Consider the following 144,179-nt stretch of genomic DNA (forward strand, 5'->3'; position numbering starts at 1 on the left):
GTTCAATATGGGAACTAGAGACATGGACGAGACATTGCATCCGTAAAACGATGTGGTCAACGGTTTCTCGTAGCAGTTATGGTGGAATCAGAGCAGCTTGTTCCTGTGTAGTGGCCTTCATATCAGGTAGAGACCATACGTGTCCGTGGTAATCACTTTCTTTTAGACATCCCCAGAGCCAAAAGTCACATGGATTCAGATCAGGTGATCTTGGAGGCCAGGCATATGGAAAACCTCTGGAGGTAACACGTTCGTAGAAGGTTGCATTAAGCAGATCTCTCACTGGGCGAGAGACATGAGGTGCTGCCCCTTCTTGCATGAAAACAGTGGTTTCCACACAGTTGCCCTCTTTCCAAGCAGGAGTCATGTGCTGTGCAAGGACGTTTCGGTAAAGTGCAGACGTCATGGTGCACCTGACAGGTCTTGTGGGTGTATTCTCTATGGTAGAACGGACCGAGAGTAAAGGTGCTTGCGAGTCCACACTACACTGTCACATACGGCGAGTGCAATGGTTCTTCGCGCACAGCATGCAGTATAACAGTACTGCAGATTCGGCAGTTCTGTGTATTCGGAGCATCTTCTAGTGTAAAATGTGCCTCGTCACCCGATGGAATATTGCTCGGTCATATGTCATCAACTGCGATTCGTGTCAGAAGCCGAAGAGCAGATTCGGAACGTTGCTGCGGATCATGAGGTTTCACGTGCTGCACCGCCTGGTTCTGTTTCAGGTACTAGGGTGAAACAGACCACAAAACTTTCCGTACTTTTCATCATGGGATGGACAATTCTCGTGACACTTGAAACACGTATGTAACGTAGCAGCGATGGCGAGGCATGATAAAATCTTTGACCAGAGAGCCATTTATCGTGGTTAGTCTACGCTTGACCGCGCGAGTGTTGCGAGCAGTACGCTAGTAGCAGTAGGCCAGTGCAGTCTGTCGATAGCAGTAGCTCAGTTCAGTTGCGTCCAGCAGTACGCTAGTAGTCGTCATGCAGAGCAGTCGGTCAGTAGTAGCAGCCCAGTGCAGTTGTGTGATGTAGTCTGTCGGCAGTAGTGGTCTAGTCCTGTCACGGTCACGAACGGGACGCAGTCGGCGAGCGTCGACATGGCATTCTGGTCAAGATGCTGAATGAGGTATATTGTTACTGTAGGTAACCATCAGATAACGTAAAGTTTATTTATTGTAATTAATTTTGAACAAGTGCCCCAATAATAATTTTGATTTCAAAGCAATTTTTAACAAAAAAATCATTTAATTGAACCAACGATTTCCTTCCATTTCCCTTAAAGAAAAGTTTCAGTTAAATTTCAAAAAAAAAAAAAAAATATTATTTGCAATGCAGTTCCTCCAAGCCGTGGGCAACAATAAGAGCAGAAATTTGACATGCAGTTATACTGAGGTAAGAATTTAATTATGATTTTTGCACAGGGCCAAAGACCGGTATTTCGGTTTAATTGAGTCATCATTATCACTGAGATTTTCTTATCACTGAATTGACTTTCATTTTTTTGTGAGGAACTTATACTTGGGTCAGATTGCGATTCTCATTTTTTTATTGTCATTAAATTTAATTGCTAGAGAGGTTACGCTCTGGTCCCATTTCTATTAAATATTGTGCTTTTCAAAATTTCTCTGGGGAGCTTACACTTAGCACAATGTCCATTAGCATTTAAAAAAATTTCTTTAAAATTTTTGTGGGGAGGTTACACTTGGCGACACCCAGTCCAGGATCGAATTTCGTTGAGAATCTTTTGAACAACAGTCAGATATCTGCTCTTATTTGCTTAAGTATAATTAGGATTTGGCGCTACGCTTTTACTAATTTTGTGACTTTCTTTCCACAGATCAACGACAATTCGTTTGCTCTGTTGTATTTGTGTGTTGTTTCTGCATTGTGCTTATTTGTTTTGTGAATATTTGTGACTATTGTAAAAATGCCACGAAAGACTGTGAATAGTGTATTGCGAGGTATTACGAACGAAATTACCGGCTCAAACGACTTTACCGATAGGACTTGTGACACGCAGTGTCATGATGACAATCCTGCGTTCACTGACAATCAGTGTATTCCAACCACTAATGATGACTTTTGTCTTAATGATGAACAAACGAACTCGGTTATGTCCTCTGTTGATTTGACGACAATCGATAACGCGGGACGCTCTATTGTAATGAGCGCTGCCCAGCCTAACACAACCGGTTTACTAACTTTACGTGATGAACATACAAATTTGTCTAATGAAAATGAACAGGATACACAAAGTACGACGGATTTATTTAATTCCGAAATAGTGTCTGACAGTGTACATCCGACTGATAATCCTTTTTGTAAGTTGCAGAATGACCAAATGGTCACACAAAGCGCGACAATTGCAGGTACACCATTAAACAGCACTGAGAATAGAAATGCTAATTTTGGTTCGGATCAAATTATGACACTATTGCTGCAACGAGTTAACCAAATTATGGAAAAACAAGACAACAGTAGTAAAGATCTCAAACAACTTAATGAACAGGTCAAGCAGCAGAGTGTAAAATTAGACAATAATGACGAAAATCTCAAACAACTTAGTGAACAGGTCAAACAACAGAATGAAAACAAAGTGAAGATTTTAAACAACTTAGGGAACAGAACGAACAGTTAAATGAAAAATTAGACGATAATTCCAGACAGCTTAGTGAACAAATTAGAGCCGTTGTCGCGCAGTGCCATGACACTAAGGAACAGTTGCGCGTGGAAATTGAGGCTTGTTCAAAAAAAAGTAGCGAAGAAATTAGGTCTGTTGCTCAGGAATTAAGGGAAATGTAAACAGCCGCAACAGAAACACTCAGAGACGAAATTAGCGGAGTCGCTAAACAATGCTCTGAAAAAGCTACACAATTATGGGACGAGTTTAAAGCAATGACGGTAGAACTTTCGCGCACAATGGACGCAAAGATAGACGCGAAATTCGAACAGCAGAACACTCAGATTGACGAGCGCTTTAATCTTCACATACAAAACAGTGATACGCGTTTCCGCAAATTTATTCAGGATCAAAATAAAGTCAAACATCAAGTCATGGAAACAATCACTGCTCAAAGACAAGAAGACAAACGTAAAATGTTTGCGAAGGCAAAAACGTATGTAGACAATAATATTGCTACAGTGTCCGACGAAATTAATTCCATCAAACAGTCGAACACAGAATTACGTGACGAAATTTCCAATCTTAAGTCGAATACAGACACATACACAACCGATTTTCAAACAGTGACCGACAGACTAGAACAATTAGAACTAGCACATGATTCAGATGTCGTCAAAACTGACGTTAAAAAACTGAATGAAACTACGCGTAAATTGCAAAAACAGATTAATGCCACTGACACTAAAACCGATGATCAGGCAAAATTACTGACTGAAAAATATGATGAATTGGCCAGTCGTATTGATGCTATCGAAAGTGCTAATGATAATAAATCAGACGATACTTCACCGGTTTCATTTAATCAAACACCTGAATTTCAAAATTTACAGCAGATAATTAATGAGATCGATTCGTCTAATAACACGTTGCGTAGGAAGTTGTCAAGTTTACAACAAGAAGTAACAGAGATGAAAAGTATTTCAGTTAATAACACATTACAGCAGACGCCACTTTGCGAACATTTGTCAGACTCGCGCAATGCGTATAATTTGGGTAATCTACAGAGAGTACGGGACTTAGATTCCGAACAACCACAGTTCAGCAGATTTTCTTACAATCCTGAACCTGTTCCATCACACAGAGACGATAATTTCGATTACAAACATTTTCTGTCAGTGAGAAAGTTTAAAGTGTTTAAAAACGACAGAACACAGATTCACCCACTGGATTGGATACAACAGTTTAGCTTTGCTTTTCCACCGACTTGGCCCGTTACGCATAAACTTGAATTTATTTGCAGTTTTTTGGAAGGAGAACCGGCAACTCGTATGAGACCGATCGCGAGACAATGCTATTCAGTAGAGGAATTTCAGAATGCTTTTCTATCAGCGTACTGGTCGAAGACGACACAGCGCGGAATTAAAGATCAACTAATTAGTTTGCCAAATTATGAGAACTCCAATTTTCCCAGTGTCACGCAATTTTTTGAGCATATGGTCCAACAAAACCAGTACCTAAGTGAACCGTACAGTGAATGCGTGCTTATACAATTATGCATTTCCAAATTACCACGGTCATTACGAGTGTCACTTTTAACTGGTCAGCAAAAGGAAAACATTTCAGCATTCAGAGATCTTTTACAGCTTTTATAAGTACAGCAATCTGATTATTCTTTTGTAAACAAAAATTTTTCTTATAATAACCAAGGTCAACAAACGTACAGCAATTATGATCAGACACGTAATTTTAATAGAAAAAGTAACAGACGATTTAGGAACGACAACTACCAAATCTTTAATAACAACCAAAATTTAGATTATCAATATCGTCAAAATTTTCAGCAACAGGAAACACATTTTGGTAACAATAGACGTTTTCCACCACAACAGCATGAAAGTCAGCCGGTTGGAATACATAACCAACAATGTAATGCACAAGGTCAACCAGGCTTCAATGTTCCGCCGCGTGCACGTATAGTCCCAGATCCAACAAATAGTAACGCACGGCAGCAAGGAAATAACTACGTACAGAAAACTCAGTATTTCAATTCCTATCGCAATGCACCGTATAGGAATGACTATTACGACAGACGTAAAAATAATGAGGACAATTTTCAGCGTACATCTAACAACAGTCGGTCTTACCAGCAACAAAGCAATCAACAAGAACATATTCTCATTAATGAACCTGACAGTAGGTATCATCCAGAGCGTAATACGTCTGGAAGAAGTAATAGAACAGTTCAAATAGTAGAAATGCCACAGAATCCTCCTAATAATAATAACACGTCAAATAGAATCTGACTAGATACTGCACAGGACGCATCTTCCAATAACACAAGCACTACCTTTGACACGCAAAATGTTGTTCACGAAAACGTAATTACTTTTGACGATATCAGAGACACTTTCTTGCAGGAAAGACCATTTGTTCAGAAATCTATTTCACATCCTGTTATCGAAATTAAAATTGGTTCACCGAAATTCTCAGCAGTAATTGATTCCGGATCGCCGATATCAGTAATAAATGAAGATACTTTCAACGAACGCAACAAAGCGAATACTTATCCCACATTACCTTTAGGCAAGACGAAAGTAAAAGGTGCAGTATCGAGTAAAGGAGTAGACGTTAAATTACAGACGCATTTATCATTTTGTATTGGAGGTCATACTTTCCACTCAAATTTTTGATTGTTCCTTTATTGACGACAGACGTTATTTTAGGTACGAATTTTCTGGTGCAACACGACGCAGTTATTGATTTTCAGAATTCTTATTTAATGTTAAAGGATGAAAACGTACAACTTGCTTTAGAATTTCAGCACTCATTATCTGCGGAAGAACAAACAATTAACCGCACAGAGGTCATTTCCGTGTCACGCAGCATAGACTGTAATCCCACATTGTTCACGGATACGTACGTACACAACTATAATACTCCAGACGAAGTTGACTACGACGTAATGCAAATGATTTCCGATAAAGTTAGACAAAGCAGTGCAACTACAGACGACGAACGAACGCACTTACACAAAATTCTTTTACAGCAAGCTCCAGTTTTTGACAATATTCCTGGTACTATGTCCGGCTTTATGTATGAATTTCAAGTGAAACAGCACGACACATTTAAAGCAAAGCATTATCCCATTCCATATATCCACAGAGAACAAGTTAAAAAAGAATTGCAGGATATGCTTGACCAAGGAATTATAGAACCGGCAGTTAGTCCGTACATAAACCCGCTTCATATTGTTAAAAAAAAAGATGGCTCACTTCGCCTTGTACTTGATTCACGTCACATTAATGACATTATTATTAATGAAACTGATCGACCACAGACATTAGAGGAACTTTTACAGAAATTTCACGGTACAGCTATTTATTCCACATTAGATTTGAAATCGGGATTTTGGCAAATTCAACTTCATCCAAATTGCAGAAAATATACAGCTTTTCTCTGTTTCGGCGACTGTTATCAATTTTGCAAATTACCGTTCGGCAGCCTTTATTCGCGGTTTGAACACAATACTTCCGACAGAACTTAAGGACAGAATAACGACGTATGTAGACGACATTCTTATCGCAGAAGCTAACTGGTCTGAACACAATCTGATTCTTGAACAACTGTTACAAACTTTCCATACACAAGGACTCACAGTTAATCTCAGTAAATCGTATTTTGGCAAAACTTCTATAAAATTTTTTTGCAGATGATAATGAATGCTGATGAATAATGATGAAGAATATGCTGTTATGAATAATGAAGTTTTTCTTTACAGGTGATGATAATAATGAAGTTATGATAATATGGATAATGAAGTGATTGATAATGAAGTTTTTTCTTTACAGATGAGGATAATGTTGAAGTTATGTATTTATGCTATGTAGTTATTTATTTGTTGCAGTTTGCTTTGACAGCAGGTGTTATATTGCATAGTAGGATGACGGAAAGTTTTGGAAAGGACAGCTATGGAACACATTTTTATACACATTTCACTACCTGTTAACTCGAAGTTCACTACTTTTCAGCATAGTGTGCGTTTCTTCTTTCAGGTCAATAATCCATTTTGTATTTTTTCCAGGAGAAGCTTTTCATGATACTTACTAAACCTGTTACTTATTATACCTGTTCTAGTACTTGTATTTTTATTTTTTACCCATTTTTGTTTATCATTTATAAATGTGATCACATATACTGCCTTGTTACATAACCTTGCTACAGCTGACTCATGACGAATGACGTTACCTATCCTCATTTGCAGCAATAGGTCAAAAGCAAATAGTGTTATGCCTCAGCAATTAATTATCGATCCCAACGCAATGCATTGTTAACAAAAAAAAATGTATTACCAATCCCAAATAGTGATACCAGTTTGAGAAAAGTTAACAGGAAAAGTTAACGTAATATTGGTAAACTGCAGGAGTATCCAGGGCAAGGTTCCTGAATTAGTATCTCTTATTGAAGGAAATAGTGCGCATATAGTATTAGGAACGGAAAGTTGGTTAAAACCGGAAGTGAACAGTAACGAAATCCTAGACACAGAATGGAATATATACCGCAAGGATAGGATAAACGCCAATGGTGGAGGAGTATTTATAGCAGTAAAGAATTCAATAATATCCAGTGAAGTTATTAGCGAATGCGAATGTGAAATAATCTGGGTTAAGTTAAGTATCAAAGGTGGGTCAGATATGATAGTCGGATGCTTCTATAGACCACCTGCATCAGCAACCGTAGTAGTTGAGCGCCTCAGAGAGAACCTGCAGAACGTCGTGAAGAAGTTTCATGATCATACTATTGTAATAGGGGGAGACTTCAATCTACCAGGTATAGAATGGGATAGTCACACAATCAGAACTGGAGCCAGGGACAGAGACTCTTGTGACATTATCCTGACTGCCTTGTCCGAGAATTACTTCGAGCAGATAGTTAGAGAACCAACTCGTGAAGCTAACGTTTTAGACCTCATAGCAACAAATAGACCGGAACTTTTCGACTCCGTGAATGTAGAAGAGGGTATCAGTGATCATAAGTCAGTGGTTGCATCAATGACTACAAGTGTAATAAGAAATGCCAAGAAAGGAAGGAAAATATATTTGCTTAACAAGAGTGATAGGGCACAAATCGCAGAATATCTGAGTGACCACCATCAAACGTTCATTTCTGAGGAAGAGGATGTGGAACAAAAATGGAAAAAATTCAGAAACATCGTCCAGTACGCCTTAGATAAGTTCGTACCGACTAAGGTCCAAAGCGAGGGGAAAGATCCACCGTGGTATAACAATCATGTACGAAAGGTACTACGGAAACAAAGAAAGCTTCATCATAGGTTTAAGAGTAGTCGAATCATAGCTGATAACGAAAAGCTGAACGAAGCGAAAAAGAGCGTAAAGAGAGCAATGAGAGAAGCATTCAACGAATTCGAACATAAAACATTGGCAAACAATCTAAACAAGAACCCTAAAAAGTTTTGGTCATATGTAAAATCGGTAAGCGGATCTAAATCCCCTATTCAGTCACTCGTTGACCACGATGGCACCGAAACAGAGGACGACCGAAGAAAGGCAGAAATACTGAATTCAGTGTTCCGAAACTGTTTCACTGCGGAAAATCGTAACACGGTCCCTGACTTCAGCCGTCGCACGGACGCCAAAATGGAAAATATTGAAATAAACGATATCGGAATTGAAAAACAACTGCTATCACTTAGTAGCGGAAAAGCATCCGGACCAGACGAGATACCCTTAAGATTCTACAGTGATTATGCTAAAGAACTTGCCCCCTTTCTATCAGCAATTTATCGTAGATCGCTGGAAGAACGTAAAGTACCTAGCGACTGGAAGAAAGCGCAGGTCGTTCCCATTTTCAAGAAGGGTCATAAATCAGATGCGAATAATTATAGGCCTATTTCGCTTACGTCAATCTGTTGTAGAATAATGGAACATGTTTTGTGTTCTCGTATTATGACGTTCTTAGATAATACAAATCTCCTTCATCATAACCAACATGGATTCCGCAAACAGAGATCATGTGAAACTCAGCTCGCCCTATTTGCCCAAGAAATTCACAGTGCCGTAGACACTGGCGAGCAGATTGATGCCGTATTCCTGGACTTCAGGAAGGCATTTGATACGGTTCCGCACTTACGTTTAGTGAAAAAAATACGAGCTTACGGAATATCGGACCAGGTTTGTGATTGGATTCAGGATTTCCTAGAAGAAAGAACACAACATGTCATTCTTAACGGTTCAAAATCTGCAGATGTAGAGGTAATTTCGGGAGTACCGCAGGGAAGCGTGATAGGACCTTTATTGTTTACAATATACATAAATGACTTAGTTGACAACATCGGTAGCTCCGCGAGGCTATTTGCAGATGACACGGTTGTCTACAAGAAAGTAGCAACATCAGAAGACTCGTACGTACTCCAGGAGGACCTGCAGAGGATTAATGCATGGTGCGACAGCTGGCAGCTTTCCCTAAACGTAGATAAATGTAATATAATGCGCATACATAGGGGCAGAAATCCATTCCAGTACGATTATGCCATAGGTGGTAAATCATTGGAAGCGGTAACGACCGTAAAATACTTAGGAGTTACTATCCGGAGCGATCTGAAGTGGAATGATCACATAAAACAAATAGTGGGAAAAGCAGGCGCCAGGTTGAGATTCATAGGAAGAATTCTAAGAAAATGTGACTCATCGACGAAAGAAGTAGCTTACAAAACGCTTGTTCGTCCGATTCTTGAGTATTGCTCATCAGTATGGGACCCTTACCAGGTTGGATTAATAGAAGAGATAGACATGATCCAGCGAAAAGCAGCGCGATTCGTCATGGGGACATTTAGTCAGCGCGAGAGCGTTACGGAGATGCTGAACAAGCTCCAGTGGCGGACACTTCAAGAAAGGCGTTACGCAATACGGAGAGGTTTATTATCGAAATTACGAGAGAGCACATTCCGGGAAGAGATGGGCAACATATTACTACCGCCCACATATATCTCGCGTAATGATCACAACGAAAAGATCCGAGAAATTAGAGCAAATATGGAGACTTACAAGCAGTCGTTCTTTCCACGCACAATTCGTGAATGGAACAGGGAAGGGGGGATCAGATAGTGGTACAATAAGTACCCCCCGCCACACACCGTAAGGTGGCTCGCGGAGTATAGATGTAGAAAGTTCGGAGTAATGCTGATTAGCTCTGAATAGTAAGTCACTTCAGTAATGACTTCTTAATGATAAAAAATATATATATATAAAATAATGCTTTGTAAGTGGCCAAGGACTGCCACTGTTTATTGTAATGAGACTACTTATAATGGCCATGATTATTAAAGCTATGACTGTAATTAACTCATTTTTAATAATGACTTCATAATGATCTGAATAATACTGAATGATGAACTATGTTTTCATTCTATTCAATACTTGCTGGCCACTGAGTGCCAATAATTAATGTCACTCAATGAATTATGTTATTAATTATGCCATTAATTAGCTCTTGTTTTCAATGTTGATACTTTGTAACTGGAAAAGAATGTGATTGTTTAATAATGCTTTGTAATTAGGAAAAAGCTAATGATTCTTACTATATTGAAATGACAAATGATTAATTAACTATGCCATACTTTGTAACTGGAAAAGAATGTGTTTGTTTAATAATGCTTTGTAATTAGGAAAAAGCTAATGATTCTTACTATATTGAAATGACAAATGATTAATTAACTATGCCATACTTTGAAATTGGAAAGGAATGTGATTGTTTAATAATGCTTTGTAATTAGGAAAAAGCTAATGATTCTTACTATATTGAAATGACAAATGATTAATTAACTATGCTATACTTTGTAACTGGAAAAGAATGCGATTATTTAATAATGCTTTGTAACTAGGAAAAGAAGGCTACTGATTCTATGTAAAACAATTAATGAACATTTTTCTGTAATACTACATACATGGTACAGAAATGTTCAATAACTGGGCTATGAATGCCGCAAACTACTACTGTAATTCTCAATATTATGTAACTTAATGTCCTTCACCTTATGAGCTAACTACCCTGAATTACTGCAATGTCGATTTGTCCTGTCCATCCTCATGATCATGGAGCACTATATTTGGTTTTTGCACTACTTCTACGTTGGTGTGCCTTGTAAGAGCGTGGTGTTGACACGACATGCTGTCCACCACCGTGAGCGATGGGGACGTTATTATGGTCCCAATGTTTGGTGTACCTAATGTACTGCCAAAATGAAAACATGGAATATTACTATGACAGTTCAGTGTCTTGGCTACACTGATAAATTCTGATGGGAAAAGAACTGCAAATTGTGTCACTTGGTGTTGTAATTCTGTGGAAAGATATGGACTTTCAGAACAGCTGTGTGCAATCTAAAGTGCTACAACCATGATGCAATCCTTCCCTTTCCTATCCTAATTCTTGTCACATAGTGAAGATCATTTTTTTTGGTTAACATCATTTATGTTCATGGGCTATACATTTTTTAGATTTGCTGGACTCCAGTGCTAGTACACTTATGTCACTTGTCGACATCATTTATTTGCCATTATGTTTATTTGTTGTCAAAATGCTAAAGACATTTTTTCGATTTGTTGTGAAGTACAGTATATGTGCACTCTTGTCTTTTATATTGTATATACATTTTTATTTTTTGATGATATGTTCTGAACTACAGTGCATGTGCACTTATGTTATATGTTAATATGTTTTCTACTGAACTTCTGTGCCTGTGCACTTTTCTCATTTTTCAATATGATTTGTACTCATTCTGTATACCATTTATGATTTCCTGATATATTCATTACTTCAGTGTGTATGCACTTATGTCATTAGTTACTCATTGTATATACATTTCGTCATTTGCTGATATGTTCTCAACTGCAGTGCATGTGCACTCATGTCACTTGTCAACATGATTTTTTTTTTTTTGCCATTCTGTTTATTTGTTCTGAAAACGCTAAAAAAAAAATTTTTCCAGTGCGTGTGCACTTTGTTACCTGTCAAATAATTTGTATATACAGTTTTCTGATTTGCTACTATGTTTTGTACTCATATCTTGTCTTTGTCTGAAATGTTTTGTACTTGCACAACATTTAATTCATGTATTTAAATATTCTGTAAATTGTAAAAGTTCATTAATTAAAGAAAAAATTTTGCCGCGCTTGGCAAGTCCAAATGACTCACCATCGCTGCCAAATGTTTGCCCCCCCAGTGGAGGGTTATGAAACACGTATGTAACGTAGCAGCGATGGCGAGGCATGATAAAATCTTTGATCAGAGAGCCATTTATCGTGGTTAGTCTGCGCTTGACCGCGCGAGTGTTGCGAGCAGTACGCTAGTAGTCGTCATGCAGTACAGTCTGTCGATAGCAGTAGCTCAGTTCAGTTGCGTGCAGTCGGTCACTAGTAGCAGCCCAGTGCAGTTGTGTGATGTAGTCTGTCGGCAGTAGTGGTCTAGTCCTGTCACGGTCACGAGCGGGACGCAGTCGGCGAGCGTCGACATGGCATTCTGGTCAAGATGCTGAATGAGGTATATTGTTAATGTAGGTAACCATCAGATAACGTAAAGTTTATTTATTGTAATTAATTTTGAACAAGTGCCCCAATAATAATTTTGATTTTCAAAGCAATTTTTAACAAAAAAATCATTTAATTGAACCAACGATTTCCTTCCATTTCCCTTAAAGAAAAGTTTCAGTTAAATTTCAAAAAAAAAAAAAAAAAAAAATATTATTTGCAATGCAGTTCCTCCAAGCCGTGGGCAACAATAAGAGCAGAAATTTGACATGCAGTTATACTGAGGTAGGAATTTAATTATGATTTTTGCACAGGGCCAAAGACCGGTATTTCAGTTTAATTGAATTTTCATTGTCACTGAAGTTTCATTAGCACTGAATTATCTTGTATTATATTTTTTTTGTGGGAGCTTACACCAGAGTCAGATTGCGAATTTCACATTTTTATTGCCTTTGTCAGTACATTTAATTGCAGGGAGAGTACGTTTGGCTCCCATTTCTATTAAATATTCTCTTTTAAATTTTTGTGGGGAGGTTACACACTGTTCAAGCACTAGCGACAACCGAAGCATATGCTGCATTGTCAGTTACAGCAACTTCGTCAATAGCTGGTAACTTCCAGTGGAACAGGACGTCTTCCCTTTCCAGGTGCCACACAAAGCACACACGGATTTCATTGACATCTTCTTTAAACCATTTAATGACATCGGGCCTCTCCTGAGACCTTTCAGATGGCGATACTCTCTCAATGCAGTTTTGTAACTGCTGCCATTCACAAAAAACAATTTCACTAACACTGCACGGTCTCTCTGCTCTATGGCCATACTGTCCACTCAACTGGAACTAATTTTTTTTTTTCCACCAGCGCAGATCGGCTCCGCATTAACGCATTAGCATATCTACCAAGTTCCCCTGCCATACGGTAATTACAGCCTACACTGGGCTCCCGTGACTAGATGCACTTTAATTATAGTCACCCAGTGCTTGACCCGCATGTTGTTGCCATAGTGTTCAGTCGGAGGACTGCTTTGATGCATCTACCCACACTGACCCATCCTGTATAAGCCTCTTCTTCTCCGAATGACAATTGCAACCTACATTCATTTCAACCGACTACAATAGTCATTCATTGTGAAACGTCCCCTTAGAAAAATTTATTGAATTTCTGTGCTGATAAACCTCTTACATTATTTGATTTTCAAACAGCTGAGCAGAACTGAACGTACTCAGACATTTCGCTCTTTACCTATACTGATCAACACTAAACTGACACACAATATTTTTAGCGCAACGCAATCTGACTTTCAATAATCCTTACAAAAGAATGGCCCTGACTAACATTAACCTATACGTTTCACAAATCACTTACCTCACAAAAATCTTCGCTACTCGAACTACTGCAATACAGCGAGCGCCACTATTACCAGCTAAATAAAAGATTCAAACTATTGAAGGCACTAACTACTGATAGGCATAGTTAGCAAATGAAAGATTTTGATAGAGAACAAGCAATGTATTTACCTTAATAGTGTTCAAAAGTCATAATATGTATATCAGTCCATGATATCCAATATTACAAATTTACTCTTTCTGATGGACACACGTCCAGATCGTCCGCTCTCAAAATTCCGCCATCTCTTTCCCACATCCACCACTGCTGGCGGCTCACCTCCAACTGCACAACGCTACGCGCTGTTAACAGCCAACTGCCCAACACTACAATAGCTAATATTACAACAATGCCGACCAGCCTCATACTGCACACAGCACAGTCAGTGATTTTCATATAGAGCGCTGCATGTCGTTACCAATATAAAAACCTACTTACAATTGGTCTTCCTCTACCATTTTTATCCCTCACACTTCAGTACATTACCAAATTCACGATTCCTTCATGTCTCAGGGTGTGCCCTATCAAGTAATCCTTTGTTTTAGTCATACTGTGTCATAAATTTCATTTTTCCTCAGTTGGATTCAGTATCTCGTCATTAGTTATTCTACCTATCAATCTAATCTTCAGCATTCCCATACAGCACCAGATTACACAAGCTTCTATTCTCTTCTTCTCTCTCAGTTGTTGATTTTGATATTTCATTTCCGCACAGTCCTACACACCAGACAATTATCTTCGAAAAGACTTCCTAACACTTAAATGTAAATTTGATATTAATCAATTTCTCTTCTTCAGAAATGCTTTTCTTTCCACTGCCAGTCTGCATTTTATATCATCTCCGCTCAGTTATTTTACTGCCAAAGTGACAGATTTCATCGACAATTTTTAATATCTCATTTCCAAATGTAATTTCCTCGGCATCACCTGATATATTAGGACAACATTCTATAATCCTTGTTTTACTTTCTTCGATGTTCCTCTAATAACCGCTTTTCGATACACTAACCTCTCGTTCAGCTGCTCTTCGTAGTCCTTTGCTGTCTCTGACAGAATTGCAGTCTGGAACCGCAAGACCGCTACGGTCGCAGGTTCGAATCCTGCCTCGGGCATGGATGTTTGTGATGCCCTTAGGTTAGTTAGGTTTAACTAGTTCTAAGTTCTAGGGGACTAATGACCTCAGCAGTTGAGTCCCATAGTGCTCAGAGCCATTTGAACCATTTTGAACAGAATTGCAGTGCCACTGGCAAGCCTCAAAGCTTTTATTTCCTCTCACTGGACTTTTATTCCCGTCCTAGATTTCACCGTTGTTTTCTTTACTGCTTGCTCAATACACACTTTGAATAACGTCTAATACAGGCTGCAACTCTGTTTCACTATTTCACTACCTTCTCAACTATTGCTTCTCTTTCGTGCCCTTCGACTTCAATAACTGCAGTCTGGTTACTGTACAGGTTGTAGATAACCCTTCTTTCTCTGTATTTTACCCTGTTACCTTCAGAATTTCAGAGAATGTATTTCAGTCAACATTGTCAAAAGCTTTCTCTAAGTGTACAAATGCTATAAACGCAGGTTCGCCTCTTCTTAACCTACCTTCTAAGATAAGTCACTGGTTCAGTATTGCCTCGCGTATTCCTACATTTCTCCGGAATCCTCACTGATCCTCCCCCTGCTTGGCTTGTACTAATTTCTCCGTTTTTCTGTAAATAATATCTTTTAGTATTTTGCAACAATGACTTACTAAGCTGATAGTTCGGTAATATCCACAACTGTCAGCAGCGGCTTTCTTTGTAATTGGAATTATTACATTCTTCTTGAAGTCTGAGGGTAGTTGGCTTGTCTCATACGTCTTGCAGACCACATTGAAGAGTTTTGTCATGGCTTCCTCTCTTACGGCTGTCAGTAGTACTGACGGAATGTCAACAACTCCACGGAGCTTGCTTCGACTTACGTCTGTCATAGTCTTCTCGCAGTATCATATCTCCCATCTCATCTTCATCTACACCCTCCTCCCTTTCTACAATACCGCCGTCAACCTCATCTTCCTGGTATAGACCCTCTACATACTCCTTCAACCTTTCAGCTTTCCCTTCTTTGCTTACCACTGATTTTTCACCTTAACTCTTGATATTCGCATAGCTGCTTCTCTTTTAGCCAAAAGACTCTTTAATTTTCAAATAGGCTGTATCTATCTTTCCCCTAGTGAAATACGATTCTAAATCGTTACATTTGTTTTCCAACCATTTTCCACTTTCTGGCAATCTAATTTTTTAGATTTTTTAATTGCCTTTCGCCTCTTAGTTTGCAGAATTCTTTTCCCTTCACTCCCTTGTCAACCACTGCTCCCCTTTCATGACCCTCGACTCCTAAAATGGTTCACATTGATCTGACCACTATGGGATAACATCTGAGGTCATCAGTCCCCTAGGCTTAGAACTACTTAAACCTAACCAACCTAAGGACACCACACACATCCATGCCCAAAGCAGGATTCGAGCCTGCGACCGTAGCAGCAGCGCGGGTCCGGACTGAAGCGCCTAGAACCACAGCAGCCGGCATCCTCGACTCTTAGAACTGGTTTCTGTACCATCTGTAGATAACCCTTCGCTCACAGCATTTAATCAATGCTACCGTCGGAGATTCGAACAGTGTATTCTTCTCTAAACCAACAAATGGTAAGTATGTACGTTTGCCTTTCTTCAGCTTATCTCCAAAGATAAGTCCTACCGTTAGCATGCCCTCACGTGTTCATCAAGACCTCCGGAACCTAAACTGATCTTCTCCGAAGTGTGTTTCTCACAGTTTTTCCCTCCTCTGTAAATAATTCGTGTCAGTATTTTGCAGCCATGACCTGCTGAACTAATAGTTCGGTGTTGTTCACACCTATGAGCAGCACGCACCTACTTTGGAATAGGAATTATTACATTCTTCTTGCAGTATGAAGATATTTCGTCACTCTCATGTGTCTTCTACGCCAGTTGGAATAGTTTTGCCGTGGCTGGTTCTCCAAAGTATCTCAACAACACTCATTTCCAACAGAGACGGCACAAGAACATGAGAAAAATCAATGCTGATGCGGTTGTTAACCGGCAGTTGCTTTTCTTCACACCGTTGCGAATGGAAGAGGAAAGGGGGAGAACCACTGACGGAGAAAAATAGCAACATCAAGAAGCAGTTGTGCGAAATAAACGCAAGTTGGTAGGCGTGTTTCTACATCTGAAAGGCGTTGTCTGCTCAGATTTCGTGCCAGTTGCATAAGAGTTCCGCTGGTAGTTAGTGAAGGATGCAAATCAAGTTTGCTTTAAATACACGGTGTAGGAATCAACATGGATTCCGGAAACAGCGATCGTGTGAGACCCAACTCGCTTTATTTGTTCATGAGACCCAGAAAATATTAGATACAGGCTCCCAGGTAGATGCTATTTTCCTTGACTTCCGGAAGGCACTCGATACAGTTCCGCACTGTCGCCTGATAAACAAAGTAAGAGCCTACGGAATATCAGACCAGCTGTGTGGCTGGATTGAAGAGTGTTTAGCAAACAGAACACAGCATGTTGTTATCAATGGAGAGACGTCTACAGACGTTAAAGTAACCTCTGGCGTGCCACAGGGGAGTGTTATGGCACCATTGCTTTTCACAATATATATAAATGACCTAGTAGATAGTGTCGGAAGTTCCATGCGGCTTTTCGCGGATGATGCTGTAGTATACAAAGAAGTTGCAGTATTAGAAAATTGTAGCGAAATGCAGGAAGATCTGCAGCGGATAGGCACTTGGTACAGGGAGTGGCAACTGACCCTTAACATAGACAAATGTAATGTATTGCAAAATCATAGAAAGAAGGATCCTTTATTGTATGATTATATGATAGCGGAACAAACACTGGTAGCAGTTACTTCTGTAAAATATCTGGGAGCATGCGTGCGGAACGATTTGAAGTGGAAAAATGGTTCAAATGGCTCTGAGCACTATGGGACTTAACATCTGTGGTCATCAGTCCCCTAGAACTTAGAACTACTTAAACCTAACTAACCTAAGGACATCACACACATCCATGCCCGAGGCAGGATTCGAACCTGCGACCGTAGCAGTCCCGCGGTTCCGGACTGAGCGCCTGAACCGCTAGACCACCGCGGTCGGCATTTGAAGTGGAATGATCATATAAAATTAATTGTTGGTAAGGCGGGTGCCAGGTTGAGATTCATTAGGAGAGTCCTTAGAAAATGTAGTCCATCAAGAAAGGAGGTGGCTTACAAAACACTCGTTCGACCTGTAGTTGAGTATTGCTCATCTGTGTGGGATCCGTACCAGGTCGGGTTGACGGAGGAGATAGAGAAGATCCAAAGAAGAGCGGCGCGTTTCGTCGCAGGGTTATTTGGTAAGCGTGATAGCGTTACGGAGATGTTTAGCAAACTCAAGTGGCAGACTCTGCAAGAGAGGCACTCTGCATCGCGGTGTAGCTTGCTATCCAGGTTTCGAGAGGGTGTGTTTCTGGATAAGGTATCGAATATATTGCTTCCCCCTACTTATACCTCCCGAGGAGATCACGAATGTAAAATTAAGAGAGATTCGAGCGCGCACGGAGGCTTTCAGACAGTCGTTCTCCCCGCGAACCATACGCGACTGGAATAGAAAAGGGAGGTAATGACAGTGGCACGTAATGTGCCCTCCGCCACACACCGTTGGGTGGCTTGCGGAGTATAAATGTAGACGTAGATGTAGATGTAATGGTCGTGAGCGTTACTTAGCTTTGAGATTCGACGCAGTGAGTTGATATCAGCCAAGAATGACTTTAAGCCGACAACGGCTCCATTATCAACACCTCACTGAGTCTGAACGAGATCGCGTTATAGGTAGGGAAACGAGGAGCTGGATGTTCCTCGTGCGATACTGCAGGAAGACTTGTAAGGAATGTGGCAACTGCACACGAGTGCTGGTCACGAGAATGTGCGGTCGCAAGAAGACCGGGCTCCGGACGGCCATGTACACTACTGGTCATTAAAATTGCTACACCACGAAGATGATGTGTTACAGACGCGAAATTTAACCGACATGAAGAAGATGCTGTGACATGTAAATGATAAGTTTTTCAGAGCATTCACACAAGGTTTTATGCCGGTGGCGACACCTACAACGAGCTGACATGAGGAAAGTTTCCAACCGATTTCTCATACACAAACAGCAGTTGACCGGCGTTGCCTGGTGAAAAGTTGTTGTGATGCCTCGTGTAAGGAGAAGAAATGCGTACCATCACGTTTCCGACTTTGATAAAAGTCGGATTGTAGCCTATAGCGATTGCGGTTTATCGTATCGCTACACTGCTGCTCGCGTTGGTCCAGATACAATGACTGTTAGCAGAATATGGAATCGGTGGGTTCAGGAGGGTAACACGGAACGCCGTGCCGGATCCCAACGGCCTCGTATCACTAGCAGTCGAGACGACAGGCATCTTATCCGCATGGCTGTAACGGATCGTGCAGCCACGTCTCGATCCCTGAGTCAACAGATGGGGACGTTTGCAAGACAACAATCATCTGCACGAACAGTGCGACGGCGTTTGCAGCAGCATGGACTATCAGCTTGGAGACCATGGCTGCGGTTACCCTTGACGCTGCATCACAGACAGGAGCGCCTGCGATGGTGTACTCATCGACGAACCTGGGTGCACGAATGGCAAAACGTCATTTTTTTGGAGGAACCCAGGTTCTGTTTACAGTATGATGATGGTCGCATCCGCGTTTGGCGACGTCGCGGTGAATGCACATTGGAAGCGTTTATTCGTCATCGTATCACCCGGCGTGATGGTATGGTGTGCCATTGGTTACACGTCTCGGTCACCTCTTGTTCGCATTGACGGCACTTTGAACAGTAGACGTTACATTTCAGATGTGTTACGACCTGTGGCTCTACCCTTCATTCGATCCCTGCGAAACCCTACATTTCAGCAGGATAACTCAGGACCGCAAGTTGCAGGTCCCGTACGGGCCTTTTTGGATACAGAAAATGTTCGACTGCTGCCTTGGCCAGCACATTCTCCAGATCTCTCACCAATTGAAAACATCTGGTCAATGGTGGCCGAGCAACTGGCTCGTCACAATACGCCAGTCACTACTCTTGATGAACTGTGGTATCGTGTTGAAGCTGCATGGGCCTGTACACGCCATCCAAGCTCTATTTGACTCAATGCCGAGGCGTATCAAGGCCGTTATTACGGCCAGAGGTGGTTGTTGTTGTGGTGTAACAAGACAGCTACGCCACACTGAAGTAGCCGAAAGGCACGCGTAATCTTAAGTCGGCTAGATAGAGGTCTGAAACAGGATACTTATTAATGTTATAAAGAAAAGTATGTAGCTACTAGAACACTTAACTTTTATATCTTCATTGGTTTACAACGTTCTTGGTGATACAAGTGAGACTCTATCTTGAGGTACATGCAATGTTACAAATGGCGCCTTGCTAGGTCGTAGCCATGGACTTAGCTGAAGGCTATTCTAACTGTCTGCTCGGCTAATGAGCAATGCATGCTAACTATCTGCTCGGCTAATGAGCGATGCTTCGTCCGTGTAGTCGCTAGCAATGTCGTCCGTACAACTGGGGCTGAGTGCTAGTCCGAATCTCGAGACCTGCCTTGTGGTGGCGCTCGGTCTGCGATCACACAGTGGCGACATGCGGGTCCGACATGTACTAATGGACCGCGGCCGATTTAAGCTACCACCTAGCAAGTGTGGTGTCTGGCGGTGACACCACAGTTGTTATGGGTACCGATTTCTCAGGATCTATGCACCGAAATTGCGTGAAAATGTAACCACATGTGAGTTATAGTATAATATATTTGCCCAATGAATACCCGTTTATCATCTGCATTTCTTCTTGGTGTAGCAATTTTAATGGCCAGTAGTGTAGTACCACTGAGAGGGTAGACTGTTGCCTTCGGCGTATGGCTCCAGTGCATTGTACTGCATCTGCAGCAGCAATGTGAGCAGCCGTTGACACCACAGGGATACAACGAACTGCTACAAATCGGTGACTTCGAGGACAAACCCGAGCCAGACGCAAAGAAGCATGCATTCCACTGGCTCCAAACCACCGCCATTTGCGACTTCAGTGGTGTCAAGCGAGAGCTCACTGGAGGTCAGGGTGGAGAGCTGTTTTGTTTTCTGATGAAAACTGGTTCCGCCTCGCTGCCAGTGATGGCCGTGTGTTGGTTTGCACGAGGCCAGTTGAGGGCCTGCAACCAGCTTGTCTGGTGCTAGACACACCGGACCTACACTTGGAGCTATGGTCTGGGGTCCGATTTCGTATGACAGCAGGAACACTCACGCGGTTCTCCCACACACCCTGACTGCAAATCTGTACGTCTCCCTGGTGAATCGACCTGCTGTGCTGCGATTCATGAACAGCATTTCAGGGCGTGTTTTCCAACAAGATAACGCTCGCTCACATACTGCTATTGCAACCTAACATGCTCTACAGTGTGTCGACATATTGCCCTGGCCTACTCGATCACCAGTTCTTGTCCCAGAATGGGACAGCATTGGAAGACAACTCCACCGTCATCCACAAACAACATTAACCATCCCCGTATTGACCGACCAAGTGCAACAAGCACGGAACTCCATCATACAAACTGGCATTCGGCACCTGTACAACATAACGCATGTAGGCTTGCATGCTTTCATTCAATATACTGGCTGTTGCACGGTTATTAATGTACCGGCATTTCATATTTGCAGTGGTTATCTCGCCCTTTACATTAATCTGTGATGTGGCAATGTTAATCACTTTTTCTTCCCGCCAGTGTATGTAGTGGCACTCAAAGTGCTCTCCGTCACACACTAACAAGGCGAAGGCCTCTGACACGGCCAACGGATTCGGCTCAATTTGGCAGGTTACTTGTGTAAAACCTAAAACGAAGGACTCTAAGATATTTTGGCTCCCCCCCCCCCCTCCCTCCCCCATTTTTGTGAAAATCACACCTAAAGGTTATGACGAGCAATCGACTCAAAATTGACGGGATCGAAAGGTAATTGTAAATAGAGCAGTTTTCATCACCAGGTATGGGATCCGCAAACGCAAACTTTACCAGAAATCGGGGAAAGAAACTTTTACAACTGCCGCTTATGTACCCACATGGTAAACGGTTTTCGCCGAGAACGCCGGCACGATAGTTCAGCGTGTTCAGTCAGAGAGCTGGTTGGCCTCTGTCATAAAAAAAAACTGAGTGAAGGGATGAACAACGAACTTCAACGGATGTCATCTGACGTCCGCTACGACCAAATACAACGAACAAAAAACAAAACAAAACATGCGCAACGGCCAAGGTAACTGGCTGGGAAACGGAGAACCGGGGTTCGAATCTCGAGGAAGCTGTACGGTTTTCATTTTTTTAAACTGTTGTTTTTCGTATCAGAATTCCTAGGGATAGGAGGGTTAATAAGGTACGCAACTCAACACGGAATAATAATAGTAATAAGGTAGGCAAACTAATTTCCCAAACGACGTGAATTTGTAAAGAATTAAACTTTTAACCCTTGTCACATGAAAATAACTCCGAGTAAGAGTGCTGCGAATTCCTCACGAGGGACCATAGCCAGCCAACCGCGCGTCGCTCATTTACAGCGAGGTACGGGACACAACGCACGCGGGGAGAGTTATGCGGTCCCGGTTGCCTGTTCGTCATATAGTTGTGAACCTCGAAGAGTGAGGGTGTCCAACACCAACTCTATTGAAGTCAATCGGAAAGAGTTGTTTTCCGTGATTAGGCTGCCGCGAATCTCGAGAATATATCTAATGATTCTTCCTCGTTAATCCACTGGGTGCCAGGTGCAAGTCTTTTGATTTGACGCCACTTCGGAGACTTGAGTGTTGATAGGGATGAAGTGATGATGATTAGGACAACACAACACCCAGTCCCTGAGCGGAGAAAATCTCCGACCCAGCCGGGAATCGAACCCGGACCCTTAGGATTGACATTCTGTCGCATTGACCACTCAGCTATCGGGAATTCGCCGAATAAAATATGTTTTGTGAAAGAATATAGTGATCTGCCAGAAGTAACAGATTACTTGTAATGTATATAGTTTGAATAATTAGCTTTCCTGTTTATGCCGTATAACTAGTTATTGTTTGTTGTGTCATATCTTTCGGTCGCATAATCTGAATAATGGAGGATGTACACCCCTCGACCAGCTTTGAAATATATAGTTGGGAGCCTGTCACAGACGATGGCAAACAGGAAGTTACCGATGCAGTGATTTGGCTTCTAAAAGTGTTGCAAGACAGATGTATTATGAATGCACTACCGGAAGCAGGCAGTTCTGTTTCTCGGCGTTCCGGATTGACAGGAGCGGCTATCGTCGAGAGATGTTTGGAGCAGCCGGACGAAATGACTTTTGTTGATGCTGAAGAACTATAACATGAAGGTAAAGCAGAAGGTGATTCAGTGGAAGATATCAAGACCAGTGAATCGCAAAATGGTCATTGTTGTTGTTGTGGTCTTCAACCAGAGACTGGTTTGATACAGCTCTCCATGCTACTCTATCTTGTGCAAGCTTCTTCATCTCCCAGTACCAACTGCAACCTACATCCTTCTGAATCTGTTTAGTGTATTCATCTCTTGGTCTCCGTCTACGATTGTTCCCCTCCTCGCTGCCCTCCAGTACTAAACTGGTCATCCCTTGATGCCTCAGAATTTGTCCTACCAACCGATGTCTTCTTCTAGTCAAGTTGTGCCACAAATTACTCTTCTTCCCAATTCTATTCAATACTTCCTCATTAGTCATGTGATCTACCCATCTAATCTTCAGCATTCTTCTGTAGCACCACATTTCGAAAGCTTCTATTCTCTTCTTGTCTAAACTATTTATCGTCCATGTTTCACTCCCATACATGGATACACTCCATACAAATATCTTCACAAACGCCTTCCTAACACTTAAATCTATACTCGATGTTAACAAATTTCTCTTCTTCAGAAACTCTTTCCTTGCCATTGCCAGACTACATTTTATATCCTCTCTACTTCGATCATCATCAATTATTTTGCTCCCCAAATAGCAAAACTCATCTACTACTTTAAAAGCGTCTCATTTCCTAATCTAATTCCCTCAGCGTCACCCGATTTAATTCAACTACATACCATTATCCTCGTTTTGCTTTTGTTGATGTTCATCATATATCCTCCTTTCAAGACACTGTCCATTCCGTTCAGCTGCTCTTCCAGGTCCTTTGCTGTCTCTGACAGAATTACAATGTCATCGGCGAACCTCGAAGTTTTTATTTCTTCTCCATGGATTTTAATTCCTACTCCAAATTTTTTCTTTTGTTTCCTTTACTGCTTGCTCAATATACAGATTGAATAACATCAAGGATAGGCTACAACCCTGTCTCACTCCCTTCCCAACCTCTGCTTCCCTTTCATGCCCCTAGACTCTTATAACTGCCATCTGGTTTCTGTACAAATTGTAAATAGCCTTTCGCTCCCTGTATTTTATCCCTGCCACCTTCAGAATTTTAAAGAGAGTATTCCAGTCAACATTGTCAAAAGCTTTCTCTAAGTTTACAAATGATAGAAACGTAGGTTTGCCTTTCCTTAATCTATTTTCTAAGAAAAGTCGTAGGGTCAGTATTGCCTCACATGTTCCAACATTTCTACGGAATCCAAACTGATATTCCCCGACGTCAGCTTCTACCAGTTATTCCATTCGTCTTGTAAGTAGGCTGTTTAGGTTTTTTTTATTGGTAATGCCACCTCTGTATAAAAATCACTGGCTGTGCTGTGTGCAGTCTGTGGCTGCTTTGCATTGTTGTAATACTCGCCATTGTAGTGTTAGGCAGCTAGCTGTGAACAGCGCGTAGCGTTGCGCAGTTGGAGGTGAGCCGCCAGCAGTGGTGGATGTGGGGAGAGAGATGGCGGAGTTTTGTAATTTGTCATGAACTGCTACATATATTATGACTATTAAGGTAAATACATTGTTTGTTCTCTATTAATATCTTTCATTTGCTAACTATCCCTATCAGTAGTTAGTGCCTTCCGTAGTTTGAATCTTTTATTTAGCTGGCAGTAGTGGCGCTAGCTGTATTGCAGTAGTTCGAGTAACCAAGATTTTTGTGAGGTAAGTGATTTGGGAAACGTATAGGTTATATTAGACAGGGCCATTCTTTTGTAGGAATTATTGAAAGTCAGATTGCATTGCGCTAAAAAATATTGTGTGTCACTTTAAGCACAGTCTTGTATAATTCTTCAAAAAGGGGACGTTTCATATGGCGACCCTGCCAGGATACCTCACTGGAATCTTCTAATTTTTTCTTGTAGTTTGTGTAATTAGTGTAGCTTTTGTTTATTGCTAGCGCATAATTATAGAGACAGTTTCCATTGTAGTTGTAGTTTTTCATTGTTGTACAGTAAAACAGTTGTGGCATGCATGTAGATTGGCACCAAGTATTTCGCAGCTGCGCTTGCAATTAAGTAGACATTATTTCCATTGCTATGTTATTTTATTTTGCTCTTCAAATTGTGCTTTTCTGTGTTATCGTGTGAAATATTGTGACAATAATGGCGTGTGAAAAACGTAATACTAGGCTCCAAAGTAAACTGAGAAATGACAGTGAAGACGAAAGCAATGTGTTAGCGCCACCGTGTAATGAATTAACTAATGTTCAAAGTAGTAATTTGGTAATTGTACATAGGAAGCGGGCTGCAAATAATGGTGTAGGCAGTGAAACAATTACTGAACAGGGAAGCATTATCGATCGATCGGTCGGCAACAGCTCGCCTCAGAAATCCGAAATGACAGGAAACAATCTCGCAAATACTGTAGATTCAGGTTTTGGGTCCTCACCGTTTTCTCAAATAAGTCAAGACACATTTTCTGTTTGTCAATATGTGAATGTTGCCGGTGCAAATGCACTGCCGAAAAGTATAGAGGAACAGATTCCAGACACTAATACATTATTATTGCAATTAATGCAACAAATGAAACAAAATCAGAGACAAACACAGCTACAGTTAGACACAGTGGAACAAAATCTTAAAAAGTTAGACACAATGGAACAAAACCTTCAAAAGTTAGACACCACGCGTGAACACACACGTGAAGATTTAACTACTGAGTTACATAACATCGAATCGAAATGTCAAAAAGTCTGTAACGACGTAAAAACACAAATTTGTGAGCATTTCCAACCTATTTTTTCGCGTCATGAAAATGCATTACAGAATCACGAAGCAGCCATAAAAGAACTGCAAACTATTGTTCATGAAAATCACGACACCTTGCAAGCTAAAATTGACTCAGTTGCATCTACCAATTCGGTTACGCAACTTGCAAAAACTCAAGAAAACTTAAAGGACACAGTAGATTCGATTTCAACACAAATGGACACTCTGAAACTTGGTTCAGAAAAACACACTAAGGAAATGTGTTCACTATCGGAGAAAGTAGCCGAACTTTCAGATCAGGTCACTAATTTATCTACGAAGGTAGATGATAATCTGAATGACACAGAAGAGTGCAAACAAATTAGGAAATTCAAACAAAATCAGAATCAAATTAATACGCAACACCAAAGAGAAATCCGGGAAGTACAAGATCAGCTGACACAGGTAATACAAGAATTACGTATTTCAGAGGACACTCGCGCCCCAATACGGGAAGAGGGACATACAAATACGGAACAGCCACAAAATAATAATACAGCGCATTTCGGAAATTATAAAAGAAATTGGCAAGGTGCACCGAATTTTGAGATTGAAGCGCCGACACGACGTAACAATGACCGATATGCGACTCGCCGACATGATGATTTTGACTATAAGCTGTTCATTACTACACGTAAATTCAAAACGTTTAAGAATTCTGCCAACGACATTCATCCACAAGCATGGCTGCATCAATTCTCTCATTGTTTTCCTCCCAACTGGTCGTTAGAACACAGATTAGAATTTATGTGTGGCTACTTAGAGAATGAACCAGCTGTAAGAATGCGATCAGTCATTCACGACTGTCACAGTGAAGGAGAATTTTATTATGCCTTCCTCTCAGCATATTGGTCTCAAGCTACACAAGACTGAGTAAAACATAGCATCATGATGATGAAACACTTTGAACAACCTGAATTTTCCAGTCTTGTGAAATATTTTGAAGACATGTTGCACAAGAACCAGTACCTGTCAAACCCATACAGCCCCTCAGAACTCATCCGCATTTGCTTAATCAAATTACCTGAACATTTACGACATATTATTTTAGCAGGACGTTGCAAAGACGACATTGAAGCTTTTCAGGGACTGTTACAAGAACTGGAAATTGACACTGACAATCGCGGAACGCGAAAACAGAAAAACAATCACTACAGGTCACATCCGTCACGATTCCGTGACGACAGAAACAATAACTGGACACGACAAGTCTATTCTTACAATGCAAATCGTGACCAAAACAGACACCACCCATATGACAACCACTGGCAGAGTAATAATAGTTACAGAGAAAGATCGCATTTCCGTAGTAGTGACTATCACAGAGACAATCAGAGAAACAGACAATTTGGCAACCAAAATAATTAATATCAAGGGAGACAGAATAACTTTAGACGCAATGGTCCAGCGCGCAGTTACGATTCAGGGAGAAATTCTCCACCACATGACCGACAAACAAGAAACTATGTAAACTACCGACAAAACGACAGACGTGAATTTCATCAGAACTGGCGGGATTCTAACAGAGCTGGGCCCTCTCGGCAAGGCGTATTTGTAGAAGTTAGGTCTCCTAATCCCAATAACAACGCGCGCCAACAAAGAGACAGACAATGACTTGCGCTGCAGGCTCCCACGTGCGCCAGCTGGCTCAGAGAAAAATAACATAGAAGCTAACCTTGAGAAAAATTCCAGTATTCTTTACCGACGTATACCGTATGATAATTGCGTTGAAGTTGAAACTCTGCGTACTAGGAAGAGTAAAGGTTTACACCACATTTCACATGTAAAACTGTTTATTGAAAGATAATCTGCTTTTTAACTTTGTCTTTGCCATATAACTTTTCACTTTACATTGCTAGTATGCTTTGTCAGACTTAGAATCTGTTAACATACAACAATGTTTGAAGTTAAATATCCAGTCAAGAACCAGGAGAACTTATTTAAACAGAAATTACGAATGCATTGTTATAGTGAACTGATGACACAGCGTTATTGTGTGTGTACATTCTTGCTTGTTAGCTGCTCGATCACGTAATGACTATAAGGCTCACATACTTAGAACATTTACCAGTACTGCTAATGAGATTTTAATGCAACATTTTGGTTTACTTGAAAATACATTCTGAATTACTTTCTGTGAGATACCAGATGACACAGTGGTTAGTTTATGTGACAGCTACATGACTATATCACGACGCTATTAATGTGTGACACAATTTACCTCGTTGCTTTTGTGGTGTATCTGTTTTATATCTGCACAGTTTTTCTGAATTCTTCTGGAAAGTAAAACATGTTTTAGTAGTAACTTTTGTGGTACAGCAACAATGAGACAGCCTTTTTCGTGGCACAACAATACATTACTGTACAGTAATTTCTTCATCACACTAATAAACATAATAACTACAATATCTATTGGCAAAGCATTTCACTTTCGTTTATGATGAGGTAAGTACATTGACTTCAGCAGAACTTTGCTTGCAGAGGACGATAACTACGACATTTCCACAGAATTATCTTACAGCAAGACGCACATTTAGCGCTACAGGACACGCATTTGAGTTATCAATTTTGTACTTAAACCATTTATTTTTCAAGATTTTTGAGTTACAAAGAAAGTTTTCCGTGATACATTTCATTCCATTGCTGTAATCTGTAACACTTGAGGATATAATTACATTTATCCTCAGGGGGGTACACGCCTACTTTGTGTACCATGTGTTTGGCAAGCACAAGGAGCCCTAGCTAATATGGTAGTTGCTTATACAACTTTACACATCGGTACCATATTTCTCTAACACACAAATTACACAGCTATCTGATCATTTAACTGAGAGATAAACATTTTTTTTACTACATCAGTGACACATGTTTACGCAATTACACAGTTGGGTAACTTCACACTTATGAACTTGTATTTTGCTGTACTTTGTGAACTGTTCATATTTTTTTGGAACCATTGTGATACTATGAGAGCTTTGAATGATGTCTTTGGTAAGGGAGCATGATTTTAAAGTACGTTTGAGGTAGATGACACTGGTATATTGATAAGATTTTGTTTCTACACATTTGCAACGCAAATTCTCGACCCGTGAAATTTTGTATATGAGACTGTCACTGTAGCGGAAACTGCTGTCGTAAATATTTCCGTAAGAAAGTTAAATGACCACCTGCACGTAATGTGTCGTGGGCACCCAGCTGTGTCAGACGCCGGGAGAACAAATCATTAGTGAGTGCCTTTCAGAGGCAGAGGTAGGAAAAAAAAAAAGGAGGCCCTTATCCTCGCTATTGACATTCCTTTGTAGAAAGCATCCCAAATACGATACGTTCAAACTTGAAAACATATGATTACACTGTGGAGCTCTTAATTTATGATTTACTGAAATGCCTCATGAAATGACGAGAAATATTTTATGTCTGTACACCTGATTATGACTACTGTCTTTATAGTTGAGAGATTTTTCCCTACCTTATGAAATGCCATATGGCTAATGAATGATGTTTCATGCCTTCCTTGTACATATTTTCATTTTCTTTAATATCTAGTTTTTAGCTGCACTGTAGCATTGGTTAAAATAAAATTTAATAGATGTACTAATATAAACATTTTATGCCTACAGATCCAGTAAATAATTTTATGATCTAATCAAAAAAAAACGAAGGAGCATAAAAAGACATTTCCCTTCACAGGAATTGCATACGGAATTTTCTTTTCAACTACTTGGTAATTTTTTTGGTAGAATAACTTCTTGTGGTGCACCACTTTAATTTCATAGACATTAAGATGCGAATATACATTTCCCTTGTCTGCATTGTTGTCTTTAGTGTACTATTTTTTCTGCTTGAGCTTTGTCATGTTTAGGTACTAGTTATATCATTTGCTTCTGCTGTTTGCCAGGCATAGTGCTACTGAATTTTAATTTGTGTTACTCTGCTAAGCCAGTTTACTACTGATTTATTTTTCTTGTTTGCTGCTCATTGCCTTATATTAGTTGTAATTTATGCTGCTTGCTTCGCCATTTGTATTTTTGATCATTGCTGTGTGTGTTAATTGTTTTGTGCTGCTGCATTGCCTCGTCCCTTAGTTTAGCATCTGAGCTCAGTAGATTTAAGTTAGCTTAAGAGGGGGTAGACTACATAAGAAACTGACTACGGACAATAGAAAAAAATGCATTGAGAAGTTATATGGAAAAAAAAGTACAGAAATCAGGTATGGATAGGACTTTTGGGAATAATGATGAACCAAAGGAGATCTCCATGCAAAATACTGCAGTAAAACAAACCCTGTCCTTTCCTTTTGTATTATTTTGCTATGTGTGTATGTACCATTGTGTATTTGTCTTTTTCCTGTCTTTAAGTGTTTAGCTAATAAGATTTATGTTGTAGAATTTTTCAAATACTATGTTATTTATCTTGTAAAGATGTTTAGACATTATTTATTCTGTTTTGTTTTAATGCTCATGTGTGAAGTTGATGTTCCGAAAGTTACTCTGATCTTTTATGTATGTACTCATGTCATAATTCCTGTAACACTAATGTATATGTTATTTCGATTCTTTTATAAAGCCTGTGTTACTACAAATGTTATCTGTATTGTTATGTTTTTTAATGATGTATTTTGTACCTTTGTAATTGTATTTTCTTGTTGTATATTTATAACTGTATAGACACCAGTTCTTCAAATTAAGTTACATTTCACTGCACACGTTTCTGTTGGTCATAGTATATGGACAATATGTGAGAAGTAGGGACTGTTAGTGTTTGCACGTGTGTTAATAATTCAGCAAGGGACTGGATAACAGCATTGCTGGTTCTAAGGACAATTTCAAAAACTTTGTGAGTGCACAAGTGGTGGTTTATGGACTTGCTATATTGTCCGCAAGACTCTTCGATGGTGATTGTGCACCTGCACAGTCGCAACAGATGGCTGCTGGCGTCTCTACAAGGACTGCAGTGGGTCTGCATCTTTGATGGCCCACCATTACCATTATCTCTACAAGGACTGCAGTGGGTCTGCATCTTTGATGATCCATCAATACCATTATTTCTACAAGGACTGCAGTGGGTCTGCACCTCTGGTGGCCCACCAATACCACAATCTCTACCAGGACTACAGTGGGTCTGCTCTGTGATGACCTACCTACCATTATTCTTCAAAACTTCGATTGACTCTGCTGTGGGTTTGCTCTGTTGTGGCCCATTACCTGTCAGCATGTCAAGAGTCAGCACTGTCTTTCCGTTGGAAGGACAACACTACTTCTTCAAGACTGCATGGAAATCCACTACTTCTGTGTGCAATTTCTTTTACTAATGAGACTTTGTGAAAAAAAACTGTAATTACTATTATGATGAATGATCAGAACTATCTTTATGGACTGTGAGAAAAGCTTTTGATCAACATTGTATCAATAAGTGTGTGCATTTGATTTCTTTGTTATTGTAATTACGATTATGAAAAATTTTAACAAATATGTATTGCCCAGTGCCCAAAACAATTTGTAAAATCTTTTTGTGGGGAGCATGGGGGCTATGTAAGTAGGCTGTTTAGGTTTTTTTATTGGTAACGCCACCTCTGTATAAAAATCACTGGCTGTGCTGTGTGCAGTCTGTGGCTGCTTTGCATTGTTGTAATACTCGCCATTGTAGTGTTAGGCAGCTGGCTGTGAACAGCGCGTAGCGTTGCGCAGTTGGAGGTGAGCCGCCAGCAGTGGTGGATGTGGGGAGAGAGATGGCGGAGTTTTGTAATTTGTCATGAACTGCTACATATATTATGACTATTAAGGTAAATACATTGTTTGTTCTCTATTAATATCTTTCATTTGCTAACTATCCCTATCAGTAGTTAGTGCCTTCCGTAGTTTGAATCTTTTATTTAGCTGGCAGTAGTGGCGCTAGCTGTATTGCAGTAGTTCGAGTAACCAAGATTTTTGTGAGGTAAGTGATTTGGGAAACGTATAGGTTATATTAGACAGGGCCATTCTATTGTAGGGATTATAGAAAGTCAGATTGCGTTGCGCTAAAAAATATTGTGTGTCACTTTAAGCACAGTCTTGTATAATTCTTCAAAAAGGGGACGTTTCAGTCTGTAAGAAATTCGTGTTAGTATTTTGCAGCCGTGGCTTATTAAACTGATAGTTCGATAATTTTCACATCTGTCAACACCTGCTTTCTTTGGGATTGTAATTATTATATTTTTCTTGAAGTCTGAGGGTATTTTGCCTGTCTCATACATCTTGCTCACCAGATGGTAGAGTTTTGTCAAGGCTGGCTCTCCCAAGGCTACCAGTAGTTCTAATGGAATGTTGTCTACTCCCGGGGTCTTGTTTCAACTTAGGTCATTCAGTGCTCTGTCAAATTTTTAGCGGAGTATCATATCTCCAATTCCATCTTCATCTTCATCCTCTTCCATTTCCATAATATTGTCCTTAAGAACCTCGCCCTTGTATAGACCCTCTATGTACTCCTTCCACCTTTCTGCTTTCCATTCTTTGCTTAGAACTGGGTTTCCACCTCAGCTCTTGATATTCATGCAAGAGGTTCTCTTTTCTCCTGAGGTCTCTTTAATTTTCCTGTAGGCAGTATTTATCTCACTCCTAGGGATATACGACTCTACATCCTTATATTTGTCCTCTAGCCATCCCTGCTTAGCCATTTTGCAGTTCCTGCCGATCTCATTTCTGAGACGTTTGTATTCCTTTTGTCTGCTTCATTTACTGCAGTTTTGTATTTTCTACTTTCATCAATTAAATTCAATATCTCTTCTGTTACCCAAGGATTTCTATTAGCCCTCGTCTTTTTACCTACATGATCCGAAAGTCATAACACTTCGGAAATATCCACGTCTCAGGAAATCTATGCTTCATCTGTTCCCGGTGAGTATTCACACCTGTTACTATACGACTGGACTACGGCGCTATATCCCTTGAAGTAAAAGTAAAGGCCGTAGCGCTAGTCAGGAATCATTCTAATTGGAACCTACAAATACTGCAAAAGAATGGAGCAACAACAGTCTTGAAAAGAAAGAATGACCCAAAATTTTGGGAAAATGTCGTTAAAGAAGGAACAAGATACGGCAAATACCAGGTGATAAATAAGTGGACAATACGACCGATTTGTTGAACCTCGTCGTCTTAACGAGAATGTAACAACGAGAATACTCCAAGAGTGTGCTGCAGGTGCAGCGCTTCAGTATACGACCAACAAGGATTTTAAGTTTGCTGCATCATTATCTAGGGCAAGCAATTTCAAATCGGATTATAAAATTCGTCAGCGGCACGTCACTAATTACGTCTCCCACAAGGAGGTAAAAAATACAGAAAATATATAGAAAGTGACGACTCTTTTCAGCACGCAAACGGCATCACTTACGACCAGTGTTAATCGTGATTACGTGATTAACAACGATCAAACAGGATGCGAGTATCAGGTGAACATTCGACGCACGTTATCGCATAAGCGAGAAAAACGAACCATTGTCGCAGTTGGTAGTAAAAAAAAAACACACACACATTCCTACTCGGCGCTATATGCCATCACAGCCTCTGGAAAAGTGTTGCCTAAGGTTTTCCTGTGTTTACAACAAACGAATGTTACATTTTGTCCTCGAGTTATAGAGGAGGTCAATTGCTTAACAGACTAGTTGAAAAATGTTTACATTAGTTTCTCCAAATCCGGAAATTGACAAAAGCGATTTACAGAACATTTCTGGAGAATGTTTTAAATCCATACGTTGCTGATAATAAGTTTTGTCTAATATTGGATTCCTGGGATGGACAAACTAATATTTTAATGTACGTCATCATGTTTATAGATGACGAGGCTCAACCGACGTACACGGTAAAGGTAATACCGTCAAACTGCACGCCTGTGTGAGAGTCGTGTGATTTTTATTTCTATCGCCAGATTAAAAACTTTATTTCGAGGCTTCAGAACTGCAGGGTGCTTCTGGAAACCCAGCGGGAATTTCACAACCGCACGAATGCAATAACTGTTCCCAGCATAATTCATCACCAACTTTCAGCACCGATTTTTCAGGCAATAACATCGTATGCGTGGTAAGCATGAAAATTAATTCTCGAAAAAGGCATATTTTTAAATACAAACCTAGTTCGTTTTCCGCCGACTCTTCGGAAGGAACAGTGTAACTGTCGAAAGATTGCATTCATTAGATGTTGTTGGTGCCGCGAGAGTATTTGTTTCGAATGTTTACATGACAAGGACCATCCATCTAGTTGTTTGAAGAAAAGTGAAGACACGTAAGAGTGACTGGAAGAGCCAATGTAAAGTGACCAGGAGTAACATTTTAGTTGTTTACCATCCCAAGAGGTTTGAGAAATTTATTTGCCTATGGAAAAAATACAAGCGAGAAGAATAACATCCGCTACTTTTCCTCGAGATTCGAACCCAGGCTTTTCGCTTCCCAACCTTGGCCGTTTCTTTCTTTTTTTAAAAAAAATCTCATTTTGTTGGATATTTTCGTTTCATTTGTTTGGGGCGGAGGTCCCATGAAACTCATTCAAGTTGATTATTGGTCCATTTACTCAGTTATTTTTCATTACAGAGAGCAGCTAACCTTCTGGGCGAACACGCTGAGCTACCGTGTCAGTTATGTTGGTACATAGGCGGCAGTTACAAAAGTTTCTTTCCTCTATTTCTGGAAAAGAATGCATTTGTGGATCCCATACCTGATGATGAAAAGTGTTATATTTACATTTATCTATCGATCCCGCCAATTTTGAGTCGATTGCTTGTCATAATCTTTAGGGGCGATTTTCTCAAAAACGGGAGGGTCTCGAGCCAAAATATCTTAGAGTCCTTCTTTTTTAGGGTGTACTCAAGGGACCCGCCAAATTTGCGCCGAATCGGATGGCCGTGTCTTAGGCCTTCCCCTTGTGAGCTGAAAATGTAAACGTGAAGGCAAAGTTAAAACCTAGTTTCTGTTCCTTCCAAATTTTGTTTTACTCCGTCTCCTGCTCAACGCTGTCATATTTTATCGTCCTGGAGATTACGCGTCAGCTGCAACAAAAAAGAGCGCACTGCATACATCATCTAGAACCGCTAATGCTACTGTACGCGACTTCCATCTCGTAAATTGCAGCTCTCGGTAAAGCCGCTGGATCATGATGAGCCAAGTTCAGAGAAAAATCTCATCCTGTGACGGCAGTCACACGTACAAAAAACTGAAACGCAAAACGATGTTTGAGCAGATACAATGCCGAAGTGGGGTAAAAAGCCGCAAACACCTTTTTAATGCGCGTCGGATATTGACGCAGACACCTGTGAGAAGCCAGGTGTAATCCTGTCAAGACGGTGGTGCCTCTTGTGACGTCTTTCACTGGTCTGAAAGTCTCCTAATTTACGTCACACTGAGTACACAGCTCCCGTCTAGAAATAGCCGCCATTGTTTCTGTCACTGGCCACGCAGAGCACAGCACGTGGTCACGTCACGTGTCTCTCCGGTCTTTACATCTGAATTACTCTCGATGGAACCAGAAAGCAATACAGTTCTATTTTCACGAAGGACAGTCGGACCACTGACACCAATCTGTTGGCAGAATTACGGAATGTCTTAACGACCAAGCGTTGCAACTATTACGCAGAACAAAAATTGTCTCTGTAAAAATCAGTATGGATTCCGCAATCAATGATCTTTGGGAAATTCAGTTTCCTCTCTTCGTCCATGAAATCCACAGTCAACGGGGCCGTGTTCCTTGACTTACGGCATTCAATGCTGTTCCGCGCTTTCTTTTTTCTTTTAAAGAACAAATGACAAGCTCAAATGGTGTCGTGCCAGGTTTGTGGTTGAATTCACGACTTGCGGTCAACATCTGTTACTGACGGAAGAAAATCGAGAGATATGAAGGTTTTCACAAAACAGCCGTCGGATTCATAGAATTATAGATTTGAGTGGTATCTGTTCTGTCGGACACGTCAACAATTCCTTGAGCGCGACGGCTTTTAGATAAAAAAGATTGAGTGCGGATGCACAACCAACGTTCGAATTCAAACTGGCATTAGGAAATTGGGAGTAGAGGGTAAATAGGCGGGTGCCGTTGCGGTACAGCGAGGGGCGAACTGGGATTTTGGGTCGAAGGGAAAGTTTATCCGGATGGCCGAAGCGGTTAAGACAACCGTTCCAGAGTTGCCTGGTTCGAGCCCCGGCCCGGCACTAATTTTCAACTCTCGCCGTTGCATTGCCGCAATGCCCAGTGCGGCCGGAAGCCATTATTTAGTTACTATCTTTTCCTCATTCCGTTTCCATTCCATTCATTTCATCCCAATTATTCATGTAGATAAAAAGGTCATTTTGAGAGTTCCCCAATGGTCTGTTATCGAGCCGTTACTATTTACTATATGTATAAATGATCTAGCGGGTAATGTTGGAAGCTGAGTAAGGGTGTTCATAGATGATTCTTTTGTCTTTGCATTGCCTTGGTAAAGCTTCACAAGTATACTCTACCAATCAATGTTAAGATGGTAACAGAGGGTATTTTTTTTATTGAAACACATACACTATAGGACCAAAAGAAAGCACCACAAAGGAATTACCTGCATGGGACGGGACTCGATAGATGGGATTTACATGTACAGACAAAGGATTACAATTTCACAAAAACTGGATGATTTATTCAAGAGAAAGAGCTCCACAAATTGGGCAAGTTAATAACGCGAAGGTCCACCTCTGGCCTTTATACAAATAGTTGCTCCATTTGGCATCGACCGACAGAGTTGTTGGCTATCCTGAGGAGTGAAATGATGAGGTCCCATACTCCGAAGAGCATAGAGAACGATGCGGGAGACCCGCACCGCCGACTAGGCAAGGTCCTAGCGGAGGTGGTTTGCCATTGCCTTTCTCCGACCGTAATGGGGATGAATGATGAAGATTAAGACAACACAACAACACCCAGTCATCTTGAGGCAAGGAAAATCCCTGACCCCGCCGGAAATCGAACCCGGGACCCCGTGCGCGGGAAGTGAGAACCATACCGCAAGACCACGAGCTGCGGACTCCTGAGGAGTATCATGCAAAATTCTGTCCAGTCGGCACGTTAGAGTGTCAAAATTCGAGGAAGAGGAGGAGATCAGTGTTTAACGTCCCGTCGACAACGAGTTCATTAGAGATGGAGCACAAGCTCGGATCAGGGAAGGACGGGGAAGGAAATAGGCCGTGACCTTTCAAACGAACCATTCCGGCGTTTGCCTGAAACGATTTAAGGAGATCACGGAAAACCTAAATCATGATGGCAGGACGCGGGTTTCAACCGTCGTCCTCCCACATACGAGTCCAGTGTGCCGAGCAGTGCGCCACCTCACTCAGTCAAAATTCGAAGCTGGTTGGATGGCCCTGACCACAATGCTGCAAACTTTCCCAATTTTCGAGAGATCCGGCGACGTCGCTGGCCGAGATAGGATTTGGCAAGCATGAAGACAAGTAGTAGAAACTCTCAGTGTGTGAGGACGGGCAATATCGTGGCAAAAGGTGGGTCCAGGATGACTTGGCATGAGGAGCAACAAAGTTGGGCGTAGAATATCGTCGACGTACCGCCGTGTTGTGTGTGTGGCGTGGATGACAACCAAAGGGCTACTGATGTGAAATGAAATTGGTTGTTGGGCCACATGGTGGTCGACAGTCGTGTTGGTATCCCTCCATCGTCTGGGGCGTCTCAAGACATGTCTTCGCTGGTCATTGTGCCTGAAGACAATTCCACTCCAGTCAATGAGATTCCAGGCCGAAGACATGTTTGGAGAAGCCCCAGACAGCGGTGGGATACCAATATAATTGCTCGCTATATGGCCCAACAATCAGAAGCGATGGTCTAGCGTGCCATTTCTTTTCATAGCGCGACCTCTTTGGTTGTCATCCACGGCACCCTTAAGGCGCAGCGGCACGTCGTCGATATTCTACACCCGTTTTGTTGCCCTTCATGCCAGTCCAACCTTCATTTCAGCAAGATTATCCCCGCCCACACACACCGAGGGTTTCTACTGCTTGTCTTCGTGCTTACCAAACCCTACCTTGGCCAACAAGGTCGCCGGATCCCTCTCCAACTGAGATCGTTTGGAGCATTCACGAACAGCATTCCAGAACGCGTTTTCCAACAGAATTGTAGAGGACAAGGAGCTATTTTTAGGAAATATGGTGCGAAATTGTGATTTAGTGTGTTTCAGTGCGTGATGCGCCAGCCTCATGGCAAATGGCGGACGAAGGCTGGCCGGCGCGTTATGCAGGTGACACAGTTTTGCAACGAGCGTCAGTACGTGTGTACGTGCGTGGCAGCCATCAGGACACAGCATTAGCAGAATTACGCAGGCGCGGGCCGCGTGTGGCGCAGTTGCATTAGCCAACTCATCGAGAACCTTGTAATAAACACGCCGCAACGTAACCAGCGGATTCAGCACCGGGCTGCATTGTTTAAGGGCATCAGAGGTGGCCGTCGGCATTCAGTTCGACCGAATGGGCGTTCGGTCGTTGTCACGTCGTCGTCATCAGTGACCTGTCCCCCCCCGAGGACCGGCCGGCGGAGGGCGTTACCCGCTGCTGCACCGGCGACTCCCGGCGTCGTCACGAGCCGCCGCGACTGCAGGAGGCGCGCTGGGCCGGGCCTCGTGCCGCTAACCTCCTACCGCCTGCGCAGCTGCTGACCGAGCGCAGCTTCGCGTTCCCCGGGCTGTGTACATCAGCACGTCTCCACCACGACACGAGTGGTGGGGCTGAGCTACCGGAAAATGTATTGGAAGAACCAACAATAAAGAAGAAGATTGCTAAAAACAGCCACCTTCTGCTACCCAGCCACGCCCTACAAACCCGACCACGTCACCTGCTTTGGTCATCCTGTTACAGAATAACACTCACCAACACACCACTGTTGTAACCTAACACGCTCTACAGAGTGTCGACATGTTGCCTTGGTCTCCTCAATCGCCGACCTCTCTCCAATGAGCACATATGGGACATCATTGGATGACAACTCCAATGTCATCCACCATCCCTGTGTTGACAGATCAAGTGCAACAGGCACAGTACTTCACTTCACAATCTAATGTCCAGGACCTGTAAAACTCAATACATGCACGTCTGCGTGCTTTCATTCAACATTCTGGCAGTTACACCGGTTATTAATCTACCAGCGTTTCACATTTTCAATGGCTTATCTCGCATTTACGTTAACCAGTGATCTGGCAATGTTAATCACTTAAATGTATTACCTTAAATGTATTCCCGAAATTTGATTACTTGTCATTAATTATCTTTTGGTACTGCATTCTTTTTCTGTCAGTGTACATCCCACATGGGCCACATAATGGGTGACCGCACCGACACGTATGAACGACATCGAAGACTGGCACCCTCCCAATTGTGCAATAGTAAACTAACTCTTTCGGAGATGTAACAGCAGGACTTTTCCCGACGATCACCATGCAAGTGCAGGTGTTGAGGGCCTCTACTTCTCTTGAACGTAAAGGAAAAGGCTGTGTGTGTATGTGTGCGTGTGTGTGTGTGTGTGTGTGCGTGTGTGTGTGTGTGTGTGTGTGTGTGTATGTGTTAGAGTGGGGAGGAAATCTTGTCAGTATTGTGTCGTCAGTAAACAGCGTCGTTTGCACTGCTAAGTGATGCACACTTCGGGACACTGGCAGGTAAACAGTAGTATCCGACTGTGTGAGGAACTGTCGCAAGCAGTGAGTTTCTTCCTTTTTTCTACATCTACATCTACATGGATACTCTGCAAATCAAATTTAAGTGCCTGGCAGAGGGTTCATCGAACCACCTTCACAATTCTCTATTATTCCAATCTTGTATAGCGATGGAAAGAAATAAACACCTCTATCTTTCCGTACGAGCTTTGAATTCCCTTATTTTATCGTGGTGATCGTTCCTCCCTATGTAGGTCGATGTCAACAAAATATCGGAGGAGAAAGTTGCTGACTGGAATTTCTTGAGAAGATTCCGTCGCAACGAAAAACGCCTTTCTTTTAATGATGTTCAGCCCATATCCTGAATCATTTCTGTGACACTCTCTCCCATATTTCGCGATAATACAAAACGTGCTGCCTTTCTTTGAACTTTTTCGATGCATTCCATCCTCTGGTAAGAATCCCACACTGCGCAGCAGTATTGTAAAAGAGGACGAACAAGCGTAGTGTAGGCAGTCTCCTTAGTAGATCTGTTACATTTTCCAAGTGTCCTGCCAATAAAACGCAGTCTTTGGTTAGCGTTCCCCACAACATTTTCTATGTGTTCCTTCCCATTTAAGTTGTTTGTAATTGTAATACCTAGGTATTTATTTGAATTTGCAGCTTTTAGATAGACTGATTTATCGTGTAACCGAAATTTAACGAGTTCCTTTTAGCACTCATGTGGATGACCTCACACTTTTCGTTTTTTTGGATCAACTGCCACTTTTTGCACAATTCAGATATATTTTTTCTAAATCGTTTTGCAGTTTGTTTTGCTCTTCTGATGACTTTATTAGTCGATAAACGACAGCGTCCTCTGCAAACAACCGCTGTCGGCTGCTCAGATTGTCTCCCAAATCGTTTATATAGATAAGGAACAGCAAAGGGTCTATAACACTACCTTGGGGAACGCCAGAAATTACTTCTGTTTTACTCGATGACTTACCGTCAATTACTACGAACTGTAACCTCTCTGACAGGAAATCGCAAATCCAGTCACATAACTGAGACAATACTCCATAAGCACGCAGTTTCACTACGAGCCACTTGTGTGGTACAGTGTCAAAAGCCTTCCGGAAATCCAGAAATACGGAATCCATTTGATATCCCTTGACAATAGCACTCAACACTTCGTGCGAATAAAGAGCTAGTTGTCCTTCACAACAACGATATCTTCTAAGCCCGTGTTGTTTGTGTGTCAAAAGACCGTTTTCTTCGAGGTAATTCATAATGTTCGAACACAACATATCATTCCATGTAGGCTTTCACGGCCGGCGTCTTTATCAGTAAACTCTTCCGGGCTTAGTTGCCGTGGTCGCTCTGTAGAACTTCTTCTCCCTGACGTTTCGTTCTCAACAACGGAGAACATATTCCGAGGTGAGTCGACTCACCTCGGAAGATGTTCTCCGTAGTTGAGAACGAAACGTCAGGGAGAAGAAGTTCTACAGATCGACTACGGCAACTTAGCCCGGAAGAGTTTACTGATGAACACAATATATGTTTCAGAATCCTGCTGCGTATCGACGTTAACGATATGGGCCTGTAATTTAGTGCATTACTCCTACTACCTTTCTTGAATATTGGTGTGACCTGTGCAACTTTCCAGTCTTTGTGTACGGATCTTTCGTCGAGCGAACTGTTGTATATGATTGTTAAGTATGGAGCTAGTGGATCAACATACTCCGAAAGGAACCTAATTGGTATACAGTCTGGACCAGAAGACTTGCTGTTATTCAGCGATTTAAGTTGCTTCACTACTCCGAGGATATTTACTTCTACGTTACTCATGTTGACAGCTGTTCTCGATTCGAATTCTGGAATATTTACTTCGTCTTCTTTTGTGAAGGCATTACGGAAGGCTGTGTTTAGTAACTCTGCTTTGGCAGCACTGTCTTCGATAGCATCTTCATTGCTATCGCTCAGAGAAGACATTGATTGTTTCTTACCGCTAACATACTTCACATATGACCAGAATCTCTTTGGATTTTCTGCCAGGTTTCGAGACAAAGTTTCGTTGTGGAAACTGTTATAAGCATCTGCGGTTCGACATTTCATCGGCAGGGTGGTCATTAGAGGACGGATAACTATCTAACTGGACAATATGGGTGGACTCATATGTGTCTACCTACAATAATTTGTGTGACACTGGCAGCATCCAGTTTAAGTGGCACGAAGAGGACAGAATTGTCAGTCTCCGAGAAACGTGTCTATCATAGAGAGACCTGTCGGAGCACAGAGACTCCTGGTGCAACAGAATGTGAGAAACAGGTGAACAGATGAGGATTGCACGTAGAAGCGAGCAGGTACTGAAGAGAACAAGGTCTGAGACTGCCGCCATCTTGTCGACATGGTGTAACGCGTCAGTTGGTTGTAGTAGTTGGTAAATCTCCCAATTAGGAATGTGGATTAGGGTAGCATATGCCGTGTTACCAGCAGCTGGAGTAAACACAGTGAAGAAGATCAATGTAACAATGCGGTCGAGTTCAACCTAATAGCTCTTCATAAGAAAATCTGCATTTGACTGTTATGATGCGGACCAGTTACCTTTATGGAATGTACGTGAAATCCCATGTTTTCATAGAATACGGGACCACAATCTGGGGGTGGAGGAGGGGGCGGAGGAAAATTGGCTCCTTAAGACATTTTTCAGTGTGTTTTGATATCTGCCACTTCGATGAAAAAATTCGTGGCACCCTTTGTGACCCAGGAATGTTTAATGTGTAGCTTAAGCAGCAAAATCTAAAAGACTTTGAATAGTTTCGGATCTTATATAAATTTTCTGTAGTCTGCAAACTGTTGAAATTGCTCTGAGTACCTGGGTAATGTTGACACCCTTACAGGGTAACATTAACAGTTTCAGATACAGACAGAATAAAACTTCTGTCCCAAGAAAGGAACACGTATTCTTATGTTAACATGTATCAAAATACGTGCGCAACGTATCTTTCGAAAATGGTGTTCAGTTTGAAAAAAGTAAATCAATTTCTGCTTCATTGAACCTAGAAGTCGTTTGTTAGTTGTTGATCACTGTTTTCTTAATATTATTTTAGGATTACTCTTTTCAAAACTAGAACCGCAGTCTTCTACAGCCAGTTTGGTAATTTTACTGAATATGTGCTTAAGTATCTGGTAGTAGTTGGTGTTAGAGCTGCACCTTTTTTAGATTGAAGCCAACTGATAGGTTTACCTGCTTAAAGGAATTCCCTCTAACTAAGGGCTCACCTTCAGAAGATATAATGTTTCCAAGTAGAGAAGGAATTAGCATATTTCATCTAAATATATACGAGTTATTAGAGATAAAGTTAGTGAACTGCGCCGGCCGCGGTGGTCTCGCGGTTCTAGGCGCGCAGTCCGGAACCGCGCGACTGCTACGGTCGCAGGTTCGAATCCTGCCTCGGGCATGGATGTGTGTGATGTCCTTAGGTTAGTTAGGTTTAAGTAGTTCTGAGTTCTAGGAGACTGATGACCACAGCTGTTAAGTCCGATAGTGCTCAGAGCCATTTGAACCATTTTTTAGTGAACTGCTTATAGATGTTGACTCTGAAATTTCTGGTATATCAGAGCACCACTTAATTAATTTGACAATTAAGAGTCTTCCTTTACCAGGATACAGATTAGCTGGCTGTTTTTCAAGGAGTTCCTTGCGGGGTGGGGGAGTGGCTATGTACGTAAAAAACAGTATTCCATTTGAGTCCATAGACGTATCATGGCGCTGCACTGAACAGATATTTGAATGTTGTGCGGGGGCAGCTGAAGTTAGTGAAACTAAACTTCTAATTGTTGTTGTTTATAGGCCCCTAACTCTGACTTCAGAGCATTTCTGCTCAAGCTAGAGACGGTTCTTGATTCACTTTGTAGGAAGTACCAGAAATTAGTTATTTGTGGTGACTTCAATGTAAATTTTGTATATGATGGTGCAAGAAAATGGATGTTGGTAGAGCTCAAATTCATATGATCTGATGCAGACCGTGTTTTTCCAACTAGGGTGCAGGGGAACAGTAGCACAGCCATAGACAGTATTATTATTCATTCTTCATTACTAGATGGACATTCTGTTAATAAAAGGGTGAATGGCCTTTCATACCATGGTGCAAAAATTTTAACACTAAAAGACTTTAGTGCTCAAACAAATGTCACATTTAATTACAAACTATGTAGGAAAGTTAATCCAACAGGAATAGAGAGTTTTTTAAACCTTGTCAAGGAACAAGAGTGGCAGGATGTTTTTAGTGCCGATAACATAGATGCTAAATACAGTGCTTTCCTTAACACATTTCCCATGCTCTTTGAGAGTTGCTTTCCATTAGAACGTTCTAAACGGGGTACTAGCAGTAATAGGCAGGCTATGTGGCTGACTAGTGGGATAAGGACATCATTTAGAACAAAATGAGAATTATGTCAAAATGTTAGGAGTAGTCTGAATCAAGCTACAGTAGCCCATTACAAACAGTATTGTAAGGTGCATAAAAATGTTATTAGGAAGGCAAAGAGTATGTCGTACGCAAATAGAATAGCTAATTCACAGGATAAAATTAAAACCATATGGTCAGTTGTGAAGGAAGTGTCTAGTCAGCAGCACAAGGTCGATGATATAAAGTCAATTCGCAGTAAAAATATTTCTGTTAGTGATAAATCAGATATATATACAGTATTTAACAATAATTTTATGAGCATTGCTGGTGAATTAAATAAAAATTTAGTTTCTACAGGAAAACATATAACTTTCTTGGCAAATGCCTTTCCGAGATTGATGTCTGAAATACTCCTGCGTGATACACACAAGAGGAAGATTGAGTCAATAATTAAATCACTGAAGACTAAGGACTGTCATGGTTATGATAACGATTAATGTACTCAGTAGTAAAGCCTCTTTATAAAAAGGGAGAAAGGGATAATGTAGATAATTTTAGACCTATTTCTATGCCATCATTGTTTGCTAAAGTTATTGAAAAGGCTGTGTATGTAAGGATAATTGATCATTTTATATCATACGATTTGCTATCAAATGTACAGTTCGGCTTTAGAAGTAGTTTAACAACTGAAAATGCTTTATTCTCTTTTCTCTGTGAGGTACTGGATGGGTTAAACAAAAGGTTACGAGCGCTAGGCATATTTTTTGATTGTGTTGATCACAAATTATTGCTCCAAGAGTTGGACCATTACAGAATGCGGAGAGTAGCTCACAATTGGTTCACCTCTTACTTTAGCAACAGACAGCGAAAGTTCATTATTCACAATGTCGAGAATGGCTGTGATGTGGGGTCTGAGTGGGGTACGGTCAAGTGGGGGATGCCCCAGGGATCAGTGTTGGGGCTACTCCTGTTCCTTAGCTATATAAATGATATGCCCTATAGCATTACGGGTAACTCTAAAATATTTCTGCTTGCTGACGACACTAGCTTGGTAGTAAAGGATGTTATATGCGATTGCAGGTTTTCTCGGCGTATTTCAGTTATGAAATCTTCACGGGTTATCAGCCGAGTGGCGTCGTCTTCTAGTCGCAACCTTTCAATGGATTGTGTATCCATCATCTTCAGGCGAAGATGATGGATACGCAATCCATTGAAACGTTGCGACTAGAAGACGACGCCACTTGGCTGATGACCTGTGAAGATTTCATAGCTAGTAAAGGACGTTGTATGCAAAATTGGCTCGGTTTAAAATAGTGCAGTTCATGACCTAAGTTCATGGCTTGTAGAAAATAAACTAACGGTAAATCATAGCAAGACTCAGTTTTTACAGTTTCTAAAACACAATTGAAAAAAACCTGATGTTTGCCATTTTTACTTTTCGAACGGTATCTGAAGTGAATGATCAGTCGACACGAAAATTAGTATACTTTGCTTATTTTCATTCGCTAATGTCATATGGTATACAGGGTGGTCCATTGATCGTGAGCGGACCAAATATCTCACGAAATAAGCGTCAAACGAAAAAACTACAAAGCGCAAAAATGATCCATCTAAAACATGCATATTTCTTTACGTACTACATGAATATGTAATAAAAAATGGGGTCGCGATTTAAAAAAACGCAGTTGATACCCATTTGACCTATGGCAGCGCCATCTAGCGGGTCAACCATAGCGCCATCTGGTTTCCCCCTTCAAGCTAGACAAGTTTCGTTCTTTGTAGTTTTTTCGTTTGACGCTTATTTCCTGAGATATTTGGTCCGGTCACGATCAATGGACCACCCTGTATATTTTGGGGTAAATCTTCCTATTCTGAAAGAATATTTTTAGCTCAGAAACGACCGTTTCGGGCAATAGGGAATGTAAGTTCACGAACCTCTTGTCGACCCCTGTTCACGAGTCAGGGCATTTTGACATTGGCCTCTCAATATATGCACTCCTTACTGTCATTTCTCGTTAACAATATTAGCTTATTCCCAAGAATAAGTAGCTTTCACTCGGTTAATACCCGGCAGAAATCAAATGTGCATTTGGATCGGACTTCCGTAAGTTTTGTACAGAAAGGTGTGCAGTAGACAGCTGCATCCATTTTCAATAAGCTACCACTCGAATTCAAAAATGTTAGCAGTAATAAACGCTCTTTCAAATCGAAACTTAAGAGTACCCTCTTGGGTCACTCCATCTATCCTGTCGAGGAGTTCCTTGAGAAATTAAGCTGATTCTTGTTTATTGTTGACTGCGTTTACTTAAACTCATGGACTGACTTTTTTGAGGTTCATAAATATTTATTTTTATCTGTTATTACTTTTATGTGGTAATTTCATGTACTGACACGTTCCAAGACATTGGAGATTTGCTCCTCAATTTGGTCCTATGGAACTTGACGTGTAAATAAATAAAAAAATAAAGACCAATTTTTCGACAAGGCCAAAAACAATTCACTACGACTCAACCACGTAAGTGCCATAGAATAACTGTGCCATTGCAGTCATATGGTTAACTAATTCTTGTTCTCGTTCAGAAGTAAAAACGGGTTTTCCCGTCTTGGAAGGTTTAATATCTGAATTTTTTATTTTAATCGATGATAAAGTGTAAATTGTAGTATGTTCGGCTCCTTCAACACGCTGTTCAGTCCTGTGCCTGACCTCACTAAACTCAATGTCTTTTTTCTTCAATCCCTTTAGACGTCTCTGATTTTGTTTTTCATGTCTTGGCCATGTGAAATTAGATGTAAGACCTTACTTACGCGTAAACAATTTTTTTCTTAAGTTTAGAGCATGGGAAAAATATCGGATCCCTGTCAACAATGCCCCATGCTCGTATGTGGATATTGCCGCAATCAGACATCATGGCGGATTCCAGACTTTAGTGGCTCCGCTAACATTCGAAAAATTACAAATCACATGCTACAAGATGTACTAAAAAACATCTTATCTACCTGCATTATAGCAATTAGCGCTATAAAAGTATAAGCCTTAACGAAAAGTAACGTCAAAATTCAATAACACTTAATTTTTAGTGCCACAGTGAGACTGTCGTTTACATTAACTCATCGTCTATGCGCCCTACTAATGGCAGCGTCCGCTATGCTGCAGCACTGTCCACTGACTACAGCGCTACTCTACTGAGAATACGACGGTGTCGGTATTGCCTGGTTTGCCGGTATTCCCCCAGTCTCCACTAATGCAGCGATAGAGCGGTTATAATTAAAGTGCAGCTGCTCATGTAATAGTATGACATCCATGCTGTCATTTGAAAAGAACGCGAGTGAACAGCATAGCTATCGAGATCGAGAACAGAGACAGTGCGCTCTTAGGGCAAATGTTTTATGCGAACGGTAGCAATTACAGTGTTTAATGCCTCACCAGCACGCGAAAGCAATAATATAATTCTTTCGCGCTGACATAGACGTGATATGAAGCGCTATCCATAAATAATATGTAGTTGCGCTGAAAAACCAGCAAATGCTTTAATATTGTACTTCAGCCCTGAGTCCTCTCGCGCTACTGAGTGGTGAGATAATCTGTTTGTGTACGGACGTATTTTGTCATTGGTCCGTAACTCCAGACATTTTGTTACATACTGAACACGTGCTGATTTAAAGAGGCGCGTTCACGTCCTCATTTATATTAATATTTATATGTAAGTCTCTATTCATAATTTATGTGATTTCTAGGATATATATTTTATTAATCTCTATGTCTTTTTTTCATTTTAGTAGTTTTAACAATGATGTAAGCGACTACGACATGGCAGAAGTTTGCGTGCAATCTGATGGAAAATTATAAAGTCCTAGCATAAAAGAACCCTAAGTCAATTTTCACGGCACTTTTACTGCAAGATGTTCCATATTTCACACGGTAATTCAAACATGCTTAGCAAATGTACGACCTCAGCCACCGATGCCATTGTTCGCATCCCAGACAATGTGTGAGGAAATAATATTGTTTAATCTTAATACTTTGAAATATTTTTGATTATCTGATCTGTATTCTCATCCTCACACGCAGAAAAAATATTATTATTGAAACTTCCTGGCAGATTAAAACTGTGTGCCGGACCGAGACTCGAACTCGGAACCTTTGCCTTTCGCGGGCAAGTGCTCTACCAACTGAGCTACCCAAGCACGACTCACGCCCCGCGAAAGGCAAAGGTCCCGAGTTCGAGTCTCGGTCCGGCACACAGTTTTAATCTGCCAAGAAGTTTCATATCAGCGCACACTCCGCTGCAGAGTGAAAATCTCATTCTAGAAACATCCCCTAGGCTGTGGCTAAGCCATGTCTCTGCAGTATCCTTTCTTTCAGGAGTGCTAGTTCTGCAGGGTACGCAGGAGAGCTTCTGTAAAGTTTGGAAGGTAGGAGACAGTAAAGCTGTGAGGACGGGGCGTGAGTCGTGCTTGGGTAGCTCAGTTGGTAGAGCACTTGCCCGCGAAAGGCAGAGGTCCCAAGTTCGAGTCTCGACCCGGCACACAGTTTAAATCTGTCAGGAAGTTTCATATCAGCGCACATTCCGCTGCAGAGTGAAAATCTCATTTGGGAATATTATTATTATTTATATTATTTATAAGTGCTGTATTGAGCGGGTGTCGCTCACTGAAAGGTCAGAGGAGAGGTCCGATGCCATTAAATGGTTTAAAGAACGGGACGATGACATTGGGAAACACGAGTGAGCTGGAAGAGGAAGGTGTCTTACCTTGATGGAACTCTCGACAAGGTTGCTATCGTTGTAACGTACCGTGCAGCACGTCAGTGCAGTGTCACGAGGATTGTCCATCCCATGGTCAACAGTGCTGGAAGTTTTGTGATGTGTACCAACACTGGTAGCTGTACAAGACCCAAACGGTGCACAGAAACTCCATGATCCACAGCAACATTCTGCAGTTGCTCTCCAGTTTCTCCCACAGGTCGTACTTAATAACTTGTGGCCGGCCAATATTCATCGAGTGACGAGGCAAATTTTACACTACAGTGATGCTAAATTTGAAATACTGTTAAACCGCTTGTTGGACAAGAAGAGCCAATGCACTCGCTGTATGTGACAGACTGAGTGGTGTGGACTCAGAGTCAACTTTTTTTTTCTCGATACATTCTTCTTTGAAGAGAGTACACCCAGAAGGCCTGCCACGTTGCAGAGACATCCTTGTACAGGAAGTGATTCCCGCTTTGGAAGACAGCAGTTGTGCGGAAACCTCTGTTTTCATGCAAGATGGTTAATAATAATAATAATAATACCAATATCATGCCTGTCACACTTGTTCAATCTTTCATGCCCACGTCGGTTTCCTAATCCATTACATGTGGAAACATATCTATACATCCTTCTTACATTTGAAGCGCCAAATTTGCACCTGGTGGCCAACATTAGAACTAATTTTTTCTCAGCGTAACTCAGTTCCATATTAATTCATTAGCATATCCAAACAAGTTTCTCTGCCATACGACAATTACAGCCCATCATGGACCTCAGTGAGTAGTTGCATTTCAATTATAATCACCAGGTACAAAAACCTACTACTGGAAAACATAAAATACACAAACACATAGCTATCAATAAATACAGGGTGTCTAGGTACTAATAAAAGTGCCGAGTATAGGACAACTGAACAACCAAATAATCCTGATGAACACACGTCCGGAAAGTAATTGTTTCCCTGATATAACGTATGGAGAAGTGCAGTCAGGCCAACGTTACATCACTATTAATGTCTAAGACTGCGTTGATTTCGAAACATCGCAAGAGAGACAGTAATTAACAAAGTGATAAACTGCCCTCAATTGATTTTATTATCATTCGAGATACCTGAGTATTGGTAAATGGCTTTTCGACAATAAGTGTATCGGCCTGAGTCGCCAGGGCGATGCCCACTCAGGTCCACAGGAGACTTGAACGCATTGGATTTTCTTGCTTGTGGATATTTACAAAGGCTGTGTATTGCAGCCCTTTGATACTGTCGATGAACTCTGGAAACGAACTCTGGATGGTTGTCAACATATTCGTAACAAACCTGAGATGTTTGAACGTGGACGGATACCGATGGTGAGACGTGTTGAAATCCTGTCTTCACATTGTCGATGGCCATGAACGCCTGTTTTAAGGTGTTTGTACTCCAGAGCTTATCTGCAATCTGGATCCTCGCAGACTCTTCTGTAAGGTGTTCGTGTACTCAGTCGTAACATGTCGTACTGGCGAAACCATTCTTTCCTGGAGGTATACGAGGTCTGATAAAAAAATTCCAGAACTCTGTCCACAAAATTTTTCTATGCTTACCTTTCACTTATTGTGCATGATCTCGTTCGAAATACTCTCCTCCACTGATACACCGCTTCCAACACCGTCTCCACTCCAGGAAGCAGTCGTGGTACGCTACAAACTGGATCGCGCGAAGCGCCGTCTGCGAATATTCTTTTATCTCGTCTATCGTCGCAAATCTTCGTCTTCAACGGGATTTTCAGCTTCGGACATAAACAGAAGTCCTCGGAAATAAACAGAAGTCCTCAGGGACCAGGTCTGGAGAGAACGAAGGACGACGCATCACAGTGATTTCGATTTTTTGTGCAATAGTCACGCACGAACAGGGATGAATGTGCGGGTGTGTTATCGTGATGCAAGGGTCATGGATTGTCCCGCCACATTTCAGGCCGTTTCCTTCTGACATTGTCTTGCAGGCGTCGCAACACGTCCCGATAGTATCGTCGATTAACAGGTTGTCCCAGTAGAACGAATTTATGATGAACTAATCTTTCAAAGTCATACAAAACTATTAGCATGGGTTTGACACTTGACCCGACCTGGTGGGCTTTTTTTGGTCTTGGAGGACCTTCCCTGACCCATTGTGAAGATTGGACCTTGGTCTCAGCATCGTAACTGTAGACCCACATCTCATCACCAACTATGATTCTCTTAAGGAGCATCTCGTTCTCATTTACGCGATTCAAAACCTCTTCACAGATGACAAGACGAGGGTCTTTCTGGTCTCTCACTCATGAACCGTGTGACGAAACTGGCCGTAAGACGACGCATTCGAAGATGTTGTGTCAGGGTTTGATGGTATGATCCAACTGATGTGTTACATTCTTCTGCAATCTCTCTTCGATTGGCATGCACAATGCCGTTGACTTTCCTGACATGAGCGTCGTCGGTAGGCGTCAATGTGCGTCCTGAAGGAGGGTCATCTTTAACTTCTGCCCCACCATTTTTAAACCGTGTGAACTATTCATAACACCGAGTACGACTTAAATCACTCGCCACTGTAGGCTTCCTGCATCATTCGCCACGTCTCTGTAAAGATTTTCTTGCGTTTCACGCAAAATTTAATGCAGACGCATTGCTTGCCTAACTCTGTCATCTCGAAATTGGCCAACTGTGCGATACAGCATTCTACTCAATACGGCACTGAACAATGACTAACAGACATAGAACAATGAAATTTCCAGCAGTTAACACATTAAACACGAGCGAGTGCAGGGATGCTAATCGGATTTCGCTCCAACACACTCTGAGGTGTGGGGTTGATCTGTTATTCTGTTATTCTGCGCAATGGATTAATCTGAGATGTACCCTTTACCCTGTGGCTCCTGCAAGATGCAATTTCCACCCCCACACTACTACAGAAGTCAGACAGACGCTCATAACGTTCTAAAGAGAAATGCCTAAAAACTTTCAGCAATAAATATCTTCTGGAGTCGTCCGCTTAGAAATGACATAAAAATTCACAAAATTTCTTACGTAACTAGTGGGATACTTGGGTAATGGAGTAGTGATAGTTCGTCTAAGAAAAACATGAAACTAACGAAAGTTATTATTTATTTTGCAAAAATTCTGAGAAATCACAATGACACTTTTAGTTATGAATTGAACAAGTTATATCCTGGTTCTTTTCGGAATTTGAAGTTACCTTTCAAGGATAGGATTCGCTAATGAAATTTCTACACAAAGTTTAAGATACTTGCTGCCTTGGCAAGAATGGCTGAGAGGTGCACCTACACAACTTGAATAATTATCCTTTAGAATGTTGCTAGGTACGGTCGAGGCTGTCGCGTGTGAAATGCAGTGAAGTGTACTGTTGTGGAGGAAATATGGGGCTCACAATAGCTGTAGCGCACAATACCGTAAGCTGTGATGACTGCTGTCTGCGTCACTCGCTGCTGACAAATAAGATAACTCTCGTTCTATCTGGATTGACCTTCGCCAATCAAACTCTCCCTATGCCTTGATGAAGTCAAGGATTCCTATTCGCCCCTAGTCCAACTATTGGCGTGGTACACCGGTCAGATAACCAGTCCACTGCAATGCCACTCAAAAATTCGCTCGCAGGTGTTTAACTATAACTCTGTCCGTTCACACCGCACAATAAGTGTGTCGGCCAACACAGTGAACAACGCTTAGTCGCAAGGACTCAATATAGAGTCGCCCTTTGATTCACTCTTGACAGAGGTGCTCTCCCAGTGAAGTACTGAGTAGAGACTTGTTCCTCGCTCTTTCGAGTCCACGTACGAGCGGGCACACTCTTGTTACGTGTTCTCGCTCCAAGAGCGACATTGGAACCGCGCCTCTCCACTCCAGATGTGAAGGGGTATATCTTTCGGTCTCTTCCATTATTCCTTCAGCTCAAGGCATCAGAAATATCGTCTGCCAATAAGCATTGCTCTTCTAAAGCGAGAGAATGACGTTTCGTTTAAGGCGACCAATCGGGAAACCTGTAGCTTTGGCGTTTGGTGTTTGCTGTCTCCCTGTGAAAATCTCTGAAACTGCGTGCTATGTGTAAAGAATGCGTAGGCTGGCCGCTCCCACACAATTTAGCGGAATTTTCTTTTAAGCCGAACACGGGGTCGTTCCCCCTTTTCACTTGGGCCCATGCTGTCCACTACGGGGGTCACCGGCCGACATGGGCTGGGTCGTCCTCTGAAGGGCTTGGCATCCCGCTGTGTGGCCTCTCTCCCGAACTAAAAGCCTCTGTGACTGTCATGTCTGGAATGTATGTCTGCACGCCAGCCTCGAGTATTTCAACCAAGGTGCGCTCACTTGTCAATTGCATATCGTTTACATGAATTCATACAACATTGACTTTATCTTATCGAGTTTGGGTTCGAATGAAGCGTCTTGATGTGCGGAACATGATTGTGAGGTCGGAATATGTAGGCAGTGAAGGTCAGGAGACCACAACGTCTTACAACACCACTGGCCCGAAATTAAGAATGTTCTGGAATTTTTTGAACAGACTTTGCATTTATTAGAATTATTTACACGTTTCACTGCTCTCTACTCGCCACTTTCGTTTGTACCGATGATAGTGTAATATAATAAAACGATGTAAAACATAACATCGTGTATAAGTGATTCAGTAAATTTACTAACTACCTTGAAATAAAATATAAAATGACATTGTAAAATGTTTCACCAGACAGTTTTCAACACTCGCAGCCTCGATCGTAGATGCCCTGGAACACCTTGGCAACAGCTTCGACGACAGTGCTGCTCAAAATCGCCGTTGTGTCAATGAAACATCCTCAAAATGCTTCCCCTCGTGCGAAGATTTGTGTCTGTGGAAGAACTTGAAGTCAAGAGGTGCCAAATCAGGCGAACGTGTGGGATATCCAAAGATTGTTGTCAGCTATGTCGTCCCTCTTTAGGTCGAAGACTTACGAGCTACAACGCGGGTTAGTGTTCGAAAGCGATGACAGTAAAATATACACGCACCATCGTAGATCTCGTGTACTCGGAACGTACTGTTGACAACTGCTACCAAAAAAAAAAAAATGCTGTTAGTACAGGAAATGTCACCTTATGCAATTAGATATTTGTTTACGTTACAGCGCCAATTGTTTCTCGTGGAAAAAATTCAGTCCCAGAACTTGCTACACCCACGGGGAATAATCACAAGAGTAGAGCAATTCGCATTGCATACGTAAAAATCTAATGATACGATTACGTGTTGTATCTGCAACTGGCCGTGTGTGTCGTGCAATAAACTTCATGAAGCTTACTGAGAAAAGATTTTATAGTGCTTCTTTCAGTAATTAGGTCCACGTGAAACAATCTTTTTGTCGTGAAAGTTCACATTTATTAGTCACAATGGAGAAAATAAAGGTGTCACTGATCACTGGTTTTTGACGATAATACATGCTTTTAAGAAGTACTTCCAACCACAGAGTCAGATGTTTTCTTGAAGATTAAATGCAGTGCTCTCCGTACACCTGTGCCAATCTTCGATGGGTTTCCATTCCTGAGTGCACCTTACACGACTAGGTAAATGTAGGAAATCTCCCAGAACCTCCATCAAATTGATCCAGCTTGTCACATTATTGTGCAGCGATGACAACTGGACTGCAGAATTCGTAGCTCTGTGGTTGCGTGTGACGCTGCGGTACACCCCATAAAATTTGAGAAAGTCTCAATACCTGAAGACGACATGTTTTTGTCCTAGAAATTTCACACTTTTCCCCTCTCTTCCAGCGCAGGAAATAATATTTTCTTTTTTACAACTGATGTTTTTAGCTTCATAGATCAAGCACCGACGTACACCCATACAACATAGCATCAGAGTGTTATACACAGTCCACAACAGTACCAGTGCCCTGTAAGGCTTATTTCACATCAACCCGACACGTGACATACCGCCTCTTCACACGTAGCCGGCAACCACAAGGCATGCCGTGCCGCCCTTCCGTGTCCTTTGCATATTCAGTTGGCCTCGTCTACAAATGGAGCACGACCAGCTACTAGCGTGGTATCTCTTGTACACACGTTTGAAGAAGAAGAAGAGTGCTCTGGGTCCATCCACTCAATACGAGAAGAGACGAAGTGGGTGCATTATTTGTTCTTTATGAGGAATTAAGGGGAGATGAAGACAAGTTTTTTAATTATTTTCGGATGAGTTTACGAACTTTTGACGATCTACATGCACTAATGAAGAGTTCCATTCAACGCCTTAACACATCCTTCCAAGAATGTATCCAGCCAATACAAATGTTGGCAATTACAATCATGTGAGTGGGAAAGAAAACAATAGCTAAAATTTTAAAAAAATTATTATCCTAAAGGATGTACATTTATGTTATCACGATAAAAAATTAAAACATTGATGAAACATTTCCACATTCAGTAAAATAGTCAGATGTGTGTGCCAAGCTATTTGCTCTCTGCGTTATGAATGTATGTCTCTACCCACCAAAGACGACTTTGAAAACATTGCCGGAAAATTTGAGCAAAGAGCAAATTTTCCTCACTGCATTGGAGCCTTAGATGGAAGGTACATTCGTATCGTCCATCCATGATCAATGTAACTCAATGTACTAGAATTACAAAGGACATTCATCTATAGTGGCTGACTCTGACTATAGATTTATCTACGTAGATATCGGCAGTTATGGCAAAGAGAGTGGTTCTACTATATTTCAAGAATGTTCTTTGTGGAAATCACTGATGGAAAAAAACTGGAAATTCCTGAAGACAGGTGCCTTTGTAGTACAGTAAGTCCAAAGGTACCTTATTTTTTTATTGATGATGAAGCGTTTGGACTGCATCAAGACCTTGTACGAGCATACTCTGGGGACCAATTAACAGTTGCTAAAAGAGTGTTTAATTATCGCCTGTGAAGAGGCCGGAGGTACGTAGAATGTTCGTTTGGGATACTGACTGACAAATGGAGGATTTTCCACAGAGCTATAAATTTGGAACCCGATTTTGGTCTTGACATTGTCAAGGCGTGTGTTGTTTTGCACTATACCATGATTAAAAAAGAAGGCTACAGCCCCGAGGATACTCTGTCTATAACTGGACTTGAAAGTATTACAAGAAGTGAATGTGTCCGTGGGGGAATTTCTGCCAGTAACGTACGAAAAATTATGACGGATTATTTTATGGTACCTGAGCGATCTCTGAAATGACAATTATCTAAAATTTAATGTGCCACTGATGTAAAAATTGTTTTTGTATTTAAGTAAAAGATAAAGATTTGTACTTACCATAGTGCTTTACTTACCAGTGTGCTCCCTGCCGCCGTTGGATAAGCAGCTGCAGCAGCAAGTCGTATACTCCTAGCTCACTCATTTGTTACATAGTTTAATTCTTAATTTCTTTGCGTGTTTTTGGTACTTGCATTGTTTAATTCATAAATTTCGGGCGTATTATAGTATTTGAGAGTTGTAGCATCGCGTTTTAGTACCTGAATAGTGTAAATTCGCGTAGTCGTTTGTCTACTGTTTTGTTTTGAACGGCCAGTGTCGGTTGGTCGCAGTCAGTGTGCTCCCTGCCGCCGTTGGATAAGCAGCTGCAGCAGCAAGTCGTATACTCCTAGCTCACTCATTTGTTACATAGTTTAATTCTTAATTTCTTTGCGTGTTTTTGGTACTTGCATTGTTTAATTCATAAATTTCGGGCGTATTATAGTATTTGAGAGTGTAGCATCGTGTTTTAGTACCTGAATAGTGTAATTTCGCTTAGTCTCCTTCCGCCGCCGAGCAGTGTCAGCAGTGCGCAAGTAGCAGCATTACTGCATTTACTACGCAATCTTGTATTTTAATAACCGTTTAAATTTTGTCGATTTGTTTGCGCTCTCTGTAGATTAGTTCAGACGTTCTTTGCAAAACAGTTTTTAGCATGGATAGGGACTGCAACTGCTGTGTTCGGATGCAGGCTGAGTTGGCATCCCTTCGCTCCCAGCTTCAGGCAGTGTTGGCTTCGGTCACACAGCTTGAGGCTGTTGCCAATGGGCATCACTGTGGGGGTCCGGATGGGGGTTTGTCGGGGACGGCCAGCTCGTCCCACGCATCCCCTGATCGGACTACGACTGTGGTTGCCCGGGATACTGCCCGCATTGAGGCTGATCCCTCACCTGTGGTAGAGTGGGAGGTCGTTTCAAGGTGTGGCAGGGGGCGAAAGACATTCCGGAGGGCTGAACGGAAAGCCTCTCCAGTTTGTCTGACGAACCGGTTTCGGGCTCTGTCTCAGGCTGATACTGATCTTCGGCCTGACATGGCTGCTTGTCCTGTTCAAGAGGTTGCCCCTCAGTCTGCAAGATCCGGGCAGTCGCAGAGGGTGGGCTTACTGGTAGTTGGGAGCTCCAACGTCAGGCGCGTAATGGGGCCCCTTAGGGAAATGGCAGCAAGAGAGGGGAAGAAAACCAATGTGCACTCCGTGTGCATACCGGGGGGAGTCATTCCAGATGTGGAAAGGGTCCTTCCGGATGCCATGAAGGGTACAGGGTGCACCCATCTGCAGGTGGTCGCTCATGTCGGCACCAATGATGTGTGTCGCTATGGATCGGAGGAAATCCTCTCTGGCTTCCGGCGGCTATCTGATTTGGTGAAGACTGCCAGTCTCGCTAGCGGGATGAAAGCAGAGCTCACCATCTGCAGCATCGTCGACAGGACTGACTGCGGACCTTTGGTACAGAGCCGAGTGGAGGGTCTGAATCAGAGGCTGAGACGGTTCTGCGACCGTGTGGGCTGCAGATTCCTCGACTTGCGCCATAGGGTGGTGGGGTTTCGGGTTCCGCTGGATAGGTCAGGAGTCCACTACACGCAACAAGCGGCTACACGGGTAGCAGGGGTTGTGTGGCGTGGGCTGGGCGGTTTTTTAGGTTAGATGGCCTTGGGCAAGTACAGAAAGGGCAACAGCCTCAACGGGTGCGGGGCAAAGTATGGACATGCGGGGACCAAGCAGCAATTGGTATTGTAATTGTCAACTGTCGAAGCTGCGTTGGTAAAGTACCGGAACTTCAAGCGCTGATAGAAAGCACCGAAGCTGAAATCGTTATAGGTACAGAAAGCTGGCTGAAGCCAGAGATAAATTCTGCCGAAATTTTTACAAAGGTACAGACGGTGTTTAGAAAGGATAGATTGCATGCAACCGGTGGTGGAGTGTTCGTCGCCGTTAGTAGTAGTTTATCCTGTAGTGAAGTAGAAGTGGATAGTTCCTGTGAATTATTATGGGTGGAGGTTACACTAAACAACCGAACTAGGTTAATAATTGGCTCCTTTTACCGACCTCCCGACTCAGCAGCATTAGTGGCAGAACAACTGAGAGAAAATTTGGAATACATTTCACATAAATTTTCTCAGCATGTTATAGTCTTAGGTGGAGATTTCAATTTACCAGATATAGACTGGGACACTCAGATGTTTAGGACGGGTGGTAGGGACAGAGCATCGAGTGACATTATACTGAGTGCACTATCCGAAAATTACCTCGAGCAATTAAACAGAGAACCGACTCGTGGAGATAACATCTTGGACCTACTGATAACAAACAGACCCGAACTTTTCGACTCTGTATGTACAGAACAGGGAATCAGTGATCATAAGGCCGTTGCAGCATCCCTGAATATGGAAGTTAATAGGAATATAAAAAAAGGGAGGAAGGTTTATCTGTTTAGCAAGAGTAATAGAAGGCAGATTTCAGACTACCTAACAGATCAAAACGAAAATTTCTGCTCCGACACTGACAATGTTGAGTGTTTATGGAAAAAGTTCAAGGCAATCGTAAAATGCGTTTTAGACAGGTACGTGCCGAGTAAAACTGTGAGGGACGGGAAAAACCCACCGTGGTACAACAACAAAGTTAGGAAACTACTGCGAAAGCAAAGAGAGCTCCACTCCAAGTTTAAACGCAGCCAAAACCTCTCAGACAAACAGAAGCTAAACGATGTCAAAGTTAGCGTAAGGAGGGCTATGCGTGAAGCGTTCATTGAATTCGAAAGTAAAATTCTATGTACCGACTTGACAGAAAATCCTAGGAAGTTCTGGTCTTACGTTAAATCAGTAAGTGGCTCGAAACAGCATATCCAGACACTACGGGATGATGATGGCATTGAAACAGAGGATGACACGCGTAAAGCTGAAATACTAAACACCTTTTTCCAAAGCTGTTTCACAGAGGAAGACCGCACTGCAGTTCCTTCTCTAAATCCTCGCACAAACGAAAAAATGGCTGACATCGAAATAAGTGTCCAAGGAATAGAAAAGCAACTGGAATCATTCAATAGAGGAAAGTCCACTGGACCTGACGGGATACCAATTCGATTCTACACAGAGTACGCGAAAGAACTTGCCCCCCTTCTAACAGCCGTGTACCGCAAATCTCTAGAGGAACGGAGGGTTCCAAATGATTGGAAAAGAGCACAGATAGTCCCAGTCTTCAAGAAGGGTCGTCGAGCAGATGCGCAAAACTATAGACCTATATCTCTTACGTCGATCTCTTGTAGAATTTTAGAACATGTTTTTTGCTCGCGTATCATGTCATTTCTGGAAACCCAGAATCTACTATGTAGGAATCAACATGGATTCCGGAAACAGCGATCGTGTGAGACCCAACTCGCCTTATTTGTTCATGAGACCCAGAAAATATTAGATACTGGCTCCCAGGTAGATGCTATTTTTCTTGACTTCCGGAAGGCGTTCGATATAGTTCCGCACTGTCGCCTCATAAACAAAGTAAGAGCTTACGGAATATCAGACCAGCTGTGTGGCTGGATTGAAGAGTTTTTAGCAAACAGAACACAGCATGTTGTTATCAATGGAGAGACGTCTACAGACGTTAAAGTAACCTCTGGCGTGCCACAGGGGAGTGTTATGGGACCATTGCTTTTCACAATATATATAAATGACTTAGTAGATAGTGTCGGAAGTTCCATGCGGCTTTTCGCGGATGATGCTGTAGTATACAGAGAAGTTGCTGCATTAGAAAATTGTAGTGAAATACAGGAAGATCTGCAGCGGATAGGCACTTGGTGCAGGGAGTGGCAACTGACCCTTAACATAGACAAATGTAATGTATTGCGAATACATAGAAAGAAGGATCCTTTATTGTATGATTACATGATAGCGGAACAAACACTGGTAGCAGTTACTTCTGTAAAATATCTGGGAGTATGCGTACGGAACGATTTGAAGTGGAATGATCATATAAAATTAATTGTTGGTAAGGCGGGTACCAGGTTGAGATTCATTGGGAGAGTGCTTAGAAAATGTAGTCCATCAACAAAGGAGGTGGCTTACAAAACACTCGTTCGACCTATACTTGAGTATTGCTCATCAGTGTGGGATCCGTACCAGGTCGGGTTGACGGAGGAGATAGAGAAGATCCAAAGAAGAGCGGCGCGTTTCGTCACCGGGTTATTTGGTAACCGTGATAGCGTTACGGAGATGTTTAATAAACTCAAGTGGCAGACTCTGCAAGAGAGGCGCTCTGCATCGCGGTGTAGCTTGCTCGCCAGGTTTCGAGAGGGTGCGTTTCTGGATGAGGTATCGAATATATTGCTTCCCCCTACTTATACCTCCCGAGGAGATCACGAATGTAAAATTAGAGAGATTAGAGCGCGCACGGAGGCTTTCAGACAGTCGTTCTTCCCGCGAACCATACGCGACTGGAACAGGAAAGGGAGGTAATGACAGTGGCACATAAAGTGCCCTCCGCCACACACCGTTGGGTGGCTTGCGGAGTATCAATGTAGATGTAGATGTAGATGTAGTCGTCTCTGTCTTTGTCACACATTCAAAAATGGTTCAAATGGCTCTGAGAACTATGCGACTTAACTTCTGAGGTCATCAGTCGCCTAGAACTTAGAACTAATTAAACCTAACTAACCTAAGGACATCACACACGTCCATGCCCGAGGCAGGATTCGAACCTGCGACCGTAGCGCCTGCGCGGTTCCAGACTGTAGCGCCTAGAACCGCTCGGCCACTCCGGCCGGCGTCACACATTCATTCAAAGCCTTCGTTCAGTGCTTTGCAAACTTCGATCCATGCATTCCTTGTTTGTATTCTGTCATTATTAGTCCCACAAAACTGGTCGTTCCTGAACTAATGTTATAAAGATTTCGGTATCAATTTCCGCCATGATAGTAGACTAGAAATGTCAATAACAGATTGAACCACCAACAAAGCAAAACACAGCTGCCCGGCACACGATAGTTGTCGGGTAGATGTGTAGCGCTCTGCTGTCCTGCATGCCCCATCACCTGTGCCGGTATTTCTGCACGACATCGACAACGGGCTGACACAGTGGGGGCCACGGCCGTACCACAGCCCCGAGCCGGCTGTCGGCTGTCGTTTAGCCGTCCACGTTGTCGGTCGGCCTGGTGTGAAACGTCCCTTAAGCGCCTCATCCTCACAACCGACTAGCCGGTGCCGGCTGCCGGGTAGATGTGAAATAAGCCTAAAGAGTGGGAATATGTCGGCAAGCCATTATGGGTCTTCTTCGTCCACGGACAAATGGGAAACTGCTGTTGTGGTACCGTTGGGCACAGAAAGGAGCGGGAGGCTGACCTCGCGTGAAATGTGTACGGGTGACAGGCACATACACTGTTGTAATGTTCCATGTTGTGTTGCAAACTGGCGTCAGAATTCGCGTGCCACTGTGTTGCATCGGTCCGCGTTTCCAGCTCGAGAAAGGCTGTACGAGGAAGCGACAGATTAAAAATTGTTCACGCTACTTTCGCAAGTTTCTGTAAAGGTTTCCATCCATTTCGACGGCAGAACAGCGCCGAAAACGCCCCACAACAAGAAATAGACGTTATTTCCCGTTTACTAATAAAATAAACAATATACTGATAGCTGCGGTCACAGTATATCATGTCAAGTTCTGCATTGTTAAATCTGTGGTATAGTTGACTAGTGGACAATCACTGCTGGAAATCCCTGAGAATTTCATAAATTACAAGACTAATATTAATAAAACACGTTTTTAAGTAATCTGTCTTGCAACTGGTTTAACAGATATACAGGACGACACACGCTCGAGTACTGCGGTAACTGTGGAAATTTCGTATCTTTACCATTTTGGATTATAGAGCACAATGAACTTAAATCATTCCGAGCTCTCCCTTCCCCCACCCTGATCCCCCGTAATTATTTGCAACAAGTCTCTTACAAAGCGTCATTACTCAAAGAAACTGGGTTGGCGGATAAATCCTTGCGTTTTTTTCTTTCAGTGAAAATTTTGCGTGGAAATTAAAATGTTTTGTCCGTGTGTTTTATGTTATTTGACAGAGAATTGTATGCTCTACAACTTAGTGTATTTAGTTATTTATACTGATATACTTTCTGTTCTTTGCATATCATTAATTCGTAGCGTCAATTCGATGCAAAACAACGCTTTCGACACCTGTTTTTTGCTTTTAATCGAGGTGGCAGTACCACAGAAGGAGCTCTAGATACTTGTGAAGTCTACGACGAAGAAGCGATGCCTCTAAGGAAGACTCAAAATTGGGCCAAACGATCCAAAGACGGCAAGACTGAACTCACATACATGCTTGATGCATCACCAGTTGCCTGATCGGAACCTAACAGTGAATGTGGAACTTTACATCCAACAAACGCAACGGCTCAAGAACCCTCTCCAGCACAAACAACCTGACAGACAATATGGGGCTCTTCTGCAATACGACAACGCACTGACGTCGCCAAAGAACCATTCAGACGATTGCCTGGGACGTTTTGCCACATCCTCCATATTCTCCCGACTTGGCGCCTTCGGATTTTTACACTGAAGAGGCAAAGAAACTGATACACCTGCCTAATATCTTGTAGGGCCCCCGCGGGTACGCGGGTACGCAGAAGTGCCGCTACACGACATGGCATGGACTCGACTAATGCCTGAAGCAGTACTGGAGGGAAATAACGTCATGATTCCTACAGGGCTGTCCATATATCCGTAAGAGTACGAAAGGGTGGAGATCTCTTCTGAACTTCACGTTCCACAGCAGCACATATATGCTCAATAATGTTTCTGTCTGGGGAGTTGGTGGCCAGTGGAAATGTTTAAACTCAGAATGGTGTTTCTGGAGCCTCTCTGTAGCAATTGTGTGGAGTGTCGCACTGTCCTGCTGGAACTGCCGAAGTCTGTCGGAATGCACAATGGACATGAATAGATGCAGGTGATCAGACAGGATGCATGCGTATGTCTCACCTGTCAAAGTGTTATCTAGACGTATCAGGGGTCCCATATCACTCCAACTGCACTCGCCCCACACCATTACAGATCCTCCACCAGTTTGAACAGTTCCCTGCTGACATGCAGGGTCCATGGATGTTGTCTCCATGAGGTTGTCTCCATACCCGTACACGTCCATCCGCTTGATATAATTTGAAACGAGACTCGCCTGACCAGGCAATATGTTTCCAGTCATCAACAGTCCAATGTTGATGGTCCGCCCCGATAGCTGAATGGTCAGCGCGGCGGTCTGTCACGCCAAGGGAAAGGGCCCGGGTTCGATTCCCGGCTGGGTAGGAGATTTTCTCCGCTCAGGGACTGGGTGTTGTGTTATCCTCATTACCATTTCATCATCACCAGTGGAAGGCAACAGAAAACCACCAGTGGAATCACTCCCCTAGACGCTCATGCGGTGGACCTCTCTGACGAGACTTCCCCCATGACAAGACCTGCCGTAAGGCAGAACACAAAGTTTTTTTTAATGTTGATGACGGGCCCAGGCAAGGCGTAAAGCTTTGTGTCGTGGAGTCATCAATGGTACACGAGTGGGCCTTCGGCTCTGAAAGGCCATATCGGTGATGTTTCGTTGAATGGTTCGCATGCTGACACATGTTAATGACCCAGCATTGAAATCTGTAGCACTTTGCGGAAGAGTTGCACTTCTGTCACGTTGAACGATTCTCTTTAATCGTCGTTGGTCCCGTTCTTGCAGGACTTTTTTCCGGCCGCAGCGATGTCGGAGATTTGATGTTTTACCGGATTCCTGATATTCACGGTACGTTCGTGAAATGGTCGTACGGGAAAATCCCCACTTCATCGCTGCCTCGGCGATGCTGTGTCCCGTCGCTCGTGCGCCGACTGTAACACCACGTTCAAACTCACTTAAATCCTGATAACCTTCCATTGTAGCAACAATAACCGATCTACCAACTGCGCCATACATTTGTCATATATAGGCGTTACCGACCGTAGCGCCGTATTCTGCCTGTTTACGTATCTCTGTATTTGAATATGCATGCCTATACCAGTCTCTTTATCGCTTCAGTGTATTTGTTCGGATCCCTCTCGAATGCCCCGTGTGGCATTTCGCTCAGTAATGACGTGGAGCTGAATGCTTGTCTGAACGATTTGTTAGAGTGGAAACCAGATGATTACTACGCTCATGGCATTGAACAGCATTTTGGATGTTGCGTAGAAGTTGTAAGCAACAGCGAAGAATACATCATTGATAGGTTTTTTTTGTTCATTTCTTGTTTATTTTTGAGAAAACTAAAAGTTAAAAAAAACGAAGACTTACGTACCAATCCAGTGAATCACTGTGGCTCTGAAATGCGTATTAGTACGAGTCAGTGTCAACAGACGGCGTGTTGTTCAAGGACGGATGACGGAGAATGGAGACTCAAGAATTTTAGCCAAGCTGCGTCATGAGCAAACAAATAAAACTCATCCGAGATAAACACACGAGCCTGTCGTCGTAAACCGTGTGTGTACAGGTGTAGACTACGCGGAGGATAGCTGCTTCACTTCGCGTATCACACTTTTAGTCCCGGTTGCCCGAAAGGTATTAACAATAGCCACAGCACAACAGTAAATGTTTTTCAACAGCAGAGTCTTAACCCGCTTTCCGATCTGTTACAGGACTGCGGAAAAAGTTACAGAGGCAGCTAAGTCCCGAAAGTCTCAAGCAAAAAAGTTTGAACAGTCACCAGAGACTTCAGCGTACATGGACACCGGACAACGATGAAAGTAAGTAAACTGTAGCTGGCAGGAAAGGTAAGTTCCTGCCTGCACATCTGGATCAGGCGGCAGCACTCTAGAAAAGCTACCTTATCTCAGTAGGGATGAGATCGAGGGAGTGAAGAGGAGTAAGCACCCACTACACGTATTTTGGTAGACACCCGAAAGTCACTGATCTAAAAACATTCTCTAGATGTGATGAGTATAATTTTTGTGATACGAAACCTCCTCTGCAGTCTCTTTAACGGATTAGTAATAATTCAGTCGATACAAGTATTGTACTTTCAAACGTGGTTGAAAAGGTACTCATTAAGCTCACACATAACGTTAAGTAAGCAACTAGGAATCATCAAGAATTGAAATAAATTCAAGACGTACCTCACCAACAAATTCCATGAATTACTTGATTATCTACACTAAAGGATTTGAAAATCCAGATAGCTGCATAGCTGGAGCGCAGTTCATTGTAAAAATGAGTGACGTGTCGAAGTGTGCACGGTACAGACCACAGTTATTACAGGTGCAAGTAAATATTTTCTCTGAAAAATGCCAACACCCAATAGAAGGTAAGACGCAGCTATTAAACATAACTCAGGTAGAAGTAGTTTTTCTTCGGACTGTCGAGTTTCCTTATAATTTACTAAATATATGAGGGTCGTCCACAAAATAAATTCCGTTTCTATTTCTATCCGCGGCAGCGCTACGATCGCAGTTCCGAGCATGCGCAGCAGTTACTCTGACTCAAGGAGAAGACATGTACGCCATTTTCAGATCGCTGCTGCCGATGTGTGCTTTGTAGTGCTTCTTTATGATGTCAGCCGTAATTGAAAGTGCCGCCGGGAGTGAAATCAGATCTGTGATTCGTTTTCTAAATGCGAAAATAGTTAAACCAAAGGAAATTAATCGGCAAATCTGCGAGGTTTACAGACAAAATGCTATGAGTGATTCAATGGTTAGAAGATGGGTCAGACTGTTCAATGAACGACGTAATCAAGTGCACGTTGAAGAACGAAGTGGACACCCGTCTGTGGTTACTGTTGAACTGGTTCACACGTGAATTGAAGAGAAGATTAAGCACAACCGTAAGTTTACGCTCAGTGCCCTTGCTATGGAAGTTCCACAAATCTCATAATCAATAATTCATGAAACTGTTACTGAAAAACTGAAATTTCGAAAACTTTTCTCACGTTGGGTACCCAAAATTCTTACTGAACAACACAAAAAACAACGGATGGGCAGTGCACTTCAGTTTTTGACACGCTACAACGAAGAAGGTGATGGTTTTCTTTCTCAAATAGTCAAGGCGGATGAAACTTGGGCACCGTACGACACCCCTGAAACAAAACGGCAATCAATGGAATGGAGGTACACTACATCCACAACGAAGGTTAAGCCTAAGCAAATCTTGACACCTCGAAAAGTCAAGTGCACTGTTTTTTGGGACAGAAAAGGCATTTTCCTGATTGATTTCTTACTACCAGGCCAAACAATCAATGCGCATGGTTACTGCGAGACCATTAAAAAACTGCGCCGCGCAATACAGAACAAGCGCCGTGGATTACTGTCAAAAGGTGTTGTTCTTTTTCCACGATAATGCCCGACATCACACGGCGAATGAGACCAAACAAGCCCGCATCTCGTGGTCGTGCGGTAGCGTTCTCGCTTCCCACGCCCGGGTTCCCGGGTTCGATTCCCGGCGGGGTCAGGGATTTTCTCTGCCTCGTGATGGCTGGGTGTTGTGTGCTGTCCTTAGGTTAGTTAGGTTTAATTAGTTCTAAGTTCTAGGGGACTGATGACCATAGATGTTAAGTTCCATAGTTCTCAGAGCCATTTGAACCATTTTGAACCAGACCAAACAACTCTTACGAGAATTTCACTGGGACGCGTTTGATCATCCTCCTTACAGTCCGGACCCCGCTCCTAGCCACTTTCATCTCTTCTTACACCTAAAATCTGTCCTTGGTGGTCAACACTTCAACGATGATGACGAGCTGAAAGAACATGTTACCACATGGTTGAACACACAGGCGGCAACCTTCTATGAAAAAGGCATACAAAAACTATGATAAGTGCCTACAAAATTTCGGAAGTTATGTAGAAAAGTAGCTTAACAGTTGTAGATTTTCGTACAATAAATATTTTTCTGTATCTGTACACGTTTATTTTATATAACCAAACGGAACTCTCGTTGTGGACATAGCTCGTACATGAAATGTATTCGCAGTTGCGAACATGGACAACCATAAACTGTATAAACAAATGAGAATGAAAATTTGTTGCCTGTTGGCCCATCATGGCCAGGGGACATCGGCTGGTAAGTAATTTGCAATGTCAATAAACTTCACCAACAGCCGAATACTTTAAGATATTTTATTTTATTCTGCACGCAACCAGTTTCGGCATTTCATTTTGCCATCTTCAAGCCCCATACGCTTTTATCCAAATAAACGACTTTGTCTTATAGCACCATAAACCACTGGATACCGTGAATTCCAATCGTTAAACAGTTGCTTCATAAGAAGAGATGAGAGCAACTTAGTTGCTCTATAACGTGTGGGACGTGTTGGGGAGACGTACTGAGGCGAGTCCATGAGCACCAACGACCATCCAGCAGGTGTGAGACGCGCCAGTAGAGGAACTGAACGCCCTGCCACAAGACCTGCTTAGCGGTCCTGTGGCCAGCGTGTCAGCGCGTTGCACGGGTGGCACTGCCATCCGTGGTGATGAAAGATCGCAGTAAGAACCATGTGCCTCATTTATTAATGCCCATAAAACGCGACGATTTCAATATACACTACTGGCCATTAAAATTGCTACACAACGAAGATGACGTGCTACAGACGCGAAAGTTAACCGACAGGAAGAAGATGCTGTGATATGCAAATGATTAGCATTTCAGAGCATTCACACAGGGTTGGCGCCGGTGGCGACACCTACAACATCCTAACGTGAGGAAAGTTTCCAACCGATGTCTCATACACAAACAGCAGTTGACCGGCGTTGCCTGGTGAAACGTCGCTGTGATGTCTCCTATAAGGAGCATAAATGCGTACCATCACGCTTCCGACTTTGATAAAGGTCGGATTGTAGCCTATCGCGATTGCGGTTTATCGCATCGCGACATTGCTGCTCGGTTTGGTCGAGATCCAATGATTGTTAGCAGAATATGGAATCGGTGGGTTCAGGAGGGTAATACGGAACGCCGCGCTGGATCCCAATGGCCACGTATCACTAGCAGTCGAGATGACAGGCATCTTAACCGCATGGCTGTAACGGATCGTGCAGCCACGTCTCGATCCCTATGTCAACAGATGGGGACGTTTGCAAGACAACTATCTGCACTAACAGTTCAACGACGTTTGCAGCAGCATGGACTATCAGCTCTGAGACCATGGCTGCGGTTACCCTTGACGCTGCATCACAGACAGGAGCGCCTGCGATGGTGTACTCAACAACGAATCTGGGTGTACGAATGGCAAAACGTCATTTTTCCGATGAATCGAGGTTCTGTTTACAGCATCATGATGGTCGCATCCGTGTTTGGCGACATCGCGGTGAACGCACATTGGAAGCGTGTATTCGTCATCGCCATACTGGCGAATCACTTGGCGTGATGGTATCGGGTGCCACTGGTTACACGTCTCGGTCACCTCTTCTTCGCATTGGCGGCACTTTGAACAGTGGACGTTACATTTCAGATGTGTTACGACCCATGGCTCTACGCTTCATTCGATCCCTGCGAAACCCTACATTTCAGCAGGATAATGCACGACCGCATGTTCGAGGTCCTGTACGGGCTTTTCTGGATACAGAAAATGTTCGACTGCTTTCCTGGCCAGCACATTCTATAGATCTCTCACCAATTGAAAACGTGTGGTCAATAATGGCCGAGCAACTGGCTCGTCACAATACGCCAGTCACTACTCTTGATGAACTGTGGTACCGTGTTGAAGCTGCATGGGCAGCTGTGCCTGTACACGCCATCCAAGCTCTGTTTGACTCAATGCCCAGGTGTATCAAGGCAGTTATTACAGCCTGAGGTGGTTGTTCTGGGTACTGATTTCTCAGGATCTATGCACCCAAATTGCGTGAAAATGTAATTACATGCCAGTTCTAGTATAATATATTTGTCCAATGAATATCCGTTTATCATCTGTATTTCTCATAAGTGTAGTAATTTTAATGACCAGTAGTGTAATTATTGCCTATGAATAAAAGTGTAATTCCTGCTCGCCTCATTGCGCACTTCTTCCAGTTGCTATCTGTACTGTACCGTACATTTCTTCCTGTACATAGCTCAAGTGCCAAGTTTCATCGAGTTATGTTACTTGGCGGTGAAACCTCATGTGAAAGTTACTTACTGCACCAGTCTGTACTGTTGCCATTTTCTCCATTTCCTGTTCCAGTCGCGAATGGCTGGCTGCAACAACTACTGGCACATCTCACTGCTCAGCTGGAACGCCTCTAATTTTACCTCCATGGTCTTCATGCGAGATGTACGCAAGAGGAAGCAGTGCCTGGATTGACCCTTCAGCGTCTGCCACTGAAGTTGGGTGGGCATCTCCCTTCATCAGCGCCCTCAAGCAAGCTGGTCGCTGGTATGCTCTTCAGTAGACTCAACAGCCAACAACCATTCTGCCAACACCTACATCTGTACCCTTCAAACCATTATGAAGTGCACTTCGAAGGGCATTTACCATGGCACCAAGTATGAGGGTTACTTCCCGTTCCATATGCATATGGAGCGGCTTGAACTTTTGTTGGGAAACTTTTCGGAATTCCACTACTGCCAACCCACGGTACGTACCACGCCTCGCCACAATCCACAAACTGAGCAAAACATGGACAAATATGCCAGAATTCACAGACTCTACTTTTCCATTCAGAAAGCTCACGAAAATAGAAATATATATATATATATATATATATATATATATATATATATATATATGTATATATCACTTAGTGATATGCGACATACCAGTGTCGTCACAAGGTGTGACCTCCACAAGCACAAATACACTCTTGAATTCATTATTCATTATGATACGGAAAGACAGAGCCTCCGAACGTCATCTTTGGGTATTTCTTGCCCTGTTTGCAATGCGTGTCATATCAGCTCATTAAGATTGCTGGCTGGAGGCTCATATCAAAGTGTAGGCCTTCCCATCGCATGTTAGACATACTCAATGGGTGACAAATGTAGGGAGCAGGTAGGTGAATTAAGGACCTGTACACTCATCAATACGAATTTGGTATGAAGCTCAGTGTGAGGTCTTGCATTATCCTGCTGGAGTATACAATTTTATTCCCACGTCTTGAATGGGGTGACAACAGAGTTTGGCTTCCCAAGCACATTCTGGCTGTCATTCAACCTCCTTCAACCATTTCCAAATCACTCATGTTGTCTCTTTCACTAGTTCCCTTCACAATGATTCCTAGAGTTGGAAGGTATTAAATCTCGAGAGCCACTACTGAGTGTGACTTTTCAGCAGGTCGCCTACAGACACGTTGGCGTCGATCATGCCACCACGAACAGAAGTGACATTCATCACTGAACAACCACAGAATGCCACCGAGTGCCAGAGTCTGACTCTAAATCATGTAAGTCTCTGTCTGTGGTACAATGTCAGCAGATAACATCGTATGGCAACTCGATGTCTCAAGCTATCTTCCAGTACTCTGTTCCCAACGGTTTGCTATAAAATTCTCTTTCTAACCTCTGTTCGGATTTCATCTGTTGTGATCCATCTATTCATCAGAGCCAACAGAACAATCATGCAATCTTCTCGCAGTGCTGTCCTTCTGGAAAGACCTGTCCCTATTTCTCTAGCCAGCAACCCTTCTGCGGTAAATTATATTGCAGCCAGCCATTTCTGCAATATGTCAGTATAATATTCCTATGTTTCTTAGGCCAATGATTCGACCTTTCTCAAAGTCTAAAAGATGTCGATAAGCTACACGTAGACATCTTCCAGGCATGCTGTATTCCCATCTCCACCAGCAAAGTTACAGTAACAGTGGCAAAAGCCTACAGCCATTATGTAATCACACAACTCTTCATCTGTAGGAACGGTTTTTTTTTTTCAGCACTGAAAATAAGCTAGCATGAGTATGAAATTTTAATAAATATATCCGACAGGAATGATGATCCTGGAACATAAATCTGGCAGCCTGAGGTCACGGTGCTAATGATGTCAAAATTTCCATTTCCATCATTGCAGTCCTCTTTCTTCATAAATTTTAGGCCACAACAAACAATAACTAAAAACTTGAAACTTGCAGAGGATTTATGTTTCTATGTGAGAATGTCGTCATAAATGCCACTAAGGAATATTTACATTATTTTCCAAGTTATAGCAGAAAATATAACGTTAAACTATAACATCTAAAAATGTTGTGAATCAACTATCTACTCTTTGGCATTGGAAAACATTTTAGTGGTTGATAACTGTATGTGGGAGTACCTATCCAGAGCGACCTTAAGTGGAATGCTACATAAATGAAATTATTCTAAAAGTAGATGCAAGCCAGATTCACTGGAATTATTTAAGCCAAGATGGCAAAGAATTCAGCTTGCGACCAGTGCCTTAGCGATCAGCCTCCCTGCACATTGTGAGACCTTAACTTTTCCCGGCGAATCGAATGTTCAAATAACTTACGGGTTTTCTGCCGGGTGACGTCGTCGGACACCGCCGATATTTCGACAGGAGCACACCCTGCCATTCTCAAGGCACAAATGCAAGGAAGAAAAAATGTGCAAGCAAATTTAATACCTCGGTTCATAGAGGAGAAACAAGGAAGATACCACACACAGAACAAGGAAGTGTTATTAAGGAAGCTGTTGAAATCAGTCTATCAAGCAACCTTATCAACAGAGATGGTGGATTTTGTTTAAATGCTGCTTGGAATCCGGCTTTGTCTCTCCTCAAAAAACAGAGGGACAAAATTAGTGCTACCTCACCTGGTGATTAATAGTAATCATCGATATTTCTGATGTTGGTTATGATTGGTTGTGTTGACACTTGTTCTGTGTGTGGTATCTTCCTTGTTTCTCCTCTATGAACCGAGGTATTAAAATTGCTTGCACATTTTTTCTTCCTTGCATTTGTGCCTTGAGAATGGCAGGGTGTGCTCCTGTCGAAATATCGGCGGCGTCCGACGACGTCACCCGGCAGCAAACCCGTAAGTTATTTGAACTCCCTGCACACTTCTTCCACCACCACAGCACGCCTTCTGACCACGAGGAGGGAAGGAGGAAGCTGCAAGAACGCGCAACATTTAAATGGCAGTGCGGTCGCACTGCATGCTACTTGGTTTTATTCTTCAAATTTCTCAACAACATACGAAGGTAATTTGGAGAGTAAATTTCGTTTCGATTTTTCTCCAGGTCACTACAACCATCGCAGCTCCGTTCATGAACAGTAGTATCTCTGAAAAAAGCAGAACGAAATGAAGCCGTTTCGAACTCGCTCTGTGTTTTGTGTTTCGTAGTAATTTTTTGTAACTGTATCGTTGACCGAAAATCCCACCACGTGTGAACTCATATCTGTGATTCGTTCTGTGAATGTTAAGAACGTTAAAACAAGTGACATTCATCGACAAATCTGCAAGGTTTACGGAGAAAATGCAATGAGAGATTCAATGGTGAGAAGATGGGTCCGACAATTTAAGGAAGGGCGTGATCTAGTGCATGACGGAGAACGAAGTGGACGTCCATCTGTGGTTTCAGATGAACTCTTAGTGCAGTCGAAGAAATGATTAAGAAATACCGTAAGTTTACGATTAATGCTATTGCTCGCCATCTGCATCCGAAGTCGTTCGTTGGTCGTGAGCACTTCAACAACGATGAAGATGTAAAAGAACATGTTACCATATGTTCGACAACACAAGCGGCAACATCCTACGACGAAGGAATAGATAAACTTATACCATGCTATGAGAAATCCCTGGGAAATTGCGAAGGCTATGTTGAAAATTGTTATAGATTTTTGTGAAAAATTGCTTTCTTTATCTGTATTCGCTACCTGTTTTGTTACCAAACGGTACTTTCAGAACTACCCTCGCAGGAAAAAATATAACAAATTTTCAATATTATTTAATTATATTTCGCGTTAAGGACATAATGTATTTTTCGCCCAGTACAAACTGTCGGCATACGGACAGACATAGACAAAGACATAGATTTTTGGACTCAGATTGCCACTTAATAGTGACTTACTTAGTTTCATAATCGAAAAAACATCTTTTACACACATATGTTGGTCGAAATATTGTGGCACTTTTGCAGCAAAACTCTACTTGAGGAAAGCAATGTAGACGCCCTGGAAAATTTTAACGCAAAAGGATTCGTCTTCAAAGTGGAACTGCTTCCCTGATGTATCCGTTATACCTGCACACGCACAGATGCGACTCGAAATTAGCTCGACAACACTTTCAAAATTGGTGGTGTCCTCAAAACGTTTAGGAAACTACCCTTGCATTTCTTTAAAGCCATTAAGCTAAGGGAACTTGACTGTGTTTGTCAGAACGTGTTCCTTCTACAACGCAGTATTGTATTTATGTAGACTCCCATTAAATCAGAAAGATGATGTTGATGTTTAGTTTGTGGGGCGCGCAACTGCGCGGTCATCAGCAACGGACAAAGCCCCAATTTTTACACACTCCAATTTTTACACAATCCAATCTAGCCACTGTAACAAAGGACGATAATGAAATGATGAGAACAACACAAACACCCAGTCCCCGGGCAGAGAAAATCGCCAACCCGGCCCGGAATCGAAACCGGGACCCCGTGATCCAGAGGCAGCAACGCTAGCCACTAGACCACGAGCTGCGGACATTAAATCAGAAAGAAGTAGTTTCTCACCTTGCAATGTCTTCCTGCAGGCAGTGTGCAGACAAACCCATTTAAAATGCATAGTCTGCTATCCATTCCAGATGTTCTAATGGCACATCCCGTTTGTTGCAGATGACAGTTGGAGTTTTTCATACAAATATCTATCTGTGTCACTTTCCGAAAAACCTTATATTTCCGTCTTCCATCAGGATGTCCCATGGCTAAAACATCCAAGAACGATACTGCGGCGTCTTTCTCCATCTCCATTGTAAACTGGATTTTAGGATTTACACCATTCAGGCTGATGGGATGTTGAAATATAAGGTTTTTCGGAAAGTCAGGCAGATTGCGCAAGAACTCCAATCATCATCCGCAACAAGAGAGACGTACCATTAAAAGTCTTGCTGACAGAAAAAAAAGAATTTGCATGACGGAACACTTGGACGCCGAATCAAAACATCTGAAGCAGGTTTTCGAGAAGAATGGCTACACGGACAATGAAATAAGTAGGGTTCTGCGACGGAATAACAGTAGGGAGAAGAACAAAGATAAAACGTTGCGATGAAAGATCGCGGTTTCTCTACCTTTTATCAAAAAATTCACGGATCACATCGGCAAAAGTTTACAGAAACATGACATCAGACCGGTTGTTAGACAAACTAAGAAAACATGTTAAGTGCTGCGATCTATAAAGGACATACGCCCTCCTCTGTCAGTAGGTGTTCTTGTGGAAAAATCTACATTGGAACAACAAAGAGAAGCGTAAGTACGAGACTAAAAGAACATGAAAGTCTTTGGCGTCTAGGGAAAGCGGGAAAATCAGGTGTAGCAGAGCATGCCTTTCAGTAAGGATATCATGAAGTGCACTTTCCCGAAACAAAAATTTTATCTACTGTCACAAATTATTATCCATGACTATATAGAGAAGCCATCGAATATGTAAGTAGAGTGATAATTATAACAGAAAAGAAGAAGCCATGGAACTCAATGATTTATGGACTGTGGGTCTGCAGAATCGATAAATAAGTTTTTATCTTTGACAAGCGACAGTCGATGGTTAAGTTTTATCTCTAGCAAAGATTATCTCTGATGGCGTTTCAAGTAGTAATCGTTCCTGGGTATCTGATGACGGATAAATTCCGGAACGCGTCATATAATCTGTAAAGTCATTCCTTGTCTGATGCTTGACTTTTACAACTGCGATCCAGTCAGCCTGAATGCGGAACAAATGTTTTACTTTCAACTTTGACGCCGGATAAAAAATGACAAAAGAAATAATTTTTTCGTGCGATATAATTACAAATTACAGTTTTTGGATTTTTTCTTTTACTTGTACTGTAAAATGTTGCTTATTGTCTGATTTCGTGAGTCAGAGCCAACGGGATGTACTCACAAGTTTTCATGAGTGAGTTTGCGAGTATCAAAATATGTAACCTCAATGGCCGTAGCTTTTGACTGTATTGACTTAGAACCTTACATTTATTACACCTCCAAGGGCCTGTAGAACTTGGTACGTGACATAAATTTTAACTTCATACGACTGACCGCTCCTGAGAAACAGGGATCTTAAAAGATGGTCTCAGAGTCAGGTGACAAATGACAAACAGAAACAAATTTCTCGCGTCATATAATTACAAATTTACATTTTTCGGATGTTTTGGTCTGGTTGTCTTGTGAAACTTTCCTTTTTGTCAAATTTCATAATTCTAGGCCAGCCGGAAGTACCCTGTAGGTTTTGATTATTGAGTTTACGGTTGTCGAAATATTTATTTATTTATTTATTTATTTATTTATTTACACGTCTAGTTCCGTAGAACCAAATTGAGGAGCAAATCTCCAAGGTCATGGAACGTGTCAGTACATGAAATTACTATAAAATTAATGTTTACGAACCTAAAAAAAAAGTCAAGCCATAAGTTTAAGTAAACACAATCAACAATATTGCGTAAGAATCAGCTTAATTTTTCGAGGAACTCCTCAACAGAATAGAAGGACTGATTCATGAGGAAGCTCTTCAGTTTCGATTTGAAAGTGCGTGGATTACTGCTAAGATATTTGAATTCTTGTGGTAGCTTAGTGCAAACGGATGCAGCAGTATGCTGCACACCTTTCTGCACAGGAATTAAGGAAGTGCGATCCAAATGCAGATCGAAGGGCCAAAGTCAAAATACCCAGACTAATGATCAGGGGTCGACAAGAGGTTTGCGAGCTTACACCGCCGCGCGGGATTAGCTGAGCGGTCTTAGGTGCTGCAGTCATAGACTGTGCGGCTGGTCCCGGAGGAGGTTCGTGTCCTCCCTCGGGCAGGGGTGTCTGTGTTTGTTCTTAGGATAATTTAGGTTAAGTAGTGTGTAAGCTTAGGGACTGATGACCTTAGCAGTTGAGTCCCATAAGATTTGACATGCATTTGAACATTTGAACTTACACCACTTATTGCCCGAACTGCCCATTTCTGAGCCAAAAATATCCTTTTAGAATGGGAAGAGTTACCCCAAAATATAATATCAAACGGCATAAGCGAACAAAAATAAGCAAAGTAGACTGATTTTCTTTCCGAACGATCACTCACTTCAGATACCGTTCGAATAGTAAAAATGGCAGCGTTAAGTCTTTGAACAAGATCCTTAACGTGGGCTTTCCACAATAGTTTACTATCTATCTGAACACCTAGAAATTTGAAATGTTCAATTTCACTAATCATATGTCCATTCTGTGAAATTAAAATGCCGGGTTTTGTTGCACTGCGTGTTAGCAACTGTAAAAACTGAGTCATACTGTGATTTAGCGTTAGTTTATTTTCTACAAGCCACGAGCTTATGAACTGCACTATTTGAAACAGAGCCAATGTTGCACACTACGAAGCAAGTGTCATCGGGAAACAGAAATATTTTAGAATCGCCTGTAATACTAGAGGGCATATCATTTATAATAAATAAGGAACAGGAGTGTCCCCAACACTGATCCCTGGGGCGCCCCCTATTTGACTGTACCTTACTCAGGCCCCACACCACAGCCATTCTCAACACTGTCAATAATGACCCTTTGCTGTTCTGTTGTTAAAGTCAGAGCTAAATCAATTGTGAGCTACTCCCCATATTCCGTAATGGTCCAACTTCTGGAGCAATATTTTGTGATGAACACAATCAAAAAAATGGCTCTGAGCACTATGGGACTTAACATCTGAGGTCATCAGTCCCCTAGAACTTAGAACTACTTAAACCTAACTAACCTAAGGACATCACACACATCCATGCCCGAGGCAGGATTCGAACCTGCGACCGTAGCGGTCGCGCGGTTCCAGACTGAAGCGCCTAGAACCGCTCGGCCACACCGGCCGGCCACCCAGTACGTCACAGAGAAAAGAGAATACAGCATTTTCAGTTGTTAAACGACTTCTAAAGCCCAACTGTACATTTCATAGCAAGTTAATGGCGGTATCTCTTGATTTCATTGTCTTAGAAACTAAAGTTCATTATACCGTCAAGGGACCATAGACCTCAGTGTGTAACAGAAATTTCAACCTGATGCGTCTACCTGTTCGTGAGAACAACGGTTTTCAACAGTCGGACACACAGATGGACAAGAAAACGAGCCTATAACGGTTCCGTTTTCACCGATTTAGGCAAGGAATCTTGAAAAGACAGAAAGAAGACAGAAAGAAGACTGTAGCGACATTCCGACCTTCCAGGAGAGAGTTTGGATCGCAGTAAGGCCGTTCCTAGCGAGCTGTTGTCTGACAAGAGGTAAAGCAGCCAGCTGCAGAGTGGAGACAGCTGCAGAAGGCAGCCGTCTGTATCCAGGGACGCGTTTTGTGGCGTGACTCCTCAGCCATTCGCCGCACCGTTAGTTCGCTAAAAATGCGCGATGAATGGCAGAAAGGCCAGCCCGTGACCAATCAGCTGCCTATTAACGTGCACTTGTTTCCGGACTGGGAAATTCCCTCCCTCTTCCCCCGCGTAAACACAAATGTAAGCGTTGCAACTCGACCGCAGGAAAGCTACCGTCCGTTGCACGTTACTTCCAGCGAGTAAGAGAACCAGAAAGAGAAATTACAGCTCACATGTTAAACATCACATGTTAAACAGATACGTTTAACTTTCCAAGCATACAAGAAAATTACGGGCATTCAGGTCTGCCTATTAAGCAAGCAACCTTTGTTTATAAATGTGCAAACTTTACTCAAACTAAATGAGCAATATAGACCTTAATACACTATTGGCCATTAAAATTGCTACACCGCGAAGATGACGTCTACAGACGCGAAATTTAACCGACAGGAAGAAGATGCTGTGATATGCAAATGATTAGCATTTCAGAGCATTCACACAGGGTTGGCGCTGGTGGCGACATCTACAACGTGCTTACATGAGGAACGTTTCCAACCGATTTCTCATACACAAACAGCAATTGACCGGCGTTGCCTGGTGAAACGTTATTGTGATTCCTCGGGTAAGGGGAGGAAATGGGTACCATCACGTTTCAGATTTTGATAAAGGTCGGATTGTAGCCTATCGCGATTGCCGTTTATCGTATCGCGACATTGCTACTCGCGTTGGTCGAGATCCAATGACTGTTAGAAGAATATGGAATCGGTGGTTTCAGGAGGGTAATACGGAACGCCGTGCTGGATCCCAACGGCCTCGTATCACTAGCAGTCGAGATGACAGGCATCTTATCCGCATGGCTGTAACGGATCGTGCACTCACGTCTCGATCCCTGAGTCAACAGATGGGGACGTTTGCAAGACAACAACCATCTGCACGAACAGCTCGACGACGTTTGCAGCAGCATGGACTATCAGCTCGGAGACCACGGCTGCGGTTACCCTTGACGCTGCATCACAGACAGGAGCGCCTGCGATGGTGTACTCAACGACGAACCTGGGTGCACGAATGGCAAAACGTCATTTTTTCGGATGAATCCAGGTTCTGTTAACAGCATCACAATGGTCGCATCCGTGTTTGGCGACATCGCGGTGAACGCACTTTGGAAGCCTGTAATCGTCATCGCCATACTGGCGTATCACCCTGCATGATGTTATGGAGTGCCATTGGTTATACGTCTCCGTCACCTCTTGTTCGTACTGACGGCTCTTTGAACAGTGGACGTTACATTTCAGATGTGTTACGACCCGTGGCTCTACCCTTAAATCGATCCCTGCGAAACCCTACATTGCAGAAGGATAATGCACGACCGCATGTTGCAGGTCCCGTACGGGCCTTTCTGGATACAGTAAATGTTCGACTGCTGCCCTGGCCAGCACATTCTCCAGATCACTCACCAATTGAAAATGTCTGGTCAATGGTGGCCGAGCTACTGGCTTGTCACAATACGCCAGTCACTACTCTTGATGAACTGTGGTATAGTGTTGAAGCTGCATGGGCAACTGTACGTGTACACGCCATCCAAGCTCTGTTTGACTCAATGCCCAGGCGTATCAAGGCCATTATTACGACCGGAGGTGGTTGTTCTCGCTACTGATTTCTCAGGATCTATGCACCCAAATTGCGTGAAACTGTAATCACTTGTCAGTTCTAGTATAATATGTCTGCCCAATGCATACCCGTTTATCGTCCGCATTTCTTCTTGGTGTAGCAATTTTAATGGCCTGTGAGGCAGTGGTTTGCGGGCAGTAACGTTCCTGACATCGACTGGCCTGCTCTGTATGCAGATGTGAACCCAATGCAACATCTTTGGGATGAATTCGAAGATCGACTCCGCTCCAGACCCCAACGTCCATCATCGTCATCGCATCCTTCTCTGGTTTCGATTGTTGAGGAAGAACGGGATCAGTTGCTCCACAAACATTCAGATATCTAACTTCCTGGTAAATTAAAACTGTGTTCCGGACCGAGAGTCGAACTCGGGACCTTTGCCTTTCGTGGGCAAGCGCTCGAGTCTCGGTCCAGCACACAGTTTTAATCTTCCAGGAAGTTTCATATCAGCGCACGCTCCGCTGCAGAGTGAAAATTTCATTCTGGATTCATATATCTCATTTAAGGTGTCGCCAGGAAAATTCAAGCAGTAATAAAGACCACGGGTGGACACACCACATATTAATGTCCATTAATGCGTGTCCGGGTACTTTTGATCAGCTAACGTATGCTACTTCCTCCCACACACACATCTCGCGAAATACCCACGACGCCACAATCTGAGAAATTTCAGCTCATACGGAATCTTGCAGGCAGTCTTTCTTCCTGTACCGTCCCTCTCTCTTCTTTGGTATTAAAATGCTTTAATTTTAATGGAAGACGTGGTCGGGATTGTTTGGAAAAAGGTAAAAGATATTTAATACATTGTTGTCGTCGCGTATATTCTGCACACTCGTTTATGCGGCTTACATACACGCCGACGATAATAAAAGTTGCTGCGCAGGTAAAAATATTAGTAAAAGTGGGTACAGTTTTGCTTGCAATCATTTAATTACGTTATCCAAACTCGCGGCTAACTCAAATATAATCAGAAGTAGCATGCAACTATTACTGTTACTGTCCGTTAGATTGATTGTTGCGAAGAGAGAGCCGATATAGCTACCTACGTAGCGTAAGGATTTGTGCTCGCGATAAATAATTTCATTTATATCACACTGGCTTCAGTTTGGTTAAGCGTTTACTTGACAGAACTAAATTTAATTGCAAGCTGAAAGATATCGTGAAGCAAACCTAAGCCTTGTTGCCTACTCCAGACAAATTTATTTATGCAATTCTGATAAAATGAACTTTGCAAATATTAATGCTTGAAAATTATTATCCGTACTCAAAGTATTTATGATAACTTGAGGGTGAAACCCAATATTGAATATTGTAGTTAAATTCCATGTAATGGCCACCTATGCACCATTACGACAAAAGAAAGCCAGTAGGACAGTTTTCTACGAAACTCACTGTAAGTAACTATTTTCACTTAAATATCTCGACAGACAGGAAGAGGTTTTGAATAAGAACAGGGAAAATTCACTTTTAGCCTCATACTGTAACAGGAAATACGTGCATCAAATACATAGTGTGCCATAACAGCTAAGCGACATAATTCTACAACAGCAAAGACAAAAATAGTAATAGCTCTTTGAACCAAGTCTTTTTGACATTAATGATATGGGATTTCCATTGTTACAAATAATGTCTCTACATTTTATTGTTATTCTTTCTTACTAAAGTGCACATTTTACTGACATTTTTAGAACAAAAATATCAGATTAACGACTTGTAGGTTTCATAATTATTTGTCTTACTAGCTAAGGTTTTTATTTTTGTACGCTTCACATTTTCACTTCTGGTATAGGTTTAGTTTAATTTTTATGGGGGTCTTCCAGGAGACGTCACATTCCCATGTACTGTGTTATTCAGCGAATGGAAGAGCTATGAGAGGAGTGGTAGTCGTACCACCGTGAGCTGACTTGCAGAGTGCAGGTGTAAATTTGATTTACAGTAAGAGTACACTTGTATTAATTTCATTGTGTATATGATGAAAATGTTGTTTCACATTTTTAGTCACACTGTTCTCTTCTGAAAGTAGTATTCACTCTACGCGCGATATGTCATTTTAGAGATTATAGAAGAAAAAGATAAACCAGATATTTCAAAAACTTAGTCTATTTTGGCAGCCCTTTCACAAATAGTTACTCAGGATAAAGGGGTGACGGCATTCACTTTCATTCGCATAGAGCTCAGACAGTAGCGCCTGCCGTATCTGCAAACCGCACAGCACTCCACGCCGCCAACAACATTCCCTTTTTCAACTGCAGATGGCAGCAGTTCCCTGACCCATGTGGCGAATCAGCTGACTTCTCAGGGCGGTGTCCGCCAGCTCTGAGCAGCTACACGGTCAAGTAAAACACGGCCGTGAAATCATCACTGCGCGTTAATGGCGCGACGTCTGCTGAGCGCAAGTTGGAGCAACATCCTTCGCTATACATCATCTCAGAACAATACATTTAATATGACATGTTTCTTTTATTCCTATATTCATTGCTATATTCCGTGTTCTGTTCACACTCGTCTCTTCATTATTTCCCTTTAAATTTCAGACATATCTATTTTTAATTTTAAAGACTACTTTACATAATAATGGTGGGTACATACTTTTATTTGATGGTCGCACAGATTCCAGTCCTGGGGCCACGAAATACGCAGGAAGAGTTGGAAACACATAAATTGTCAGATCTGGATTGGATCCCAATTCGATTTCACATAGAGTACTGTATGGCTTTGGCCACCTACGTAGCTTGCGTGTATTGCAAATTCTCGCCCACTGGAAAGTCCCAAAGGAGTGGAAAAAAGCGTAGGTGACACCTGCATATAAAAGGGTAAAAGAACGGATCCGCGAAATCGCAGACCAATACCCCTAACGTCGGTTTTCTGCAGAATTCTTGAACATATTCTCCGTGCCAGCATAATAAATTTACTTGAGAAGGAAAAGCTTCTACGAACAAATCAGAAAAGATTTAGATACCATTGCTCGTTCTAATCTGTTCGCCCTTCTCTCGTAGATATTCTGCAAACCATGGATGAAGGGAAACAGACAGAGTGCATATTCCTAGAATTTCGGAGAGCGTTTGACGCAGTGTCCCATTGCAGACTGACAACGAAGGACGGAGCACACGGAAGAGGTTCTCATATATCGGAATATCTCGAAAGACTTGTTAAGTAACAGAACCCAGCACGTTGTGCTCGACGGCGAGAGTTGGTCACAGACAAGCGTATCGTCAGAAGTGCCCCATGGACGTTTGATAGGAATGCTGTTATTCTCTATATACACAAATGATTTGACGGATAGAGTGAGCGCATGGCAGAGTATTCCCATTACACCAGTTATTAGGGCTCCTTCGCGTTGCATTCACGTAGGGACAGCGGGAAGAATGACTGTTATATGCCTCCATGTGCGTTGTAATCAATCTAAACATCTCCTCGTGTTCCATACGGGAGCGATACAAAACTTCGTAAAAAGGCTTTTTTTCTGAATAGTTTGCGCTTGTCTTCAAATGCGTGCGAATTCAGTTTCTTCTTAATGAATGGAACGCAGACACATAACACAAATGTTGGATTCCGTTTTTAAATGTTCGTCTACAAAGCAGAATTCTAGCCGACGGTTTCCCAAACTGGTGTTCCACGGGAAGTGAATATGTGGTCCGCTAAAAACTCTTCGACATTTTAACAATACTAATTATTTTCTTAAATTTTATTATGACTTCTGTTTTATCGGTTTTGATTTGAATTTTTAAGTAATCACTGAATTTAAAAAATCATTTCTCTTTTTAAAAAAAAAATTATTAACCTTCAAAATAAACAAAGTGTTCCATCAATGTACCAGGTTTCTCGAAGTCTTCCGCCAGGGGAAAGGTTTAGGAACATCTCTTCTAGTTTAATGGCCACAGAACTACAAAATAAGTGTCGCAGATATTAGTGTCAGCAGTCTTGACATATAGTAGAAACTGTTAAGAATGGACAAAACCCCAAGGCCTGATGGAAACCCTATTAGAGTCTATGCAGAGATAGTCGCTCTTTCATCCGTAATATATAGTGGATCCCCAGAACAAAAAATTGTGCCCAGTGGTTGTGGCAAAAAGCACATGTTACACCCACCCACAAGATGGGTATCAGAACTTATCCACCAAATTATAGTCTCGTATGATTGACGTCAAGGGCAGAAGTAGGCTGTGGCAACGGGGGCAGTACCGCAGGGCCTCCGTGGAAGAAGAGACCGCCTGGTGTCTGAAGTAAAGATAGGAAAGAAAAGGACAGTTGGAAATGGAGGGAAGAATGGGAAAACCAGTAATGTCGAACAGTTAAGTGATTCCATTTTCTTCCTAAGCAGATAAACTACCACGTGACTTACCAATACCTACTTATTGCTTTATTAGTAAATAGATCTCAGAGACGAGATTTAAGAGAGACACGGGTGAGCGATGTACCGGACAAGTTTGCTTTCGTGCCCATTAGCTAAGACAACTGTGGAAATAGTTACAGTTTGTGACTGTACGGTCAAACTGATTAAGCACTAGCAAGTTAAGCAAGTTTTACATAACAACAAGGCGCAAAGAAACGTAATAACAATAAAATAACAAAGAAGGTGTAGACGCCACCACAGATATTTTTGCTGAATGAATTTTAATTTATTCAGTTCATCATTTGGAAGATATCGTAGAAATGTTGATCCTACTATAATTCATTTTAATGAGAATAAATTATTAAAAAATTCAGTTGCAGTTAAGCTTGCATGAATGCATGATCTGAATTCTAATAGAATCCCCTTTGTCATGGAATCGCCACTGGTTCTACGAAAACAACAGAGCTCCATACTTTCAACTGGGCACAAATAATCGCCAAACTTAGAAATGTATACATTGCATTTAATGGCCGCAGAAGTCTGTGAACTAATAAGCAGATTCGCGAAAGTTATTCAGCATTAATTCCTGAAGAGGAAGTGAATTACGATAATATCTATAATTTGGCCCTACGATGACTTTCCGCTAACCCACATAATCAAAGTAGCACTTGACTCAAAGTTAATCTAAGCACGAACGAGTTTTAGAGTATTCGCGCGACCGCTTGCCACCCAAAACCCAACACGCCGCATCATCAGGTCTTCGATGCATTACTTGAAGACTGCCCAGCACCAAACTTGATTACCGAGTCCTCTTCCGACTCCACGCAAAGTGTGCCCTAACTCAGCTCTCTCCCGAATCCTTCCTTGCTCCCCAAGAGCCACTGTACGACCCCGTACAACCAAGTGCCTCTACGTCCGCGCTAATGAGAACTTTCGCTCCCGCACGAAAAATGCGTAACTGACTTAAAAATACACAAAACGGACCACCATTTAAATAATAGATGCATGACATATAAAAGCTCTCTTCCTTCCGCAGTACTTAATTTCAGCAAGCACGAGCCGGAAAGGCGTTCGGGCATCACCCACGCTCTTTTGCTTTGAACTTCCTGGGACAACTTAGCACCGGAGATTTTAAACACTAAGGCGAATTAAACCGTAACTAACTATAATTTGTCACTGCGCAGGTGCAGTGAATGTGACAATGGTTGACGCATTATAGTGACGTTCGCGCTCAAATGTGTTGCTTATTTGTAGTAATGAATATGAACTTACAAGGGAACCTCCCCATCGCACCCCCCTCATATTTAGTTATAAGTTGGCACAGTGGATAGATCTTGAAAAACTGAACACAGATCAATCGAGAAAACAGGAAGAAGTTGTATGGAACTATGAAAAAAATAAGCAAAATATACAAACTGAGTAGCCCATGTCCAAGATATGCAACATCAAGGCACGATCGAGCTCAGCAGCGCCATGGTCCCGTGGTTAGCGTGAGCAGCTGCGGAACGAGAGGTCCTTGGTTCTAGTCTTCCCTCGGGTGAAAATTTTACTTTTTTTATTTTCGCAAAGTTATGATCTGTCCGTTCGATCATTGACGTCTCTGTTCACTGTAATAAGTTTAGTGTCTGTGTTTTGCGACCGCACCGCAATACCGTGCGATTAGTAGACGAAAGGACGTACCTTGAAACACGTATGTAACATAGCAGCGATGGCGAGGCATTGTAGCATCTGTGACCAGAGAGTATGCGCTTGACCGCGCGAGTGTTGCGAGCGGTTCTCAGTCTGTCGGTCAGTCGTTGCGAGTCTGTAGCTCTGTCTAGTTGAGTGCAGTACTCTGTCAGTAGTCGTCGCGTGCAGTACGCTAGTAGTCGTCATGCAGAGCGGTCGGTCAGTGGTAGCAGTCCAGTGGGATTGCGTGATGTAGTCTGGCGACAACACTGGTCAAGATGCTGAATGAGGTATACTGTTAATTAAGATAATCATCGGATAATGTAAAGTTTAATTATTGTAACTAATTTTCAACAAGTGCCCCCAATAATAACTTTGATTTCAAAAGCAATTTTACATAAAATTTTCATTTAATTGAAGTAACTATTTCGTTCCACTTCCCCTAAACAAAAGTTTCAGTTTTCAATTAGATTACAAAAAAAAAAGGGAATATTATTATTATTTGCAATGCAGTTCCTCCAAGCGGTGCGCAACAACAAGAGCAGAAATTTGACTAGGTGTTGCAATGAGGTAAGAATTTAATTTTGATTTTTGCACAGGGCCAAAGACCGATATTTCGGTTTAATTGAATCATTATTATGACTGACATTTTTTTATCACTGAATGGACTTTAATTTTATGAAGAACTTATACTTGAGTCAGATTGCGATTCACATTTTTGTTGCCTTTGTCAGTACATTTGATTGCAGGGAGGTTATTCTTGGGTCCCATTTATTATTATATTTTTTATTTAAATATTTCTGAGGGGACGATATTGCCGCTTGGCTCCATTTCCATATAAAACTGTCGATTATAAATTTTTGTGGGGAGGTTACACTTGGCGACACCCAGTCCAGGATCGTATTTCGTTGAGAGTCTTTTGAGCAACAGTCAGATATCTGCTCTTATTTGCTTAGATATAATTAGGATTTGGCGCAACGCTTTTATTAACTTGTGACTTTCTTTCTACAGGTCAACGGCAATTCGTTGCTCTATTGTATTTGTGTGTTGCTTTTGCATTTGTGCTTATTTGTTTCTGAATAATTGTGACTACTGTAAAAATGCCGCGAAAGACTGTGAATAGTGTATCGCGAGGTATTACGAACGAAACTACCGATTTAAACAACTTTACCGATAGGACATGTGACACGCAGTGTAATGATGACAATCCTGCGTTCACTAACAATCAGTGCATTCCAACCACTAGTGATGACTTTTACTCTGATAATGAACAAACGAACTCAATTGTCTCGTCTGTTAATTTGACGACAATTGATGACGCAGAACGCTCTATTGTAATGAGCGCTGCTCAGCTTAACACACCCGATTTGGAAAACTCAAGTAACGTACAGACAAATTTGTCTAATGAAAATGAACAGGATACTGAAAGTACGACGGATTTATTTAATTCCGAAATAATGTCTGACAGTGTACATCCGACTGACAAACGTTTTTCTAAATCTGAGAATAACCAAATGGTTACAGTAAGCGAGAAAGTTCCAGATCCACCACTAAACAGCACAGAGAGTATAAACGCTAACTTTGGCTTTGAACAAATTATGGCAAGATTGCTCAAACAACAATTTAGTGAACAGGACAAAAAATTTAATAAAATTGATGAAAATTTCAGACAACTTAGGGAAGATAGCAAACAAGATAACGAAAATCTCAAACAACAACTTAATGAACAGGTCAAACAACTTAGGGAAGATAACAAACATTTAAATGAGAAACTAGACAATAATGACGAAAATCTCAAACAACTTAGTGAACAGGTCAGACAACAGAATGAAAAATTAGACGACAATTCCAGACAGCTTAGTGAACAAATTAGAGCCGTTGCCGCGCAGTGTCATGACACTAAGGAACAGTTGCGCGTGGAAATTGAGGCTTGTTCACGAAAAAATAGCGTAGAAATTAAGTCTGTTGCGCAAGAATTAAGGGAAATGCAAACAGCCGCAACAGAAACACTCAGAGACGAAATTAGCGGAGTCGCTAAACAATGCTCTGAAAAAGCTACACAATTACGGGACGAGTTTAAAGCAATGACGGTAGAACTTTCGCGCACAATGGACGCAAAGATAGACGCGAAATTCGAACAACAGAATACTCAGATTGACGAACGCTTTAATCTTCACATACAAAACAGTGATACGCGTTTCCGCAAATTTATTCAAGATCAAAACAAAGTAAAACGACAAGTCATGGAAACAATCACTGCACAAAGACAAGAGGACAAACGTAAAATGTTCGCGAAAGCAAAAACGTATGTAGACAATAATATTACTACAGTGTCCGACAAAATTAATGCCATAGAACAGTTGAACGCGGAATTACGGGATGAAATTTCTGATCTTAAATCAAAAACAGATACACACACAGTAAATATGCAAACAGTGACAGACAGATTCGAACAATTAGATCTAACACAGGATTGCGATGTCATCAAAGCTGATGTTAAAAAACTGAGCGAAACTACGCGTAAGTTGCAAAAACAGATTAATGCGTCCGATTCTAAAACCGATGATCAGGCAAAAATACTGACTGAAAAATATGATGAATTGGCCAGTCGTATTGATGTTATCGAAAATACTAATGACAATAAGTCAGACGATACTGCACCGGTTTCATTTAACCAAACACCTGAATTTCAAAATTTACAGCAGACAATTAATGAGATCGATTCATCTAACAACACGTTACGGAGGAAGTTGTCAAGTTTACAACAAGAAGTAACAGAAATGAAAAACACTTCAGTTAATAACATACAGCAGACGCCACGTTGCGAGCATTTTTCAGAGTCACGCAGCGTGTATAATGTGAACAATTTACAGAGACTACGCGACTTAAAATCCGAAAAGCCACGCGACTTAAAATCTGAAAAGCTACGCAACTTGAAATCCGAAATGACACAGACGAACAGATTCACACACAAACCTGAACGTGTTATCAAACTGAGTGACGAGAACGTAGATTTCGAGCAATTTGCATTTGTAAGAAAATGTAAGGAATTTAATAATGACAGCGTACAGGTACACGATTTGCACTGTATACGACAATTTATCTTTGTACATTCACCGCTATTACCTGTAATGCAGAAACTAGCTTTGAACCAGAGGCGACAATTTGCTATTGTATTTTCATCAGCATTACGTATTATGCAGAAACTGGAATCAGCAAGAATAAAGCGATTTACTTTTGGAATTTTACCGGTATTGCTTGCAACGCAAAAGCTAAAGTTTATTTGCAGTGCATAATAGACCTCAGGGGATTCATTACGCTTTAATGAATATGTGCCGTAGCGAGCATAGGGCCCCGAGCTGTAGTAGTGCTATTTCATCTTTAGTTTTCTGCACTGCTGCCTTTTCTTCTACTATCCTTTATATCTATCAAAACTGCTCTTCAACTATTGCTCTATGTAGAATTAAGAAACATTGTAATGAAAACCCGATGTGACAAACTTTTACCGACTGTGACAATTTTCATTAGGCACTCCAGAATCAGCGTAATTTTAATAACAGATAAAATCGTAATCATCAGTATGTATAAAATTTTGAGCAGTCGGAACCATATTTTTGTAACAATAGATGTTTTTCACCACAATAGCATGAAAGTCAACCGCTTAGCATACCTAACCAACAATGCAGTCTACAAGGTCAATCAAACTTTAATGTTTCGCCGCGTGCATGTATAGTCCCAGCTCCAACAAATGGTAACGCATGGCAGCAAAGAAATAACTACGTACAGACAACACTCTATTTCAACTCGTATCGCAATACACCGTATAGGAATGACTATCACGACAGACGTAAAAATAATGAGCACAATTCTCGGCGTACATTTAATAACAGTCGATCTTATGAGCAGCAACAATATCAGCAACAACAAATAATCATGAATGAAACAGACAATAGGTGTCATCCATAGCGTAACACGTCAGTAAGAAATAACAAAGCAGTTCATATAGTGGATATGCCACAATATTCTCCCGTAAATAACAGCACGTACGATAGAATTTGACCAGACACAGTACAGATTGCATATTCCAATAACGTAAGCAATAATTTAGGCACGCAGAATCTTGTTCACGAAAATGTTATTAATTTTGACGCCATCCGACACACGTTTGCATTAAAGACAGAATCACGACGTACGTAGACGACATTCTTATTGCAAAAACTAACTGGTCTGAACACAATATGATTCTTGAACAACTGTTGCAAACTTTTCATGCACAAGGACTTACAGTTAATCTTAGTAAATCGCACTTTGGCAAAACTTCTATAAAATTTCTTGGACACGTAATTTCAGCAGAAGGCATTGCACCTGATCCGGAAAAACTTCAAGCTCTACGTGACATTACTGTTCCTACAACAAAAAATCAATTACGCAGTTTTTTGGGCTTAATTAACTTTTTTCGTAAATTTATTCATTATTCCGCTTTAGACACGCGTAGACTATGCCAATTAACAGGTAAAAACACTATTTGGTCTTGGGATAAGCAAGCACATTCTGAATTCATGAACCTGAAGCATGCTTTGTTGAATGCTCCACATTTATCGCACCCCGATCTTACTAGAAATTTTTCCATTGCCACCAACAGTTCTAACACCGCTTTAGGCGTACATATTTTCCAGGAAATTGAAGAAGATGGTTCAACAGTTATTAAAAACATCGCATTTGCAAGCCGCATTCTGTCACCTGCTGAACGAAATTATTCCGTTACAGAATTGGAAACATTATGTGCTGTATGGGCTTTTACGAGATTTCGGCACTTTTTTTACGGCAGTCATACCAACGTCTACACAGACCACAGAGCGATACAATTTTTACTTTCGGCTAAATTTACTCACGACAGGTTAAGCAGATGGAAACTATATTTACAAGAATTTAATTTTACGATTGTTCACATTCCCGGCACACAAAATGTTATAGCAGACGCACTACCGCGTTCTCTCGGCAACAATCAGCAAGACGTAGCAACCAACTTCTGCAAAACAATTTTCAGTGTCATGTACATTCAGCAAGTCGCATTTGAAAACTTTATTTCATCGTCACTACAGGACATAGCGCAAGAGCAAAATAAGGACAATGTGTGGAAAGAAATTAAACACCTTTGGCAAGACAGAAAAAATGTTACGATTAGGAACCACTACACTGTACGCAATGCCATTCTGTTTCGCCGCTCTCATCCTGACAGCAACAATTGGTTATTATGCATTCCTGACGAACTGGTTAACAAATTAATCTGGTACACTCATTTAAGTTACGCACATTACGGAGCACGAAAATGTTTTCTTATACTGAGACAGAACTCTTATTTTACTAACATGGAGAAACGTATACGACGAGTTTTAGCGTCTTGTAAAATTTGCCAGAAAGCTAAATCATACACCACTTCACATATTCCTCCATTATATCCCATTATACCTGTTAAATTAAGACACATGGCCGCAGTAGATATTTTTGGTCCGATCCCGAGAACTAACAGAGGTTTTTGCTACATCTTTGTCGCTGTTGAGCTCACTTCAATATTTGTTACTTTCACTCCGTTACGTAAAGCTACTGCTAAAACTGTTTCGAAAGCATTTGTAAAACATTTTCTATCTCATGTAGGGCATGTGATGAAAGTAATTTCTGACAATGGATCTCAATTTCGTAGTAGCGTATGGACACGCATGTTACGAGCTAGAAACATTTCTCCGATTTATACATCTACATCTACATCTATACTCCGCGAGCCACCTTACGGTGTGTGGCGGAGGGTACTTATTGTACCACTATCTGATCCCCCCTTCCCTGTTCCATTCACGAATTGTGCGTAGAAAGAACGACTGCTTGTAAGTCTCCGTATTTGCTCTAATTTCTCGGATCTTTTCGTTGTGATCATTACGCGAGATATATGTGGGCGGTAGTAATATGTTGCCCATCTCTTCCCGGAATGTGCTCTCTCGTAATTTCGGTAATAAACCTCTCCGTATTGCGTAACGCCTTTCTTGAAGTGTCCGCCACTGGAGCTTGTTCAGCATCTCCGTAACGCTCTCGCGCTGACTAAATGTCCCCATGACGAATCGCGCTGCTTTTCGCTGGATCATGTCTATCTCTTCTATTAATCCAACCTGGTAAGGGTCCCATACTGATGAGCAATACTCAAGAATCGGACGAACAAGCGTTTTGTAAGCTACTTCTTTCGTCGATGAGTCACATTTTCTTAGAATTCTTCCTATGAATCTCAACCTGGCGCCTGCTTTTCCCACTATTTGTTTTATGTGATCATTCCACTTCAGATCGCTCCGGATAGTAACTCCTAAGTATTTTACGGTCGTTACCGCTTCCAATGATTTACCACCTATGGCATAATCGTACTGGAATGGATTTCTGCCCCTATGTATGCGCATTATATTACATTTATCTACGTTTAGGGAAAGCTGCCAGCTGTCGCACCATGCATTAATCCTCTGCAGGTCCTCCTGGAGTACGTACGAGTCTTCTGATGTTGCTACTTTCTTGTAGACAACCGTGTCATCTGCAAATAGCCTCACGGAGCTACCGATGTTGTCAACTAAGTCATTTATGTATATTATAAACAATAAAGGTCCTATCACGCTTCCCTGCGGTACTCCCGAAATTACCTCTACATCTGCAGATGAACTTCTTTATATATCCAAGTACCACGCTTCTTCGAACCCCTGTGAAAGATTAATGAAAGAAATTGGTAAACTGTGTAGAGTATACTGCCACAGAAGACATATTGATTGGGATACACACATACTCTCATTCCAAGACGTAATTAATTCCGTTCCAAATGAATCCACTATGCTATCTCCGTCTATTATACTGAAAAACGTTGAACCACCAAACAAAATTAAAGAATTAGTAAACTTCCCTAAATGTCGTCGACTAAGACACCACGAAATAATTGACATTGCGCTGAACAACATCAAACGTGCCGCAGAGCGCCGGAGAAGACAGCAAAAACAGGTTTGTAGACGCCGAGACTTTCACGTTGGACAGAAAATATTAGTACGTACACATTATTTATCCAGTAAATTAAAAGGTAAGTGCAGTAAATTTGAACTTCTATACGCAGGTCCATATCGGATTCGCAGCATCCCTCACCCCAATGTTGTACACGTCGAAACTTTGAGAACTAGAAAATCGAAAGGCAACCACCATATCTCAAACATTAAACCGTTTATTGAATGAAGACACTTTATGATTCAACACACTATGACGTCATTTATTAATGCAATTATTTCACTTGACTAATTACTGATGATTATCGCATTTTTTCTTGGCAAGTGCCCGGCAAGGTAAGGTTAGCAGGTCGCTTTTCTTGTCGTTACACATCAGACCGTGCACATTTTCCACTTTTTTTGTGTATATGATTGTACTCCAGTTTTGTTTATATGCACTGTGAAATAGTTAAGATATAACACACACCAGTTGACTTTGACATTTTTTTTGCCTTATGACATCTCAACATCGTGACTGTTTTACATTTTGCTGCTGCATTGTATTATTCTGTGTACATTTTTGCATCTGAACACTGTCAATGCCTTTGACATATTACGTTTTCTGTCATGTTATGCTGTATGGTTAATTATGTTACCATAAACCAGTCATTATTTAGTGGGTATATGATTTAAATGCAAGACATTAATCTCTGTTCATCAATTTCAGAAAGAAATGATGCGTGTAAGAAATAAATTCAACAGAAATGGAAATTTCACGTACGGAATAAACGAAAGAAGATGCAATAACTTGATGAGGAAGAGTAAATGGATCAGGATTAACAAGCATTAACAAGAATATACTATACTCATCGTAGAATAGCAGTCTTAACTAATTTTTTCTTTCAGAATACAAGGTGATTGATGCAGGCTGTCAGACTGAACTACACATCTTAGTTTTAGTGATGAAATATGCTAGAGATAAGGAATAATTGTATAATGAGTAATGAAGTGATTTTTTGCAGATGATAATGAATACTGATGAATAATGATGAAGGATATGGTATTATGAATAATGAAGTTTTTATTTACAGGTGATGATAATAGTGAAGTTATGATAATATGGATAATGAAGTGATTGATAATGAAGTTTTTTCTTTACAGATGAGGATAATGTTAGAGTTTTATATTTATGCTATGTAGTTATTTAAGTATTTGTTGCAGTTTGTTTTGACAGCAGGTGTTATATTGCATAGTAGGATGACGGAAAGTTTTGGAAAGGACAGCTATGGAACACATTTTATACACATTTCACTACTTGTTAATTCGAAGTTCACTACTTTTCAGCATAGTGTGCGTTTCTTCTTTCAGGTCAATAATCCATTTTGTATTTTTTTCCAGGAGATGCTTGTCATGATACTTACTAAAACTGTTACTTATTATACCTGTTCTAGTACTTGCATTTTTGTTTTTTTTTTTACCCATTTGTGTTTACCATTTATAAATGTAATCACATATACTGCCTTGTTACATAACCTTGCTACAGCTGACTCATGACGAATGACGTTACCTATCCTCATTTGCAGCAATAGGTCAAAAGCAAAAAGTGTTATGCCTCAGCAATTAATTATCGATCCCAATGCAATGCATTGCTAACAAAAAAAAAATGTATTAACAGTCCCAAATAGTGATACCAGTTTCAGAAAATTCTGAATAATACTGATTAGCTCTGAATAGTATGTCACTTGAGTAATGACTTCTTAATGAGACAACAAAAATACACATATATATAAAATAATGCTTAGTAACTGGCTAGTAATTGCCACTGTTATTGTAATGAGACTACTTATAATCCCCATAATTATTAATGCTATGACTATAATTAACTGATTTTTAATAATGACTTTGTAATGATCTGAATAATACTGAATGAGGAACAATGGTTTATACTATTCGATACATGATGGCCACTGAGTGCCAATAATTAGTGTCACTTAATGAATTGTTATTAATTATGCCATTAATTAGCTCTTGTTTTCAATGTTGATACTTTGTAACTGGAAAAGAATGTGATTGTTTCATTATGCTTTGTAATTAGTAGGCTAATGATTCTTACTATTGAAATGACAAATGATTAATTAACTATGCTTTATAATTGGAAATGAATGTGACTGTTTAATAATGCTTTGTGATTAGGAAAAAGCTAATGATTATTACTATTGGAAGGCAAATGATTAATTAATTATGCTATACTTTATAACTGGAAAAGAATGCGATTGTTTCATGATGCTTTATAATTAGAAGGCTAATGATTATTACTATATTGGAATAACAAATGATTAATTAACTATGCCATACTTTGTAACTGGAAAAGAATGCGACTGTTTAATAATGCTTTGTAATTAGGAAAAGGTTAATGATTAATACTATTGGAATGACAAATGATTAATTAACTATGCTATGCTTTGTAACTGGAAGAGAATGCGATTGTTTCATGATGCTTTGTAATTAGGAGAAGGTTAATGATTAATGCTATATTGGAATGACAAATGATTAATTAACTATGCTATACTTTGTAACTGGAAAAGAATGCGATTATTTAATAATGCTTTGTAAGTAGGAAAAGAAGATTACTGATTCTATGTAAAACAATTAATGAACATTTTTCTGTAATACTACATACATGGTACAGAAATGTTCAATAACTGGGCTATGAATGCCGCAAACTACTACTGTAATTGACAATATTATGTGACTTAATGTCCTTCACCTTATGAGCTAACTACCCTGAATTACTGCAATGTCCATTTGTCCTGTTTATCCTAGTGATCATGGAGCACTATATTTGGTTTTGCACTAATTCTACGTTGATGTGCCGTGTAAGAGCGTGGTGTTGACACGACATGCTGTCCACCACCGTGAGCGATGAAGACGTTATTATGGTCCCGCTGTTTGGTGTACCTAATATACTGCCAAAAAAAAAAAAAATGGAATATTACTACGACAGTTCAGTGACTTGGCTATGCTGATAAATTCTGAGGGGAAAAGAACTTCAAGTTGTGTCACTTGGTGTTGTACTTCTGTGGAAAGATATGGACTTTCAAAACAGCTGTGTGCAATCTAAAGTGCTACAACCATGATGCAATCCTTCCCTTTCCTATCCTAATTCTTGTCACATAGTGAAAATCATTTTTTGCTAACATTATTTATGTTCATGGGTTATACATTTTTTCAATTCGCTAAACTCCAGTGCGAGTACACTTATGTCACTGGTCGACATGAATTTTTTTTTGCTATTATGTTTATTTATTGCCAAAATGCTAAAGACATTTTTTTGATTTGTCCTGAAGTACAGTATATGTGCACTTTTGTCTTTTATATCGTATATACATTTTTTATTTTCTGAACTACAGTGCATGAGCACTTCTCTTAGGTGTTAATATGTTTTCTACTGAACTTCAGTGCCTGTACACTTTTCTTATTTTTCAATATGATTTCTACTATTCTGTATATTCAATACTTTAATGCGAATGCACTTATGCCATTTGTTACTAATTGTACATACATTTCATCAATTACTCATATGTTCTCAACTGCAGTGCATGTGCACTCATGTCACTTGTCAACATAATATTTTGCCAGTCTGTTTATTTGTTCTGAATATGCTAAAGAATTTTTTCAGTGCCTGTGCACTTTGTTATCTGTCCAATGATTTGTATATACGTTTTTCTGATTTGCTACTATGTTTTGTACTCACATTTTGTCTTTGTCTGATATATTTTGTACTTAGTGCGTGTGCACAACATTTAAATATTCTGTAAGTTGTAGAATTTTGTTAATTAAAGAAAAATTTTGCCACGCTTGGCAAGTCCAAATGACTCACCATCGCTGCCAAATTTTTGCCCCCCCAGTGGAGGGTTATGAAACACGTATGTAACATAGCAGCGATGGCGAGGCATTGTAGCATCTGTGACCAGAGAGTATGCGCTTGACCGAGCGAGTGTTGCGAGCGGTTCTCAGTCTGTCAGTCTGTCGTTGCGAGTCTGTAGCTCTGTCTAGTTGAGTGCAGTACTCTGTCAGTAGTTGTCGCGTGCAGTACGCTAGTAGTCGTCATGCAGAGCGGTTGGTCAGTGGTAGCAGCCCAGTGGGGTTGCGTGATGTGGTCTGGCGACAACACTGGTCAAGATGCTGAATGAGGTATACTGTTAATTAAGGTAATCATCAGATAATGTAAAGTTTAACTATTGTAACTAATTTTCAACAAGTGCCCCCAATAATAACTTTGATTTCAAAAGCAATTTTACATAAAATTTTCATTTAATTGAAGTAACTATTTCGTTCCACTTCCCCTAAACAAAAGTTTCAGTTTTCAATTAGATTACAAAAAAAAAAAAAAAAGGAATATTATTATTTGCAATGCAGTTCCTCCAAGCGGTGCGCAACAACAAGAGCAGAAATTGACTAGGTGTTGCAATGAGGTAAGAATTTAATTTTGATTTTTGCACAGGGCCAAAGACCGATATTTCGGTTTAATTGAATCATTATTATCACTGACATTTTTTTATCACTGAATGGACTTTAATTTTATGAAGAACTTATACTTGAGTCAGATTGCGATTCACATTTTTGTTGCCTTTGTCAGTACATTTGATTGCAGGGAGGTTATTCTTGGGTCCCATTTATTATTATATTTTTTATTTAAATATTTCTGAGGGGACGATATTGCCGCTTGGCTCCATTTCCATATAAAATTGTCGATTATAAATTTTTGTGGGGAGGTTACAACCTCTCCAATGGGAACCGAAAACATTTGATCGCAAGGTCATAGGTCAACCGATTCCTCCACAGGAAAACACGTGTGATGTATTCTATTCGACATTGGTGACGGCATGTGCGTCACATGACAGGAATATGTTGTCGACCCACCTAACTTGTACACTTGGCGAATGGGTAAAAAGATTCTTCTACCTTGCCTGATTTAGGTTTTCTTGTGGATGTGATAATCATTCCCAAAAAAAGTGATCACATCGAACGGACAGATAATAATTGTCTGAAAATAAAAAAAATTAAACTTTTCACCAGAGGGAAGAGTTGAACCAAGCACCTCTCGTTCCGGAGTTGCTCACGCTAACCACGAGACCACGGCGCCCCTGAACCCACATTTACCTTGATGTTGCCTGTCGTGAGCATAGACTACTCAGTTTGTATATTTTGCTTTTTTTTCATAGTTCCACACAACTTCTTCCTGTTTTCTCGATTGATCTGTGTTTAGTTTTTCAAGGCCTGTCCAATGTGCCAACTTATAACTAAATCTGAGGGGGGTGCGATGGGGAGGTTCCCTTGTTAGTTACTTGTAATACAATACAATGAACAGAAGGTAAATGACATTTAAAGCGTTTACTAAACATTTGACCCCGTGCCCCATGTCAAATCGTGGTATTTTTTTCCCCCCTAGCTCCCCCGGAGGTCGGAATTGCACGTGAACAACTTCATCATCAGTCATCGCTGAACGCTTTATTAATTAATACTGGACCATAAGCGTCCGCAGAAATTAAATTTTTCCACTGGGAGGAGGAGGGGGGGGGGCAAAACAACTCTGAAACTGCCATTGTTTTGAAATGTGTCATGCCACAAGAAGTAAATTTTATAGGTGACAAAAAAATTTATTATTCCAGAGAATTACTTTGATATTTAAAAGGTGTGCATGACTGAAGATTACCTTCAAAGTGAACCTTTTTGTACCATCAAAATGATTAAGAATGTGACACATTTTTAAAGTTGATCTAAATTACACACTTTTACGATTATATTTGACATGTTCGCAACAAAATGATCAACAAACTAGGAAATAAAGCAACGAAATAATTAGAAAAGATAATTTGACTGATATACCAATAATGTTTACTGATTCTGAACGTCGGACGTGTTACGTAGGAAATAATCAAAAGTGTGAATACTGTTGCTTATAAACAAAAAACCAATTATAAAAAGTTTGTGAGTGCACTCCGATTAAAATTACTTTGTGACTGACGTTTCATCAAGCTGTGTGAAAGGGATCAGCAGCCATTCAATCGTAGTGCGTCAGAAGCTCGTTACGATGTTGCCTGTTTTGTAGGTACGTGCAGCCCCTTATGAATTGTGGCTGGCTACACAGTGGCAACACTGCTCACCGCCACTGGAATCACAAAGTAACTTCAACGGGAGGAGCATCTTCCTCGAAAGTGAACAGACTTTAACGCATAGAGGCGTGCACACAGTAGTTATTGCACACGGCATTTTGAAGCACTAAACAATGCTCCAGGAAGCGCTGAATTAAGCTATTGTTGATTACCTTAAAAAGACTCATTGTACAACAGTTTGGAAACACCTCGTAGCCACGTTGGAAACAATACTTGGAAGAAGGTAATCGAGGAAGTCGGCACAGCACATAACAGCGGCCTTTTCCCGCCTTTTTTTTATCCATGCAACACAAGTGGGCTCGTTATGGAAAGCAGAGTTACTTAAAAGCGAGCGAAGCCAGTGCCCCATAATCAAATGTCTGGTGTTCCATTTTCTAAAGAGATGATGGTAGAGTCCACACAGAATAAGATGGCCGATGCGTAGTGACCAATTTTCGTCCAAAGCCCCGAGCGAGTTCATTCGTTTCTTCAGAAGCGGAGGCGAACAGTGTTTACCACCTTTCACCCAGTCGACGATGACAGGATCAAGGCGCACGCCCTGCAGTCTTTCTCAAACGATTTTGCAGAAACTATTCGGGATAAAAAAAAAACATTTTTGTGTTACTTGTAGCTTTATATGTTAGATTCATGATGATTTTTCTCATCATTTCGTTAATGGTCACAGTTCTTGTCATATTTTCATGGAAGTAAAACACTGCGCTAAATTCGAAAAAGTTTGCAAGGAAAATTCGGGTTGCTATGATTTTACTTCTGGTGCATATTACGTAATATGTTACTCCATATGAAATTCAGTTAACATACCGAATTTTTCTTTAGACTTGGATGGAGGCCTCTACCCGTCACCAGTCTCGAGAAAACTGATCTGATGTAGCACACTCAGTTGCGAACGCGAAGCGCCAGCTATAAAGCCAGAGTGGAGTATCCACAGCATTTCTCACATTTCATAAATGGTTTGACATATCCAAATGTGATTTTGGCATATGATAGCACGCAAAGAGGAGAGTATCTTCCCCACATGCTTATGCAAAACATTATCTCCCGTGCTATTCCACTAAATACAGAACTCTTTCGATAAAAGATTATAATTTTTAGAGGCCATTGATAATTGGTGAAACGAAAAATGCTATGGGTTTTGGAACAACATAAGTGATGACATAACACACATACTTTGTACCGAGGATATGCTTTCTCATAAGCTACTGACCTCACTTTTCTTCATTTAACAAACTTAAGAAACAACTGTTTCAGAATTCTCTCGCAGTGGCGTCTGCACGACATGTTAGTGTGCTGACACTATGTAAACTCAACTATGTTTGGACAAAAGAAGCAAATTTTAATATGGCAACAAGTGAAATATGTAGGTTTTGTTCAAAATTCGCCACTCACTATACTTCTCTCAAAATTACTAATGCTTAACAAGCCAAGCGAAAATACACTACTAGCCATTAAAATTGCTACGAAGATGACGTGCTACAGACGCGAAATTTAACCGACAGGAAGAAGATGCTGCGATATGAAAATGATTAGCTATTCAGAGCATTCACACAAGGTTGGCGCCGGTGGCTATACCTACAACGCGCTGACATGATGAAAGTCTCCAACCGATTTCTCATACAAACTGCAGTTGACCGGCGTTGCCTGGTGAAACGTTATTGTGATGCCTCGAAATGCGTACCATCACATTTTCGACTTTGATAAAGGTCGGATTGTAGCCTATCGCGATTGCGCTTTATCGTATGGAGAAATTGCTGCTCGCGTTGGTCGAGATCCAATGACTGTTAGCAGAATATGGAATCGGTGGGTTCAGGGGCGTAATACGGAACGCCGTGCTAGATCTCAAAGGCCTCGTATCACTAGCAGTCGAGATGACAGGCATCTTAACCGCATGGCTGTAACGGATCGTGCAGCCACGTCTCGATCCCTGAGTCAACAAATGGGAACGTTTGCAAGACAACAACCATCTGCACAAACAGTTCGACGACGTTTGCAGCAGCATGGACTATCAACTCGGAGTACATGACTGCGGTTACCCTTGACGCTGCATCACAGACAGGAGCGCCTGCGATGGTGTACTCAACGACGAACCTGGGTGCACGAATGGCAAAACGTCATTTTTTCGGATGAATCCAGGTTCTGTTTACAGCATCATGATGGTCGCATCCGTGTTTGGCGACATCACGGTGAACTCACATTGGAAGCGTGTATTCGTCATCGCCATACTGGCGTACCACCCGGCGCTATGGTATGGGGTGCCATTGGTTACACGTCTCGGTTACCTCTTGCTCGCACATACACCATTTTGAACAGTGGACGTTACATTTCAGATGTGTTAAGACCCGTGGCTCTACCCTTCGTTTGATCCCTGCGAAACCATACATGTCAGCAGGATAATGCACGACCTCATGTTACAGGTCCCGTACGGGCCTTTCTGGATACAGAAAATGTTCGGCTGCTGCCCTGGCCAGCACATTCTCCAGATCCCTCACCAATTGAAAACGTCTGGTCAATGGTGGCCGAGCAACTGGCTCGTCACAATACGCCAGTCACTACTCTTGATGAACTGTGGTATTGTGTTGAAGCTGCATGGGCAGCTGTACCTGTGCACACCATCCAAGCTCTGTTTGACTCAATGCCCAGTCGTATCAAGGCCGTTATTACGGCCAGAGCTGATTGTTCTGGGTACTGATTTTTCAGGATCTGTGCACCCAAATTGCGTGAAAATGGAATCACATGTCAGTTCTAGTATAATATATTTGTCCAATGAATATCCGTTTATCATCTGTATTTCTTCTTGGTGTAGCAATTTTAATGGCCAGTAGTGTAAGTTTTAGTTAGATAAATCAGAAAACAATTAATAATCTAGACCAATGTAATATGGTAACATATGGCGAGATATGAGCATTGTCATACTGTACTCATTTTTTGTGGTACTGTGGAGTGTGTGATGATTTAACACGTATACATAATTAAAATATTTAAACTACACAAAATTGTATTAAATGAAGTATGTACCAATGTGTGGCTTTCTGCAGTGATAACTATAGTGCGTAGATACCATCCAACTCATTGTTTAAGACGATTGCATTAATTGTTCAGCAGTTAATATTTTCAGGGGTTACTGTAAACAACAAAATTTTGTAAACTGTGTGATAATTTTAACCCTTAGCTTCCCATGTCATTTTCTTTTTCTCACATTCTCTGTTCCAGGAGCAGTCTGAGAGACCCCTATATTTAAATAGCCATAAAAATTGCATTCAGCAGTTTCAGTGAAACAGTTCAGTTTTTTATATGAAAGGTTACATTTACAAATAAATTTTCAAGTTTATTTTTAAGAAAAAATGGATTTAAACAAAAAACTGCACAAAATGAACATAATATTACGTGATTATATTAATGTTATAAATACTCAAATAACTTGCACTCTAAATTTTAATTTTTGCTGTAATTTTGTTTATTATAAATGTGACAATAAAAACACAAAAAGACCTCCCATACAACATTCAAAAAATGAATATTACTCTAGCACTTTTCGAGTTTTTAATTTCCTTCTCAGATGTTTTCTTTGTACTCTCCTGGTAATTTTTGCAAAGAAATCAAGACAGATTGGTTTCTTGCAACAATGACCTATACGAGGCGTCTTTCTCTTCTTTGTTGGGTCACAGGTGGAGCATGTTTTGCGTTTTTCCAGTCTTTCTACGATGAATTTTACCTTTGGTTCTGCTACAGCCAAAACACGAATGGTTGCACGTAGTTCACAGGGTATGTGATAGTTGTTGATTCGCTTTTTATCTGTGGTGTTGCCAATGAGTTTGCAAGCATCTTCAGAAAATTAAAGCAGATCATATGAATACCGTCTTTGTAGGAACTATGAAAGAAAAACGCGTTCACCTCACTTATGTCCAACATAAGGAAAAATAATGCCATTGGCCATCGTTGGAAAAGGCTTCGACACCCAGCGACATTTGTTTCAGTTATGTATATTTGTAACAGAATTTTTCGGTGAAGACTCAGTGTCCACACTTCTGTCTTCATCTCTTTGCTCACTTGTTCCTTTCAAAGAATTCACAAATTCGTCTTCACTTTCGGTCTGCTCCTGTTTTGAATTAAGTTCACTTTCAATTTCGATGTCACTGTCGAATCCAACGCCACTTGTTAACCTGTTCTCAGACCATTTTAACCCTTTTGTGGGCAAAATCATCGAGCAGTTCTTTTTAATAAATGGAGAACAGATAGTAGTTAACAGATAGGTATATTTATCATACAGAATATCAAATTTGCTCCAACTGTGAAAGTGAGGTCACACAACAGCAAAAACGGCGGGAACTTCCGATTGGAAGTAGTACTCTACACTGATCACTAGGTGGTAGCATCGTACAGAGGTGGGAACTGTGAATCCCACGGGACTAGGAGCGAGTTCATTGTAGTGGGAAGCATGTTTCCCACGGCTGACGAAAGGGTTAAAACAATATCATCAAAGTCAGCAGTCAAAGACCTAGCTACTGAATCCCTAGCGCAAAGTCCCAGGTGCGGTCTGTGAGACCGCTAGCACGGAAGAAACAGTAATTGTGTAGGTCCACATCACATTCAAGTGCTATTGACAAAGCAAACTACGGCAGCTTCTGGGAAGAACTAGACAAGGCTGTAATCTCCTATACATTAACAGCGGAGTAACAATAAACGCTAGAGGTTTGTGACATCGCGCCCGGGACGTTAAAGGTTAATATTAAAGCCTTAATAAATGCCGTGGGTTCATTGATATGACTGGATTTGAGTTACGATTAAACGTCGTATTACTACTGAATTGTAAACTATTTGGAGGCACCCATCATCGATCATTTTGCAGATGCCGCCACTTTGCAAATCCGTCACACCAGAGCAGCCTTGCTGTCTGGCCATCCGCTTCTTGCTTGTTGGGAAAAACCGCCGATTAGGTTTTATCGGCGAACCCACGGCCTGTCGTGAAAGCTTTTCACACTTCCTTCTCGCTCCTTCAGCTGAACCGACTCTTTATCTTTTGGACCTCATAACTTTCATCTGGCTGATATCTCGCCAGCATATGCATTACCTTACAACCATTACTTATAAGCAAAACAGAACTTCCCGATATTGTGGAGTTCGAAGTACTGACTGAAATTGCTTGGTAAGTCGCTCGTGTGTAGCGGGATCGACAAGAGCGGCCGATGTCAGGTGATACTGCTGCAGGATTCCCCAACAGTGTATCTATCGCATGTCGAGTACTTAAAAAGTTCATCTTCTTGAAGTAAAGGGCCAGGAGACACAAAGGCGTAAGAGGTCATGTGCAAACGATACTGTTACAAACGACTTACCATTCAATGTTAGGCCCGCTATTGTCCCTCGTATATGTAACCTAGTATACAACAAGCAGAATTAGTTCTTTTGGGGATGACACTAGTATTGAAACTTTCTGGCAGGTTAAAACTGGGTGCCGGATTGAGACTCGAAATCGGGACTTCTGTCAGTCGTGCTAGTCGTACTTGGATAGCTCAAGCGTTGGAGGTGAAGGTTCCGATTTCGAGTCCCAGTCCGGCAGCCAGTTTTAATCTGCCAGGAAGTTTCATATCAGCGAACACTTTCAATTAGAATCATTGCGGATCTTGAGGAAAGACAAATCAGTAAATCGACATATTTTGATGCAATATGGAATATTGTCATCGGGTAACTCATGTTCACGAAAGAAAGTCTTCATTGCGCGAAAATGAGCTGTACGAATAATATGTGATCACCCACGATCTAATTGTAGATATCTATGTAAGGGGTTGGGCATTCTCACTACAGCTTCACAGTATGTGGTGCGGCGCTTAAATCCGGACAAACTTCATTTTGAATTTTCCGCCATATCGCAGCTCCGCCGAAAGTAACGATTGGCGTTCTTGAAACACGTGGGTATCTAGTAAACAGTCAGAGCCTCAAAATGGCAGAGAAGGGTCGGACAAGTGCGGAGTACAACCGAAGAGCAGCGATTATCGAAAGTCTTTTCGCTGAGCCTTCGCCCGCTGAAATAGTTCGATTCTTCGCGTAACCGCGATGAACTGTTTATGATATTGTGGCCAAGTGCGAGGTCTGTTCGGTAAAGAATGGTCATAATTTTTTTGACAACATACTTTTCCTCATTCCATAATTTTGATGGTGCTTCACAAAGTAGTCTTCCATGAATGCGGTGCACTTGTCCCAGCGTTTCTAATGTCTTCAAATACATGTTGGAAACAATTTTTTGAGAGGTCCTTCAAAATCGCATCCGCAGCCTTCACCACTGCTTTTGACGATTGATAACGTCTCTCACGAATGCGTTTCTTCATGTTAGGGAATAGAAAAAAGTCACATGGGGCTAAATCCGGACTATAGGGAGGATGAGGGATGCACTTCACGTTGATTTTTGCAACATATTCAGCAAGAACACTGGCAATACGCGGCCGCGTTATCGTGGTGCAGCATCCAGCTTGCTTCATGGAAATGTGGTCTTTTGCGCCTGATATGGACTCGCAATGTTTTGTGGACATCCTTGTAGCATTGTCCAGTTACTGATATGTGTGCAGGTACAACATTCTGATAAACCATTCCATGAATATCAAAGAATGAGATGACCATAACTTTCCCAGCGGAAGCAACCACTTTTGTTTTTTTGGGTGTTGGTGATTAAGAATATTTCCACACTGAGCTTTGCTATTTGCTCTCAGGATCAAAATTATGTAGCCAAGTTTCATCAGAAGTGATTACATTTGAAAGAAACTCCGGATCTTTCTCTAACATCAACTGCTTGCAGTTCTGCACGCGAATGTCCTTTTATTCGGGAATCAACAGTCTTGGAACCCATCACGCACAAACACGTGTCGTGTGTAATTCTTCTGTCACCAACGTGTGGGTGGTGCCCAATGAAATGTTCGGTATTTCAGAAAGTGATCTTCGATTCTCTCTCACATTGACAGCAGCAGTGTTGATAAATTGATTGTGTCCCCTGTTTGACAATTTTAAACCATCTTCGAGCAGTGATGTAGGGAAGAACAGACTCTCCATAGGCCTCCTGTAACATTGTGTAGGCCTCAGCTGAAGATTTGTTAGGACTAAAGCAGAATTTCAAAGCCGCATATTGTTCCTCGCGTGTTACCTCCATTGCTGCGGTAGGCGATACTGAACATGTCTGACCTTACCTGCCTATCACAGGCGGGAACCAGGAGTCCCAACAATGAAACTAGTACGGCGTGTTTGTTGCACATTAAGCCAACAGAATATCATAAGATTAAATTTTAGCGCGAGAAATCATGACCATAAAAAATTTATGATCATTCTTTATTCAAAAGCCCTCATATAATGGTTCAGAGAAGTCTGGGGAATGTTCTGCTAACGCAACGAGGAAACCTCATTCGAGGAACTGCGGCAGTCATCGTAAAGGCTCTGGCGCTATTTTCGGAGGACCCGGGGCAGTCGCTGAGAGAATTGGCGACCGTATTGAATGTGAGCGAGCGAACAATGCGTCGGATGGCAGAGGAGGGCCTCATAAGAGTCATTTAGTCCAAAACTGCGTCTCGGATAACGTTGACATGTTCTAGTCAAAGGAGTTCCGGTCCCCAAATAGCCCGGATCTGAACCCCCTCGACAACTATGTTTGGAGCGTAGTCGAAAGAGTTACCAATATGGCGAGGCACCATAATGTCGCATCTCTACGCACCACTATCGAGGCAGCGTTCGCTGCATGAAAGTGTGCGTGCTATCGCTTCAGGACTAGATTGGAAGCGCTCATTGCGGCTGAAGGGGGTTAAACCGAGCAATGTTACTCTTGAATGATACAGCCACTTATATGTAAAAGGATCTTCATTTCTATTTTTATTTTGTTTTAATAACTTTGCTTTTTTAAAAAAAACTTTGATTTGTCGGGATATAAGCGCCGCAACCTGTATATTCATTCTCCCATGAAGTTTGTTGTAAAGAATCCAGGAACAATGATGCACATAATTACAGTGCCAGAAGGAAAACTGATATTCCGTCACATTCAGGTTGTCCTTAGCACAAAAAAAGGACGCACACTGCTGCACCAAAAATTTTTGGCTATTAGCCACTGATAATGTCTAACAGACATAAAAGAAAATTTGAAAATAAACAGCTAAAAATTCTGTTGTCGTAATGTGTAAAAGGTGTTGAGTATGAATTGCTGACCCGCATCTGTAATTTATGAGCATGAAGGCAAGTTTACAAAATAATTTGTGATGTGAACATACACTCCTGGAAATTGAAATAAGAACACCGTGAATTCATTGTCCCAGGAAGGGGAAACTTTATTGACACATTCCTGGGGTCAGATACATCACATGATCACACTGACAGAACCACAGGCACATAGACACAGGCAACGGAGCATGCACAATGTCGGCACTAGTACAGTGTATATCCACCTTTCGCAGCAATGCAGGCTGCTATTCTCCCATGGAGACGATCGTAGAGATGCTGGATGTAGTCCTGTGGAACGGCTTGCCATGCCATTTCCACCTGGCGCCTCAGTTGGACCAGCGTTCGTGCTGGACGTGCAGACCGCGTGAGACGACGCTTCATCCAGTCCCAAACATGCTCAATGGGGGACAGATCCGGAGATCTTGCTGGCCAGGGTAGTTGACTTACACCTTCTAGAGCACGTTGGGTGGCACGGGATACATGCGGACGTGCATTGTCCTGTTGGAACAGCAAGTTCCCTTGCCGGTCTAGGAATGGTAGAACGATGGGTTCGATGACGGTTTGGATGTACCGTGCACTATTCAGTGTCCCCTCGACGATCACCAGTGGTGTACGGCCAGTGTAGGAGATCGCTCCCCACACCATGATGCCGGGTGTTGGCCCTGTGTGCCTCGGTCGTATGCAGTCCTGATTGTAGCGCTCACCTGCACGGCGCCAAACACGCATACGACCATCATTGGCACCAAGGCAGAAGCGACTCTCATCGCTGAAGACGACACGTCTCCATTCGTCCCTCCATTCACGCCTGTCGCGACGCCACTGGAGGCGGGCTGCACGATGTTGGGGCGTGAGCGGAAGACGGCCTAACGGTGTGCGGGACCGTAGCCCAGCTTCATGGAGACGGTTGCGAATGGTCCTCGCCGATACCCCAGGAGCAACAGTGTCCCTAATTTGCTGGGAAGTGGCGGTGCGGTCCCCTACGGCACTGCGTAGGATCCTACGGTCTTGCCGTGCATCCGTGCGTCGCTGCGGTCCGGTCCCAGGTCGACGGGCACGTGCACCTTACGCCGACCACTGGCGACAACATCGATGTACTGTGGAGACCTCACGCCCCACGTGTTGAGCAATTCGGCGGTACGTCCACCCGGCCTCCCGCATGCCCACTATACGCCCTCGCTCAAAGTCCGTCAACTGCACATACGGTTCACGTCCACGCTGTCGCGGCATGCTACCAGTGTTAAAGACTGCGATGGAGCTCCGTATGCCACGGCAAACTGGCTGACACTGACGGCGGCGGTGCACAAATGCTGCGCAGCTAGCGCCATTCGACGGCCAACACCGCAGTTCCTGGTGTGTCCGCTGTGCCGTGCGTGTGATCATTGCTTGTACAGCCTTCTCGCAGTGTCCGGAGCAAGTATGGTGGGTTTGACACATCGGTGTCAATGTGTTCTTTTTTCCATTTCCAGAAGTGTAATATGACTCGTTCCACATTATTGCGATCTACTAAGCAAATGATCGATGGGACATGAAAGTAACTAACTGATCGCCGAAAAGAAACGCAGCAATGACGCCTGCTGTGCTACACCTATTGTAACGTTCTTTAAATTTTATTGAAATGCTTCAATGATCGCCTGAACTGGGAATGCACACAAAACTGCAGTTACCGTGAAGCGTGTTGTAACTTCAAGTGGTATGCTTACTCTGTGTTATTGTTACTAAAATTTATACGAACTGATTGGGCAATGCAACTCCCAATACCAATAAAGAAATAGAATCACCTGATAATACTTTTAGCCCCTTAGGTACTGAATCCTTGGCGCTGTTCAGAACTGATAACTTTGGTCCCTGTGCACATAACAAATAAATAAAATTGTCTTACCTCTAAAGCAGCAACGTTGGATCGCGTTAAATTCTGCTCCCTCATGAAGAAGAACAAAATATACTAGCTACAGGCTCAGCGGTGTGCAATGCTGTCTGTAATACTTTGAAATATACATGAAATTCTTTTAGGTGATAAATGAAAACATTTAAAAGAAATTTAATGTCTTTAAAAAAACATGAGCTGACAGGGAGGTGATAGTGATTTGGGTGAATTACTAACACTGACTTTTTCATTAGTGTAGTTGTATTATAAGTTTGGTTTTCAAAACATTTGACAACTGAAATTACATTACTCAGAAAAATTACATCCTTTTTACCAAATGAAAAACTAACTTTGCTGACGTAGCCACAAACAATAAGATTTGTACAGCAAGTATTATCTAACATTACTAATAAGCAGAAAGACAAATAATCAAATTACATATACCTGTGTTAATGAATCTTAGAAACGTTACAAAAGGGAAGTATCTAACTAGCCTGTACACCAAATCCGTTTACGTACATTCTGGGGTTACTCAACATAGAACTCATTGTTACCAATTATCATCCAACGCATTTACACCATAGGGCTGGCAAAAGGAAAGTAATAAAAAAATTAATTTCTTTACCTTGACTGCGAGAAGACTTCTGCTTCCACATTTATATTTCCAATAATACTTGTAGTCGTAAAGTTTCTTTGTAATATCAATCCAGTAATCCTTTCCTGTCACAAATTTACATTTCAACATTTAACTTTATGTTCCAGTATAAAATTACTCATCATTTTAACTACCTATTTTACGGGTGGTGTAACACAAAATATTGGTATGAGAAAATTCCTACATTATAGTCTAACACTTGGTGGCTTTACAGATAACAGCATAAAAAACTGCCTACTACATCCTCTTTCGCTCACTGGTGTGCGCCAACACTGCAATCTCAGACCAGAAGCAGTATCATTGGCTCTGCGGTGCAAAGTCAGCGATCCGCTTCATACAGCCTGTCAGAGACATAAATCGTTCATAATATAATAGTTTCATTTTAGTTTACATTAGTATCATTAGAGTATTCTGGTGCCACATATAAGCGTATCCCAGTAGACTGCTTTCACTGTTCCGCGCAGTATCGTCTGATGGCGAGAGCTGGCAGCGTCCTATACCGACCGGTTATTACGGAGAAGTCACAAAATTTTTGAGCGCTCTAAACTAGGACTGAGGATACGAACTTCACTGGCACGAAGCCTACAAATGTAATTATTTTCAGCAGAAGCAACAATATCAAATCGTATTTCCTTCCATTAGTAGCCAAACTTTCACCTATGATTTAACAGTCAAATCAATTTTGCGACAAAAACGCAGCTTACTGCATGAAATCTATTTATAACGCCTTAGAAATTTTTAAGAAAATGATTTATCTCCTGCTATCTCCTATGGTAAGTGCATGGAAAACGTGTGTTTGAAGACACCCGACTGATCCAACGTTATCTGGATGTACGAATGTTTCAGTGCGATTCCGTCTCTAATGACCTCCATGTGGACAGGACGTTCAACCCTAATCTTCCTTCCTTCCTTCCTTCCTTCCTTCCTTTCTTTCCTGAACTGCAATTGGCATGGAAAGTTCGCAAGAGAATGTATAATTTGTAGTAGGGCGATGTTCCTGTAATTACGACCTTTGTAAAGCTGATGTTTCTCAAACAAAGTGCTACAGATAAGCGGTGATCAAAAGTTCGGATGAATGTATATAAACAACTCAGAACAATATATAATTGATCAAATCAGATTCGAATGAATGGTTGCAAAATCTAATTACCTAAATATAAATGGTGTCCCCGCAATTCCCATATTCATTACACATATACGAACAGACAAACACCTTCCGAATTTGAAGGCCCAACGGTACCGACCGGCCTCCGTGTCATCCTCAGCCCTTTGACGTTACCGGATACGGACAGGGAGGGGCATGTGGTCAGCACACCGCTCTTCCGGCCGTTATGATTTTTCGTTACCGCAATTACACATATATGCTTGTGAAAAACTTATGCTGTGCATCCGCAGGAAGATGTAATACATTCGTCTGTGTTCTGGGCGCAACGCACTGGTAGTATTTAGACGCTTGTTGGTGGCTTACCGTCTGACTGCTGTCGCAGCTCCGTCCTCTTCCTGCATTCATGGATTTCTTCTTTGCTGCCTCGTGGCGGACACATTCGTGTTGCTCGCCAGTCGTCTTGCCTCAAACTGTTGCACAGCAACGGTTTGGGACGTCCTACGGACCCCTGTATTGTTGAGCATTTCAGTTTTTTGTCTTAGGGAACATCAGGGGGGGGACACGCGGAAAATAATTCCGGCAAACTGTGGAAACTATCCAGCTGTAACAGCAGGGTGTAACTGTACTCTGGGAAACTAGGCTATGTCCATGACCTCCGCGAACAAGGGACCCAAGGCGAACGAAAGAAAGACAGGCATACTTACTATGGTAAGAAAAAGTGCAAAAATTAATAAACGCGATCAGTCAAGTGTAGTCTTTCGCTACGTAACATAGTGAAAAATCGTTCTGGAACATCTTCAGAGATAAACATATGCTAATCATTTACTTCGTTTAATCAGTGGCTCAGTGGTTATGAAGGTATGGGGTTCGATCACTTATGAATCCTATGACCTTTGTGTGTTAATTTGCACTTCTTTCAGCCGGCCGCGGTGGTCTAGCGGTTCTAGGCGCGCAGTCCGGAACCGCGCGACTGCTGCGGTCGCAGGTTCGAATCCTGCCTCTGGCATGGATGTGTCTGATGTCCTTAGATTAGTTAGGTTTAAGTAGTTCTAAGTTCTAGGGGACTGATGACCTCAGAAGTTAAGTCCCATAGTGCTCAGAGCCATTTGAACCATTTTTGCACTTCTTTCGTCTCTGACAATATTCGTTCATGTGTGAAAATGCCGAGTAGCACCGCTGATCGGGATCCACGTTAAAGTCTACACTCCCTATAATGATTGGGGAAGTCAGTTCGAAAGTCGGAGGGAGGCAACTGCATACCACCTCTAAATTAACTGTGCATAGTTTAGCTCCGCTGCCTTCAAACCAACCTCCAGGATGAGGATAACTTTACTTTTACATTTACCTTTTTACCCAGGCCAAACATCATTCTGCATTACTACTCGAAAATCCGCTAACTGAATCTATACAACAGAAAGGGACTAGATGTGAGTAAATGTTGTAGGCAGTGCTATGACGGAGAATCTTTCTCTAGTGTTGTATACAGTGGTTAACTTCAATTTCAAGCACTGATCTACATACTTTGCCATGATTTACAACCGAAATTAGGTATCATTTGATAGGTTGTACATCGTATATAGGAATATTTAGAGAAGACTGACATTGTCATGTACACCTTGTAAATAGTTGTTAACACTTATTCCATGAAAGGTGATGGAGTGTCTTTATTATCAAAACGTAGTAATGACTGATTGCCTATACTAGTAGAGGTTGGAGTGCCAGTGGAAATGAAACGGCAGGCGTAACTCAAGCCCTCGGTGGAGAAACCCGCACAGGTGTGTTGGTCCTGCTTGTCACAGGAAGTAGTCAAGCCGGACGGTCGGGGCACCTGAGCGCTCAAGCACAATACAACGGCGGCCGGGCGGTTGTAGCGGGGCCGGAAGGATAGCCGGATAATACTTTGGAAACTCTGAAAATCTTGGACGCAGCGGAGAGGAACGAGGAAGCATAACGTCGGAAATCAGGCAGATTGGGTTATTTCCGAGGATTTTTGCTCTGAGAAGGGTACCATTGTATGAATTCCTAATTAACGGGGATAGGTATTTCCTCGCAAACTTTCCGTGCAGGACGACAAAAGACTCAAGCCCTCGGTGGAAAAACCCGCACAGGTGTGTTGGTCCTGCTTGACACAGGAAGTAGTCATGACGGTTGGTCGGCGTTCGGAAGAATTTGTAGAGAGGGAGAATATTCCGTGGTTTCGAGAATATGATTTGCTTTCTGCAGCTACGAGGGAGGGGAGACAAGCTTTGCTGGAAAGCCAGCACTGGAGAGAAAGTAGTCTTTCGTTTTGAGCACCCGTGTTTCACAGTCGCTTAGTATCAGATTTTGTTAGTACAGACGGACTTGCTGTCTTTGCTCTCAGGAGATTTTATACTTAGCACAGTTAGGCACTGTACTGGTGCGAACTTATACGATTCTGGACTTTGTCACCAGGTACGGAGTCGTCGTTTTGTACGCAGTGTTCAGTGATTGAGAGCAGTTCTTCTGTCCATATTCACGTTGAGACGTTATCTGATTTCTCTGCCTCTTGATGACTGGGTGTTGTGTGATGTCCTTAGGTTAGTTAGGTTTAAGTAGTTCTAAGTTCTATGGGACTGATGACCATAGATGTTAAGTCCCATAGTGCTTAGAGCCATTTGAACCATTTTGAACGTTATCTGAATTCCGTCCTTGTGGCTCGGAGTTCGCGTTTCTTGTCTGTAGAACACGGAGAGGAGAAGACAGTATTAGATTATACTAGTCAGAGGACCGCCTTCTGCCGTCCTACTGTTTGAAAGAGTTTATTTTGTGGCTGGAGCTCTTCCATCGTCACAGACATGTACGAGAACCATCACTCCGTCACACCAGATGCAGCACATATGGTGATCTTGCTAATTGCTTCGGCTTATTAGGTCTATAAGGCTAAACAGCTGTGATCATGTAAGTTTTATTTCCACTGAGGTTGCACACCACTGTAGATCACCTTTGAAGGTAGTGTCTTGTAGTGTTTAATACTTAGATGATGTCAGTCATCTCGCCTTATTTATATTAGATCGCGTATCCATAAAAAGGGGCAGATTTTGGCAGCTGATCAGTAATATTAGTTAGGTAATATAAACATTAGTAATATAAAGGGGTTTTAATCTACAATAAATGTATAAGCAGAAGCAACAGTTATCATTTGGTAGTTACTAGTTACCTTAATCATTCATTTATATTTAGGTTATAATTTATATGTTGAAGAGCAAGAAGGAGGAAATAATAACACAATTAAGAGATCCTAAGATCTGCTTCAGGGGGTAGTCGGACAGGGCCAAATCTTGATTTTCGGGTTCAGTATTTTCCGTTACACACATTCATTTTACACGCACCTGAAGTAGCATCTTGGAGTGTACAACCAAGAAACTTGTCACAAGTTAATTTTTTTCCTTGAGCGCGCTGTAGAGACTAATCAACAAACTGTATTTTTAAACCAATTAAGAATATCTGAATTTTTTTAGCTACACCATGTTACTACAGTAGTATGTAAAAAGCTGTTCCTTAACTGCTTCAAAGGTGACATTAAACCCTTAATGTTGGGCTGGAAGATAGGACGCCGTCTATACCCTTAAAAAGATATGAGTTAACGTCCTTATTTACCTGACAAACATAATTCTTAAGAGTGAGAAATATAACGAACCGAGTGTAGCTATAGGTTATTCAGTGTAAATTACAACACTGAATCAGTATAGTACCCAAAGCCTTGAAATATGAGAGTACAGGTATTGCAGCTACGTACAATCTCTTACAAACAGCATTGTCAGAAAGCACAGTTCAACAAAAACGTTTGTGAAAGATGGGCTATCAAGTGTAAATTTCCTAACAAACGAATAAAAACAGTAAAGAAGCACTTCGACCAGCAATGCAAGAACAGGAGGCTGAGAGAACTCATAACTAGATACCAAAGAAAACTTCGTTTGCCCAGTCACCGGCAACATTTATTCGTAATCAAATACTTTTTTTAAAGGACTTAAGTAAGTTATGGACGCATATGGAGCAATCCAACATTTAAAATGTTTGCTTGTGTGGGCATCCGCAGCAAGCATATAAATACTTGTTTTGTAAACAAAACTGCCTTTCCTGTTGCCACTTTATTTATTTATCCCACACGCGTTTCACCTTCTTTTGCTCTAAGGCATCATCAGTGGGGTCTATGATTCAGTTTTGTTGGTTTTAAATTATTAAACAGTTCACATTGCGAATTTTTTATGTAAAAAAGTAATTATTTACGATTCGGTGATCTGTGTTTCCTCACATCTGGTCTGGAGGTCGCACTACCACTTTATTACCGACATTTAAGCACAACTTTGCGTTCTGACCTTCTTCACACTGTTCACCATGTTTCTCCTTGTTTTTTGTTCTGTACTATTGTTGCCACTTGATATAACTACGAGTATATCGTCGGACACTGCTTTTCACAACATAAATATTGCAGTTCCATTATGTGTTTCCTCTTCTTTGGCATGTTTACCTACTTGTTGCCAACCTAACGAAGTGTATGTTCAACTATGATAATAATCCTCTTTTGGAGCGTAATTCTGTTATTTATCTATTAGTGTAGAAAATAACATTTTGGCCTGTGTACTTGATCATTCAACAGGGTTTTCTTTCGAGCTTTCGTTTCTTGTATGCGATAAATTTCTTGCAGGATTAAGAGGTGTTTTCTATTGTTGATTCTAATTATTTTCATATCTTCTTCTCTAGAGGTTGGTTTGTGGTCACGTTCTCCTAGGTGTCCTGCAAATGTGGAGTGGTTTGTCCCGTACTTTCAGGCTCTCATTTGTTCTTTGCATCTAACGTCAAATGTTCTGCCTATTTGTCCTATGTATCTGTCATCATAGGTGTCTGACTGTAGTTGATATATACCTGCTTTCTGGTATATGCCTCTGTTCTTTGGTCAGTTTTGGGACGTATTTTTGTATATAATTGTCTGTTGCGTATGCCATGTTAATTCCCTGTCTTTTGAAAATGTTGGTGAATTTGTGTGTGAGTTTGTGTTTGTGTGTCATTGTGTACCATCTTGTGTTTTCTTTTATACTTTTCTGATTATTCTGTGTAGTTGTTATGGTACCGACTGTTTATGTTTGGTTACATTAAGTTGTTGTCTGTGGTTTGATGCTCTCTGCTTTTATTTTACTTTTAATTTTGTTGTTTAACTTTGTGACTGCGTTATTATTGTAGCCATTATTTTGTGCTACCTGCATTATTATGTCCAGTTCTTTTTGGCAGCTTTCTTTGGTGAGTGGCACTGTGTTCAGCCTATGGACCATGTGTCGAAGTGCTGCTTGCTTTTGTGAGTGTGGGTGGTTCGTGGATTTGGGAATGATAATGTCCATTGCTGTTGGTTTACGGCTAATTTTAAACATATGCTTTTTGTTTCGTTTCTTGATCATTATATCTAGAAAGTTAATTTGGTTGATTTGCTCTCTTTCAATTGTGAATTTTATTTTATGTATCTCCTAGATGTCAGTATGTAGTTTTTCAATTTTTGTATGTGGTTCATCTATAAAGCAAAGGATGTCATCCATATATCTGAACCAATACAATATGTTTTATTCTTTTGTTATTATTTTTGTGAAAATGATCAGTTCAGTGTGGTTTACAAATTTATTTGCTAAGGCTTCTTAAACTGGGGACCCCATTGATAGTCCATCTTCTTGGAAATAAAATTCTTAATTGAACTGGAAGTAATTTTGTTCTGTTATGAGCTTTATTAATGTGTGTACATACTTAATCTGTTCATCATGGAGCTGACTAAGTTTCCAGTTTCTTATCTAGGATTTGTATGCCTTCTGTATCAAATGAGAGGAGTGTTGCTGTGTCTGTGATTTTTATATCTTTTATTTGTTGTATTAGCTGTGTAGTGTCTTCTTGTACTTTGAAGTTTTCAGACAGTAATTTTAACATGTGTCCTGCAAGTCTGTAAGTGGGGGATTTTCTGAAATCCAGTATTGGTCTCACAGGCAGATTCGGTTTGTGAATTTTTGGTTTGCTTCAGAGGACAGGTGCAGTGGGATTGATCTGTGTCAACTTTCTGTTCTCTGTGTTATCAGTATGATATCAATATTTTAGAGTGTTTTTTACTTTTGTCTTGAGTCTGTCTGTTGCGTCTAATTTTCATTTTGTAGTGTTATTTTGTGCAATGAATACTTGTGTTTTTTCAATGTAATGTTCTTTGTCTGTCAGTACTACTGTGTTCCGCTGGTCTGCTTTTGAAATAATAACAATTTCATTTTGAAGTTTTCGCCTATGTTTTCTGAGTGTTGCCGAATCTGTTTTTGTTGTTTTTGTGTTGTTGTTCTTTTTTTACTAGTTCTCTAGTTAGTCCAATATTGACACTGCTGTTTTCATTCCTATCTTTCTTTGTCAGAACACTTTCTGCTCCTATAATTATATTTTCTAAGTAATCTTCCTCTATTTCTGAATTTACATTGTATTATAATCCTTCCACCAACACTTGTCTTTCTTTACTGTTTAACTGTGTGTCAGTAAGGTTCACTAATCTTGGGTAGAATTTGTGTGTGCGTTTTCCTTGGCTGTGTGTAAAGGTATTGTGCTGTGACTGGAGTTTTTTGAGTTGGTTGATCTTTCTTATATGACCTGTTTCCATTCTTTTTACAGCAGTTTTTGTGTGCTTTTCGACGTTGTTGACCAGATGGGAGAAAATTGTATTATTATTAATGGCGTGTGCGAGTTGTAAATGTGTCTTATACAACTCAATTTAGATCTTGTTTTTTAGAATATAGGGATTTGATGTCGTATTTTAACCACATTTTCTGAGCAGTGTGCATTGGTTTTTGGGCGCTGGGTGAACATTTTACAGTGATAATTTAGGTACAAGATCATTACATTTGCGTATGTTGTTGAATTTTATGTGTTGTATGGTTCTATGGATGTTCAGATGAAGTCTTCCGAACTTCTGGTATAGACCACATGGAAATGCCTGGCATGGCGTGAATAACAAGTTTGTTTATGTGGCCATCCTCCGTAACAAGTGTATAAATAATTGTTTTGTAAATAAAACTCTCTCTCTCTCTCATACATACACACGGTATAAACATCATGAACAGAAGTTAGTCTTCAACATATACTTCGTTAGGTTGATAACAAGTAGGTAAACATGCCAAAAAGGAGGAAACACTTAATGGAGTTGCAACATTTACGTTGTGAAAAGCAGTGTCCGACGAAATAGTTATATTAAGTGGCAAAAGAAGCATAGTACACCAGAAAAAAACAAGGAGAAGTATGGTGAACAGTGTGAAGAAGGTCAAACGCAAAGTTGAGCTTGTATGTCAGCAATAACGTTGTTGTGCGACCTCCAGACCAGATGTGAGTAAACGCAGATCAGCAAATCGTAGGTAATCACTTTTTTTACATCAAAAAATTGCGACGTGACCTGTTTAATAATCTAAAGCTAACAAAACTGTATCATTATAGATCCCACTGATGATGCCTTAGAACAAGAAAATGGCGAAACGCGTCTGGGAAAAATACATTAATTGGCAGCAGGAAAGGTAGTTTTACTTACAAAACAAGTAATCAAAACATTTGTTCATATCTACTCACTGTGACAAGGTGCATAAAAATCAAGGACAATAATTCACCTGTGATATTTCCTCGTGACATTTCTTTCCTGATGCCGATAAGAAGTTTATTTCCAGTATAAATATCGAAACAGTCTCGTGTAAAAGACTTGGCAAAACTAATATCGAGCAATGCTGTCGTATGCAAAATCGTCTTTATGTATCTGTTACCGGCCAAACCCGATTTTAGGATGAACTAGTTTCGCCTAGGTCGAACTCGTTCATCATGTTACCCATAGGATAACACAGTTTAGCCTAGGCCGAATCGGTTTATCCTAGCTAGAATTTACATGCTTTGGGATAAACTGGTACGTCCTAGTCTGAACTAATTTCACCTAGTCTGTATCTTCTATAAGCTTTTCAAAGTAAACTGAATAAAGGAATAGAAACAAAATAGTCAAAATGATTCATTAAAGTTATTTATTAACTAATCAGTAATTTCACATCTGTCACTAGATCAACTTATATATATCAATCCACAGAAAACACCTTATCTGCACTTTGCTTATTTACTTATTTTTGCAAGGTTTACTTTGGTGTCACTTAGAATTGCAGAGTACTTTTTCTTACAGTTGCATTTGTTTGTTGTACAGTTTTTCGTGCAACTGCATTTCACGAAGCCTTCCCCTGATTCAACAGAATGTTTTATGGCTGCAGTACTTAAAGATATTTCAATATCCTGGTAAGTATCTCCCACATCTAAAAACTTCTGAATGCAGACGTCGAAATCAGCTGTCAAAAAATAAAAAAGATATTAAAACAAATATTTTTTAACTGTGTAGACGTCCTCATCAGTCATTTGAAGTATGACTCCAGTTATGTTTCGAATGTCGCCTCTGCCTACATCTACATCTGGAATTGGTATGGTTACGTTGTTTCCAATGTCAGATAGTGGATGGGATTTGTCAGAAGATTTCATTCTTTTTTTCTATCACAATTTTTGTAGCATTTTAAATGTCGTTTGTGTCAATTGTTTTATGCAACAGTGGTAAGCTCGATTCTTCATCAATTGGACATACCTTAATCCTTCCGACCACTTCGTCGAATTGTTGTCCTTTAACCAAGAACTTATCATATTTTCAATGTCTTGGTTGGCACGTTCAACAGAACCCTGACTTTGGCTGTGCCTTGGTTTCCCTTGCAAATTTTCAGTTCTGACCAATCATTTGCGAGTTCCCTTATTACATATTGAGAAATTCTCTGTCATTATCAGATTGATGAATGCACGGCGCCCCTACAGTTAGGAATATGTCATTCAAATGACAAGCCATTTCTTCAGCCCTCTTTGTTATTAATGCACGAAGGAGAACAAATTTTGTGAGATTGTCTTGGTAAATTAGAATGAATTTTAAATTCCCGTCTGGTTGTGTTTTGAAATCAATCAAATCGACTTGACATCTGCTATTAATTTCCAAATGGAGAATTGGCTTTGAAACTAGCCCTCCTTTCTTTTTTGTCTTCTTTTGTTGACAAACATCACACATTGATAAATAGAGGCATATCATTTCCTTTTTGATATTGGCATATTTTTTTGATGTCTCGGCTAACATCCTATCGCGACCACCATGATCCACAGCTACATGAGCTTCGTCAATCACATCATAAAGTTCATAAGCTGGAACAAAGTATTTTCTATTCCCTTCACACCGTGCAATGCGTTTTTTCACATGACCAATTTTCAAAACACCAACTCGATTCAGTCTTCTTTTTTGTAATGATGTTCTTTTTTCCAACTTTTCCGCGTCGTCTACTTCTGTAGCCAAATCCGCTTATTCGTCTGCTGATAACACGTTATAATAAGTAGACTTTTTGTTTTCACTCTGCAAAATTTCCCTCAGAAACTTTTCTCTCCACAGCTTTTGATTGGCTTGTCTACTACACGAAGGCTCATCCATGATGAAAAGCCTCACAATAATTATACCAGGATTACAGTAAAATCTTTTAAACGCAACCAGCAACATAACACGCGCACTCGTCGATGCAAAATACCGTTCAAAACAAAGAACAGAGCGAGCGAAGAGCGGTTGAGAGGCGCGAGGGGCGAGCCAGAGTTGATCGGGGATTCCCCTTTCATACAGGCGGCGAATCCGTTCCGTCTAGGCAAAATTAGTTCAGATTAGGACGTACCAGTTTATCTTAAAGCATGTAAATTCTAACTACGATAAGCCGATTCGACCTAGGCTAAACTGTTTTATCCTGTCGGTAACAGGATGAACGAGTTTGACCTAGGCGAAACTAGTTTTCATCCTAAAATCGGGTTTGGCCGGTAACATATCTAACAAAATCTACAACGCTTAAAAAAGCTGAGGTTTTTCTCAAGCTCAAAATATTTGAAATATAAGTATGTTCTAAACTGAATGGGGAACAGGTACTTGGCCTATGAATAGAAGAAGGGCAGTGTGTACGATGAAGGCTTGTTTGACTGACACGCGAGCGTTAACAGAAATGTCGAAAGATTTTGACTGGTAGAACTCGAAGAAATAGACCCAACACCTCGCAAGGACGTACTGTGAGAGATGATGAACGGAGCATTTTTGATTAGTGGAGAATTCCGTGAGGGGAGGCTTGAAGGAGGCAATTTTTAGCAACTTGCCCCACGGCTGCTATGACTGTAGTTACACCCCTGTTTGATATCCAGTAGTTGTAGAATAGTATAACGGATTCTGAACAAAAACTTAATGAATTATCTCGAACAGAATGACCTCCTCCGTACCAACCACCATGTATTCCGAAATCATCGGATATTTGAAATGTAGTTGACATTTTTCTCACAAGACGTCCCGAAAGAGACTGATGAACAGGGTAAAAGCAGCATTTCTTGGCTTCCGAATGACATTTGGCACAGTACGGGAGCAACACTTATTAATGGAAGTAGAAATTTTATGCGATGTCCACCGAAATTTGTGTGATGGACTGTCATCGACAGAAATAGAAGTAATTACTGCCATGCACCAGCGAAGTGTGTTGAAACCCTTGCTGTTCGTTTCATATATTAATCATTTGCCAGAGAATATTAACAGTAACGTCAGATCTCTGGTAGATGAATCAGTTACCTCTAAGAAGTACTAACCTGACATAAGTTCTTGCAGATGTTGGTATGATTTCAAAGTGGCGCAAAGATTAGCAATTTGCTTTCAATATACAGAAATTTTTATTCTGTGCAGTTCGCAAAATCTAGAAACGTAGAACCCTATGACTACAACCTTAGTGGACCTTAAGTGGAACCAGTCAGCTCATACGAACACATGGGTGTAGGAGTATTTAGGGATATGACGTGGAAAGATCACGTATGCTCAGTCCTAGGTAAAAGAAGTGGTAGACTTCGGTTCAATGGCAGGAAAGTGGAAAAATGCAGGGAGTTTACAAAAGAGATAGCTTGAAAAACACTCTAGCAGCACACAGTAGAATATTTCTCAAATGTGGGAACCATACTAAGTAAGGCACACCAAATTTAACAGAGAATATTGAACGTATACAAGGAAAGACGGTACGAATGTTCACAGGTTTGTTTGATTCACGGAAGAATGCCACGGAAATGCTAATCTGAACTGGGAGACGCCTGAAGTTAGATGTTAGCAGTCTCGCGAAAACTTACTTACAAAGTATAGGCAAGTAATAAGTAAGGAAAGAATTTATAAATATACTTCAGTTTCCTGGTACACTTCCTTAGAGACCGGGAGTAGTTACAGCATACGTAGAGGCAATTTGACCATTCATTCTTCCCGTGCTCCTGACGCGAATGGAACGGAAGGAATCCTAACAAGTGGTTTCAATTAGAAGTACGCTGTGCCGTACACTTTACAGTAGTATGCAGAGCGCAGCTGTCGTTGGCTCTGTGGTCAAGTTCTTGGATACAAATGCAACAGTTTCGTGTTCGATTTCCAGCCAATCCCTTCTTTCACCTCCGACAACGTTAGTTGAGGAGAAAAGTACCGAAATTCACCGTGATTAGGGGTCGACGTTAGGCTGTGAATCCTCTCCGTGACCGGATGCGTCAATTCAAAGGCAACAGCTGAACATCTACCATGCCTAGCAAAGCATTGTGGCATTCCAGCCAACCTTCTGGTTGATGACACCTTAATCGTACATGCAGGTGAGTATTCATGAAGTTTTAAGAGTTTGTTTAAGAGTAGACAATCATTTTACAGCGCCTAAATTAAGATATATTTTCGTGAGTTGCACAGAAACACCAAGGAAGTAATGACATGGACGTTGGTCATGTTGTATGACTATAATTTAAGAACAACAACAAAATTGTAATTCACTTCTAGTCTTTTACATACAATAATTTTATCTTGAAACTCTTCCATTGGCCCGTGTTTGCATACAAAAACAAAAGTATGCCATTGTGGGCCCGCTTTGATTCAAAACACTTTATTTATTTATTTCTCCAAACTAGTTTCAGCGACAAATATCGCCATCATCATTGCGTTCTATGATTCTTATTTAACATACGTCACAGCACGATTTCACAATAGTTGCCGCTGTTTGTGGCATATTTTCTGCGTTTTTTGTTGCCGTTTTTCTCACCATACACCATGTCATCTGCAAGTTCATTGTACGGCTTGCAGATGACACGGTGTATACCGAGAAAAACGGCAACAAAAAACGCTGAAAATATGCCGGAAATAGCGGCAACAATTATAAAATAATGCTATGACTTACAGTACATAATAATCAAAGAACCCACTGATGATGGCGATATTTGTCGCTGAAACTCGTTTGGGCGGAATATATAAATAAAAAATGGTTCAAATGGCTCTGAGCACTATGGGACTCAACTGCTGAGGTCATTAGTCCCCTAGAACTAAGAACTACTTAAACCTAACTAACCTAAGGACATCACAAACACCAAAGCCGAGGCAGGATTCGAACCTGCGACCGTAGCGGTCTTGCGGTTCCAGACTGCAGCGCCTTTAACCGCACGGCCACTTCGGCCGGCAATATATAAATAAATAAATAGTTTTGCATTAAGGTGGACCCACAATCCCAAATTGTTTTTTAGGCTTTTACATAGTTACAAGTTCTAATACTGCCGTCCAATAAATAGTCAGACTTACGTATACATTAACTGAAGATGCACAAGAGGTTGTGATTTTCATGCTATTTTATCGGAACAACCCGATGTACACCACCGAGAGTTAACAGCATCGAATGGTACTGCAGCATTAAAATTACTTCTAAATTGGTGCTTAACTGTGGGGAATGAGTTAATTATTGCCTGTGTTCGAAGTTCGTAATAACTAAAAACTGCCGGCCGCAGTGGCCGAGCGATTCTAGGCGCTTCAGTCTGGAACCGCGCGACCGCTACGGTCGCAGGTTCGAATCCTGATTCGGGCATGGATGTGTGTGATGTCCTTAGGTAAGTTAGGTTTAAGTAGTTCTAAGTTCTAGGCGACTGATGACCTTAGCTGTTGAGTGCTCAAAGCCATTTGAACCGACTAAAAACTCTTTTGTGTACATGCTCTTCCATTAATTACTTCCATTTGCACCACATTATTGTATCACTTCTTACAATAAACACTGCATGCTGATGAAGTTTTAACGTAGTTCCAATTACAATTCAGAACGTGGACTAAATACAGACTAACTTGAAATTATAATGAAATCTACACCTTCAGCTGATTACAAGCGTTGATAAATATCAACGGGGACAGTTGAAAAATGTGTGCCCCGACCGGGACTCGAACTCAGTACCTATTGCTTTATCCGACTTTTTATATTTTTTTAATCCCATTTTGTTCGTTTTCGTTCGTTGCATCTGCTCGGGGCGGATGTCGCAAGACACCCGTTTCAGTTCGTCGTTGATCCATTAACTCAGCTACTCCTCTGACCGAACACGCTGAGTTACCGTGCCGGCAGACTGAGCCACCGAAGACACAGAAGTTAGTGCGACTACAGGGGCTCCGGCTCGCTCCCAGTGAGCCCCACACTTTCCAAACTTTCTGTCCACACACTACATTTGTAGTGCCCCTGCCCACCATATTTATTACTCGCGGCAGTCAATCTACCGATTCCCGTAAGAGTTTGGGCAATTTGAGTGTATTCGCACTGAAGACGGCCATTGGCCGGTAAGCCTTATCTATATGAAACTGGTATCTGTACAGATATCATTGGTGATCTTGCTGCTCTCGAAGAATGAAATTATAATGAAATCTAGACCTTTAGCTGCTTACAGGCGTTGATAAATATCAACACATTTCATTATAATTTCATTCTTCGAGAGCCGCAAAACACCAATGATATCTGTAGAGAAAACAGCTTCATACAGACTAACTTGGAGACTTCAGATGCATCGAGACTGAAAATTACACAGAGAGTAAAATCAGACTAAAACAGAGCGTAAATGTGATGTGCCTCTGCCGTGGCATAAGTAACATTCAACGATCACCATATTCCATATCATTGTTTGAATACATAACGAAGAATTAAACTTATAATTAAAAACTATAATTCACACAACACAGGAAAACAGTTCTCCAAGCAGAGGAAATTGAAATGATTACTATTTTAGCTGATGAACGGTTTCAATACGGAATTCTACAAGTTATGCACAGATGACAATACCATTTAATTAATCTTGAATTATAGTTAATTTCGTAATGATTAGGATTCCTAATATTCTTACAAAATAAAGAACAATTGCTGAATAAATTGTTCTAGTTTGTTATTTCGTCAGTATATACATCGTAAATATTACAAGAGAATTTCGTGCTGTCGAGCAATCTTACACGACTTTTTGAAAACATTTTTACGTCCAGCAATAACATTTTGACATATTAATAGTACGCTTTGTTCATTACAATAGTATCAGTGACCCATGTCACATTTAAAGTACGAAAATTAAGTGTTAACAACGACTATATAAGCTTTCTATGTTCGGCAGTTTTGGATAGGCTGCTATCGTGGAGGTGATTTATAAGACGGCATAATGTCCTGAAATAGTCTGCTACGTTACAAGGTCTCAAGTACAAGACAGACAGTCGACGTTCACCCTAAAATAGGAACCATCCGAGCATTTGGCTTAAATAATTTGGGGAAAATCACGGCAAACCTACATCCGGATGGCCGGATGAAGACTGGAGCCTCCACGCTCCCGAATACAAGGCGACTCGGTTTAAAGCAGTGCTGCCTTATTCGATTTAGCCTCAGTGTATGAAGTCTGTTCAAAAAATTCCGGACCGTTGTCAACGTAATTTTTCTACGCTTACCTTTTACTTATTGTGCGTGGTCTCCTTCGAAATAATCTCCTCCACATTTCGTACACCGCTTCCAACGTCTTTTCCTTTTCCGGAAGCACTCTTGGTATCCAGCTGCTGGATCGCGCGAAGCGCCGTCTGCGGATTCCCTTTTATCTCGCCAGCCGTTGCAAATCTTCGACCTTTCGACGGGGTTTTCAAATTTGGAAATAAGAAAAGTCCGCAGGGGCCAGGTCTGGAGAGCACGGAGGATGAGGAAGCACAGGGATTACAGTATTTACGTTTTTTGTGCAGCAGTCGCGCACCAACAGGGATGAATGTGCGGATGCGTTATCGTGATTCAAGGGTCATGAATTGTCTCGCCACATTTCAGGCCGTTTCCTTCTCACAATTTCTCGCAGGCGTCGCAACACATTCCCGTAGTACCATCGATTAACAGTTTGTCCCCGTAGCACGAATTCATGATGAACTAATCCTTCAAAGTGAAAGAAAACTGCCAGCATGGCTTTGACATTTGACCTGACCTAAAGAGCTTTCTTTGGTCTTGGAGGCCCTTTCCCGACCCATTGCGAAGATTGGACCTTGGTCTCCACATCACAACCGTTGATCACGTCTCATCACCAGTTACGATTTTCTTAGGAAACATCTCGTTCTGGCCGGCCGGAGTGGCCGAGCGGTTCTAGGCGCTACAGTCTGGAACCGCGCGACCGCTACGGTCGCAGGTTCGAATCCTGTCTCGGGCATGGATGTGTGTGATTTCCTTAGGTTGGTTAGATTTAAGTAGTTCTAAGTTCTAGGGGGCTGATGACCTCAGAAGTTAAGTCCCATAGTGCTCAGAGCCATTTGAACCATCGCATTCTCATTTACGCGATACAAATCCTCTTCACAGATGACAAGGCGAAGGTCTTTCTGGTCTTGACTCATGAGCCGTGTGACGAAACTGGCGGCAAGACGACGCATTCGAAGATGTTGTGCCAGGATTTGATAAATGTGATCCAACTAAAATGCTTTCATTCTTCTGCGATCCCTCGAGCAGTGTCAGTCTTCGATTGCACGCACGTTGACGTACCTAACATGAGCGTCGTCGGTAGACGACAAAGTGCGTCCTGAACGAGGGTCATCTTTAACTTCCGTCCGACCATTTTTAAACAGTGTGAACCATTCGTAACACCGAGTACGGCTTAAGCATTCATCACCGTAGGCTTTCTGCATCATTCGGTGTGTCTCTGTAAGGGTTTGCATGAGTTTCACGCAAAATTTAATCCAAGCGCGTTGCTTCTCTAACTCTGCCACCTGTAAATCCCCAAATTGCGCGACAGAATGTTCTAGTCAATACAGCAGTGAACAATAACAGACATACAACAATGAAACTTCCAGCAATTACATATTAAGCACAGGTGTGCGCATGAATGCCAACCGCATTCACTCCAACACAGCACTGGCACAAAATTACGAATGTTTCGGAATTGTTTGAACACACCTCGTACAATACTCTTTTGCCGTGGAGTTATTTAAAAATGCAAAATGCTAGTGCTGCACTATTCATCCGTTTCAGGACACACTACACACATGTCATTTCATAATGTACACTGCGCACTACCACCTGAAGTCATGGAGAACAGGAGCTTTCGAAACGTGGTGCTGTAAAAGCAAGCTGAAGATCACATGGGAAGATCGAATAACAAATGAAGAGGTGCTGAGTACGATTAGGGAGAAAAAAAGCTTTTATGCCGATGGTACTGTTACCGACGACTGTGCCGCTAAAGCGGAGTTATTGAACGCAGTTTTCCGAAATTCCTTCACCAGGGAAGACGAATGGAATATTCCAGAATTTGAAACACGAACAGCTGCTAGCGTGAGTTTCTTAGAAGTAGATACCTTAGGGGTTGCGAAGCAACTCAAATCGCTTGATACGGGTCCAGATTGTATACCGATTAAGTTCCTTTCAGATTACGCTGATACAATAGCTCCCTACTTAGCAATCATATACAACAGCTCGCTCACCGATAGATCTGTACCTACAGATTGGAAAATTGCGCAGGTCGCACCAGTGTTTAAGAAGGGTAGTAGGAGTAATCCATCGAACTACAGATCTATATCATTGACGTCGGTTTGCAGTAGGGTTTTGGAGCATATACTGTATTCAAACATTATGAATCACCTCGAAGGGAACCATCTATTGATACGCAATCAGCATCGTTTCAGAAAACATCGTTCTTGTCCAACGCAGTAACTTCGCACGAAGTCATGACCGCTATCGACAGGGGATCTCAAGTTGATTCCGTATTTCTAGATTTCCGGAAAGCTTTTGACACCGTTCCTCACAAGCGACTTCTAATCAAGCTGCGGGCCTATGGGGTATCGTCTCAGTTGTGCGACTGGATTCGTGATTTCCTGTCAGGAAGGTCGCAGTTCGTAGTAATAGAGGGCAAATCATCGAGTGAAACTGAAGTGATATCAGGTGTTCCACAGGGAAGTATCCTGGGACCTCTGCTGTTCCTGATCTATGTAAATGACCTGGGTGACAATCTGAGCAGTTCTCTTAGATTGTTCGCAGATGATGCTGTAATTTACCGTCTAGTAAGGTCATCCGAAGACCAGTATCAGTTTCAAAGCGATTTAGAAAAGATTGCTGTATGGCGTGGCAGGTGGCAGTTGACGCTAAACAACGAAAAGTGTGAGGTGATCCACATGAGTTCCAAAAGAAATCCGTTGGAATTCGATTACTCAATAAATAGTACAATTCTCAAGGCTGTCATTTCAACTAAGTACCTGATTGTTAGAATTACGAACAACTTCAGTTGGAAAGACCACATAGATAATATTGTGGGGAAGGCGAGCCAAAGGTTGCGTTTCATTGGCAGGACACTTAGAAGATGCAACAAGTCCACCAAAGAGACAGCTTACACTACACTCGTTCGTCCTCTGTTAGAATATTGCTGCGCGGTGTGGGATCCTTACCAGGTGGGACTGACGGAGGACATCGAAAGGATGCAAAAAAGGGCAGCTCGTTTTGTATTATCACGTAATGGGGGAGAGAGTGTGGCAGATATGATACGCGTTGGGATGGAAGTCATTAAAGCAAAGACGTTTTTCGTCGCGGCGAGATCTATTTACGAAATTTCAGTCACCAACTTTCTCTTCCGAATGCGAAAATATTTTGCTGAGCCCAACCTACATAGGTGGGAATGATCATCAATATAAAATAAGAGAAATCAGAGCTCGAACAGAAAGGTTTAGATGTTCGTTTATCCCGCGCGCTGTTCGGGAGTGGAATGGTAGGGAGATAGTATGATTGTGGTTCGATGAACCCTCTGCCAAGCACTTAAATGTGAATTGCTGAGTAATCATGTAGATGTAGAATCTGACTAAATGATGGGATCGTACTTAGAGAACTGTGAGAATTTCTTTGTCCCAGATGAGCTATTTCGCCAGCGCCAATTGGTGATTCACTGTCCACAAGTGTTAGTCCACGTATCTGTATGTGACACGCGCCAGTGGCGAGCTGACGCACACCGTGGAGTTTGTGACGGCCGGGGAACGGCACTGTGGCTGGCGGTGACGCGCCGGGTTCACCTCCAGGCGAGATGACTCCTCCAACCCCTCCACCCCACCCCACCCTCATTGATCCAGCGCGAGTCTCCACGTCATTCCGTGTCTGCCAGACGCACAGGCCCAATGCTGCTGCTTGGACCAGCTCCACAATGGTGTAGCGTTATGATCAGCTGCTTCACATTCAAACTGAAGTTTCAAGAAATATTTTCGACTAATGTACTGCTGCCCCTATTACAACTACTGTTCATTACTCACAGCTGTACCGAGGTGATACTGTACTGCTCGTGGCGGAACTGCCAAAGATGCAGCCCCCACCTCCCCCCTCCCAACCCACATCCCCGCCCGGTAAATAAACTTTCTACATGATTATTATTACGAATATCAGACAGCTACACTGTTCTGTAAATTGTTTTTATTTTCTATCACTCACGATGAGCCCATTTCGGCATATTGCCATCAACAGATGCTCTATAAATACACAAGTGAGCGATGGTCTTAATCTAATGGTCTGTAACGATGATCAGAAAAGTTATGATACATCATTAGGTGTTTTTACCTTATATGTGACATCGTTGCTGTCATGTCCTGTCTTTTTTAGAACCATTATTTTCTCCTAGGTGTACACTGGAGATGTACAGGGTGAAAAGTACACTCCTGGAAATGGAAAAAAGAACACATTGACACCGGTGTGTCAGACCCACCACACTTGCTCCGGACACTGTGAGAGGGCTGTACAAGCAATGATCACACGCACGACACAGCGGACACACCAGGAACCGCGGTGTTGGCCGTCGAATGGCGCTAGCTGCGCAGCATTTGTGCACCGCCGCCGTCAGTGTCAGCCAGTTTGCCGTGGCATACGGAGCTCCATCGCAGTCTTTAACACTGGTAGCATGCCGCGACAGCGTGGACGTGAACCGTATGTGCAGTTGACAGACTTTGAGCGAGGGCGTATAGTGGGCATGCGGGAGGCCGGGTGGACGTACCGCCGAATTGCTCAACACGTGGGGCGTGAGGTCTCCACAGTACATCGATGTTGTCGCCAGTGGTCGGCGGAAGGTGCACGTGCCCGTCGACCTGGGACCGGACCGCAGCGACGCACGGATGCACGCCAAGACCGTAGGATCCTACGCAGTGCCGTAGGGGACCGCACCGCCACTTCCCAGCAAATTAGGGACACTGTTGCTCCTGGGGTATCGGCGAGGACCATTCGCAACCGTCTCCATGAAGCTGGGCTACGGTCCCGCACACCGTTAGGCCGTCTTCCGCTCACGCCCCAACATCGTGCAGCCCGCCTCCAGTGGTGTCGCGACAGACGTGAATGGAGGGACGAATGGAGACGTGTCGTCTTCAGCGATGAGAGTCGCTTCTGCCTTGGTGCCAATGATGGTCGTATGCGTGTTTGGCGCCGTGCAGGTGAGCGCCACAATCAGGACTGCATACGACCGAGGCACACAGGGCCAACACCCGGCATCATGGTGTGGGGAGCGATCTCCTACACTGGCCGTACACCACTGGTGATCGTCGAGGGGACACTGAATAGTGCACGGTACATCCAAACCGTCATCGAACCCATCGTTCTACCATTCCTAGACCGGCAAGGGAACTTGCTGTTCCAACAGGACAGTGCACGTCCGTATGTATCCCGTGCCACCCAACGTGCTCTAGAAGGTGTAAGTCAACTACCCTATCCAGCAAGATCTCCGGATCTGTCCCCCATTGAGCATGTTTGGGACTGGATGAAGCGTCGTCTCACGCGGTCTGCACGTCCAGCACGAACGCTGGTCCAACTGAGGCGCCAGGTGGAAATGGCATGGCAAGCCGTTCCACAGGACTACATCCAGCATCTCTACGATCGTCTCCATGGGAGAATAGCACCCTGCATTGCTGCGAAAGGTGGATATACACTGTACTAGTGCCGACATTGTGCATGCTCTGTTGCCTGTGTCTATGTGCCTGTGGTTCTGTCAGTGTGATCATGTGATGTATCTGACCCCAGGAATGTGTCAATAAAGTTTCCCCTTCCTGGGACAATGAATTCACGGTGTTCTTATTTCAATTTCCAGGAGTGTATTTAAACCGACTAACTCTGGGAAGTTGTAGGGGACATCAAAACAAATATTTTTCCCTAATGTCATTTTTTCCTATGAGGAGTATTTAAACCGGTAGAGGAACTGTGCTCTGGGTGGACAATCAACTGGTTCCAGGTTGTGGACACACTATAAGTGAAATGGACGTAACTACTGCTCTCGAAGGACTGTTCTTAAATTCGTCTGATTCGTCCACATGTTACGTGCAATTGCACGAGTTGTGATTGAAAGATCCCGCTCCACATGCTGCAAGACAGCTTCCTGAAATTGCAGCGTTCTTAGTGTGCGACGGTGTCCCTGTCCAGGTAATCTGCTAAATGACCCGGTCTCAAGCAGACGTTGGTACACAGCAGCAAAGGTCGTATGATCCGGGATACAGCGATTAGGATATTGTTATTGATAAACGCGCTTTGCAGCTCGTCCGTTGTGGTGCGCTACGCAGTACGCAGCAATCACATCAGTGTACTCACTCCAGGTGTATCACTCCATTAGTAAACAGAGACAATGCACTACTACACTGGTGGACAGCAGTTACCTACAACTGAAGAGCGTAGTACGCCCTCTAACAACTGAAAATCGTAATACGGCGTCTAACAACTGAAGAGCCCTCCACCGGTTTAAATAATCCTCATAGGAAAATATGGCATTAGGGAAAAATATTTGTTTTGATGTCCCCTGCAACCTCCCAGAGTTTGAAGGATTAAATACTTTTCACCCTGTATAACCGATTTTAGATGGTTCCCGTGTATGCTGTTTTTGTGAGAGCTTTGATGACAGTGGATCAGCGATATTACGTGTTTACATAGTTACCGTTATAAAAAGGTGATATGTGAGAATTAAATTTTTTATTATTTTTATAGGTTCGTTTCCAATTATCTTTTTGTCTGGAGTTTGTTTTAGTTTTACTTCAGAATTTTATTTTACATTTTTAATTTTTTTCATAATAATTTTGTTATTTTCTATGATTTATGTTGGTATTATGTCTTTGTTTTATCTTCTTCATGTTGTTATCGCTGTTCCTGCAGATATCTACAGCTTTTATAAGTTTGTAAGTAGGTTTAATAAAAATGAATCATCACTGACAAATATTACTCAAATGATGTATATTGATGAAAAATATTGCATGCAACAAATTGAGTGTATCTTTGTATTCAACAAGTCACAAACTGTATAAGCTTTCTAAAAAAAGACTACTGGGAATTAGTTGAAGTATGATGTACAAATTAATAACGATGGACAAACTGTTATTTAAAAATAAAAGGAAATTTACTGTAACGAAGACATAATAAAACATCTTTTGCGAGAAATCGTGTTTTTATCGTAATTTTATTTTTACATTTCCTTGCTTTGAGTGAATCAAGCTCATTAATTGTTGTTGTTGTTGTTGTGGTCTTCAGTCCTGAGACTGGTTTGATGCAGCTCTCCATGCTACACTATCCTGTGCAAGCTTCTTCATCTCCCAGTACCTACTGCAACCTACATCCTTCTGAATCTGCTTAGTGTATTCATCTCTTGCTCTCCCTCTACGATTTTTACCCTCCACGCTGCCCTCCAATACTAAATTGGTGATCCCTTGATGCCTCAGAACATGTCCTACCAACTGATCCCTTCTTCTGGTCAAGTGGTGCCACAAACTTCTCTTCTCCCCAATCCTATTCAATACTTCCTCATTAGTTATGTGATCTACCCATCTAATCTTCAGCATTCTTCTGTAGCACCACATTTCGAAAGCTTCTATTCTCTTCTTGTCCAAACTATTTATCGTCCATGTTTCACTTCCATACATGGCTACACTCCATACGAATACTTTCAGAAATGACTTCCTGACACTTAAATCAATACTGGATGTTAACAAATTTCTCTTCTTCAGAAACGCTTTCCTTGCCATTGCCAGCCTACATTTTATATCCTCTCTACTTCGACCATCATCAGTTATTTTGCTCCCCAAATAGCAAAACTCCTTTACTACTTTAAGTGCCTCATTTCCTAATCTAATTCCCTCAGCATCACCCGACTTAATTAGACTACATTCCATTATCCTTGTTTTGCTTTTGTTGATGTTCATCTTATATCCTCCTTTCAAGACACTGTCCATTCCATTCAACTGCTCTTCCAAGTCCTTTGCTGTCTCTGACAGAATTACAATGTCATCGGCGAACCTCAAAGTTTTTATTTCTTCTCCATGAATTTTAATACCTACTCCGAATTTTTCTTTTGTTTCCTTTACTGCTTGCTCATTATACAGATTGAACAACATCGGGGAGAGGCTACAACCCTGTCTTACTCCCTTCCCAACCACTGCTTCCCTTTCATGTCCCTCGACTCTTATAACTGCCATCTGGTTTCTGTACAAATTGTAAATAGCCTTTCGCTCCCTGTATTTTACCCCTGCCACCTTTAGAATTTGAAAGAGAGTATTCCAGTCAACATTGTCAAAAGCTTTCTCTAAATCTACAAATGCTAGAAACGTAGGTTTGCCTTTCCTTAATCTTTCTTCTAAGATAAGTCGTAAGGTCAGTATTGCCTCACGTGTTCGCCGGCCGAAGTGGCCGAGCGGTTCTAGGCGCTACAGTCTGGAACTGCGCGACCGCTACGGTCGCAGGTTCGAATCCTGCCTCGGGCTTGGATGTGTGTGATGTCCTTACGTTAGTTAGGTTTAAGTAGTTCTAAGTTCTAGGGGACTGATGACCTCAGCAGTTAAGTCCCATAGTGCTCAGAGCCATTTGAACCATTTGAACCTCACGTGTTCCAGTGTTTCTCCGGAATCCAAACTGATCTTCCCCGAGGTTGGCTTCTACTAGTTTTTCCATTCGTCTGTAAAGAATTCGTGTTAGTATTTTGCAGCTGTGACTTATTAAACTGATAGTTCGGTAATTTTCACATCTGTCAACACCTGCTTTCTTTGGGATTGGAATTATTATACTCTTCTTGAAGTCTGAGGGTATTTCGCCTGTTTCGTACATCTTGCTCACCAGATGGTAGAGTTTTGTCAGGACTGGCTCTCCCACGGCCGTCAGTAGTTCCAATGGAATATTGTCTACTCCGGGGGCCTTGTTTCGACTCAGGTCTTTCAGTGCTCTGTCAAACTCTTCACGCAGTATCATATCTCCCATTTCATCTTCATCTACATCCTCTTCCATTTCCATAATATTGTCCTCAAGTACATCGCCCTTGTATAGACCCTCTATATACTCCTTCCACCTTTCTGCTTTCCCTTCTTTGCTTAGAACTGGGTTTCCATCTGAGCTCTTGATATTCATACAAGTCGTTCTCTTATCTCCAAAGGTCTCTTTAATTTTCCTGTAGGCGGTATCTATCTTACCCCTAGTGAGATAGGCCTCTACATCCTTACATTTGTCCTCTAGCCATCCCTGTTTAGCCATTTTGCACTTCCTGTCGATCTCATTTTTGAGACGTTTGTATTCCTTTTTGCCTGTTTCACTTACTGCATTTTTATATTTTCTCCTTTCATCAATTAAATTCAATATTTCTTCTGTTACCCAAGGATTTCTACTAGCCCTCGTCTTTTTACCTACTTGATCCTCTGCTGCCTTCACTACTTCATCCCTCAAAGCTACCCATTCTTCTTCGACTGTATTTATTTCCCCCATTCCTGTCAATTGCTCCCTTATGCTCTCCCTGAATCTCTGTACAACCTCTGGTTCTTTTAGTTTATCCAGGTCCCATCTCCTTAAATTCCCACCTTTTTGCAGTTTCTTCAGTTTTAATCTACAGGTCATAACCAATAGATTGTGGTCAGAGTCCACATCTGCCCCTGGAAATGTCTTACAATTTAAAACCTGGCTCCTAAATCTCTGTCTTACCATTATATAATCTATCTGATACCTTTTAGTATCTCCAGGGTTCTTCCATGTATACAACCTTCTTTCATGATTCTTAAACCAAGTGTTAGCTATGATTATGTTGTGCTCTGTGCAAAATTCTACCAGGCGGCTTCCTCTTTCATTTCTGTCCCCCAATCCATATTCACCTACTATGTTTCCTTCTCTCCCTTTTCCTACACTCGAATTCCAGTCACCCATGACTATTAAATTTTCGTCTCTCTTCACAATCTGGATAATTTCTTTTATTTCATCATACATTTCTTCAATTTCTTCGTCATCTGCAGAGCTAGTTGGCATATAAACTTGTACTACTGTAGTAGGTGTGGGCTTCGTATCTATCTTGGCCACAATAATGCGTTCACTATGCTGTTTGTAGTAGCTTACCCGCATTCCTATTTTCCTATTCATTATTAAACCTACTCCTGCATTACCCCTATTTGATTTTGTGTTTATAACCCTGTAGTCACCTGACCAGAAGTCTTGTTCCTCCTGCCACCGAACTTCACTAATTCCCACTATATCTAACTTCAACCTATCCATTTCCCTTTTTAAATTTTCTAACCTACCTGCCCGATTAAGGGATAATTATCTCATTCAAATCCAGTTTAGTTGCTGTGTCGTATTCTATCGGTAAGATATCCAAATTTGACAGTCTGCTTTCACTTCTTCGAACTTTCAAGGGAATATCGTCGACTGATCAGGAGAAAACAAGCAGAGTTGCAAGATATCAGCCCCAGCAGGCGACCCCGCCCGAAGATTTGGGCCACAATTCTGACAGCATGCAGTTATGGCTTCCTGAAAGAACAGCTTTTAAATATTCGTGCCCACTGGTTGTTTGTAGCTCGCCCCGCCCGGCAGCAGACGCCCAACGCTCGAGCGCCGAGAACGGCACAGCTGGAGCCCTTGTATTCGCGGTGTGCTGATGACGAGGGAACAGGAGCAGGAGGTGGACACATCTGCTTAGCGCGGTTTGAAATCTCGTCCGAGAACATATTATGTCGTTCTTTGCGAAAAATGGAAAGTAATATTAGTACCTTATATCTCAACCTCACACACATCTACGTTTGCTAAACCTTCATAAAATTTACGATTGCAGTAGGGTATAAAACAGGACATTTTGCACTCGATTTGGTATGTAACATACCGTTGGAGATCTAATAATGGTAATTAAGCAATGCTTTACCTTCAAATTATGACTTCCTTTGAATTAAATGTGGAATAGTAAACTTCACGATCGTTAAGTAGCGATGTAACATTGTCCCCCTCTTTATTGTTCTAGGGTTAATATTATTTTTACAGTATTCTCTGTTTGATATTCTGCATATGTACATATATACAGTGGAACCTTGATTAACAACCTCCCATAACGCGCAATTCGCAAAAAGAGCAAATCAAATTGAAAAACAAAAAAAACATCCGCTTAACGAGCGATGTTTCGCATAACGAGTGACGGTGATTTAGTGTGTAGTGTGACGTCACCAGCCGTTCTCCCGGAGCGGGGGAAACGTTCAACAATATGAACACCTCTCATTGTCGGCAGCGGCATATGAACAATGTCTTTAGTACGTTCGTACTGCAGCCTGGGTTTAGCGCTCTTTCTGCTACCATCTTAGTGCAGCTTGTGACCACACATTTTTTAAATCTTTTATTCACACTGCGTTATTCTGTGTGCGAATTTTAATAATCTTCTTAGAAATGTCCCCAAAGATAAAGCCGGCAGAAGGCGACCATAAGGGAAAGAAAATTACCTTAGAAATGAAACTAAAATCACTGAATAACGCGAACGTTGTGTGAGCGTTGCTGACTTAGTACGCACATACAATCGGTCTACATCAACTATTTGCACTGTCCTCACGAACAAGTACAAAATTACAGAGACATATGCTTCATAGGTATCTAAACAACGGTTTTGCATTTTGGACGATGTTGAAAGGTTGCACCTTGTGTGCATAAATGAAAAGCAGTTGCAAAGCGACACTATTAACGAGAACATCATTTGTGAGAAGGAGAAAATGATTTTCGCCGGCCTCGTAAGAAGACAGAAGAAGTGTTTAGGGGATGTTGTAGGTAGGTCGAGAAGTTTAAGAGATGAACCGGCATCCACAGCGATTTGAGGCACGGCAGAGCAGCCAGTTCCAACACAACGGCAGCAGAGAACTTTATCAGCAACCTCGAGGTGCTCGTAGGCTTTGACGGTTACCTGCTGCAACAGGTTTTTAATTTTAATTGTGACGAAACGGGTCTATTCTGGAAAAAGATGCCGAAGCCTTCCTTTGTAACAGCAGAGGAGAATGCATTGCCAGGTCACAAGCCAATTAAAGACCGTCGCACACTGCTATTCAGTACCAATGCAAGCTTCTTGTTTGGCAATCAGAAACTCCACGAGCCTACAAGAAGTGTAAATCCAGAAGGGCAGGTTAAATGTGATGTGGAGGACCAACAACAATGCTTGGATGACATGTAATCTTTCTTGTGATTGGATCAATGAAGTGTTTGGTCCTTGGGTGAAAAAAATATTTACTTGAGCTGAATCTGCCACTCCATGTCTTGCTTGCTATGGACAACGCTCCCGCGCATTCTCCAGGCCTACAAGACCACTCTCTTGAGGAGTTTCAATACATCAAGATCCAATTTCTGCCTCCAGCCCCACTCCGTTACTCCAGCCTACGGACCAGCAGATCATTTCTTATTTTAAGAAGCTCTACACTAAATCACTCTTAGAGCATTGCTTTGAGTTGACTGAAGCTACCAATCTCACTCTCAGAGAGTTTTGGATATGTCACTTCAACATCGTTGCCTGTGCAAAGGTAATCGAAAAGACGTGGAAACGGGTTACCAAGAGGACTCTCACTTCCGCTTGGAAGGAACTTTGGAGGGAGTGCGTTGTCGAATGTGGCTCTGAGGCATCTGAGTAGTATTTGTGGAACCTGTAGTCAACGAGATTGTGTCCTTGGCCAAGAGCATTGAACCAGACGTGGATAACAATGATATCGATAAGCTTGTGGAAGGTCACAGCCAAGAAATGACCACCGAAGAGCTTACGGAGTTGCAACCCGCTTCAAAGCAGGATAGTTGGGAAGAGGAGTTCTTCAGAGGAGGAGGAGGAGGAGGAGGAGGAGGAGGAGAAGGCGGTGACAGCAAAGCACCCATTCCATAAGAGAAATTCTGAAAGCATGGGAATCGGTTGCATTGTACACTGAAAATCATCACCCAAATAAAGCAATGGCTATGTGCGCTACAAATTTATTTCACGATGATGCCAAGTATTGACGCGTCGGGAAAAACAGATCACTGCAGATAGCTTCCTAGTAAAAAAGAATTAGTTATGTATTGTAAATAATAAAGAACGTAATACTGTATGTATGATTTTCTTTGAATAAATTGCAAGAATAAGATAAAACTTTTAGTACTTTTCCTGCATGGGACGCATTATCTTATTCTACATTAATTTATATAGGATAAATTGTTTCGCACTACGAGTAAGACTCAAATGAATTACGCTCGCTATGTGAGGTTCCACTGTGTATATATATATATATATATATATATATATATATATATATATATATATATATACACTCCTGGAAATTGAAATAAGAACACCGTGAATTCATTGTCCCAGGAAGGGGAAACTTTATTGACACATTCCTGGGGTCAGATACATCACATGATCACACTGACAGAACCACAGGCACATAGACACAGGAAACAGAGCATGCACAATTTCGGCACTAGTACAGTGTATATCCACCTTTCGCAGCAATGCAGGCTGCTATTCTCCCATGGAGACGATTGTAGAGATGCTGGATGTAGTCCTGTGGAACGGCTTGCCATGCCATTTCCACCTGGCGCCTCAGTTGGACCAGCGTTCGTGCTGGACGTGCAGACCGCGTGAGACGACGCTTCATCCAGTCCCAAACATGCTCAATGGGGGACAGATCCGGAGATCTTCCTGGCCAGGGTAGTTTACTTACACCTTCTCGAGCACGTTGGGTGGCACGGGATACATGCGGACGTGCATTGTCCTGTTGGAACAGCAAGTTCCCTTGCCGGTCTAGGAATGGTAGAACGATGGGTTCGATGACGGTTTGGATGTACCGTGCACTATTCAGTGTCCCCTCGACGATCACCAGTGGTGTACGGCCAGTGTAGGAGATCGCTCCCCACACCATGATGCCGGGTGTTGGCCCTGTGTGCCTCGGTCGTATGCAGTCCTGATTGTGGCGCTCACCTGCACGGCGCCAAACACGCATACGACCATCATTGGCACCAAGGCAGAAGCGACTCTCATCGCTGAAGACGACACGTCTCCATTCGTCCCTCCACTCACGCCTGTCGCGACACCACTGGAGGCGGGCTGCACGATGTTGGGGCGTGAGCGGAAGACGGCCTAACGGTGTGCGGGACCGTAGCCCAGCTTCATGGAGACGGTTGCGAATGGTCCTCGCCGATACCCCAGGAGCAACAGTGTCCCTAATTTGCTGGGAAGTGGCGGTGCGGTCCCCTACGGCACTGCGTAGGATCCTACGGTCTTGGCGTGCATCCGTGCGTCGCTGCGGTCCGGTCCCAGGTCGACGGGCACGTCCACCTTCCGCCGACCACTGGCGACAACATCGATGTACTGTGGAGACCTCACGCCCCACGTGTTGAGCAATTCGGCGGTACGTCCACCCGGCCTCCCGCATGCCCACTATACGCCCTCGCTCAAAGTCCGTCAACTGCACATACTGTTCACGTCCATGCTGTCGCGGCATGCTACCAGTGTTAAAGACTGCGATGGAGCTCCGTATGCCACGGCAAACTGGCTGACACTGACGGCGGCGGTGCACAAATGCTGCGCAGCTAGCGCCATTCGACGGCCAACACCGCGGTTCCTGGTGTGTCCGCTGTGCCGTGCGTGTGATCATTGCTTGTACAGCCCTCTCGCAGTGTCCGGAGCAAGTATGGTGGGTCTGACACTCCGGTGTCAATGTGTTCTTTTTTCCATTTCCAGGAGTGTATATATATATATATATATATATATATATATATATATATATATACATCTACATTGATACTCCGCAAGCCACCCAACGGTGTGTGGCGGAGGGCAAGAGGAGTTCTTCAGAGGAGGAGGAGGAGGAGGATGAGGAGGAGAATGCGGTGACAGCAAAGCACCCATATATATATATATATATATATATATATATATATATATATATATATATATATATACGCCTCAGAATCAAAATGGATAAACCTTAGCAACTGAAATGTAAATGTCGTGTGACTAGGGCCTCCCGTCGGGTAGACCGTTCGCCGGGTGCAAGTCTTTCGATTTGATGCCACTTCGGCGACTTCCGCGTCAATGGGGATGAAATTAGGATGATTAGGACAACACAACACCCAGTCCCTGAGCGGAGAATCTCCGACCCAGCCGGGAATCGAAACCGGACCCTTAGGATTGACTTTCTGTCGTGCTGACCACTCAGCTACCGGGGGCGGACACCTAAGCATCTGAAGTATTATTATAAAATGGAGTTAAAGATTTTCGATCTACAATTTAACACGTTAGAGAATAGTGCATCTCCTACAAACGTACTTCGCATTAAAAGTGCCACCTTTAAAATCCAAAGAAATTAACGAAATGGCGCTACGCTACTTCCGTGATAACAAACTCAGTAGTTTTATTCATTTACACTGCATTTGTGAACTGCAACATAAAAATGTTCAAAGCAAAGAGATCTCTGGCACTAGTAATAACTTGGAAACTGAGCACATTGACACAACGGACAAAGTATGTTACCAGTGCCGTAACGGTATTTCACGATCCTCTCACTCCTGTTCACAAAACTTGGCATTTGGGCTTTAGGGCTGCAGTCATGGACTGTGCGGCTGGTCCCAGCGGAGGTTCGAGTCCTCCCTCGGGCATGGGTGTATGTGTATGTCCTTAGGATAATTTAGATTAAGTAGTGTGTAAGTTTAGGGACTGATGACCTTAGCAGTTAAGTCCCATAAGATATCACACACATTTGAACCATTTGGGCTTTAGCGGTTGCAGAGGAGTAGAGCGAGTGACAAACAACCTGTGTGCGCATGTTTAAAAGCTGCACTTTCAGAACATCATAAGTTCGTACTGTCAGAATTATGGACCAAATTTTCTCGCGGGACCGACTGCTGGGGCTGACGTCCTGCACGTGAGCTTTTTTCTCCTTAAAATATGAGGTGAAGTTGGTGATGTTTCCTTGTCATATAAACAGAATGTAGCTATCTGTAGAAATGAGCAAGGGTCTTGTCGCAGTGGTAACGCCGGTTCCCATCAGATCACAGAAGTTAAGCACTGTTCGGCTTGGCTAGCACTCGGATGGGTGACCGTCCGGTTCTGCTGAGTGCTGTTGGCAAGTGGGCTTTACTCAGCCCCTGTGAGGACAATTGAGGGGCTACTTGCTTGACAAGTAGCGGCTCCATTCACCAAAACTGACAGTGGCCAGGAGAGCGTTGTGCTGACGACATGTCCCTCCATATCCGCATCCAGTGACGCCTATCGGTAAAGATGACATGGCGGTCGGTTGGTACCGTTGGACCTCCCGAGGCCTGTTCGGACGGAGTTCTGTTCCCGTAACAGTATAAGCCAGCCGCAGAGGACTTATTCATGACTTCTTTTTCATTTTCACAGCATAAACTTGGAGGTAACAGAAGTACGTGTTGGAATGACAAGTAAATCACGTGTGTGATTTATATTCTTCTGGGTATTATGCCGCGTCATTGCTAAAAAATAACAACAATAATAAACTAAAACCGATGATAGGCAGAAATACGAAGGCCCTCGTAAAGGACTCGTGAATTGATCCTGGCTCAGCCAAGAGACTAATCACCAAGGTTCCTGTTCCTCCTAGAATCTACGGAGTACCTAAGCTCCATAAGGAGGGTTATCCGCTGATGCCCATAGTGAACAGAATAGATTCTCATACGTATTATGTTGCGAAACATCTGGCACCTAAGTTACCCCGTCTTGTGGGACAAACAGATTCCTACGTAAAAGACTCTTCCCACATCATACAACTGATTAGGTAACAGCGAATAAAGCCGTCAGACAATATGGTCAGTTTTGACATCAAGTCTATCTTCACTAACGTACCTACCGAGGAGACTATGCGCATTCTACAGGATCGGATCCCACCAAATATCTGCGATCTGGTGCGCTTATGCCTGTCATCTACGTACTTCAGCTGGCGGGGAAAATATTACGAACAGTTAGATGCAGTGGCAATGGGTTCCCCGCTCTCCCCTGTAGCTGTGGACAGCTTCATGGAAGCCTATGAGCAAACGGCCCTAGCTTCTGCTCCATAACGCCCCAGTTGTTGGCTACGATATGTGGACGACACATTCGTCATCTGGCCCCACGGTGAAGCGGAATTGGGAAACTTCCTCCAGCACTTAAATAGCCTGCACAAAAATATAAAGTTCACACATGAGACTGAAAACAATGGTACCTTGCCATTTCTGGATGTGGAAGTATACAGAGCTGCCGAAGGTAAACTGGGACACAAAGTGTACCGGAAACCAATGCACACTAATCGGTACCTGCACGCGGAGAGCCACCACACGTGCTGTGACATTTGCAAACCAGCAAGTCATGGTGCACTGGTGTGGTCAAAGTGAGAACCAATTGCATCACCACACTTTTCTAACACACTGCATCATCGATGAACTCAGTGCTGTCAACATATCCGGAGTAATCACTTTACACGCAGTAGTAATTCGCTCTCTCATGTCATCCACAGTCGTTGTCAGGCGATCGTGCTGGTTTAAATCATACCTAACTGGAAGAGTGCAGAAAGTTGAAATAAGCAGTTCACATAATATGCAAAAACTGGTGATTTCTCAAACTGGGGAACAATCAAGAATGGGGTGCCACAAGGTTCGGTCTTGGGTCCTCTGCTTTTCTTAATATATATTAATGACTTGCCATTCTATATTCACGAAGATGCAAAGCTGGTACTTTTTGCCGATGATACAAGTATAGCTATCACACCCAGCAGACAAGAATTAACTGGTGAAATTGTAAACGATGTTTTTTTTTCAGAAAATCATTAAGTGGTTCTCTGCAAATGGGCCCTCATTAAACTTTGACAAAACACAGTATATACAGTTCCACGCAGTAAATGGAATGACACCATTAATAAATATAGACTTAGATCAGAAATCGGTAGATAAGGTAGAATATTCAAAATTTCTAGGTGTATGCATTGATGAGGGGTTAAACTGGAAAAAACACACTGAGGATCTGCTGAAACGTTTGAGTTCAGCTACTTATGCTATTAGGGTCATTGCAAATTTTGGTGATATACATCTCAGTAAATTAGCTTACCACGCCTACTTTCGTTCTCTGCTTTCGTACGGCATCATATTCTGGGGTAACTCATCATTGAGTAAAAGAGTGTTCATTGCACAAAAGCGTGTAATCAGAATAATTGCTGGAGCTCATCCAAGATCATCCTGTAGACACTATTTAAAGAGCTAGAGATCTTCACTGTAACCTCGCAATATATGTATTCACTTATGAAATTTGTTATTAACAATCCGAACGAATTCAAAAGTAATTTCAGTGTACATGGCTTCAACACTAGGAGAAAGGATGATCTTCACTACTCAAGGTTAAATCTAACTTTGGCTCAGAAGGGGGTAAATTATGCTGCCACAAAAGTCTTTGGTCACTTACCAAATAGCATCAAAAGTCTGACAGAAAGCCATATAGCATTTAAAAGGAAATTAAAATAATTTCTTAATTGCAACTCCTTCTACTCGTTAGATGAATTTTTGGATATAGTAAGTGCGTAATTTCCCCAACCCCCACAAAAAAATAATTAAAAATATTAAGTGTCATGTAATATTTTGTGTAATGTAATATCTTGTATAGACACCTTTTATTAACCTGACACGTTCCACATCATTACGAAGTGTGGTATTCATGATCTATGGAACAAGTACTAATCTAATCTAATATAATCTCTAATCTGCGTCTGAATAGGACTGCCTCTCGTGACCCACCACTTTGGAAATAAGCAGCTTAATGCCTGTCTTGCTGCTGAAGAATTATATGCAGGACATCCATCATGTTGGAACCTCTTGACCAGTTCTCTAGATCACATTTTCCAAATTTCCCCATTCAACGAACTATCAACGAAACAAAGGCAGACGGTGTTCTAGCCTTTTATGCGACACCACATTGTCATTAGTTGAAGACCTGACGAAGCCATTGTCGGTCTCCCTTTGACGAGAGGTACACGCTTCTCAAACTAGCATTCCCGTGCTTTCTGAATGAGACCTCATCATTAACGAATTCATAGTCGATAAAAATATTGTCTTGATGGAGAAACAACTCACAAACGATGTCCAACAATCACTGCAATGGATCTGTTGACATAGAGGAATGTGGAACGAGTGATGTGCATGGTGAGAACACCGACCGCTTCTTTCGCTGATACCGACCACTCTGTGTATGTGGCGCTGTTAACGAGCGGGATTAATGCCGCAGCCGCAAGAAACGCTACTTCCGCAGCTTCAACGGCAGTACTCTCCTGTCGAAGAAGTGTGCTTGGCGCAAAGCCTCCAGTCCCGCGAAAGTCTTTTAATTGTAATAACGAAGATGGGACGACCAGGACAGCGTCTGCCTGAGAGCATTTCTGTACACAATTCTGCAGTTCTTGATGTATTTTGAAGACATTCACCAAAAACTAAGGACCTTCATGAAATGACATTGTACTCCTAAAAATGGTTTACGCATTATTAACACTTAGTTCAAGAATCATAAAAGAAGGTTGTACACATGGAAGAATCCTGGAAATACTAGAAGGTATCAGATAGATTATATAATGATAAGACACAGATTTAGGACCCAGGTATTAAATTGTAAGACATTTCCAGGGGCAGATGTGGACTCTGACCACAATCTATTGGTTATGACCTGTAGATTAAAACTGAAGAAACTGCAAAAAGGTGGGAATTTAAGGAGATGGGATCTGGACAAACTGATTAAACCAGAGGTTGTACAGAGTTTCAGGGAGAGCATAAGGGAACAATT

This window comes from Schistocerca serialis, chromosome 9 (assembly GCF_023864345.2).
Source record: "Schistocerca serialis cubense isolate TAMUIC-IGC-003099 chromosome 9, iqSchSeri2.2, whole genome shotgun sequence".
Taxonomy (NCBI): Eukaryota; Metazoa; Arthropoda; class Insecta; order Orthoptera; family Acrididae; genus Schistocerca; species Schistocerca serialis.